Below are 144,179 nucleotides of genomic sequence, written 5' to 3'. Positions count from 1 at the left end.
TTATTGAGGTCACTAGTTCAATCCACTTCTGTCTATTATGCCAAATACTGTATCTAAAAATGTACACTACCGTTCAAAAGTTCGGGGTCACTTAGAAATGTCCTTGTTTTTGAAAGAAAATCAATTTTTTTGTCCATTAAAATAACATCAAATTGATCAGAAATACAGTGTAGACATTGTTAATGTTGTAAATGGCTATTGTAGCTGGATATATGTTAGCACAGCTGAAAACTGTTGTGCTGATTAAATAAGCAATAAAACTGGCCTTCTTGAGACACATCTCAGACTGCCCATCTTAATCTTTTATTTTTATTGGCCAGTCTGAGATATGGCTTTTTCTTTGCAACTCTACCAAGAAGGTCAGCATCCCGGAGTCGCCTCTTCACTGTTGATGTTGAGACTGGTGTTTTGCAGGTACTATTTAATGAATCTGCCAGTTTAGGATCTGTGAGGCGCCTGTTTCTCAAACTAGACACTCTAATGTATTTGTCCTCTTCCTCAGTCGTGCACCGGGGCCTCCCACTCCTCTTTCTATTCTGGTTAGAGCCAGTTTGTGCTGTTCTGTGAAGGGAGTAGTACACAGCATTGTACGAGATCTTCAGTTTCTTGGCAATTTCTCGTATGGAATAGCCTTCATTTCTCAGAACAAGAATAGACTGACGAGTTTCAGAAGAAAGTTATTTGTTTTTGGCCATTTTGAGCCTGCAATTGCTTATTTAAATCAGCACAACAGTTTTCAGCTGTGCTAACATAATTGCAAAAGGGTTTTCTAATGCTCAATTAGCCTTTTAAAATGATAAACTTGGATTAGCAAACACAACGTGCCATTGGAACACAGGACTGATGGTTGCTGATAATGGGCCTCTGTACGCCTATGTAGATATTCCATTAAAAATCTGCCGTTTCCAGCTAAAATAACCATTTACAACATTAACAATGTCTACACTGTATTTCTGATCAATTTGATGTTATTTTAATGGACAAAAAAATTGCTTTCCTTTCGAAAACTAGGACATTTAAGTGACCCCAAACTTTTGAATGGTAGTGTATATATAAGATGTGTCCGTGGCAGATTGCTAAACTGTATTCTATATGGATAATATTAATTTAGGTAGGGTAGGCTACTTCATTTTTGCAGGGCAAAACCGGAGAAAATTAAACAAGCGCTTTCTGGTCACTAATCTGGATATGTGAGCCCGCCTTGATTCTGAAGCATAGATTAGACGTTTTTGAAACAAGAATTTGGTGCAATGCTGTAGGCCTATGGTAGTGACCAGATCGAATAAGCAAAGGTATACATATAAAATACAAATGGTAGCCTATATGTAGCCTTTTAAAATACTGTAAATTCAGGAGTATACATTTGCATAATTGCATAATAAGTTGCATGGACTTATTCCGTGTTCAATAATAGTGATTAACATGATTTTTGAATAACTAACCCATCTTTGTACTCCACACATACAATTATCTGTAAGGTCCCTCAATCGAGTTGTGAATTTCAAGGACAGATTCAACCCCAAAGACCAGGGAGGTTTTTCAATGCCTCGCAAAGAAGGGCACCGATTGGTAGATGTGTAAAAATAGTCCCCTGTAGCTCAGTTGGTAGAGCATGGCGCTTGCAACGCCAGGGTTGTGGGTTTGTTTCCCACGGGGGGCCAGTATGAAAATGTATGTACTCACTAACTGTAAGACGCTCTGGATAAGATGACTAAAATGTAAATGTAAATGTAAAAAAATAACTGCTGACGCTGAATATCCCTTTGAGCATGGTGAAGTTATTATTTATACTTTGGAATTCACCATGGGGCCAACGGTTAATAATTATACTCAGGGATTTCACCATGAGGCCAATGGTGATTTTAAAACAGTTAGAGTTGTGATATGAGAAAACTGAGCATGGATCAACAACATTGTAGTTACTCCAATATAGTAACCTAATTGACAGAGTGAAAAGAAGGAAGCCTGTTCAGAATAAAAATATTCCAAAACATGCATCCTGTTTGCAATTAGGCACTTAAAGGAAAATTCCACCTAAATACTGGTATTTGTTTCATAACTTGTCAGCAATCAAGTCTTCAAGATATGTAACTTTAAAAATACAGAAATCATTCCTGTATATAATGCATCATATGATGCAAAATAGATCAAGATGGCGCTGACAGACATGGCAGCTCTGCTTCTAGCTCCAAAGCAACTTTGCAGTATTTTGTTTTTGTGTGTGTTATTTCTTACATTATTAGCCCAGAATTTTTTTTTGTGTTATTACATACAGCCGGAAATAACTTTTGGATATCAGAGTGGCGGTCACTCACCAGCATTACAACCAGGAATACGATTTTCCCGAATTGGATCCTTTGTTCGTACCCCCCAGGGCAATTAAACTTATTACAGAGTCTGCTCCAAGACGCCGGCGGTGGAGAAGTGGTATTCGGAGTGGACTTCTAGTCCGACTCAGGAGGCGGGCACACCATCCACCACTTCCGAGTATATTACTCGCTAATGTTCAGTCTCTGGACAATAAAGTAGACGAGCTCAGGGCGAGAATTTCCTTCCAGAGAGACATCAGGGACTGTAACATACTCTGTTTCACGGAATCATGGCTCTCTCGGGATATACTGTCCCCGTCCATACAGCCAGCTGGGTTCTCAGTTCATCGCGCAGACAGGAATAAAGAAATCTCCGGGAAGAAGAAAGGCAGGGGTGTATGTTTCATGATTACCTACTCATGGTGTCATTGTGATAACATAAAAAAACTGAAGTCCTTTTGTTCACCCGACCTAGAATACCTCACAATCAAATGCCGACTGTATTACCTCCCAAGAGAATTATCTTCGGTTATAGTCACTGCCGTGTATATTACCCCTCAAGCCGATACCACAACGACCCTCAAGGAACTACATTGGACGTTATGCAAACTGGAAACCACATATCCTGAGGCCGCATTTATTGTAGCTGGGGATTTTAACAAAGCAAATATGAGGAAAACGCTACTGAAGTTCTATCAACACATTGACTGTAGTACTCGCTTAAGAAAAACACTAGACCACTGCTACTCACCTTTTTGAGATGCCTACAAGGCCTTTCACCGCCCTCCCTTCGGCAAATCAGATCACCACTCCATTTTGATCCTCCCGTCCTATAGGCAGAAACTCAAACAGGAAGTACCCGTGCTAAGGTCTATTCAACGCTGGTCTGACCAATCGGAATCCACGCTTCAAGATTGTTTTGATCACACGGACTGGGATATGTTCCGGGTAGCCTCTGAGAATAACACTGACGTTTACACGGACACAGTGACTGAATTCATCAGGAAGTGTATAGGGGATGTTGTTCCCACGGTGACTATTAAAACCTACCCAAACCAGAAACCGTGGATAGATGGCAGCATTCGCGCAAAACTGAAAGCGCGAACCACCACATTTAACCATGGCAAGGTGACTGGGAATATGGTCGAATACAAACAGTGCAGTTATTCCCTCCGTAAGGCAATCAAACAGGCAAAACGTCACAATTCAACGGCTCAGACATGAGATGTATGTGGCAGGGTCTACAGACAATCAAGGATTACAAAGGGAAAACCAGCTACTTCGCGGACACCGACGTCTTGCTCCCAGACAAGCTATACACCTTCTTCGCCCGCTTTGAGAATAACACAGTGCCACCAACGCGGCCCGCTCCCAAGGACTGTGGGCTCTCGTTCTCCGTGAGTAAGCATTTAAGCATGTTAACCCTCGCAAGGCTGCCGGCCCAGATGGCATCCCTAGCCGCGTCCTCAAAGCATGCGCAGACCAGCTGGCTGGAGTGTTTACAGACATATTCAATCTCTCCCTATCCCAGTCTGCCATCCCCACTAGCTTCAAGATGTCCACCATTGTTCCTGTACCCAATAAAGCAAAGGTAACTGAACTAAATGACTATCGCCCGAAGCATTCACTTCTGTCATCATGAAGTGCTTTGAGAGGCTAGTTAAGGATCATATCACCTCTACCTTACCTGACACCCTAGACCCACTTCAATTTGCTTATTGCCCCAACAGATCCACAGATGATGCAATCACCATCGCACTGCACACTGCCCTATCCCATCTGGACAAGAGAAACATCTACATCAGAAGGCTGTTCATTGACTATAGCTCAGCATTCAACATCATAGTACCCTCCAAGCTCATCATTAAGCTCGGGGCCCTGGGTCTTAACCCCGCCCTGTGCAACTGGGTCCTGGACTTCCTGACCGGCTGCCCCCAGGTGGTGAAGGTAGGAAACAACACCTCCACTTCGATGACCCTCAACACAGGGACCCCACAAGGGTGCCTGCTCAGCCCCCTCCTGTACTCCCTATTCGCCCATGACTGCGTGGCCATGCACGCCTCCAACTCAATCATCAAGTTTGCAGACGATACAACAGTAGTAGGCCTGATTAACATCAATGACGAGACAGCTGACAGGGAGGAGGTGAGGGCCCTGGGAGTGTGGTGCCAGGAAAATAACTTCTCACTCAACGTCAACAAAACAGCTGATCGTGGACTTCAGGAAATAGCAGAGGGAGCACGCCCCTATCCACAGAACCGCAGTGGAGAAGGTGGAAAGCTTCAAGTTCCTCTGCGTACACATCACTGACAATCTGAAATGGTCCACCCACACAGACAGTGTGGTGAAGAAGGCGCAACAGCGCCTCTTCAATCTCAGGAGGCTGAAGAAATGTGGCTTAGCACCTAAAACCCTCAAACTTTTACAGATGCACAATTGAGAGCATCCTGACGGGCTGTATCACCGCCTGGTACGGCAACTGCACTGCCCGAAACCACAGGGCTCTCCAGAGGGTGGTGCAGTCTGCCCAACGCATCACCGGGGGCACACTGCCTGCCCTCCAGGACACCTACAGCACCCGATGTCACAGGAAGGCCAAAAATACCATCAAGGACATCAACCACCCAAGCCACTGCCTGTTCATCCCGCAATCATCCAGAAGGCCAGGTCAGTACAGGTGCATCAAAGCTGGGACCGAGAGACTGAAAAGCTTCTATCTCAAGGCCATCAGACTGTGAAATAGCCATCACTAGCTGGCTTCCACCCGGCTACTCAACCCTGCACCTTAGAGGCTGCTGCCCTATATACATAGACATGGAATCACTGGCCACTTTAATACTGGAACAGTAGTCACTTTAATAATGTTTACATACTGCTTTACTCATCTCATATGTATTGTGGCAGACCAGGGGGTTTGGTCAAGATGTTGACACAGATCAGACAAGGACAGAATTGTATTAGCTCGGTTTCAAGAATAGGTCTCCTCCAGGAGACCTCTTCTGGGATACCGTCTTCTGGCCTCCGGGGTCTTGCTGTATCCTGTGGGGAACAAAACCGAGCTCCCTCCGTTATCGCTGGTACTGCGCACGACTGTACGGGAGTAACCTCTCTTCCCCAGTCCCCACTCCTGCGCGCTGCCCTTCTGGCAGCTTTATGGGACTCGTCCAGCTGGTGAGCAATCAGACCCTTGATTACTCACCATCCACAATCAGCCCCAATTAGTCCTGGCCTGAGAGCCCGTCGAGACCTGGTACGTCCAGCAGAGGGAGCCATCGCCGCGTGATGTAGACTCCGTCTGTCACCAGGCCTCGACGAGTCTCCCTCTGGTGGCTAACCTGCTGTACACCACAATATATACTGTATTCTACTCTACTGTATTTTAGTCAATGCCACTCCGACATTGCTCGTCCTAATATTTACATATTTCTTAATTCCATTCTTTTACTTTTAGATGTGTGTATTGTTGTGAATTGTTAGATACTACTGCACTGTTGGAGCTAGGAACACAAGCGTTTCACTACACCCGCAACAACATCTGCTAAATATGCGTATGTGACCAATATAATTGGATTTCATTTGTCATCGGCATGGCCTAGGAAATGTTTGGGGATACAAATAAACGGAATACAGCTACATTATAAGCACAGGCAAAATCTTAGAGGAAACCCTGGTTCAGTCTGGTTTCCAACAGACACTGGGAGACTAATTCACCTTTCAGCAGGACAATAACCTAAAACACAAGGCCAAATCTACACTGGAGTTGCTTACCAAGACAACATTGAATGTTCCTGAGTGGTCTAGTTACAGTTTTGAACAGTGAGAGACAGAATAACAACAAAAATATCCAGAAAAACACATGTCAAAAATGTTATAAATTGATTTGCATTTTAATGAGGGAAATAAGTATTTGAACCCTTTTTTCCCTTATCTGCTTGAAAATCTATGGCAAGACATGAAAATGGCTGTCTAACAATGATCAAGAATCAGCTTGACAAAACTTCAAGAATAATGGGCAAATATTGTACAATCCAGTTGTGAAATGCTCTTAGACACTTACCCTAATCGCCGCCAAAGGTGCTTGTACAAAGTATTGATTTAGGGGTGTGAATACTTATGTAAATTAGATATTTCTGTATTTCATTTTCAATAAATTAGCACAAGAAAACAACATCAAAACTATGAAATAACACATACGGAATCATGTAGTAAACAAAAAAGTGTTAAACAAATCAAAATATATTTTATATTTGAGATTCATCAAATAGCCACCCTTTTCCCTTGATGACAGCTTTGCACACTCTTGGCATTCTCTCAACCAACTTCATGAGGTAGTCACCTGGAATGCATTTCAATTAACAGGTGTGCCTTCTTAAAAGTTAATTTGTGGAATTTCTTTCCTTCTTAATGCATTTGAGCCAATCAGTTGTGTTGTGACAAGGTAGGGGTGGTATACAGAAGATAGCCCTATTTGGCAAAAGACCAAGTCCATATTATGGCAAGAACAGCTCAAATAAGCAAAGAGAAACGACAGTCCATCATTACTTTAAGACCTGAAGGTCAGTCAATACGGAACATTTCAAGAACTTTGAAAGTTTCTTCAAGTGCAGTCGCAAAAACCATCAAGCGCTATGATGAAACTGGCTCTCATGAGGACCACCACAGGAATGGAAGACCCAGAGTTACCTCTGCTGCAGATGATAAGTTCATTAGAGTTACCAGCCTCAGAAATTGCAGCCCAAATAAATGCTTCACAGAGTTCAAGTCACAGACAGGGGCGGTGTGTTCATTAGGGCGATATGGGCGACGCACTGCCAAACGGGAAAAGGAAGGGATTTTTTTTCTAATCAATTATATCACGGCAACAGTAGTTATCAGTGTTCTAATCTAGACGTCTGATCTGCCACTAAATGTCCAATCAGGCTAAAGTCGTGCTTCAAATGGCCCCGCCCGTTTTGGGGCGATTTCAGTCAGGTTGAAAATCGCCCCAGAAGTCTCTCATAGACTCTCATGTAAAATATTTTTTTTTTCAAATATCAGAGCTTTCAATACAATCTCTATGGGTTCCGGGAGGGCTTGCACTTACGCGCTTTCGTCATACGTAACATAACCATGAACATAACTAAGAAAAGAGCGGGTTGCAACGTCAATCAATTCACGTACTCCTGTCAAGATGGCTAGCATTCAGTGCAACTCGATTGTCTCTTTAAAAGAAGTTCCTTTTTGTCGGCGAACAAATCAAGATAAATTGGCAACGAAACAATTAGGACCTCCCAGACCAAATTTAATAATTCAACAGGTTTCTACTAAAGGGGGAAAGTCCTACACCCGAGGATTTTCCAAAAATTGGTACGAACGAAAAACCTGGCTAGCAGGCTGCGATGTAGCTAATGCAGTCTTCTGCTACCCCTGCTTACTCTTTCACCCTGAAGGCGGCACGGCAGACAGCACCGCTTGGACAGCGACTGGTGTAACGGACATGCACCATCTTTCAGAAAAGATTAAGAAACATGAGCTGTCAAAGACCCACACGGATAGCTGTTTGAGATTGTCTGCTTTGGGGAGAGTGAACATTGCCACTCAACTGGATGAGGGATACAGGCTAGCTGTCCGCCGCCACAACGATGAGGTTAGCAAGAACCGCCACATCCTCAGCCGGCTAATCCAGTGTGTGAAGTTTTGCGGAGTGTTTGAGTTAGCTTTGCGAGGCAAAGATGAAACTGAGGGCTCCACCAACCCTGGTATTTTTCTTGGACTTGTCAACTTTGTGGCACAATTAGATGAGGTGTTTGATGACCATCTTAAAAATGCTAAAGTTTAAGGGTACATCAAAGACCATTCAAAACGAGCTACTGGAGTGTATGCTAGCGGTCATGAGGGAACATATTGTGGAGGAGGTGAAGTCGGCGAACTTCGTAGCTATCCAAGCTGACGAGACCACGGACGTTTCTACACAGACACAGCTGGTGCTTGTGCTGAGGTACATAGATAGCAACCACAAAGTGCAGGAGCGCTTTTTTGAGTTCCTTCCCATCTCGGAATCAACCTCAGTCTCAATCGCCAGTGTGCTTTTGGAGAGACTGAATGGTCTTTTTGCCGACGACGAGAAAGTCAAACTCATTGCGCAAGCTTACGATGGACGGGTTCATTGGGTTCATTTGACCAGCCCACCGTGAGAGAGGCATCTGGCTACGTGAGGATGCTACATGATGAAGATTTAATTTTTTTCCTGCGGCTTTTTTCACAAAATCATGCCCCACGTCGACATTCTGTACCAGAAGCTACAGAAGAAGGACATCGATGCTGTCTTCATCAAACGTGCCCTCGACAGCTTCACAAGCAGTGTGCAGGCCATAAGGTAAGATTAAACAATATCATTCGATCTTTCTCAAAGCAGAGCTTTATTTGAAAATGTATGCATGAAAGGAGACTGCATTTGTGTTTGAAATTACATTATTCTCATTATATATGGCCAGTGGTGTAATCTAGCTTATTTTATATACTATGTGTACTGTACAGTGGTGCTCATAAGTGTATGAACACATTCTAAAGTTGACTAAAAAGAGGAATCAAAAAATCAAAAAATCATCTTTTGAAAATTGATACAGTGCACTGGTACTGTACCAGGTTCTCATGAGCTACAACCTCCAGGAGACGTTCTCTGAGACTGTGACTCTGTTGAACATCCTCATAACTACTCCCATGACAACAGCTGAAGCTGAGAGATGTTTCTCAACTTTGACACGAGTTAAGACATTCCTGCAAAATTCAATGGGCCAGGAACGTCTGAATGCACTGGCCATGCTTTCCATGGAGAGGGAACTAGTCCTCAGCATGCCTGATTTTCAATGAGAAAGTCATTGACCGCTTTGCTGCATTGAAAGAGAGAAGAGAACAGTTTCAGTACAAGTAATGTAGCCTCTCTCTCTCTTTGTCCCTCCCTGTCTGTCTCTTTAACACACACACGCCCAAATGTTGTTTAAAATAGTTATTTTTCATTTAAAAAAAAGTTTAAAAAAAAAAAACATCTGTTCATGTTCATTTTTACAAATCTATACAATTGGCCAGAATATGGTTGTTCATATTTACAAATCTATACAATTGGCCAGAATATGGTTGTTCATTTTTACAAAGCCATACAGATAGCTGTGTTTACCTTTTCTAGAAATTATTTTCAAATTCTGTTTTCAGGCAAAATGTCTATCACTGTTCATTTTCACAAATATATACAAGAGGGCAGAATATGGAAGTCTATAAAAATGTATTATTACCAATAACTTGCATCAATGTTTTCAGTAGCCTCTATCAAAAGCTCCTGCTTGCTTGTTGTGAATTATGCTCAGGTGCACATATTTCCAATTCAACCATGAGGCCTTTTTGAAGCAAGTAATGTGTATATCAGTATTGACTTATATGCTGCCCCTGTCTTCATGTTGTTGCTGGACATATCTTTTTTAAAATGTGTGTAGGTCACCTAAATCATCAGAAAAATTGCCCCCCCTGAGAATTTTTTCAGGAGCCGCCACTGGTCACAGACACATCTCAACGTCAACTGTTCAGAGGGAACTGTGTGAATCAGGCCTTAATGGGGCAATTGCTGCAAAGAAACCACTACTGAAGGACACCAATAATAAGAAGAGATCTGCTTGGCCAAGAAACACGAGCAATGGACATTAGACCGGTGGAAATGTGTCCTTTGGTCTGGAGTCCAAATTTGAGATTTTTGGTTCCAACTGCCGTGTCTTTGTGAGACGCGGTGTGGGTGAACGGATGATCTCCGCATGTATAGTTCCCACCGTAAAGCATGGAGGAGGAGGTGTTATGGTGTGGGGGTGCTTTGCTGGTGACACAGTCTGTGATTTATTAAGAATTCAAGGCACACTTAACCAGCCTGGCTACCACAGCATTCTGCAGCGATACGCGATCCCAACTGGTTTGGGCTTAGTGGGACTAACATTTGTTTTTCAACAGGACAACATTTTACATTTACATTTTAGTCATTTAGCAGACGCTCTTAACCAGAGAGACTTACAGTTAGTGAGTGCATACATTTTCATACTGGGGACAACGACCCAACACACCTCCAGGCTGTGTAAGGACTATTTTACCAAGAAGGAGAGTGATGGAATGCTGCATCAGATGACCTGGCCTCCACAATCCCCCGACCTCAACCAAATTGAGATGGTTTGGGACGAGTCGGACGGCAGGGTGAAGGAAAAGCAGCCAGGTGAAGCTGGTTGAGAGAATGCCAAGAGTGTGCAAAGCTGTCATCAAGGCAAAGGGTGGCTATTTGAAGAATCTCAAATCTCAAATATATTTTGATTTGTTTAACACTTTTTTGGTTACTACATGATTCCATATGTGTTATTTCATAGTTTTGATGTCTTCACTATTATTTTACAATGTAGAAAATAATAAAAAATAAAGAAAAACCCTTGAATGAGTAGGTGTGTCCAAACTTTTGACTGGTACTGTACATATTTAATCCATTTTGAATTCAGGCTGTAACACAATTTTTGTATATATAAGTTGAGGGTTATGAATACTTTCTGAAGGCACTATACCTGCAGGCTTTATGTAAAGTGTAACAGAATATTGAACTCAAAAGTTATCTGTTTACTTCTATTGTATGTGTGGCTCAGAACAATTAAAAGTTGAACCAAACTGTATCCTGAACCAAATTCAATGGGACATTAACGACATCCAGCGTGATATTTTCTAGAATCCTTAGTTGCTACATCCATTTTTGGACATAACTTATGAACTAATGAATGCCTCATGAGCTTAGTTCAACTGTCGTACCCCATCAGAACCCAAAATATAAGCGTGTTTTACAACAATGTTTGTAAACAAAGTAAATCTAAACACTGTATCGCCTATAATTTGTATATCATGGATGGTCAGTCGTTGCATCCATAGCTCTGTCTATGAATTTGAGAGTGGTTACATTTCTCCCGGGCCCGTCCCTCAGCTTTTTACCAAAACAAAAGTGGGGTGTTGCTTTGTTATTGTTTCACCTGTCGATTATAGCTTTAAGTTAGTTGTGGTCTTCTGTGGCTCAGTTGGTAAAGCATTTTGCTTACAATGCCAGGATTATAGGTTTGATTCCTGCTGGGGCCACCCATACCAAAACGTATGCATGTACAACTGTAAGTCACTTTCGATAGAACAGAAGCATCTGCTAAATGGCATATATTATTATTAGTTAAGTGGTTTAATTGTTTAGAACACAAAATGCACATTAGCTAATTTACTTTACATGCAGTTTTACAATCATTCGTTTTTAGTTAATAGTGAGCCATTCAATTACAACTGTATTATTTTGGAGAGCCTTGATGCATGCATTGTAACAAATGGAAATGTGTTTCTTGAATGAGGTACAGTTTGCTTTTATTCAAAGGTCATCACCTGCTCTTGGAATCTTCTGGGCGTGTTCAAAAAGGCAATTAGCAATGGTGAGTAATTATTTGCCCAATTCAAACCAATCAATTAGACACAGCATTATCCCTACAACCACATAGTCCATGATGGTGAAAATAATTTGAACACTTGACTAGCAATTTGTAGCCTCATTAATTCACCATTCAATGTTTTTATTTACTAAACAGGTGACACTAAGTCAAGTGGAGTATGTCCTAATGACCCCTTATAAGTCTATTGAAAGAGAATGTCCTTTGTTTTACTCTCCATAATACTCTAATGGTCAGTAAACGCAGCAGTCCAATTGTTTGGGATTGTGGCTCCCTGAGATTTTCATTTTAGGTTAATGACAAATTAGATTTCAGGGTGCACAGAATTATTTTACGGTCCAGAGACAATAATGACCAAAGGGATGTTTTAAAGTTTGATTATTGTAGACTTAAGCATCCAGGGGGTAGCCCGAACAGGCCTCGAACCTGGGTCCTCACAGCTATCAGACCAATACATTAGCCATTACAAGAAGAGGTTCAAACCTTTTGATTCAATTTGTACACTACCCATTCCTTCGGAAAGCACGTCCCTGCACTTCACTCTCACAGGTCCGTCAGACCCTCAAGCCCATACCAATGGGGCACACTTTCAATGGCCTCACCAGGTTGCACTTATAAAACAAATATAGCAAATTCAGGGAGTATCCCGACCAGGACTTGAACTGGGACTCTGCAACTGTCAGTCAAACACCTCATTAATTACACCAACAAGCTCAAAACCTTTTGCATAAATTACAGTTGTATAGGTCTTTTAACTCATGCAGGGACAAACAAATCGAATTACCTGCATGAGAGGATATAAAAGAGATGTATGTTTTATCAGTTTGTTTTTACTGTAACTTGTAAGTCCAGGGTAGCATACTTAGCCTACAGTGGTGGAAAAAGTACCAAATTGTCATACTTGAGTAAAAGTAAAGATACCTTAATAGAAAATTACTCAAGTAAAAGTGAAAGTCACCCAGTAAAATCCTACTTGAGTAAAAGTCTAAAAGTATTTGGTTTTAAATATACTTAAGTATCAAAAGTAAATGTAATTGCTAAAATATACTTAAGTATCAAAAGTAAAAGTATAAATAATTTATAATTACTTATATTAAGCAAACCAGGCAGCACAATTTTAGTTTTTATTTATTTATCGATAGCCAGGGGGACACTCCAACACATAATTTACAAACCAAGCATTTGTGTTTAGTGAGTCTGCCAGATCAGAGGCAGTAGGGGTGACCAGGGTTGTACTCTTGATAAGTGTGTGAATTGGACCATATTCCTGTGCTGCTAAGCATTCAAAATGTAAGGAGTACTTTTGGGTGTCAGGTCAAATGTATGGAGTAAAAAGTACACTATTTTCTTAAGGACTGCAGTGAAGTAAGTAAAAGTTGTCAAAAATATAAATAGTAAAGTACAGATACCACAAAAAACTACTTAAGTAGTACTTTAGAGTATTTTTACTTAAGTACTTTACACCACTGTTAGCCTGTTATCCACTATGTCTTGAATCATAAACCTGTGTATTGTATAGGCCTATTATGGAATCCATCAGTTTTTGTAACATCAGTATTATTATTTACAAGTTACATTACAATTATCTTTAATAATAATAATGTCGTTCTATAATACTTCATAAATATAGATTGACATATCATAAACAACTACTTTGACATTATAATAAAAACATGGCGCACTTGTAAAGTGCCGCAGGCCCACGCCTCACATCCACAGCCAGCCATCACCAGAAATCATGTACAGTGCAGCGGTTCTGCATAAATGTTTGATACTTGACATGACCGTTTTATTATGTCGAGCGCCCCTTCAATACTAAAAATGAATGCAGATTGGCTGGCTAGTAAAATATATGAAAGTAAGTGGTGCTTTTTCATCTATCGACAGTGAGGCGCAGGATATGGGCCGTGGCAAGTCTAAGCAGCAACAAATTGCTCCGCGTATTTCTTTGCGCCGAGTGCTAGGTTTGCATTAGATAGTACAGCTACAAAGTCACAATTGGCTATATCGTACAATTTCATGAAACATAAATTAGCTTTTTGATCGTAATTTAAGGTTAGGGTTAGGCATAGTGTATGGTTAAGGTTAGGTTTAAAATCACATTTTAAGAAGAAAACTTGTAGAAATAGGCGGGGTTTATGACTTTGTGACTGTGGTAACTAGTGACGACCCGAGTGCTACTTCTCTCCAGATGAGTTTCACCGAGTTTACATCCGGGTTTTTTCCCTAGGCAATGGAAGCCGTAGTACCCCTGTTCCTTAGGCAAAGTGAAATAAATTCGCCGCACCATGACAAAAAATAGTTCGCTTTTCAAACACATTTTCGTTTCACCTTGCGACGACCCTCGACTCAAAATGTATAATTAACCATATACTATTAATTAATTAATCGATTTGGGGTACAACGGCTACAATTGTCACCTTTTAGAAATAGTTGTTCTACCCCCTTCTTCTCACTCCTCATGAGCGCATGGATAACTGTTGTGCTCAGGCTGTGGTGAATGAGATTGAAGAAGAGTTCTTGTTTTGTATCTCAGTTTCTCTCTTTATGGACAAATTGAATTTAAACAAATTAACAAATACTACGGAGATCTCAGACTAATCAATGGAGGGTATTTGAATATTCACATCATAATTGTATCAGTGATTCGGTAGAGAGTATTGGGTTGTTTGTAAATATTTATTTAATTAATTTCTGAGGAGAGGAGGACTGCTGCTGTTCATGTGAGTGGAGGGTAAGTACACATAGGGATTTTTATTATTATTATAAGTTTCATTTTCATTGTTTAGAAACTTTGGTTGTTTTCACATGCTTTTGATCACTATACCCGCAATTCATCGTGTGTTAGACTAGGCAGGACGATACCGTTTTTGTTCATAGCTATTTCTTATTATAGGAGTTGGATGATATTCTCTAGCTCAGTGGTTCCCAACCTTTTTCGGTTACTGTACACAACTGAATTTTGCTCTGCCCGGAGTACCCCTTCATGTGCATTTTTACCAGTAGGCCTATGGTCTCATGAGTCTTCTCAAGTATCCCCGGGGGTCATGTACCCCTGGTTGGGAACACTAGTCTAGCTAGCGAAGTGCACTGCTATTGGAGGGCAGTGGACATAGCTAGCTAGAAGGGGCCGATTCTAACTTGTAATCACCAAAGCGTGCCTATTTGTGATAATTTAGTGAAATTATTTTTGAAGCCACCCCCAAAATATTGTTCTTACTGTTATGTTACTGGTGTTTTATTTTATAATAACTTACCTAGATTGACAGCTAGCTTGTTTGCTACAGTTAGCGGTGACAGTTTTGTGGTTTATGTAGCTAGCGAGCTGGCTACCGCTAACTAGTTAGCTAACTAGTTTAGAGCTAGCTTGCTCTCTAGTGACTGGATGCTGTGAAAACTCACCCTGTGTTTGCCGGTTATTTCAGCTTGCGAGGCTAGCTAACCTCGTTAGTTGTAGTTGACGAGGATGTGAAGGTATATCAATTGTAGTGATATCTTGTTTTAAACCGTGAAATTTAACTGAAGTCTGACTCCTTCCCATTAACTAGCAAATAACCTAATGTTTATATCTAGCTTGTATCTAGCTTGCACCAACTATGTAACAACAGTTTAGCTTGCTACCTGGCTAACAAACGCGAATTAAACGTGTGTGCGCGCGCCTGCTCTGCGCAACATGGCTATTTGTGCTCTTGTAAATGAAAGTTAAACACTTATTTCGTTCATGCTGAAATAGTATGGATTTTCAGACAGAATAAGACAATGCATCTGGTAGTATGCCATTGTGCAAAGGAGGGCCAAATAGTGCTAAATATGAGTTGAGGCCCTTATGTTATGAAAACGAATCAATATTTATGCTCATGGAGTAATTTTGCTGCACGCTAGCCAGCAGATCCCAACCGGCTTGCTTACAGCTGCACTAGCGTCAGACAGCATTCCTGTGGCAATTAAGACAGAGGAGCCTGCTCGAGATATGGCTCAGAAAACGTACCTCAATCCAGGGATACGAAATGCATTGTACTCCGAATTGTCCCATTATCCCAACTGTTACACCGAGAAGATTGAACGACTGCTAATTTTTATGGAACGCTGTCCTTTTCTTCCTCATGCTAGGTAGCAGAAGCCACAGCAGCCATTTTGAAATGGCATTGTCAGCCAATCAGCTCATTTGTTGTTCAACATGAAGTGCCATTCCATAACGGCTGCTGTGGCTATACTGCTAACTAGCATGAGGACCAAAACGGCAGTTTACTTGAACGACTACTAGTTTTTAATCTTCTAGGTGTAAAAGTTGGGATAATGGGACAATTCGGCATACAACGCATTTCAACAATTTCCTAATATTCTTTACACTTTTTTTTTTCTGGCCTCTATTGATTTAGTTACCCTAATTATGGCCATCCTACAAGGGTAAAAACTCCAATAACTTCTGAATGAATTATGATCGAGACATGAGGTTTGGGTCATTTGTTTTCTTAGAGGATTATCTACACAATTAACATATTAATTTATCCATAGACAGGTTAGCTGACAACATCACAAAAACGATGCACACGCTTCAATGGGACAGAAGTCCGTATGTTGTTGTGATTCTGGATGGCCAGATGGCTAGCAACAATGACGAGAAGCTGCGGGGAATCATACGTGGCAAATTTCAGCTAGTTAGGGGTTCAAGCAGAGACGCTGGTGAAACCCTATTGTATTTGATGGCTAATATTATTAGGGGTTCAAGCCAGCAAAGCTGTGTGACACTCTGTATTTGTTGGCATTGATTATTATTATTTTCTTTCTTCTGCCGGTTAGTGAAGAAATTATAATTCCCCTGAGATGGTAAGGCTTAGGAGGTTGCAACCTTGCATGTTGGTAAAAGGCCAAGGTCCACACCCTCTCATGCAATGCAATGCTAATTGGCCACATGGTGGCGCTATAACAAGCGATTAAAAATGCTAACTCTGAAAGCTCACGCCCCTCACCCCGTTTGAGCTAGAGTCCAGAAATTCTACACTACCAAATATTGTGGTGAGAGGAAGCCCAGTGGCCGGCAGTGGGAGAAGATGGAGCAAGTTGGATTTTGACCCACGTTCTGCACATTTTCTCATTGATGAAACATTTGATCTCAATACAGTTTTCTGTTTCCAAAATTAGAATCTGTTACGAACATAGTGAACTAAGTTTTGTAGACTTTACCCTTTGCCAAAGTTTTAAAAAATGGCGATGTTTAGGAGTGAAAGGGCGAATTGAGTTATTGCACACGCGCACCTAGGTGTTCCCTAATGGAAATATGCAAATGCATGCTAGAATGCACCAATAGGCTCTCCCTAGCTCGTGCTTGGCTCTACCCACCTCCTTGCTTGTTCTGCCCACTAGGAGGCATTTGCTCCCATTGGAAACAACAGGCTGTGTTCTATCTTGGGTTAGTTATAGAAATCTTTGCCCGTACTGTCCACCATGATGGATTTTCCGCCATTTTGAATTTTGTGAAAAACACTTAACGCTACTCTGGCACCGAATGATCAATCTGCAAAAAACTTGAAACATGTAATCTATGGACCAAGATCTCACATGTTTAGTATCTCAAACAACATGGCCGCTACTGACCAATGAACATTCAGAACAGCGTGATCTGGCACATAAATGCATATAACTCCGACACGGATATTCGTATTGTAAGAAAACTTGGTACACGTGTTCCAAACACTGTCAAGACTCAACATATCGAAGTACATTCAGATCAACCACACGGTGGCGCTATAACGGGCACATGTTTATCTCTTGATCTGTTTGACTCAGTGATGAAATTGCCACACATGCTCAGGGAAATGAGTCTAGATAACCAATAAAGGATGTACAATTTGGCTGCATGGTGGCGCTGTTGGACAGGAAAAATCATTAATGCAAGCTCATTGGCATTAGAGGCCATATTGTTTGAGTAAGAGTGTTGGAAAATATTGTTTGAAGATGGGCATCTATAGATGTTATATGCCAAATTTGGTCCCGATCGGTCCAGCGGTTCTGTAGAAGAATATGTTTTGAAGTAATAAACAGTAGGCTTGGGCGGTATACCGTATACCGGGGTGTTTGGAAATAGCCACAGGATGGCTTTTCAATACCGTTTAAACTTTCTTTTGAAGTTTTTCTTTTTCAAACATTTCTATATTTGTAGCTACTTTTTAAGTAAATACCTGCAGCCAACTTGTGCAATATGTTAGGAGATAAAGCAGATTGTGTTCATCATTTCACCTGTCACATTATTTTACATTATGAAGCTTATCATAGTTCCCCAGAACAGTTGAGCCAGTCACGTGTTTGTTTGTAAATAGCACAACTGGAGAAAGTGGGAGCAGGTGAGTCCAGCTGTGTATTGACAGGGGTCGCGTTTTATTTTGAAAGTCAACAAGTGTTTGTTTGCTTCAATAGAGTGATCAGGGGCGTGCAACTGTAGTTTTCCTACACAGAAAATACATTAGTGCAACAACACATTCAGCAGAAAATAGCTTCATGTTAATCAGAAGACAACAGAAGTTCAATGCTATTTGGCTGGCAGCCACACAAGTAAATGAGCTTACAATAAAAAAGCAAGGTCTTTTTTTTCCAAAAACGATGCATGGCCATCATATTTCTAATGTTTATCATATAATGTAGCAAGCTACATTTCCTAATGTTTTGCTTAAAGTTAATCTCACATTTTACCGGAGAAAATAGGCTGGCTACACTGAGAAAAGTACCAGAGAGAAGTAGCTACACATCAGTCAGAGTGCTGTCTGCTGATACAATGCCCATTTAGTGAATTCTCATCAGAGTGGAGAAGCGCAACTGAAGCACAAAATTAGTCTGATGCCGAGCAGAAATTACAATAAGCATTTTAGATCTGCGTTTACAAAACACAGCAAGAGATTTCTTATGCGTTTTATATTTATTCCTGAGTGAAAATGAAAGAATTCTGCGTTAATGCAACCTCTAAGTTTAACTTGCTAGTTATTTAAATGAGTTACTGAATTAATAAGGTGATGGGGCACCTGTGTAAGCTTTCAATAAACATTGGAGACGAAATATAGTTGACATATTGTCAACAATCTAAGCCAACCCCGTCTGTTTTGCCTCATAGTTGCGCACGTGTCGGTTTTGTTGGTAAACAACCAACCCATCTATAGGTCATTATCTAGAAAACGTCACAATAGGGTGCATCGTGTTCGATTTGCCTGCTGGGGGGCAAGGAGACCCCAGCTCCGCTAAAACCATTGACAACTGCGTACTGTTTTCAAAGGATTGTTAAATAAATGTTAACTAGTTTGTTGTAATGTCATCACCTCCTTGAAGAGCATACTCAGACCTACACATTTTTGATTATTCCATGCAAATAAATTGCACACATTTAGCTCTCATCAGAGTTATACAGCAAGTAACTACATGCTTTTCATGATTTACATATACATTTACATTTTAGTCATTTAGCAGACGCTCTTATCCAGAGCGACTTACAGTTAGTGAATACATATATATTTTTTTGTAATACTGGTCCCCCGTGGGAATCGAACCCACAACCCTGGCGTTGCAAACGCCATTCTCTATCAACTGAGCTACATCCCTGCCGGCCATTCCCTCCCCTACCCTGGACAACGCTAGGCCAATTGTGCGCCGCCCATGAGTCTCCCGGTCGTGGCCGGCTGCGACAGAACCTGGATTTGAACCAGGATCTCTAGTGGCACAGCTAGCACTGCGATGCAGTGCCTTAGACCACTGCGCCACTCAGGAGACAGTAAACATCAATTTATTGATTGGCGCTAAATGTGGAATAATCGGAAATGTGTAGTTCTGACTATGCTCTTCAAGAGGTGATGATATTAAAACCAAATAGTTATAACATTTATTTAACAATCCCTTGAAAACGGCACGTAGTTGTCAATGGTTTTAGCGGAGCTTAGGAGTGTGGGTGTCATTGCCCCCCTGCAGCCAAATCGAACGCTCTGCACCGTATTGTGACGTTTTATTGATCTACCTATAAGTCAAATGATGCGTTTTTCATTGGACACCCTACCAAATCCTTTGTCTTCACAGAGCTGAACAAAAGTGGATTGTCCCTTTTATATGTGTGGATGTATGTAGGCCTAGGCCTGTGTGTGTCAGTGTATTTAGATCAATCCTCTATGCCAGCGTTTCCCAAACTCGGTCCTGGGGCCCTCCCTGGGTGCATGTTTTGGTTTTTGCCCTAGCACTATCCAGCTGATTTCAAATAATTAAAGCTTGATGATGACTTGTTTATTTGAATCAGCTATGTAGTGCTAAGGCAAAAAACTAAACGTGCCCCAGGACCGAGTTTGGGAAATGCTGCTCTATGCTGCTGTAGTTCTGTGTGTCAACTCGGCAGGTTAATACTGAACCGCATGCCGTTACTCTGATATAGGCTACCTGCTTAAATGGTCTCTAAAGCTATCCTTTTTGAACAATTTGAACTTCAGATTACCTCAATCGGCTGAAAGTGATTTATATAATCATCATACAGTGGGGAAAAAAAGTATTTAGTCAGCCACCAATTGTGCAAGTTCTCCCACTTAAAAAGATGAGAGAGGCCTGTAATTTTCATCATAGGTACACGTCAACAATGACAGACAAAATGAGAAAAAAAATCCAGAAAATCACATTGTAGGATTTTTAATGAATTTATTTGCAAATTATGGTGGAAAATACGTTTTTGGTCAATAACAAAAGTTTCTCAATACTTTGTTATTTACCCTTTGTTGGCAATGACACAGGTCAAACGTTTTCTGTAAGTCTTCACAAGGTTTTCACACACTGTTGCTGGTATTTTGGCCCATTCCTCCATGCAGATCTCCTCTAGAGCAGTGACGTTTTGGGGCTGTCGCTGGGCAACACAGACTTTCAACTCCCTCCAAAGATGTTCTATGGGGTTGAGATCTGGAGACTGGCTAGACCACTCCAGGACCTTGAAATGCTTCTTACGAAGCCACTCCTTCGTTGCCCGGGCGGTGTGTTTGGGATCATTGTCATGCTGAAAGACCCAGCCACGTTTCATCTTCAATGCCCTTGCTGATGGAAGGAGGTTTTCACTCAAAATCTCACGATACATGGCCCCATTCATTCTTTCCTTTACACGGATCAGTCGTCCTGGTCCCTTTGCAGAAAAACAGCCCCAAAGCATGATGTTTCCACCCCCATGCTTCACAGTAGGTATGGTGTTCTTTGGATGCAACTCAGCATTCTTTGTCCTCCAAACACGACGAATTGAGTTTTTACCAAAAAGTTCTATTTTGGTTTCATCTGACCATATGACATTCTCCCAATCCTCTTCTGGATCATCCAAATGCACTCTAGCAAACTTCAGACGGGCCTGGACATGTACTGGCTTAAGCAGGGGGACACGTCTGGCACTGCAGGATTTGAGTCCCTGGCGGCGTAGTGTGTTACTGATGGTAGGCTTTGTTACTTTGGTCCCAGCTCTCTGCAGGTCATTCACTAGGTCCCCCCCGTGTGGTTCTGGGATTTTTGCTCACCGTTCTTGTGATCATTTTGACCCCACGGGGTGAGATCTTGCGTGGAGCCCCAGATCGAGGGAGATTATCAGTGGTCTTGTATGTCTTCCATTTCCTAATAATTGCTCCCACGGTTGATTTCTTCAAACCAAGCTGCTTACCTATTGCAGATTCAGTCTTCCCAGCCTGGTGCAGGTCTACAATTGTGTTTCTGGTGTCCTTTGACAGCTCTTTGGTCTTGGCCATAGTGGAGTTTGGAGTTATTTTCCACCATAATTTGCAAATAAATTTATAAAAAATCCTACAATGTGATTTTCTGGATTTTTTTTTCTCAATTTGTCTGTCATAGTTGACGTGTACCTATGATGAAAATTACAGGCCTCTCTCATCTTTTTAAGTGGGAGAACTTGCACAATTGGTGGCTGACTAAACTTTTTCCCCCCCTCTAATTATACTGAACAAAAATAAACGCAACATGTAAGGTGTTGGTCCCATGTTTCATGAGCTGAAATAAAAGTTCCCTGAAATTTTCCATACGCACAGAAGGCTTATTTCTCTAACATTTTGTTCACAAATATGTTTACATCCCTGTTAGTGAGCATTTCTCATTTGCCAAGATAATCCATCCCCCTGACAGGTGTGGCATATCAAGAAGCGGAATAAACAGAATGATCATTACACAGGTGCACCTTGTGCTGAGGACAATAAAAGGTCACTCTAAAATGTGCAGTTTTGTCACACAACACAATGCCACAGATGTCTCAAGTTGAGAGAGCGTGCAATTGGCATGCTGACTGCAGGAATGTCCACCAGAGCTGTTGCCAGAGAATATAATGTTCATTTCTCTACCATAAGCCTCCTCCAACGTCATTTTAGAGAATTTGGCAGTAGGTCCAACCGGCATCACAACCGCAGACCACGTGTAACGACGCCAGCCCAGGACCTCCACATCCGGCTTCTTCACCTGCGGGATCATCTGAGACCAGCCACCTGGACAGCTGATGAAACTGAGGAGTATTTTTGTCTGTAATAAAGCCCTTTTGTGGGGAAGCCCTTTCTGATTGGCTGGGCCTGGCTCCCCAGTGGGTGGGTCTATGCCCTCCCAGGCCCACCCATGGCTGCATCCCTGCCCAGTCATGTGAAATCCATATATTAGGGCCTAATGAATTTATTTCAATTGACTGATTTTCTTATGAACTGTAACTCAGTAAAATCGCTAATTGTTTCATGTTGCGTTTTTATATTTTTGTTAAGTGTATATAAACCAAGTAATGTAAAAAAAAAAAAAAAATCTATGTCACTCTTCTGTTCTGCTGCTGGTCTGTAGGCCGGCTTCATACTGTAGAATGGCCATTAGAATTTTTATGAAGTGTATGATGATGACACATACACTCTTACTGTACAGCTCTTCTAGCTGCATAGAATCAACCTAAAATATTTTGTAATGTACAGTAACTGTAGCCCACCTAATGAACTAGGTGAGATTTCCTGATTACGTTTCACACTTGTAGGTTTCAAAAGTTTCAAACCAATCTGTGTCATTAGGAAGTATGGGTACTGGATTGTATGGGTGGTTTAGATCAGAAGTAGGGAAACTGAAAGTGGCCATGGGATAGTATTGCGACCCACTGCTACCTATATACTGTTATATCTACTATTACTGTCTGTTATGACCAGAACCATACATGAAAATTCATGTTTGGTCAAACCACATTTAGTTACGAATTATCCTGCAGGTTATCCACCCATGTTTAACATGACCGACATTACAAGTGAACTTGGCTCGGTTGCTCTGGTAGTTTTCCAACGTTGGGGTGACTTAGCCATTCTGAATGCACAATTTGTAGTGGTGGGGAGTCTCATGTAGGCCTAATGGGCTCTGCTTCTACTGTCTTGCAGGGAGTTTGAGAGAGTGGAGACCAGTTACACTGCCAGGTGTGAGTCCTGCAACAGCTCCTGTTGTAATTGTGCTTTTGGCTCGCAGCCTTGGCCCAGAAATCAATCAGACTGGACGGCTGTAACATTGCCTCAGGCAGACTCGCTGGTTTCCCGGTTTTCACTGTTTATTTATTGTTGTCCCACGGAACCAGCCAAATTGATGCTTTTGTGAGCTTTTAGTCAGTGCCCTGCGAATGTAATTTCCAAGTTGTTTTATTTACTCTTGTGCCTGCTATGAACAAAAATTCAAATTCAGTAGAAGACAGAATTGTTGGTTGTCTTTGATGTTGCACGTTGCTCAATGAAAAAAGGCATTCGTGTGGGATTCAAAGTGCTGTCCCATGGAAAGTAATACTATGGGCCTTTGAAACAATGAGCTTACGCAGATTCATATCATAATTGCAGTTAGGCTTGGGCGGTATACCGTATATACCCAGGGGTCGCATTAGCTTTCAGAAGTCAGCATTTTCAAAACATAAGACCATCATACAATCTGCATTTTTAAACCATTTCACCTGCGTTTTATATTGAAAGTCGACAATTTTTTTTGTTCCAATGGAGTGATCAGGGGCATGCAACTATAGTTTTACTTCACACAAAATACATTAGTGCGACACAGAAAATAGCTTCATTTTCATCAGATAACAACAGAAGTGCAACGCTATTTGGCTAGCAGCCACACATACATAAATTGGCTTACAATGAAAAGGACGATGCATGGCCATCATATTTCTAATGTTTATCATAAAAAGAATGTAGCCAGCTACATTTCCTAATGTTTTACTTGAAGTTAATCTCGCATTTTACTGGAGAAAATTAGCTACACATCAGTCAGAGCACTGTGTGCTGATAGAAAGACTAGAGCAAAGATTTCTCATCCGAGTGGAGAAGTGCTTAAATTAGTCTGAAGCTGAGCAGAAATTACAATGAGAAGCATTTCAGATCTGCTTTTACAAAACGCAGCAAGATATTTCTTATGCCTTTTGTCTGTGACCGGTGAAATGAAGAACACGATCTGCTTTATCTCCTAACATATTGCACAAGTTGACTGCAGGTATTCACTTAAAAAGTAGCTACAAATGTTCAAATTTATAAAATAAAAAACGTCAAAGTAATAGTTTCAACAGTATTGAAAAATCATCCTGTGGCTATTTCCAATTCTGTTAACTATTTCTTTGAAGTTTTTATATTTGTAGCTACTTTTTAAGTAAATACCTGCAGTTAACATGTGCAATACGTTAATAGATAAAGCAGATCACGTTCATAATTTCATCCCTCACATTATTTTTCATTATGAAGCATACCGGTAGTCCCCAGTCACATGGTGTTTGTTTACAAGTACACAAACGAGGAGAGACCGGAGCCTTGTGAGTCACTCACTGTTGTGCAGCATGCGCGAGGTCATCTAATTACAGTATGGAATTCACAACTAAATGTTTGCCAGCTAGATACACTATATATACAAAAGTATGTGGACACCCTTTAAAATGTGTGGATTTGGCTATTTCAGCCAGACCCGTTGCTGACAGGTGTATAGAATCGAGCACACAGCCATGCAATCTCCATAGACAAACAGTGGCAGTAGAATGGCCTTACTGAAGAGCTCTGTGACTTTCAACGTGGCACCGTCATAGGATGCCACCTTTCCAACAAGTCAGTTCATCAAATTTCTGCCCTGCTAGAGCTGCCCCGGTCAACTGTATGTGCTGTTATTGTGAAGTGGAAACGTCCAGGAGCAACAACGGCTCAGCCGCGAAGTGGTAGGCCACACAAGCTCACAGAATCGGACCGCCGAGTGCTGTAGTGCGTAAAAATCGTCTGTCCTCAGTTGCAACACTCACTACCGAGTTCCAAACTGCCTCTGGAAACAACGTCATCAAAAGAACTGTTCGTCGGAGCATCATGAAATGGGTTTCCATGGCCAAGCAGCCGCACACAAGCCTAAAATCACCATGCGCAATGCCAAGCGTCGGCTGAAGTGGTGTAAAGCTCGCTGCCATTGGACTCTATAGCAGTGGAAACACGTTCTCTGGAGTGATGAATCACGCTTCACCATCTGGCAGTCCGATGGAAGAATCTGGGTTTGACGGATGCCAGGAGAACGCTACCTGCCCAAATGCCTAGTGCCAACTGTAAAGTTTGGTGGAGGAGGAATAATGGTCTGGGGCTGTTTTTCATGGTTCGGGCTAGGCCCCTTAGTTCCAGTGAAGGGAAATCTTAACGCTACAGCATACAATGACATTCTAGACGATTCTGTGCTTCCAACTTTGTGGCAACAGTTTGGGAAAGGCCCTTTCCTGTTTCAGCATGACAATGCTCCTGTGCACAAAGCGAGGTCCATACAGAAATGGTTTGTTGAGATCGGTGTGGAAGAACTTTACTGGCCTGGGTAGAGCCCTGACCTCAACCCCATCGAACAACTTTGGGATGAATTGGAACACCGACTGCGAGCTTGGCCTAATCGCCCAACATCAGTGCCTGACCTCACTAATGCTCTTGTGGCTGAATGGAAGCAAGTCCCTGCAGCAATGTTCCAACATCTAGTGGAAAGCCTTCCCAGAAAAGTGGAGGCTGTTATAGCAGCAAAGGGGGGAACAACTCCATATTAATGCCCATGATTTTGGAATGAGATGTCCACATACCTTTGGTCATGTAGTGTATCTTATACTATTAAGTTAACTGTCTAAAATGTGCTTTTGGTTTGCTAACTTAGTAGTTATCTAGCTGGTTAGCATCTTCCAAAATCAAGCTTCTCTTGGTAACCGCAGAGAATCCCCTCCTTGATCAAGAGCCTTGCTGTCTAATATTTGTTTTGTGTGTGCTGCAAACTGTGAGTAGCATTTTTTTGTTACTTGTATAACATTTTGAGCTGGGATGTCTGTCCTGCAAATAGTTTTTCAGAGGACGTATAAAATGTTTGCTATGAGCTCGTTAGCATTTAGCTAGCATTCGCTATAGGATTTTACACGTACTTGTTAGCATTGCTAACCTTCGGATTAGATGCTCAGTGGGGTTTGAAAATTGCGCCCCCTGTGTTCAGTGCCGGTATTACCAAATAGCACAAGGTCGGTATGAAGGTATGACAATCTGGATACTGCCCAAACCTGATTACAGTCCCTTTAGATCTGTCAGGGGGGCAGTTGGAGTCAGGGTCAGAGTAGCAGTGAACACAGGTCATAGGCCTTGTATCAGATTTGCTCACCTCCTGCGTCCTCCGTCCTCTCTTTCTTCCTATTGAAAAATGGTCAAAGTTAATCGAGGAAAGTGAACGTGGATGGAAATGTGCTTGCTTGAAATGAGACGGTCCTTCTCCGTTCGCGCGTTGTTAGGTAAATGACGTTTACAGGGGTGGATCCCAAAAGAAATGTGTAAAGTGATAAAAACAAATTAATTTAGTTGTGCAAGACATTTTATAGATAAAACAATAAATAGCATATTGTTTTTAAACGTGTGCATGTTTTTCTCTTCTGACAAAACAAAAGCTGATTCAAAGGGGGTGTGGCTGATTTCAAAACTCATCCACGGTAGGATACACATGAGTATCCTCGATGAAATGTGGCTATCGAGGAGGGGAGGGCACTTTGACATGATCCTAGATGGCGTAGTAGTGCGGTTGTGTATTCTGTTGTGTCCTCGTGTAAATAACCATTTTGTTTTGTTTTTTCGTATATATTTCTCTATCTCACTTTCCATCCTTTAACTAAATATACTTTCCTGCAACCTGCCTCACCCAATGTGGAACGGATTCTATTATTTCTTTTTTTTAAATTAAGAACCTACGGCTGAAACTAGCCAGCTAACTAGCTATTAGCCACCGTTAGCGGTGCCTCCTGCTCGCCTGTGCTGTAGCAGCCTACGAACTGCTCCCGGACTTACTTATTGCTGTTCACTGGACCTTATGATCACTCAGCTACAGAGCTAATGCCTGCTGGACTGTTCTTTTACACGGTACCCCATCCTGTTTAGCCTCAGCCCAAACTTTCGTCGCCATTACCAGTTGTTGTCTTAGCCCTCTCGAATAACACCTGTGATTGCGTTATGCCTCTCTCCCATGTCAATATGCCTAGCCTATTGCTGTTTGGGTTAGTTCTTATTATACAATTTCACTGTAGAGCCCCAAGTTCAGCTCAACCAGCCTCAGAGAGCTCCTTTGTCCCACCCCCCATACACGCGGAGACCAGCTCATTCGGTACCTCCAGTGATGCTATCTCTTTCATAGTTACCCAATGCTTAGGTGTACCTCCACTGTACTCATATCCTTCCATATCCTTGTCTGTACATAATGCCCTGAATCTATTCTACAACGCCCGGAAATCTGCCCCTTTTTATTCTCTGTACCCAACGCACTAGAAGACCATCTCTTAAATCATTTAGCCGTATCCTTATTCTATTCCTCCTCTGTTCCTCTGGTGATGTAGATGTTAACCCAGGCCCTGTAGCACCCAGTATCACTCCTACCCCCCAGGCGCTACCATTTGTTGACTTCTGTAACCGTAAAAGCCTTGGTTTCTTGCATGTTAACATCAGAAGCCTCCTCCCCAAGTTTGAGTTATTCACTGCGTTAGCACACTCTGCCAACCCTGATGTTCTGAATCTTGGCTTATGAAGGCCACCAAAAATTAAGACATTTCCATCCCGAACTACAACATTTTCCATCTAGATAGAACTGCCAAAGGGGGTGGAGTTGCAATCTACTGTAGAGAGAGCCTGCAGAGCTCTATCATACTATCCAGGTCTGTGCCCAAACAGTTTGAGCTTCTACTTCTAAAAATCCACCTTTCCAGAAATAAGTCTCTCACTGTTGCCGTTTGCTACAGACCCCCCTCAGCCCCCAGTTGTGCCCTGGACACCATATGTGAATTGCTTGCCCCCCATCTATCCTCAGAGTTCGTACTGCTTGGTGACCTAAACTGGGATATGCTTAACACCCCGGCCGTGCTACAATCTAAACTAGATGCCCTCAATCTCACACAAATTATCAAGGAACCTACCAGGTACAACCCTAAATCCGTAAACATGGGCACCCTCACAGATATCATCCTGACTAATTTATCATCTAAATACACCTCCGCTGTCTTCAACCAGGATCTCAGCGATCACTGCCTCATTGCCTGCGTCCGTAATGGGTCCGCGGTCAAACGACCATCACTGTCAAATGCTCCCTAAAACACTTCAGCGGGCAGGCCTATCTAATTGACCTGGCCTGGGTATCCTGGATGGATATTGACCTCATTCCGTCAGTAGAGGATGCCTGGTTGTTCTTCAAAAGTGCTTTCCTCTCCATCTTAAATAAGCATGCCCCATTCAAAAAATTCAGAACTAAGAACAGATATAGCCCCTGGTTCACCCCAGACTTGACTGCCCTTGACCAGCACAAAAACATCCTGTGGCGTACTGCATTAGCATCGAACAGCCCCTGCGATATGCAACTTTTCAGGGAAGTCAGGAACCAATATACACAATCAGTTAGGAAAGCAAAGGCTAGCTTTTTCAAACAGAAATGTGCATCCTGTAGCACTAACTCCAAAAAGTTCTGGGACACTGTAAAGTCCATGGAGAATAAGAGCACCTCCTCCCAGCTACCCACTGCACTGAGGCTAGGAAACACTGTCACCACCGATAAATCTACGATAATCGAGAATTTCAATAAGCATTTTGCTACGGCTGGCCATGCTTTCCACCTGGCTACCCCTACCCCGGCCACCAGCTCTGCACCCTCCGCTGCAACTTGCCCATGGCCCCCCCGCTTCTCCTTCACCCAATTTCAGATAGCTGATGTCCTGAACGCGCTGTTAAATCTGGACCCTACAAATCAGCTGGGCTAGACAATCTGGACCCTTTCTTTCTAAAATTAGCCGCCGAAATTATCGCAACACCTATTACTAGCCTGTTCAACCTCTTTCGTATCGTCTGAGATCCCCAGAGATTGGAAAGCTGCCGCGGTCATCCCCCTCTTCAAAGGGGTGACACTCTAGATCCAAACTGTTACAGACCTATATCCATCCTGCCCTGCCTTTTGAAAGTATTTGAAAGCCAAGTTAACAAACAGATCACCGACCATTTCGAATCCCACCGTACCGAGCTGGTCATGGGTGCACCTCAGCCACGCTCAAGGTCCTAAACGGTATAATAACCGCGATCGATAAAAGACAGTACTGTGCAGCTGTCTTCATCGACCTGGCCAAGGCTTTTGACTCTGTCAATCACCGCATTCTTATTGGCAGACTAAATAGCCTTGGTTTCTCCAATGACTGCCTCGCCTGGTTCACCAACTACTTTTCAGATAGAGTTCAATGTGTCAAATCGGAGGGCCTGTTGTCTGGACCTCTGGCAGTCTCTATGGGGGTGCCACAGTGTTCAATTCTCGGGACGACTCTATTCTCTGTGTATATCAATGATGTCACTCTTGCTGCTGGTGACTCTCAGATCCACCTCTACGCAGACAACACCATTGTGTATACATCTGGCCCTTCACTGGACACTGTGTTAACAAACCTCCAAACGAGCTTCAATGCCATACAACACTCCTTCCGTGGCCTCCAACTGCACTTAAACGCTAGTAAAGCTAAATGCATGCTCTTCAATCAAACGCTGCTTGCACCCGCCGCCCGACTAGAATCACTACTCTCGGCGGGTCTGACTTAGAATATGTGGACAACTACAAATACCTAGGTGTCTGGTTAGACTGTAAACTCTCCTTCCAGACTCACATTAAGCATCTCCAATCCAAAGTTAAATCTAGAATCGGCTTCCTATTTCGCAACAAAGCCTCCTTCACTCATGCTGCTAAACATGCCCTCGTAAAACTGACTATCCTACCGATCCTTGACTTTGGCGATGTCATTTACAAATTAGCCTCCAACACTCTACTCAGCAAATTGGATGTAGTCTATCACAGTGCCATCCGTTTTGTCTCCAAAGCCCCATATACTACCCACAATTGTGACCTGTACGCTCTCGTTGGCTGGCCCTCACTACATATTCGTCGCCAAACCCACTGGCTCCAGGTCATCTGTAAATCACTGCTAGGCAAATCCCTGCCTTATCTTAGCTCATTGGTCACCATAGCAACACCCACCCGTAGTATGCGCTCCAGCAGGTATATCTCACTGGTCATCCCCAAAGCCAACACCTCCTTTGGCCGCCATTCCTTCCAGTTCTCTGCTGCAAATGACTGGAACGAACTGCAAAAATTTCCGAAGCTGGAGACACTTATCTCCCTCACTAACTTTAAGCATCAGTTGTCAGAGCAGCTTACCGATCACTGCACCTGTACACAGCCCATCTGTAATTAGCCCACCCAACTACCTCATCCTATTTGCACATCATCTTCTGCACATCTATCACTCCAGTGTTAGTGCAAAATAATTACAATTTAGTATTATGGCCTTACCTCCATAACATACTACATTTGCACACACTGTATATAGATTTTCTATTGTGTTATTGACTGTACGTTTTGTTTATTCCATATGTAACTCTGTGTTGTTTTTATCGCACTGCTTTGCTTTATCTTGGCCAGGTCGCAGTTGTAAATGAGAACTTGTTCTCAACTGGCTTACCTGGTTAAATAAAGGTGAAATACATTTTTACAAAATGGTTTGCCTGCTAACGAATTGAAACACTCCTTGACCATTTATCGGTTTCCGGGTCACAGAGGAGAGAAGACGGAGGACAGTCTTTTGCCCAATCGAGAGAACCCCATAGGCTACCCTCTTTGTCAGGGTCGTGTTCATTAGGCACCAAACGGGGGGAAATGGACTGCAACAGGGGAGGGACTTCTTGGACTTAAGAAATGCTCATTTTTGTTTTCTGTTCCGAAACGTTTGAAGACGTGTGCCCTAAGAGAAATAACCAATTTAGTTTTGTTACTGAAAGGTGAATTGTTTCTTACGGTTGGAGTAAAGGTCAGTTACCGTGGTTTCTTTTTTGCGTACAGCGGCTCTTTAATGCTTCAATTGGATGGTATTCAACCTGGAGACGGTGTGAAGGTAAGAGCTGGAGTTAATTAGCACATTCCTTCACTATTTTTACCATTCACAAGGTTACAACATTCAGCCTTTTGTACGTCCAAGGCTTTGTTGATAAATATCCTAAAAGACTCAAACAAAAAGTTAATAGCTGTTGTTTCAGGCCGTTTGACTCATAACCTTGCTTTTTTGCCAGGATGTACAATGCATTCGGAAAGTATTCAGACCACTTGACTTTTTCCACATTTTGTTACGTTACAGCCTTATTCTAAAATTGATTACATTGTTGTTTTTTCCTCATCAATCTACACACAATACCCCATAATGGCAAAGCAAAAACAGGTTTTTATAAAAAATATTTACATAAGTATTCAGACCCTTTACTCAGTACCTTTGGCAGCGATTACAGCCTTGAGTCTTCTTGGGTATGACGCTACAAGCTTGGCACACCTGTATTTGGGGAGTTTCTCCCATTCTTCTCTGCAGATCCTCTCAAGCTCTGTCAGGTTGGAGGGGGAGCATCGCTGCACAGCTATTTTCAGGTCTCTCCAGAGATGTTTGATCAGGTTAAAGTCCGGGCTCTGGCTGGGCCATTCAAGGACATTCAGAGACTTGTCCTGAAGCCACTCCTGCGTTGTCTTGGCTGTGTGCTTAGGCTCGTTGTCCTGTTGGAAGGTGAACCTTCGCCCCGGTCAGGTCCTGAGCACTCTGGAGCAGGTTTTCATCAAGGATCTCTCTGTACTTTTCTCCGTTCATCTTTCACTCGATCCTGACTAGTCTCCCAGTCCCTGCCGCTGAAAAACATCCCCACAGCATGATGCTGCCACCACCATGCTTCACCGTAGGGATGGTGCCAGTTTTCCTCCAGACGTGACGCTTGGCATTCAGGCCAAAGAGTTCAATCTTGGTTTCATCAGACCAGAGAATCTTGTTTCTCATTGTCTGAGAGTCCTTTAGGTGCCTTTTGGCAAACTCCAAGCGGGCTGTCATGTGCCTTTTACTGAGGAGTGGCTTCCGTCTGGCCACTCTACCATAAAGGCCTGATTGGTGAAGCGCTGCAGAGATGGTTGTCCTTCTGGAAGGTTCTCCCATCTCCACAGAGGATCTCTGGAGCTCTGTCAGTGACCATTGGGTTGTTGGTCACCTCCCTGACCAAGGCCCTTCTCCCCCGATTGCTCAGTTTGGCCGGGCGGCCAGCTCTAGGAAGAGTCTTGGTGGTTCCAAACTTCTTCCATTTAAAAATGATGGAGGCCACTGTGTTCTTGGGGACCTTCAATGCATGCTGACATTTGTTGGTACCCTTCCCCAGATCTGTGCCTCAACATGATCCTGTCTCGGAGCTCTACGGACAATTTTTTCGACCTCATGGCTTGGTTATTACTCTGAAATGCACTGTCAACTGTGGAACCTTTATATAGACAAGTGTTTGCCTTTCCAAATCAAACCAAATCAAATGTTATTTGTCACATACACGTGTTTAGCAGATGTTATAGCGGGTGTAGCGAAATGCTTGTGCTTCTTGCTCCGACAGTGCAGTAATATCTAACAATTTCCCAACATGTACCCAATACACACAAAACTAGTAAGGAATGGGATTTAAGAATGTATACATATATGGACAAGCAACGACAGAGCGGCATGGACTATGGTACAGTAGAATATTATAGAATGCAGTATATACATACAGTGGGGAAAAAAGTTTTTAGTCAGCCACCAATTGTGCAAGTTCTCCCACTTAAAAAGATGAGAGGCCTGTAATTTTCATCATAGGTACACGTCAACTATGACAGACAAAATGAGATTTTTTTTCTCCAGAAAATCACATTGTAGGATTTTTTATGAATTTATTTGCAAATTATGGTGGAAAATAAGTATTTGGTCAATAACAAAAGTTTCTCAATACTTTGTTATATACCCTTTGTTGGCAATGACACAGGTCAAACGTTTTCTGTAAGTCTTCACAAGGTTTTCACACACTGTTGCTGGTATTTTGGCCCATTCCTCCATGCAGATCTCCTCTAGAGCAGTGATGTTTTGGGGCTGTCGCTGGGCAACACGGACTTTCAACTCCCTCCAAAGATTTTCTATGGGGTTGAGATCTGGAGACTGGCTAGGCCACTCCAGGACCTTGAAATGCTTCTTACGAAGCCACTCCTTCGTTGCCCGGGCGGTGTGTTTGGGATCATTGTCATGCTGAAAGACCCAGCCACGTTTCATCTTCAATGCCCTTGCTGATGGAAGGAGGTTTTCACTCAAAATCTCACGATACATGGCCCCATTCATTCTTTCCTTTACACGGATCAGTCGTCCTGGTCCCTTTGCAGAAAAACAGCCCCAAAGCATGATGTTTCCACCCCCATGCTTCACAGTAGGTATGGTGTTCTTTGGATGCAACTCAGCATTCTTTGTCCTCCAAACACGACGAGTTGACTTTTTACCAAAAGGTTATATTTTGGTTTCATCTGACCATATGACATTCTCCCAATCCTCTTCTGGATCATCCAAATGCACTCTAGCAAACTTCAGACGGGCCTGGACATGTACTGGCTTAAGCAGGGGGACACGTCTGGCACTGCAGGATTTGAGTCCCTGGCGGCGTAGTGTGTTACTGATGGTAGGCTTTGTTACTTTGGTCCCAGCTCTCTGCAGGTCATTCACTAGGTCCCCCCGTGTGGTTCTGGGATTTTTGCTCACCGTTCTTGTGATCATTTTGACCCCACGGGGTGAGATCTTGCGTGGAGCCCCAGATCGAGGGAGATTATCAGTGGTCTTGTATGTCTTCCATTTCCTAATAATTGCTCCCACAGTTGATTTCTTCAAACCAAGCTGCTTACCTATTGCAGATTCAGTCTTCTCAGCCTGGTGCAGGTCTACAATTTTGTTTCTGGTGTCCTTTGACAGCTCTTTGGTCTTGGCCATAATGGAGTTTGGAGTGTGACTGTTTGAGGTTGTGGACAGGTGTATTTTATACTGATAACAAGTTCAAACAGGTGCCATTAATACAGGTAATGAGTGGACAACAGAGGAGCCTCTTAAAGAAGTTACAGGTCTGTGAGAGCCAGAAATCTTGCTTGTTTGTAGGTGACCAAATACTTATTTTCCACCATAATTTGCAAATAAATTCATAAAGTTTTTAAGTGGGAGAACTTGCACAATTGGTGGCTGACTAAATACTTTTTTTCCCCACTGTATGAGATGAGTAGTGCAAGATATGTAAACATTATTAAAGTGACTAGTGTTCCATTTCTTAAAGTGGCCAGTGATTTCAATAGGCAGCAGCAGCCTCTAATGTGCTAGTGATGGCTATTTAACAGTCTGATTGCCTTGAGATAGAAGCTGTTTTTCATTCTCTCGGTCCCAGCTTTGATGCACCTGTACTGACCTCGCTTTCTGGATGATAGCGGGGTGAACAGGCAGTGGCTCGGGTGGTTGATGTCCTTGATGATCTTTTTGGCCTTCCTGTGACATCGGATGTTGTATGTGTCTTGGAGGTCGGGTAGTTTGCCCCCGGTAATGCGTTCGGCAGACCGCACCACCCTCCAATCAATTATGTTTACCACAGGTGGACTCCAATCAAGTTGTAGAAACATCTCAAGGATGATCAATGGAAACAGGATTCACCTGAGCTCAATTTTGAGTCTCCTAGCAAAGGTCTGAATACTTAAGTAAATAAGGTATTTCTGTGTTTTTTTTGTAAATTAATGTAAAAAAAAAAATTAACGGTTTTTCCTTTGTCATTATGGGGTATTGTGTGTAGATTGAGGAAAATAATTAATAATTCAATCAATTTTATAATAAGGCTGTAACATAACAAAATGTGGAAAAAGGGAAGGGGTCTGAATACTTTCCGAATGCACTTTATTCCCTTCAGGTCTTATGTGATGTACTGTACTCAATGGACATAATTCTTTAACATGCAGACTGTAGAGTATAAAACCAAGCCATGCTTATCACCTCCTGAATATTATGTTCCGAATTGGATGGGGACAGTGTAATTGTTTGAACTCCGCATATTGACAACAAAATGGTTGCCATCATGGATTGTTTGACAGAGCATTGGAAATGTTGAATATTCTCTGGTTGCTATGACTGCAAGCTTGAATCCACTGATTCAACTGTGATAATTAAAGTTTATTAAAATTAAATGTTTTTCCCCATTCTTCTCTGTACACAGGCTGAAAGTTCCCCCGGACTGACTGGCACACTGACTGGCTCAATGATGGAATTACAAACGTTACAGGAGGCCCTGAAAGTGGAAATACAAGTCCATCAGGTAGGAGGAAAACATCCCTAGGTGTTCCGTTGTTTTGTTCTGTTCATCCGCTCAGTGTTCAGGCTCTTTGTTACGCCTGCAAATGATGACAAAGTACTCTAATCAACTGGGCTAACTGTCAAAAGTTCAGTCACAGCTATTATGACGAGTGCTATCAAATAAAGTAAAAATGTATTTTTAGCAGGTGTTATGGTGGGTGCAGCGAAATTCTTATGTTCCTATTAATCAATGCAGTAAATGTCCAACAAGCACACAATAATGAAAAATAAAAAATGATACAAATGTTGTACAGCATTAGATATATAAATAGTATGTAAACATTATTAAAGTGACCAGTGTTCAATGACAATGTACATAGGGCAGCAGTCCCTAAGGTGCAGGGTAGAGTAGCCGGCTAGTTTTGTCTGTTTAACAGTCTGATGGCCTAGGGATAGAAGCTGTTTATGTACTGTCTTCGCCTTCTAGATGGTAGTGGGGTGAACAGTCCTTGATGATCTTCTTGACCTTCCTGTGACACCGGGTGCTGTAGATGTCCTGGAGGGCAGGCAGTGTGCCCCCGATGGTGCGTTGGGCAGCCCTGCGGTTGCAGACGGAGCAATTGCTGTACTAGGTGGTGATACAGCCCAACAGTTCTGTAGAACTGGGCCAAGCCACATTTCTTCAGCCTCCTGAACTTGGAGGCGCTGTTGCTCCTTCTTCACCACACTTTGTGTGAATGGACCATTTCAAGTCTTCAGTGATGTGCACGCAGAGGAACTTGAAGCTTTTGACCCTCTCCACTGCGGCCCCGTCTATGTGGATGGGGGCGTGCTCTCTCTGCTGTCTCCTGTAGTCCACAATCAGATCCTTTGTTTTGTTGACGATGAGGGTGAGGTTATTTTCCTGGCACCACTCCGCCAAGGCACTCACCTCATCCCTGTAGGCTGTCTCGTCGTTGTTTGTAATCAGGCCTTCCACTGTTGCGTCGTCAGCAAACTTGATGACTTGAGTTGGAGATGTGCGTGGCCACGCAGTCATGGGTGAACAGGGAGTACTGAGCGCTCACCCTTGTGGGCCCCCGTGTTGAGGATCAGCGTGGCGAAGGTATTGTTGTCTACCTTCACCAACTGGGGTCTGCCCGTCGGGAAGTCCAGGACCCAGTTGGACAGGGAGGTGTTCAGACCCAGGGCCCTGAGCTTAGTAATGAGCTTGGAGGGCACTATGGTGTTGAAGGCTGAGCTGTAGTCAATGAACAGCATTCTTACATAGGTATTCCTCTTGTCCAAGTGGGAATAGGGCAGTGTGCAGTGCAATGGCGATTGCGTCGTCCGTGAATCTGTGGGGGCGGTATGCAAATTGTAGTGGGTCTAGGGTGTAGGGTATGGTGGAGATTATATGATTCTTAACTATCCTCTCAAAGCACTTCATGATGACAGGAGTGAGTGCTACGAGGCGATAGTCATTTAGTTTGGTTACCTTTGCTTTCTTGTGTACAGGAACGATGGTGGACGTCTTGAAGCAAGTGGGGACAACAGAATGGAATAGTGAGAAATTGCCAACTGGTCTGGGCAAGCTCTGAGGACACTGCTTGGGATGCAGTCTGGGCCGGCAGCCTTGCGAGGGTTAACTTGCTTAAATGTCTTACTTGCTTCGGCCACGGAGATTAGGAGTATACAGTCCTCGTGAGCGGAGGGGGTCCACATCGGCGGCTCGGTGTTGTTTTCCTCGAAGCGGCGAAGCAGGTGTTTAGCTTGTCTGGAAGCGAGGCGTGGTGTCCACGACGTGGCTGGCTTTCCCGTTATAATCCATGATTGTCTGGAGTCGCTGCCACATGCGTCTCGTCTGAGCTGTTGAATTACGACTCCACTTTGTCTCTGTACTGACGTTCTGCCTCTTTGATTGCCTTACGGAGGTCATAGTTGGTCTGTTTGTAAAAGTCAATTTTCCCAGTCACTTTGCAGTGGTTTGCATTTTTAGTTTTGCGCGAATGCTACAATCTATCCATGGTTTCTGAAATGGTTACCTTTTCATCATCACAGTAGGATCAACTTCCGCTATGCACTTCCTGATGAACCCAGTCACCGAGTCAGTGTACAGTGAGGGAAACAAGTATTTGATCCCCTGCTGATTTTGTACGTTTGCCCACTGACAAAGAAATTATCAGTCTATAATTTTAATGGAAGGTTTATTTGAACAGTGAGAGACAGAATAACAACAAAAAAATCCAGAAAAACGCATGTCAAAAATGTTATAAATTGATTTGCATTTTATTGAGGGAAATAAGTATTTGACCCCCTCTCAATCAGAAAGATTTCTGGGTCCCAGGTGTCTTTATACAGGTAACGAGCAGAGATTAGGAGCACACTCATAAAGGGAGTGCCCCTTAATCAGTTTGTTACCTGTATAAAAGACACCTGTCCACAGAAGCAATCAATCAATCAGATTCCAAACTCTCCACCATGGCCAAGACCAAAGAGCTCTCCAAGGATGTCAGGGACAAGATTGTAGACCTACACAAGGTTGGAATGGGCTACAAGACCATCGCCAAGCAGCTTGGTGAGAAGGGGACAACAGTTGGTGCGATTATTCGCAAATGGAAGAAACACAAAATAACTGTCAATCTCCCTCGGCCTGGGGCTCCATGCAAGATCTCACCTCGTGGAGTTGCAATAATCATGAGAACGGTGAGGAATCAGCCCAGAACTACACAGGAGGATCTTGTCAATGATCTCAAGGCAGCTGGGACCATAGTCACCAAGAAAACAATTGGTAACACACTACGCCGTGAAGGACTGAAATCCTGCAGCGCCCGCAATGTCCCCCTGCTCAAGAAAGCACATATACAGGCCTGTCTGAAGTTTGCCAATGAACATCTGAATGATTCAGAGGAGAACTGGGTGAAAGTGTTGTGGTCAGATGAGACCAAAATGGAGCTCTTTGGCATCAACTCAACTCGCCGTGTTTGGAGGAGGAGGAATGCTGCCTATGACCCCAAGAACACCATCCCCACTGTCAAACATGGAGGTGGAAACATTATGCTTTGGGGGTGTTTTTCTGCTAAGGGGACAGGGCAACTTCACCGCATCAAAGGGACGATGGACGGGGCCTGAAGGTTCGAGTTGCCAAACGTCAGCCTCGAAACCTTAATGACTTGGAGAAGATCTGCAAAGAGGAGTGGGACAAAATCCCTCCTGAGATGTGTGCAAACCTGGTGGCCAACTAAAAGAAACATCTGACCTCTGTGATTGCCAACAAGGGTTTTGCCACCAAGTACTAAGTCATGTTTTGCAGAGGGGTCAAATACTTATTTCCCTCATTAAAATGCAAATCAATTTATAACATTTTTGACATGTTTTTCTGGATTTATTTGTTGTTATTCTGTCTCTCACTGTTCAAATTAACCTACCATTAAAATTATAGACTGATCATATCTTTGTCAGTGGGCAAACGTACAAAATCAGCAGGGGATCAAATACTTTTTTCCCTCACTGTATAAGTTTGAGAAGATCCACTGAAGACCATTGCATTATGGGGCGAATCCTAACTTCCACTTACAGTGCATTCGGGAAAGTATTCATACTCCTTCACTTTCTCCACATTTTGTTATGTTACAGCCTTATTCTAAAATGTATTAAATAAAAATAAATCCTCATCAATCTACACATAATGACAAAGCGAAAACAGGTTTTTAGATTTTTTTTGCAAATGTATTAAAAATAAAAAAGCGATACCTTATTTACATAATTATTCAGACCCTTTGCTATGAGATTCGAAATTGAGCTCAGGTGCATCCTGTTTCCATTGATCATCATTGATGTTTCTACAACTTGATTGGCGTCCACCTGTGGTAAATTCAATTGATTGGACATGATTTGGAAAGGCACACACCTGTCTATATAAGGTCCCACAGTTGACCGTGCATGTCAGAGTATGTAAAATGTATGGATATGTAATTTATATGTAAGAAGTCACATTTCAGTATTTATAAAGTCATCCTAATCAAATATTCAAATTATATAATAATCATATACTATAATTATGAAAATATGAAGGGTTGTATATGCTATTCAGTGTTAACCTCCCGAGTGGCGCAGTGGTCTAAGGCACTGCATCGCAGTGCTAACTGTGCCACTAGAGATCCTGGTTCGAATCCAGGCTCTGTCGTAGCCGGCCGCGACCGGGAGACATGGGGCGGCGCACAATTGGCCCAGCGTCGTCCAAGGTAGGGGAGGGTTTGGCCGGCAGAGATGGCGTTTGCAATGCCAGGGTTGTGGGTTCGATTCCCATGGGGGGCCGGTATGATTTAAAAAAAAATATATATATATTAATGTATGCACTCACTAACTGTAAGTCGCTCTGGATAAGAGCGTCTGCTAAATGACTAAAATGTAAATGTTATGCTGAGACTGAATGACGGCCACTGTCACAATTAGGTATGGGACAGGTGCACTGGATTCAATACAGTTTAATGTTTTGCCTTTAGGTGTCACTGTCTACAGGCTGTAGTAGAGTCTTGTGTAATGTCCCTGAATAAATTTGTTATCCTACCCACATTTATCCTTATCTTTTTCTTCTACAGAACCTGGTCACCCAGATGAAACAGGACCCACAGGTAAAGACAATTTAGGTTAATAATTGTTTGGTTTTGTTTGTTTTCAGTAGACTGATGGTGCCGATAGATGGCGCCGATAGACATTGCAGCTCTGTTTCTAGCTCCTAAGCAACTTTGCACTATTGAACAAAAAAAAACATGTTATTTCTTACATTATTAGCCCAGAACGTTTTTTTGCGTTATTACATACAGCCGGAAATAACTTTTGGATATCAGAGCGGCGGTAACTCGCCAGCATTCCGACCAGAAATACGACTTTCCCGAATTGGATCCTTTGTTCGTACCCCCTAGGGCAATTGAACTTATCCCCAAGGCTGCTCCAAGACGCCGCCGGCAGAGAAGAGGTATTCGGAATGAACTTCTATTCCGACTCATAATGCGAGCCCACCATCCACCGCTTCCGATTATATTACTTGCTAATGTTCATTTCCTGGACAATAAAGTAGACAAGCTCAGGGCGAGGATCTCCTTCCAGAGAGACATCAGGGACTGTAACATACTCTGTTTCACGGAATCATGGCTCTCTCCGGATATACTGTCCCCATCCATACAGCAGCTGGGTTCTCAGTACATAGTGCAGATAAGATTAAAGAACTCTCTGGGAAGAAGAAAGGCGGAGGTGTATGTTTCATGATTAACCTTTTCACACGTACCAACAAACGGGTGTGATCATTCTACAGTGGTCCCTGCAGCGTACGCTTAAACCGGTGTGATTAGAACGCTTATTTAGAACGTCCAGTTTTGATTGACGCAACAGTCAGCATTTGAGCCAGCCACACTGTTTTTTCACAAACATTTTGCACAAACACAGTCCTTACAAAGTTATGTCCTGAATGTGACCAGTTTATTTTTGGATGCAATGTTCAGACATTCACAGAAGTAGCGACAGCATACGCAATCATCCAAACCGGAAAATGTAGGCTACATTAGTCCTAGCGCTAACTGAGGAAAGATTGACGTAACACAAGCAGTCATATTTAGAGAACTCTCGGCTGATAAAAACCACAATATGAATTAGCTAATAGCAATTACTATTTATAAGTCATCACATCACGGGTGAGCTCAACATTGATCGAAATAATTGAGTAAAACACTTTCTAGAAATCGAAAGTAATCCGGCGATGGGTAGTTTGTGCGCGCCACCATGTTTGTTTTTCCACGTCAACCAAAGATAATAAGAGGAGACGATGAGTTTGTTCTGTTTGCAGTATGCATGTTGAAGGGGGTGTGTCATCTACAATCATTCACTTTCCTTCATTCTCTTCCGGAAGTTTACTTGAAAGATGAGTGAACCATTCCTTCACCTCATTTATAACATCTTTGGTCTGACAGTACTTGAAAACGTGAATAAAACTGTAAATACATTATGCTCCATACATACATACAGTGGGGCAAAAATGTATTTAGTCAGCCACCAATTGTGCAAGTTCTCCCACTTAAAAAGATGAGAGAGGCCTGTAATTTTCATCATAGGTACACGTCAACTATGACAGACAAAATGAGAAAAAAAATCCAGAAAATCACATTGTAGGATTTTTAATGAATTTATTTGCAAATTATGGTGGAAAATAAGTATTTGGTCACCTACGAACAAGCAAGATTTCTGGCTCTCACAGACCTGTAACTTCTTCTTTTAGAGGCTCCTCTGTCCTCCACTCGTTACCTGTATTAATGGCACCTGTTTGAACTTGTTATCAGTATAAAAGACACCTGTCCACAACCTCAAACAGTCACACTCCAAACTCCACTATGGCCAAGACCGAAGAGCTGTCAAAGGACACCAGAAACAAAATTGTAGACCTGCACCAGGCTGGGAAGACTGAATCTGCAATAGGTAAGCAGCTTGGTTTGAAGAAATCAACTGTGGGAGCAATTATTAGGAAATGGAAGACATACAAGACCACTGATAATCTCCCTCGATCTGGGGCTCCACGCAAGATCTCACCCCGTGGGGTCAAAATGATCACAAGAACGGTGAGCAAAAATCCCAGAACCACACAGGGGGACCTAGTGAATGACCTGCAGAGAGCTGGGACCAAAGTAACAAAGCCTACCATCAGTAACACACTACGCCGCCAGGGACTCAAATTCTGCAGTTCCAGACGTGTCCCCCTGCTTAAGCCAGTACATGTCCAGGCCCGTCTGAAGTTTGCTAGAGTGCATTTGGATGATCCAGAAGAGGATTGGGAGAATGTCATATGGTCAGATGAAACCAAAATATAACTTTTTGGTAAAAACTCAACTCGTCGTGTTTGGAGGACAAAGAATGCTGAGTTGCATCCAAAGAACACCATACCTACTGTGAAGCATGGGGGTGGAAACATCATGCTTTGGGGCTGTTTTTCTGCAAAGGGACCAGGACGACTGATCCGTGTAAAGGAAAGAATGAATGGGGCCATGTATCGTGAGATTTTGAGTGAAAACCTCCTTCCATCAGCAAGGGCATTGAAGATGAAACGTGGCTGGGTCTTTCAGCATGACAATGATCACAAACACACCACCCGGGCAACGAAGGAGTGGCTTCGTAAGAAGCATTTCAAGGTCCTGGAGTGGCCTAGCCAGTCTCCAGATCTCAACCCCATAGAAAATCTTTGGAGGGAGTTGAAAGTCCGTGTTGCCCAGCGACAGCCCCAAAACATCACTGCTCTAGAGGAGATCTGCATGGAGGAATGGGCCAAAATACCAGCAACAGTGTGTGAAAACCTTGTGAAGACTTACAGAAAACGTTTGACCGGTGTCATTGCCAACAAAGGGTATATAACAAAGTATTGAGAAACTTTTGTTATTGACCAAATACTTATTTTCCACCATAATTTGCAAATACATTCATTAAAAATCCTACAATGTGATTTTCTGGATTTTTTTTTCTCAATTTGTCTGTCATAGTTGACGTGTACCTATGATGAAAATTACAGGCCTCTCTCATCTTTTTAAGTGGGAGAACTTGCACAATTGGTGGCTGACTAAATACTTTTTTTCCCCACTGTACATACATACTTTATGCTACAGTAGAAACGACTATACGATATACAGAAAATAAGGCACTTTGATAGGATTGCACACATGTCCAAAGTTATTATTTGTAAGGAAAACAACAATGCAAGCGCCAGCCAGTAAATGTGCGTGCAAGACTGCGCAAATATCTGCATACTTTTTTTTTTTTAGGGGTAGATCAGCTTTAATATTGCAGATAGATTGTAACGTCCATCAATGTAATTGTCTGCATCACATCCAATCCCCCATATGTTTTTTTTCTTGCAAATATATATACACTACCATTCAAAAGTTTGGGGTCACTTGAAATGTCCTTGTTTTCGAAAGAAAATCAATTTTTTTGTCCATTAAAATAACATCAAAAATACAATGTAGACATTGTTAATGTTGTAAATGGCAATTGTAGCTGCAAATGGCTGATGTTTAATGGAATATCTACGTAGGCGTACAGAAGCCCATGATCAGCAACCATCAGTCCTGTGTTCCAATGGCACGTTGTGTTTGCTAATCCAAGTTTATCATTTTAAAAGGCTAATTGAGCATTAGAAAACCCTTTTGCAATTATGTTAGCAGAGCTGAAAACTGTTGTGCTGATTAAAGAAGCAATAAAACGGGCCTTCTTGAGACTTGTTGAGTATCTGGAGCATCAGCAATTGTGGGTTCGATTACAGGATCAAAATGGCCAGAAACAAATAACTTTCTTCTGAAACTCGTCAGTCTAGTCTTGATCTGAGAAATGAAGGCTATTCCATGTGAGAAATTGCCAAAAAACTGAAGATCTCGTACAACGCTGTGGACTACTCCCTTCACAGAACAGCGCAAACTGGCTCTAACCAGAATAGAAAGAGGAGTGGGAGGCCCCGGTGCACAACTGAGCAAGAGGACAAATACATTAGAGTGTCTAGTTTGAGAAACAGGCGCCTCACAGGTCCTCAACTGGCAGCTTCATTAAATAGTACCTGCAAAACACCAGTCTCAACGTCAAAGGTGAAGAGGCGACTCCGGGATGCTGACCTAGGCAGAGTTGCAAAGAAAAAGCCATATCTCAGACTGGCCAATAAAAATAAAATATTAATATGGGCAAAAGAACACAGACACTGGACAGAGGAAGTGTTATGGACAGACAAATCGAAGTTTGAGGTGTTCGGATCACAAAGACGAACATTTGTGAGACGCAGACCAAGTGAAAAGCTGCTGGAGGAGTGCTTGATGCCATCTGTCAAGCATGTTGGAGGCAATGTGGCATGTTGGAGGCAATGTGATGGTCTGGGGGTGCTTTGGTGGTGGTATAGTGGGAGATTTGTACAGGGTAAAAGGGATCTTGAAGAAGGAAGGCTATCACTCCATTTTGCACGCCATGCCATACCCTGTGGACAGCGCTTGATTGGAGCCAATTTCCTCCTACAATTGGACAATGACCCAAAGCACAGCTTCAAACTACGCAATAACTATTTAGGGAAGAAGCAGTGAGCTGGTATTCTGTCTATAATGGAGTGGCCAGCACAGTCACCGGATCTCAACCTTACTGAGCTGTTGTGGGAGCATCTTGACTGTATGGTACGTAAGAAGTGTCCATCAAGCCAATCCAACTTGTGGGAGGTGCTTCAGGAAGCATAAGGTGAAATCTCTTCAGAATACCTCAACAAATTGACAACTAGAATGCCAAAGGTCTGCAAGGCTATAATTGCTGCAAATGGAGGATTCTTTGACGAAATCAAAGTTTGAAGGACACAATTATATATTTCAATTAAAAATCATTATTTCTAACCTTGTCAATGACTACATTTCCTATTAATTATGCTATATTTCCTATTCAAACTCATTTCATGTGTGTTTTCATGGAAAACAAGGACATTTGTAAGTGACCCCAAACTTTTGTGTGTATATATACAGTTGAAGTCGGAAGTTTACATACACTTAGTCATTAAAACTTGTTTTTCAACCACTCCACAAATTTCTTGTTAACGAACTATCGTTTTGGCAAGTCGGTTAGGACATCTACTTTGTGCATGACACAAGTAATTTTTCCAACAATTGTTTACAGACAGATTATTTCACTTTATAATTCACTGTATCACAATTCCAGTGGGTCACAAGTTTACATACACTAAGTTGACTGTGCCTTTAAACAGCTTGGAAAATTCCAGAAAATTATGTCATGGCTTTAGAAGCTTCTGATAGGCTAATTGACATTATTTGAGTCAATTGGAGGTATGTATATATGTGTGTGTGTGTGTGTGTGTGTGTATATATATATATATATATATATGTGTGTGTGTGTGTATGTATGTATATATATATATATATATATATATATGTGTATATATATATATTTATATATATATAATATATATATATATATATATAAATATATATATATATATATATATATATATATATAAATATATATATATATATATGTGTGTATATATATATGTGTGTGTGTGTGTACAGTATCTCACAAAAGTGAGTACACCTCTCACATTTTTGTAAATATTTGAGTATATCTTTTCATGTGACAACACTGAAGAAATGACACTTTGCTACAATGTAAAGTAGAGTGTACAGCTTGTATAAAAAAGTAAATTTGCTGTCCCCTCAAAATAACACAACACACAGCCATTAATGTCTAAACCGCTGGCAACAAAAGTGAGTACACCCCTAAGTGAAAATGTCCAAATTGGCCCAAAGTGTCAATTTTGTGTGGCCACCATCATTTTCCAGCACTGCCTTAACCCTCTTGGGCATGTAGTTCACCAGAGCTTCGCAGGTTGCCACTGGAGTCCTCTTCCACTCCTTCTTGACGACATCACAGAGCTGGTGGATGTTAGAGACCTTGCACTCCTCCACCTTCCGTTTGAGGATGCCCCACAGATGCTCAATAATGTTTAGGTCTGGAGACATGCTTGGCCAGTCCATCACCTTTACCCTCAGCTTCTTTAGCAAGGCAGTGGTCGTCTTGGAGGTGTGTTTGGGGTCGTTATCATGTTGGAATACTGCCCTGCGGCCCAGTCTCCGAAGGGAGGGGATCATGCTCTGCTTCAGTATGTCACAGTACATGTTGGCATTCATGGTTCCCTCAATTAACTGTAGCTCCCCAGTGCCGGCAGCACTCGTGCAGACCATGACACTCCCACCACCATGCTTGACTGTAGGCAAGACACAATTGTCTTTTTACTCCTCACCTGGTTGCCGCCACACACGCTTGACACCATCTGAACCAAATAAGTTTATCTTGGTCTCATCAGACCACAGGACATCCATGTCCTTAGTCTGCTTGTCTTCAGCAAACTGTTTGCGGGCTTTCTTGTGCATCATCTTTAGAAGAGGCTTCCTTCTGGGACGACAGCCATGCAGACCAATTTGATGCAGTGTGCGGCGTATGGTCTGAGCACTGACAGGCTGACCCCCCACCCCTTCAACCTCTGCAGCAATGCTGGCAGCACTCGTACGTCTATTTCCCAAAGACAACCTCTGGATATGACGCTGAGCACGTGCACTCAACCTCTTTGGTCGACCATGGCGAGGCCTGTTCTGAGTGGAACCTCTCCTGTTAAACCGCTGTATGATCTTGGCCACCGTGCTGCAGCTCAGTTTCAGGGTCTTGGCAATCTTCTTATAGCCCAGGCCATCTTTATGTAGAACAACAATTCTTTTTTTCAGATCCTCAGAGTTCTTTGCCATGAGGTGCTATGTTGAACTTCCAGTGACCAGTATAAGGGAGAGTATATACACTCACATATATACACACATATATATGTGTATATATATATGTATGTGTGTGTGTATATATATATATATATATATATATATATATATATATATATATATATATATATATATATATATATATATATAGTGGGGGAAAAAAGTATTTAGTCAGCCACCAATTGTGCAAGTTCTCCCACTTAAAAAGATGAGAGGCCTGTAATTTTCATCATAGGTACACGTCAACTATGACAGACAAAATGAGAAAAGAAAATCCAGAAAATCACATTGTAGGATTTTTGATGAATTTATTTGCAAATTATGGTGCAAAATAAGTATTTGGTCAATAACAAAAGTTTCTCAATACTTTGTTATATACCCTTTGTTGGCAATGACACAGGTCAAACGTTTTCTGTAAGTCTTCACAAGGTTTTCACACACTGTTGCTGGTATTTTGGCCCATTCCTCCATGCAGATCTCCTCTAGAGCAGTGATGTTTTGGGGCTGTCGCTGGGCAACACGGACTTTCAACTCCCTCCAAAGATTTTCTATGGGGTTGAGATCTGGAGACTGGCTAGGCCACTCCAGGACCTTGAAATGCTTCTTACGAAGCCACTCCTTCGTTGCCCGGGCGGTGTGTTTGGGATCATTGTCATGCTGAAAGACCCAGCCACGTTTCATCTTCAATGCCCTTGCTGATGGAAGGAGGTTTTCACTCAAAATCTCACGATACATGGCCCCATTCATTCTTTCCTTTACACGGCCATGGTGGAGAGTTTGGAATCTGATTGATTGATTGCTTCTGTGGACAGGTGTCTTTTATACAGGTAACAAGCTGAGATTAGAAGCACTCCCTTTAAGAGTGTGCTCCTAATCTCAGCTCGTTACCTGTATAAAAGACACCTGGGAGCCAGAAATCTTTCTGGTTGAGAGGGGGTCAAATACTTATTTACCTCATTAAAATGCAAATCAATTTATAACATTTTTGACATGCGTTTTTCTGGATTTTTTTGTTGTTATTCTGTCTCTCACTGTTCAAATAAACCTACCATTAAAATTATAGACTGATCATTTCTTTGTCAGTGGGCAAACGTACAAAATCAGCACGGGATCAAATACTTTTTTCCCTCACTGTATATATACTTAACACATTTTTGGTTACTACATGATTCCATATGTTATTTCATAGTTTTGATGTCTTCACTATTATTCTACATTGTAAAAAATAGTACAAATAAATAAAAACCCTTGAATGAGTAGGTGTTATATAGTAGTGTATATATTTACACACACACACACAGTATTTATACTCCGGGACTCCGACAATGCTCGTCCTAAATTATATTTCTTAATTCCATTATTGTACTTTTAGATTTGTTTGTATTGTTGTGAATTGTTACATATTACTACACTGTTGGAGCTAGGAAGACAAGCATTTCGCTACACCCGCAATAGCATCTGCTAAACACGTGTAGGCGACCAATAAAATTTGATTCTAAATGTTTCCACAAAATTTTAAGAGACTCAAGCTCCAAATGGCGTTTTGACACCTGGATAGTTTGATAAAATAATTTTTCTTACTGATTCAGTTCATTTGGAGATGTATGTGAATGTGAAACATCAGGATGGGAGACAAAGATATTCCAATTTGAAATAAAGTTGTTTTGGTTAAATTAACCAAACTGCTTTTTCAAGTGAACCTGGATGTAAATTATTGGAACTTGGTATGAAATTGCCCTAAAAAGAGCTGTGCCTTCCTTTGCAGAATGCTGATCTGAAGAAGCAGCTCCACGAACTTCAGGCAAAGATCACAGCGCTTAGCGAGAAGCAGGTATTTCAGGACACTATGCTGACACAACACAAGGCTATCCCAGGTTGCTCTATATGAGAGCAAACACACCAATACTTATGTGCATTTGAAACACAGGATGTTTACAAATAAAATGTGTAACTTGTTGGTCATTTTAGACAGACTCATTTGTTTCTTTAAACATTATATTCGAAGATACACACAAATGAATCATGTATGTTTAAATGTTAACAGTTTCTTGTGAGGCTTTTTAAATTTGAATGAGTAATTTGTCACTCCCTCTGTGCAGAGCCGTGTACATGTGCAAGTGAACACGGAATAGACACACACACATACTGTTTACACGTCTAATGTCTTTTGATGGATGCTTTGAGGCAGAATTGAAAGCACATTATTATTATTTTTTATGTGCATTCTCTTCCCAACGTGCTCTCTCTGTCAGCATTATTCTGCCCACTGTGAGACTCACCCAGTGTGACTTCGACAACGACTTGTTTTCCTGCTGCTTTCTCTAGCCTGTCAAGGGAGCTGACTAATCAATGTGGTTTGTGACACACCGACTGTGATCATGTTCTCTGGAACAAATCAAAGAACCTGGGATATATTCCAAGATATTGAGTGGTGGCTCTTTTGGTTAAAGGGATACTTCGGGATCTACTTCCCCAGAGTCAGATTAACTTGTGGATACCAGTTTTATGTCTCTGTGTCCAGTATGAAGGAAGTTAAGAGGTAGTTGCACTAACTGGTGTTAGCGCAATGGCTGGAAGTCTATCAGATACCCATACACTTCCAGCCATTATGCTAACGCTAGTTAGCATTGGCTTGCAGAATTACCGCTAACGTCCTTCCTATTGGACACAGACATAAAAATGATATCCACGAGTTCTTCTGACTCTGGGGAAGTAGATAAAGGATCTAATTGCCAAAATCACAAAGTATCCCTTTAAAGATGTGTTTAGTGTAGGGCTGTACCTGAAAAAAAAGAAGGTATATTGGTCGACCGAAATCGAAGGTGTATTTTTCCGTATATAGCCACACCCTATGTGTTTTAATAAAATCAACTATATGCATTGTGCTTGTTTGATGCTTTAAGCACACTGTTTGATGAAATAAGACACAAATGATTCAAGAAGGAGCCAGAGATCAAGATAACCAGAATAAAAAAAATCCTAACCTGACCCGGCCATCCTCCTGCTCCTGCTGGCTTTCTGCCGTTACACTCCTGAAGTTGCCGGTAATAAGCTACACGAGTAGTCGGCAACCTTTTCTCATGTGGAATGCCAATTTATCTTACCATTTCTACCGATCTGCGTGCCAGTTATGGTTTTTATATGCACATTTTCATGGAACAGTTTAATTTATAATGACGTCTTCGTATCTCAAAATCATTGTCATGTGGTTAATCAAAATTCTATCAAAATCTAAATGAAAATGATTCAAACCTAAAAACTCACTTCAATTGCCATTGCCATCTATGTAAAAATATCTTACATGAAGCCAACAAATAAAAACATTGCAGCCTGCAGGCAGAAAATATCCTGATAAAAATAAATATCCTAGAAATCACATTGGCTACGCATGGCCTGTCTGCAACGAACTTGAAATATTGTATCAACTTGTGTCTGGCCAGAAGCTGGAGCTAGCAAACTTGCAACATTGTGTAAAACATTCTGGGCCCTCAATTCACTGTGCCAGTGAGCTCAGGACAGACACAGCTGTAGGCTATTTGTGCAAGGGATGAGGTCATCAGGTATTTTATGATGTTTCCACTGGATAAGAGCATTACATTTTTCCCTTTCACGCTGAGTGGTTATCAAAAGGGAGTGAGCTGGAAATATTTTTCAAATACATTGAGGAACTATTGTCATTGTCAATGCATGTAAAAACAGACTTTGTTTGCTTGCTGTTTGAGGTGAAGAAAACGTTACTTTGAGAAGCTCCACAGTGGTGGTGCGTTAAGCCAATCAGAAATACTATCAGATCCCCAAATGGGCACATTTACAGTGCCTTCGGAAAGTATTCAAACCCCTTGACTTTTTCCACATTTTGTTACGTTACAGCCTTATTCTAAAATGGATTAAATAAAATCCTCAGCAATCTACACACAATACCCCATAATGACGAAGCTAAAACAGGTTTTCAGAATTTTTTGCAAATGTATTACAAATAAAAAAACAGAAGTACCTTATTTACATAAGTATTCAGACCCTTTCCTATGAGACTCGAAATTGAGCTCCGGTGTATCCTGTTTCCATTGATCATCCTTCAGATATTTCTACAGCTTGATTGGAGTCCACCTGTGGTAAATTCAATTGATTGGACATGATTTGGAAAGGCACACAGGTCCCACAGTTGACAGTGTATGTCAGAGAAAAAACCAAGCCATGAGGTTGAAGGAATTGTCCGTAGAGATCCGAGGTTGTGTCGAGGCACAGATATGGGGAAGGGAACCAAAACATTTCTGCAGCATTGAAGGTCCCCAAGAACACAGTGGCCTCCATCATTCTGAAATGGAAGAAGTTTGGAACCACCAAAACTCTTCCTAGAGCTGGCCGCCCGGCCAAACAGAGCAATCAGGGGAGAAGGGCCTAAGTCAGGGAGGTGACCAAGAACCAGATGGTCACTCTGACAGAGCTGTAGAGTTCCTCTGTGGAGATGAGAGAACCTTCCAGAAGGACAACCATCTCTGCAGCACTCCACCAAACAGGCCTTTATGGTAGAGTGGCAAGACTGAAGCCACTCCTCAGTAAAAGGCACATGACAGCCTGCTTGGAGATTGCCAAAAGGCCAGACCATGAAAAAACAAGATTCTCTGGTCTGATGAAACCAAGATTGAACTCTTTTGGCCTGAATGCCAAGTGTACTTATTTCATACTTGCCTGTTCCTCTGCTCCACAGTCTCTACCCCTCCTCAGAGCAGGTCTAATTCCCTGTCGGGAAGATCATTTCGTGTCAGTGTAGTAGCGGAATTAGCTATTGAAATGACTTGGCATTGCTGCGGATGCTAATTTGGTATTTTGCTGTTGTGAAAACTGCAGTTGTTGTCAAAGCGAAAGGTCAGAGCCCCCGGCCTCGAATTTAAGTCACAAAAGTCGGTTTGATCTTAAAGCCAAGGAACCATCGTCAAATTTCGGTGTTCTCAACATGAATTAATCGACTGTTTCAACGTGGAACAAGGAAAGTGATTGATTTGACGTCCAATTGTTAGCAAATGTTAATATAAGAGACTTTTGTGTAGTTACCATAATACGTTGTGAATCACTGGTGGGGTCATGGCTAAAAAAGGCTACAGAACATTTTAAAGGGAACAGTGACACTAAACTCAATTGGAGTTTTATTTGATGTGCTTTCCTTCATCTAGTTCCACCTCCCTTCATCCCCTCTTCTCTCCCCATCCTCTACACCCCTCCCTCTCTTGCCCTCTTCTCATTCCCCATGCTCTTCACTGCTCCTTTCCCCTCTTTGACTCCCCCTCTTTCTCTCCCCCTCTTCCTTCTGTCCTCCAGAAAAAGGTGGTGGAGCAGCTGAGGAAGGACCTGCTGGTGAAACAGGAGCCAGAGGTGACGGTGCATGTGCCGGCTGCAGACAAACACGTCCTCCAGATCCCCTCCTCCGCCACTCTGCAGGCCCTGCAGCAGACCACACACACCCAGGCCCTGCAGCAGACCACACACACCCAGGCCCTGCAGCAGGTAGCCACACAAGTCCACAGACACTGTCGACCTTAGCTCAACTCAGCTGCTTGTTATGTTGCACAAAGGCTTGTTGTGTCATAACTTTGCAGTAGCCTACAAAAAGTTTACAAAATACCTGAAACTTTCCTAGGTTTTTCAGAAATCCCATTTGGATGATTCCCAGTTGGATAACTTATTCTCTCCTGCTTATTCCCTGCTGATTCAAGGAATCCTCCAACCGGGATTTCAGGAAAACCTGGGCAGTTTGGGAAAGTTTCTGGAATTTTGCAACCCTAGCCTGCCCTGACAAGCCCCAAACCTGTCAGTGTTCACAATCTTATACTACTATAATGATAGAGAGTGAAGAATCGCGCTAAGAAAAGGGAAGACTCCCTCCATCCTCCGGGGAATGGTTTAATAAAGGTAGCCCTAGTAGTGAGTCACTATGCTTCACATTAGTTCATATTTGTTGGATCTAGCATTATTATACTCCCTTTTTCGACCCCATCTCATTTCTCTCCTATGTCTCTCTGCATTCTGATTTATCAACTATTTAGTTATTTTTTATTTCCTCCTCTCGCTGTCAGAAGACGCTGGCAGTCACCCCAGTCATCACCACTAAGACTCTACCTTTAGTGCTGAAAGCTGCCACTCCCACAATGCCTGCCTCTATCGTGGCGCAGCGCGACGCCACAGTCACTGCCATCAGCCACACCTCCAAGCCCGGCGTCATCAACTCCGACAACTCCAACTCCCAGAACACACCTGTCAACTTCCAGGTGGCCAGCAAGTTGACCAATCAGGGTTCAGAGTCCGTGCGACTGGTGTCAAAGAATCCAGTTGTGGTAAGGGGCATTCACTTCCTGGACATTGTACAGTACTATCATTGTCATCCTTTGTAGTTCAACTCTTTCAAACTCTTTCTCTTGTAACTGGTGGCAGTTTGGGGTCTTTCAAATTAAGCAGTAAATATTCAACCAGTTTCTTTCTGTTTTACAAAGTCTCTTTAGAGTAAAGTGGGTTGAACATGTTTTCTGTGTAGATGTGTATGGAAATATGCATGGTCAATTGAGAATGCCTCTTAATGAGGAGGTGCTTTGAGGCAGTGGTGGCACAAAATCATCTTTCTCTCTGTAAAACTACCTGCGGAATTGAAATATTTTTTCAGCTCTAACTGTTGTCTACAGCTCCAGTAGAGAGAATACACTATTTGCTGTGGTTTTGTCTCCGGTGCAGGCCACCACTACCCCCACCTCAACACAGCCAATCAAAGTTCCACAGTTTGTCCTTCCTCCTAGAATGACGCCTAGACCCACATTTCATCCACAGGTGCGTGTGTCCCAGTAAGACCTGCCCCCTAACCCCCACCAATCCAATCCAATCCAATGTGTGAGTGGACACGAGGCATTTCACTCAATAGTCACTAGAGGGCGACAGTGTACACAAGGACACGAACCCAGTGCAGTCACAGTCTTTGCTCCATGGCTCCAAGCTATTGTTTGCATTGTGCTGCTTTGTGCATACCCTTTCCTCTAGTCTTCTTCTGTTTTCAGAATGATGTGTGCTCATGTTGTTGCTTTTGTCTGTGTTAATACCTTCCTTTGCAGCTGTTGTGTCTTTATGGTGAAAACTCTTGTTGTCCAGGAGCTTCTGAATGTTTTGTTTTGGCTGTCAGTGTGATAACCTGTTTTTAACCCTGGGTATGAACGTGTGATTTAATGCCCTGCTATTGAGGTGTGTAATGCCACTGGGAGCTCAGGGTCCCTCAACACTGGGCTCATTCTTACAGTTATACTATAGGCATTGCAGTCCACAGTAAGTCCATCCAACCAGGGGGTTGAACAAAAACATGAGGCGGGCTATGGTGTATTGAGGAAAGAACAAGGAGGCTCTACTCAAACAAGCCATGTCGACTCATGCAAAACATTTCTGCTTGTATGTTGTTGTTTTTTCTCACAACAACAAAAGGACATGACAAATACAGAGTAATATACAAATAATATAAAACCAAACAACGATAACAGACACACCAAAAATAAGAATAATAACAGCAGTGCCCTTTACCACATTATAAACTGACTTCAGATACATTAATTTCACCTTTTAAGGTCCATTTGACCAAGCAATGAAGGGGCCCCAAGTATATTCAAAGTGGTCTAGTTTACCCAGAAGCGAGTAAGAAACGCTCTCATAGCTATCCAGCTGTGCCATGGTACTGGCTCATTCATCAAAGGGAGGGGGATAATTTTCCTTTCAGTGCCTTAAGCGTAAATGCTTAGCTGTTGTGATGGCCAGGATAAGCCATCTCTTTTCAAAGGAAGTGAAAATATAGTCCTCAAGTTCAGTTGTTGAGCCCAACATACAGTGCTGTGAAAAAGAATTTGCCCCCTTTCTAATTTTCTCTACTTTTGCATATTTGTGATACTGAATGTTATCAGATCTTCAACCAAAACCTAATATTAGATAAAGGGAACATAAGTGAACAAATAACACAACAATTGCATATTTATTTCATAAACAAAGTTATGCAACACCCAATTCCCCTGTGTGAAAAAGTAATTGCCCCCTTACACTCAATAACTGGTTGTGCCACCTTTAGCTGCAATGACTCCAACCAAATGCTTCCTGTAGTTGTTGATCAGTCTCTCACGTCGCTGTGGAGGAATTTTGGCCCACTCTTCCATGCAGAACTGCTTTAACTCAGTGACGTGTGGGTTTTCAAGCATGAACTGCTCGATGTTTTTACTGTGGAATGCAGAGTTTGGTTTTCGCCAGACAAAATGGGACCCATCTCGTCCAAAACGTTGACTCAAGTTTGCCAAAAAGCACCTGGATGATCATCAAGACTCTTGGAAGAATGTTCTATGGACAGATGATTCAAAAGTATAACTTTTTGGACGACATGGTTCCAGTAATGCCTGGCGAAAACCAAACACTGCATTCCACAGTAAGAACATCATGCCAAAGGTCAAGCATGGTGGTGGTGGTGGTGTGATGGTTTGGGGATGCTTTGCTGCCTCAGGACCTTGACGACTTGCCTTAATAGAAGGAACCATGAATTCTGCTCTGTATCAGAGAATTCTACAGGAGAATGTCAGACCATCCGTCTGTGAGCTGAAGCTGAAGTGCAGCTGGGTCATGCAGCAAGACAATGATCCAAAACACACAATCAAGTCTACATGAAAATTGCTAAAAAGCAACAAATTGGAAGTTTTGGAATGGCCTAGTCAAAGTCCAGACCTAATCCCAATTGAGATGTTGTGGCAGGACTTGAAACAAGCAGTTCATGCTTGAAAACCCACACGTCACTGAGTTAAAGCAGTTCTGCATGGAAGAGTGGGCCAAAATTCCTCCACAGCGACGTGAGAGACTGATCAACAACTACAGGAAGCATTTGGTTGGAGTCATTGCAGCTAAAGGTGGCACAACCAGTTATTGAGTGTAAGGGGGCAATTACTTTTTCACACAGGGGAATTGGGTGTTGCATAACTTTGTTTATGAAATAAATATGCAATTGTTGTGTTATTTGTTCACTTATGTTCCCTTTATCTAATATTAGGTTTTGGTTGAAGATCTGATAACATTCAGTATCACAAATATGCAAAAGTAGAGAAAATTAGAAAGGGGGCAAATACTTTTTCACAGCACTGTATACAGTTTGACAGTGATCGGGAACTGTGTCTTAATAACATCAAACACAACTTGTTGGATATTATTCCACCAATCTCTTAGCGCTGGACATGACCAGACTATATGTGTAATAGAGGCATTTTCACCTTTACATCTCCAACATCTGTCTTCTGGTATTAACTTAAACTTATATAACCTTTGTGGAGTCCAGTGCCGTCTATGTATTATTTTCAATTGAATACATTTATTTTCCATTTCTTTATACGTAGTATTCAAATTAGACACATGATATCCACTCTTCATGGGCTAGATCTAGAGCCAATGCTTTTGCCCAGTTGTACTTTAACCTTATTTAAAGGGTCAGACAATTGCTCCTGCAGCAGATGATACATTAATGGCTTGTTTAGTATTTCTTCAATCGGGCTAGCTATGGGACAGGTAAGGGGGCTTCCCAACCATATTGACAAAGAACTTCGTAGCTGGAGGTGTCTCCAAAGTGTATTCTGTGGCAGCTTATATTTCTCAGAAATTTGGGCAAAGCTTAACAATAGCTTAGAATGCTCATCAAATAGATTCAACAGATAATTGATTCCTACTTGTTGCCACTGTACCCAAAAATAGGTTTTACTTCCAATTAGGATACTCTTATTGTGCCACAGAGGGGCCTGAGGCGATTTTATAAAGGTCCCAGCGTCCAGCTCTATGTATCTTACCCCACAAGGTTCTGGTGTTTGTAACAGTGGGGTGATCCTTCAATTGTGGCCTTACTGTGCCAAAGATTCCAAGCCAGGGCGAGACTCCCCCACAGGCCTTAGACTCCATCTGGTACCAGCCTGGTTTAGCCCCTCCCTTCCAATATGGCAACCACATACTGATGTGTTTGACATTGATAGCCCACTCTCGTTTTTAAAAGTAAGGGTTTTTTATTCTCTCCAACAATATCCCTGTGGCTGGGTGTTATTAGAATACCAAGGTATTTGATACCCTAAGGGGACCATCTACATTTCCATTGGTTGAAGAGCGTGGATGGGCAGAAGCCAGATAAAGGAAGAGCCTCAGATTTATCTCAGTTAATATGATAACCAGATAATGTAAATTCCTCAACAGTTTGTAGTAAAGCAGGGACAGATATCTCAGGTTGAGACAAGAAAAGTAACATGTCACCTGCATAAAAGCATAAGCTTATGCTGAATGTTGCCCGCCATAACTCCATAAATAAGTGGGTGACCTCTGTTTCTTGGCCAGGGGTTCCAAAGCTAGCATAAATAGACTAGGGCTTAAAGGGCATCATTGTCTTGTACTTCTCTGTAACTGGAAAGGGTTGGATATGAGACCATTCGTTAAAACGCAGGCATAAGGAGTGTCAGAAAGTTTTTTATCCAATTCACAAAGTTCTCCCCAAAGCCAAATATTGTAAGAGATTCAAAAAGGTAGCCCCATTCCACACAATCAAAGGGTTTGGCAGCATCTAATGACAAAGCAGTTGTTGGAGTGCTTGAGTCCTGGACAGCACGCTGTATGTTGAGCAGCCTTCTAAGATTATCTGAGCTGTAACGGTGGGGGATAAAGCCATTCTGATCCAGGTTAATGATACTACCAATGACCTTAGATCATCTTTTTGAAAGCACCTTTTCTAAGGTCTTTTCATCATTATTAATAAGAGAAATAGGCTGATATCCACTCGGATCAAATGGATCTTTTCCCTTTTTTTGGATAAGATAGATGATTGCTGTGTGCATGGAAGAGGGTAAAGATCCAACTTTATATGTGTCATTATATACCTCTAGCAAAATTGGAGTAATAATTGCCTCAAACTTTTTATAAAAGTCAGAAGGGAGGCCATCTAACCCAGGAGACTTGTTAGAAGGCGTAATCTTGATAACCTGAGAGATCTCCTCAACCCTAAGTGGTGCATCTAAATCATATCTATCCTTATCTGAGAGTTGTGGTAAATTCAGGTCTGCAAAAAAGCTATCCAACTTTTGTTTGTCCAGTATACCCTGAGATTTGTAAAGAGTGTTGCCTCTGAACTCCTCATTTATCGGCTCCGAAGAGGTAGAAATTGCACCATTTTGCAACCGAATGCCAGCCATATGGTTCCTACAGTTTTGCTGCTGGGGGGGAATAAAGAATAGTCCCTCCTATCAGGGTTCATAAACCTCCAGTTATATTTTAAGCCTAGGTCCCTAGCTAGTAGTCTTATTGCAGCTGCTGATTTACTCTCCACCCTATTTCTAGGCCGAGACCTGTCAAAGGCCTGTTTAAAACCGCCTGCCGATAATATTGGATGTCACCCAGTTCTAAGAGTTTTTGAAAATAATTGTGCCTCTCTGCATTGGGTGCATATACAGTATATTGCGAAGAACAACAGAAGTTTCGATCAAGAGCCCGCAAACTATGACATAACGACCATATGAGTCAGTTATCACTTTAGTTTCAGTTAAGTTCTCACGGCCTTATGTATGTACCCGGGCTAGAGAAAGCCTTTCCCACCCAAGAGTATTTTAGTGTTTATGATTCCTTTTTATTCAAATGTATCTCCTGTACAAAAGCTATATCCACCTTTAGAAGACTTGAGATATGCTACCGTTTTTCTTTTTCTTGATTAACCCCTTTTAAGGTTCCAGCTATACAGTATAAAGAAAAACAAACCAAAGAAAAAACATTGAAATGGTATGTATATCTAACAGTAGAACTAAGTAGACTCCCAGCCAAACCTAATGAGCTGGGGAGAAACAACACATACCAAGACATAGATGGGATTTATTAACTTGAGTCACCAGAACTCGACCCACCGTCAACCCGACAGCAGTATACAACTGTAATACCCTTTTGGGACATAGTTCGCTTACATTTTTTTAAGGCTGTCAGTCACACGCTATGGCTAGAGTGCTTTGTCGCCGCTGACTGGCAAACCATAGCATTGCATTGATTTCACACTTAATCTTAAAATCAAGCCAATCAGAGAAAATAAGATTGGAAAAGTTCTAAACTGAAGGTCATTCAAAAAATACATAAGCCTACTGGTAAGAAACAGTTCAGTCAAATCCAGCCCTAGAGCTCAGTCTAATCATAGCAATGCAAAGTCTAAGGCACTTATCAGACAGACCTTGATAGTCCTCCATCCAATAGAATTCTGGATTCAACGGTCCTCCCTGGCAGATCTTCTCTGGATGAAGGCTGATGCTTCATCCAGAGTCAAACTTGTGATCTTGGCTCCGTTGAGTTTGATCTCCAGTGTAGCAGGAAAACGCAGAATGAACTCAATCCCCCGCGATTTTAGATCCGTTTTGACCTGTTTGAATGCCATCCTCCGGTCGTTAACTCGTTTAGAATTGTTTTCTACCATCTCGGGAACACCCAAGATTTGTTATCCAAATTATCAACATGGTCCTGGATTTCGTCTAGCTGACCTTTCGTTGAGACAGCGCCATTCTCCAACACGGGTGGTCAGCGAATAAATGGTCCCTTCTATTTCCTACATTGTGGTCTTGATTTCTGATGTGTCTTGTTCAATATTTTGGGTGGACAAACGAATTGATCTGATTTCGGAGGCAAGAAAGGTCAGAGTGGGCTCGCAAGTTGCAGTGGCTGGTGTAGCTGGCCTATCTGGCCTGTAGGCAGCCTCCATTTTCTTGCTAAGCTTGGACGGTTGTGTCTGCAGTGAATCCCAGTTAGACATTTGTTAATTTTGGTTGTAACAAAAATCTGCCTTTCACTTGTATAGTATGCCTCCATCTACAGTGATATCTCAGAGCACCACATTGGAATTACCTTTCCCTGGTCAGTCTCTTTTACACACATTTGTGAAGACCCCTAAGCTCCAATATGACACCTGATGAATGATTGGCTAACCTCTGACCCCTATCCTCCCGACTCAGGTCCGGGCGAAGCCCAACAACGTGCCCATCGCCCCAGCGCCCCCTCCGCCCATGATGGCGGCGCTCCAGCTGCTCCAGCGGGGCCCGGTGATGCTGACCACCAAGCTGAGCCCCTCCTTGCTGCCCTCCAGCGCCGGGCCCATCCACCAGGTGCGCATCGTCAATGGCCAGCCCTGCGCTGCCAAGAGCGGCCAGCCCACGGGCACATTGACGGGTATTGTCATCACGGCCCCGGCATCGGTGCAGACACTGCAGATCAGCGGCCTCGCCTCCGACACCAAGGTCAGCACCACGGTTTGGGTGGGAGGTTACGATACCATAATTGTATTGTCAATTGTCATGGAAATTAATTTTGTGAGGTCAGAGTATAGTTTGTGGATGGGAAAGTGACTTGTTCCCTTTTCAGAATGTAAGTCATTCTACACGTATAACTCTGTTACTTTAGTCATTCGTGTTTTAAGAGCTTTATTTTCCTCCCACTGTTTCCAGACTGTTAAAGCTCGGGGGGGATTGGGACAGAAGATGTTGGTGAGCAGGACCCCTCCTCTGTCTCCAGCACCCAGGCTAAAGCGAGAGGACAATCCTCAGGTACACTGGAGATGGAGCTTATGCTTCATTCCGAACTTCGGGTCTAACCTGCATAACAAATACGTACCTCTTTTTTAAATGTCAGCCTACTGATAGAACCTCAAAGTCCTTCACAGAAGATGTTCTGTAACGGGAGGCAGGCTTTGCCAAAGATGCAGTATAAACATATCAAGTAAATTATAGATACAGTATACACTACATGACAAAGTATATGGTCACCTGCTCGTCGAACATCTCATTCCAACAAAATCATGGGCATTAATATGGAGTTGGTCCCCACTTTGATGCTAAAACAACATCCACTCTTCTGGGAAGGCTTTCCACTAGATGTTGGAACATTGCTGCGGGGACTTGCTTCCATTCACCCACAAGAGCATTAATGAGGTTGGGCACTGATGTTGGGCGATTAGGCCTGGCTCGCAGTCGGTGTTCCAATTCATCCCAAAGGTGTTCGATGAGGTTGAGGTCAGGGCTCTGTGCAGGCCAGTCAAGTTCTTCCACACTGATCTCGACAAACCATTTCTGTATGGAGCTTTACACCACTCCAGCTAACACATTGCGCATGGTGATCTTAGGCTTGTGTGTGGCTGCTCGGCCATGGAAACCCATTTCATGAAGCCCTCGACGAACAGTTCTTGTGCTGACGTTGCTTCCAGTGGCAGTTTGGAACTCAGTAGTGAGTGTTGCAACCGTGGACAGACTATTTTTATGTGCTTCAGCACTCAGCGGTCCCATTCTGTGAGCTTGTGTGGCCTACCATTTCGTTGCTGAGCCATTGTTGCTCCTAGACTTTTCCACTTCACAATAATATCACTTACAGTTGACCGAGGCAGCTCTAGCAGGGCAGAAATTTGACAAACTGACTTGTTGGAAAGGTGTCATCCTATGACGGTGCCACGTTGATAGTCACTGATCTCTTCAGTAAGGCCATTCTACTGCCAATGTTTGTCTATAAAGATTGCATGGCTGTGTGCTCGATTTTATACACCCGTCAGCAACGGGTGTTGCTTAAATAGGCGAATCCACTAATTTAAAGGTTTTACCACATATTTTTGTGTATATATATAGTGTATATGTTCATGTTACAAATTCTCCTCACACAGGGCACCATTTATGGAGGGGATTGTCCTAATACCCTTTTATTGTTTGCCCCCAGAAACTTGCCTTCATGGTGTCCCTCGGACTTGTCACCCATGACCATTTGGAAGGTAAGCACTGCCAGTTTGGTCTGAAGTAAATTCCAGTTGCTACATTCTCACCCGCATTCCCTAGGAGTGTATACTGCAATGCCTGTATTAATATACTACTCTGTGGTTATAGAAATTCAGAGCAAGAGGCAGGAGCGTAAGCGAAGAACAACGGCGAATCCGGTGTACAGTGGAGCTGTGTTTGAGCCTGAGGTATGGACTTACACTGCTGTTCTTCTACTTATCAAAAATTTTTGATAGTGTAACCCACACATTGCTACAACAGCCGATACACAATATGTTTCTTATTAAGTTGGATACCAGTGCACATGCTTTTTAAAATGTGAGCATAATACGCACCATTTTCAATGTGAATATCTGAATAAATGGAGTCAGAGTTAGGATCTGGCCCTGTGTAGCATATGAAAAGCAAACAGGTTTTCTTTTTGAGTGAGCAACATGATAAACTTGCAGTCAAATCACAGCTGGATTTATTCTCCCACATACGTGTTCCTATCCACGCCGTGCAGAGGAAGAAGAGTGCAGTGACCTACCTAAACACTCCGCTCCACCAGGGCACCAGGAAGAGAGGTCAGTATCCACTCAACAACTGCACATACACCTTCTCCAATGCCCAGGATATATACAGGTAACTGCCAAAATAAAGGAAATGCCAATATAACGTGTCTCAATAGCCTCCTTTGGCCGCCATTCCTTCCAGTTCTCTGCTGCCAATGACTGGAACGAACTGCAACAATCTCTGAAGCTCTACATCTCCCTCACTAACTTTAAGCATCAGTTGTCAGAGCAGCTTACCGATCACTGCACCTGTACACAGCCCATCTGTAATTAGCCCACCCAACTACCTCATCCCCATATTGTTATTTATTTTGCTCATTTGCACCCCAGTATCTCTATTTGCACATCATCTTCTGCACATCTATCACTCCAGTGTTAATACTAAATTGTAATTATTTTGCACTATGGCCTATTTATTGCCTTACCTCCATAACTTACTACATTTGCACACACTGTATATGTATTTTCTATTGTGTTTTTGACTGTACGTTTTGTTTATCCCATATGTAACTCTGTGTTGTTCTTTTTATCGCACTGCTTTGCTTTATCTTGGCCAGGTCGCAGTTATAAATGAGAACTTGTTCTCAACTGGCTTACCTGGTTAAATAAAGGTTAAAAAATCATTTAAAAAACAAGCCGCCAGAACAACAAAGCACCTTGGCATAGATTCTACAAGTGTCTGGAGCTCTATTGGAGGGATGCGACACCATTCTTCCACAAGAAATTCCATCATTTGGTGTTTTGTTGATGGTGGTGGAAAACGCTGCCTCAGGTGCCGCTCCAGAATCTCCTATAAGTATTCAATCGGTCCCACTGTTCCTCGTGAAACATCAGCAAGTTGAGCAGTCTTTGACACTGAAGCTCCTGCCAAATGTGTCTCAACAATCACCCCTCTTTCAATGTCACTGGGATCTCTTCTTCTAGCCATGGTAGCCAAAATAATGGGCAACTGGGCCTGCCCAGCATTTTTATACATGACCCTAAGCATGGTGGGATGTTAATTGCTTAATTAACTCAGGAACCACACCTTTGTGGAAGCATCTGCTTATTTTGTATCCCTCATTTACTCAAGTGTTTCCTTTATTTTGGCAGTTCCCTGTACATGTCTTTATAGATTCCTGAGCTGGCCTTTATTTGATGCTTGTATGTTGTAATCTATTCAATGTATGAAATGCTGTGAATGTCTGTCACACACACACACACACACCACCCAACTTTTCTGCTGATCCCTCTTTGCTTGCTGGCTGAATCCTGCACAGGGACACTTAAGCATGAAACACACGAGAATCTCACTGCCGAAAGACTGCCAATGGGTACTTATCACAGTGAGAGGCCGTTCCTTCTCTTGCTAGAACAAAAGTGGTACCTGCTGCGTGCCGACCCAGTAGCGATGAACATGCCATTTCCACTTGTAGAATTGCAATGCTCGTCAGTGGCCAACAACTTGACTTTGAGCTAATCAGAGCGAATGAACCCCCACGTGGGGTAGCCAACAGGAGCCTCAACAAAAAGGAAAAGAGTGCACAGATACAATGCACACAACATTAAATACTTCCTTCAAGCAAGCTAACCACTGTAGCTAGTATTGACATTATACAGTGCATTCGGAAAGTATTCAGACCCCTTCCCCTTTTCCACATTTTGTTCTAAGATGGGTTAAATAAAAAATGTCCTCATCAATCTACACACAATACCCCATAATGACAAAGCAATAACAGGTTATGAAAAAAAAAAAGAAGGTGTGTATGTGTATATACAGTGAGGGAAAAAAGTATTTGATCCCCTGCTGATTTTGTACGTTTGCCCACTGACAAAGACATGATCAGTCTATAATTTGTATGGTAGGTTTATTTGAACCGTGAGAGACAGAATAACAACAACAACAATCCAGAAAAACGCATTTCAAAAATGTTATAAATTGATTTGCATTTTAATGAGGGAAATAAGTATTTGACCCACTCTCAATCAGAAAGATTTCTGGCTCCCAGGTGTCTTTTATACAGCTAACGAGCTGAGATTAGGAGCACACTCTTAAAGGGAGTGCTCCTAATCTCAGCTTGTTACCTGTATAAAAGACACCTGTCCACAGAAGCAATCAATCAATCAGATTCCAAACTCTCCACCATGGCCAAGACCAAAGAGCTCTCCAAGGATGTCAGGTACAAGATTGTAGACCTACACAAGGCTAGAATGGGCTACAAGACCATCGCCAAGCAGCTTGGTGAGAAGGTGACAACAGTTGGTGCGATTATTCGCAATTGGAAGAAACACAAAATAACTGTCCATCTCCCTTGGCCTGGGGCTCCATGCAAGATCTCACCTTGTGGAGTTGCAATGATCATGAGAACGGTGAGGAATCAGCCCAGAACTACACGGGAGGATCTTGTCAATGATCTCAAGGCAGCTGGGATCATAGTCACCAAGAAAACAATTGGTAACACACTATGCCGTGAAGGACTGAAATCCTGCAGCGCCCGCAAGGTCCCCTTGCTCAAGAAAGCACATATACAGGCCCGTCTGAAGTTTGCCAATGAACATCTGAATGATTCAGAGGAGAACTGGGTGAAAGTGTTGTGGTCAGATGAGACAAATTGAGCTCGTTGGCATCAACTCAACTCGCCGTGTTTGGAGGAGGAGGAATGCTGCCTATGACCCCAAGAACACCATCCCCACCGTCAAACATGGAGGTGGAAACATTATGCTTTGGGGGTGTTTTTCTTCTAAGCGGACAGGGCAACTTCACCGCATCAAAGGGACAATGGACGGGGTCATGAACCATCAAATCTTGGGTGAGAATCTCCTTCCCTCAGCCAGGGCGTTGAAAATGGGTCGTGGATGGGTATTCCAGCATGACAATGACCCAAAACACACGGCCATGGCAACAAAGGAGTGGCTCAAGAAGAAGCACGTTAAGGTCCTGGAGTGGCCTAGCCAGTCTCCAGACCTTAATCCCATAGAAAATCTGTGGAGGGAGCTGAAGGTTCGAGTTGCCAAACGTCAGCCTCAACCTTAATGACTTGGAGAAGATCTGCAAAGAGGAGTGGGACAAAATCCCTCCTGAAATGTGTGCAAACCTGGTGGCCAACTACAAGAAACGTCTGACCTCTGTGATTGCCAACAAGGGTTTTGCCACCAAGTACTAAGTCATGTTTTGCAGAGGGGTCAAATACTTATTTCCCTCATTAAAATGCTAATCAATTTATAACATTTTTGACATGCGTTTTTCTGGATTTTTTTGTTGTTATTCTGTCTCTCACTGTTAAAATAAACCTACCATTCAAATTATAGACTGATCATATCTTTGTCAGTGGGCAAACATACAAAATCAGCAGGGGATCAAATACTTTTTTCCCTCACTGTAGCTGTGTGTGTGTCCCTTTCTGAGAGACTGCTATGCTGACCTTGAAGACTTGATTATAAATTACAGCATTTTCTTCATCCCTATCTGTAGAAATTCCTTGACTTTTTCCAATTATCATTTGTGAAAACCGGAAGGTTTTGGATAAAGGGATAATAGTTCATGTCAAAATGTAACTTTGTCAGATGTTTTCATACCTCAAAGTGGAGCGGAGTCAATTTGTTGATCTGAGCAGTAGGAAATCTGGAGGCCTCAACCATAATTGAATGGAAAAGATTTGGAACCATTCAATTGCACTTACACGCCATGTTTTTCTGTATGAAAGCATCTGACAAACTGTGATTTCACTTTGAACAGTCCCTTTGAGGTTGATTGTAGCGTGTTGACTGTGATTTTCCCTCTATCCAGCCAGCATATCGCACTGCTTCTTCTTTTGAACCCCGCTTGCATGTAGCTTCTGACTCTTAAGGTTATTACAAGCTTCACTCCGTTGATCTACGTGGGTGTGTGCACGTGGGTGAAATACATGGCTGTGGCGGTCATAAAATTTTGTCAGCAGGTTATTGTTATGCAAAAGACTGCCGGTCTCATGGTAATTGACCATTAATTAACATAAACATGTTTAGCTTCCCACGGACTCCGCATACATGCCGACGACGCACGCCTTTGGAACATCTACATTAAAAAAAGAAAAGTCAATTTAATATACACCATCACAATAAATCCATTATTTATTTTAGGCAGGTTCAGAAGAACAGAATATGAGTTGGCCTACTGTATGTTATCTGGCTATGCGCCATGCCATAGGCTTTAGGCTTGTTCATTTAGCAGACAAGATATGCTTGTAAGTCCCGTGCCATTAATTTATATTATGATTTTATAGTAAAAAATAATATAATTGAACTTAGCTGAATAAAATAAAGGATATTTTCCCCATTCAGGAGCGAGTGCGCATATGAAGTGAGCGTAAACGTGATCATTTCAAACGGGTCCTAAATCCTAGATTTGGAGTTATTTGGCAACTTTAGTTGGGAATGATACAAACCTTAGAATGTCTTACGAATCAAAACATATGTGGGCTGCATGGTGCGACTATAGGCTATTGATGATTTGAGAAAGTCGTTCCTTGCCTCAGGCTGCATGCTGTTCTCTCAAGTGATCATATTTTCACCCATCAGACTATTCTCAATTTAATCTTGTCTTTACTAATATGTCAAATTAGTTTCTATTTAGAATGGCCCATTATCAAATGGGCAGGAACATGGGCAGGGGGGAAAAGATATGTAATCCTTATGCACTCAAATAGCTTTTTCAATCATGCCTGGTAGGCGACTCCATTTATTTCACTCCACCCATCAACCACTGTTGCGCGACAGGTGATATTCCGCCCAACTCTGTATGACATGGGCTCTCCAACCCTGTTCCTGCAGTTACCCTTGCTTAATTTGAGAAACCAAGTGACATCAGTTCGGGAACATCGATAGTAACATGTTTTTACAATGAAACACATTTCATTAAACTGTTGACAGCACCTCTCTCTGCGCGCTCGAGAAAGGAATGAAGGCGAGAGGGGAGGAGATGGAAATGCACGGTGGTGAGATATTCTGTAGCTAAAGGTAATGTGTCAGCCTATTAATTATGAAAATATAAAAAATGCCCTATTACTAGGCTATTCAAAATCAAATATAAATTCTCTATAATTGTAGGCTAACTCTGTAAGCCGCCCTGCAAAATCAATGAACCAACAGCATACGTTCTCTCCCAGACTCATGGATAAAAAGTTTGGAGTGTAGCATAAGGTAACCAGTCCATCCAGTATGCATAATAATACAGTCCACACTCAAAGGTGATTACTAGAATTTGTTTACATTTTGGAGTATAGCCTAGACCATGGGTCCAACCTTTTCTAGCATGAGAGCTACTATTTAAAATAATTACATGTCGCGAGCTAAAAAAATTTAATATATAGATTTCAAAGTCTAGCTTTCTTCTCTTCTACTCTCCCATGCACCTTTTTTTCGGGTCCTTAGTGTACAAGAGAAAGTAGTGCACTATGTTTTCTGTCAATATACCTGGTAAAATAATGGTTAATAAACAACTCCAAGGGGTCCCTATAACATTTGTAATTATTTTCCCCAAATTCTGTTATATTTTCCAAAATTATGTTCAATTTTTTCACTCTTAAAATTACAATTGTTCATAGAGAACCAATGAAATTGAATGTTCTGAGTCCATGTCAATGCTTAAATCACATCGGAAGACCAATTTTTTGGTGGTGTAATTCCCCTTTAATTGTGCATCTGGCCCTTTAATTGGGCGTCTAGCGATGGTTCTGTACTGCTCATGTCATGGCAAAGTTAGCAAAAAACTAATAATATATAAACAAATGATATACTGTACTTACTCATGATATACTTCTGCCAGGTAAGCCTACTTTGCAGTTAACATTTAAATCAGAAGGTTTTGGGGAAAGTATTTATGTCAACCCACAAGTTGGTTATCACATCAACTGGCTACACACTGAGTGATAAACAAATGAACGCACCACACAGACCGACACAGGAAATATTGCTGGAAATTAATTGGCAGATATTGTCTTAGGTTTGATTTTTTTAAGCCAATAGTGGCTAACCAGGGGTGGGATAATGTCAATGTTGCGTTGATTAGATAGTAGCTGGGAGCTTGCAGTGCATGATACTGTTTTGATGATAAGTGTTTGACATCAATGCAAATGGTTTCGAAAATCACATCAGAGTGGTTAGAGGGACAATAGAGCCCTGAATACCAGGCCATTAGCGACCTGATGGTTATTAGCAAGTTGGGTACTACCAAGCATGTCCAGAGTGCATAAGAACGATCACATGGAATTTTACTGCGTCATGACTCATGACTGCCGGTGTGGCGCCCTTACAAAAAATTATTGCAGTTTTTAAACTGCAGTAAAAGTGCAGTAACTGCAGTCGACTCTGGTATTTTGGACACAGTAATTGCAGAATAAGTGCAGTGTACTGCACTGTACTGTAACTGCAGTTACACTGCATAAGTACTGTAGTAAAAAAAAAGTTCTTTTGGACGCAGTATTTGCAGCATACTGCAGTCAGACTGCATTGTACTGCAGTTATAATGCACTCTGATTGCGATCTTTTTTCGTAAGGGCGGTAATACGGTCACCGCAACAGCCCTATTGGAGTGGGATTTTTGGAGTAGCGGACACCTTTTGGTAACATGAAATCCTCGCCGGTCCCACTTCCACTGGCTAAAAACATAGCAAGCTAGCAAGCTTTTTTAGCTTCCCACATCTCCATGTGAAGTAATCAGATTTATTATAAAAAAATATGCCCTGGCAAATGTTTGCTTTCTTGCCGGTGTAACCTAAAACATTGTCCCAGTTTGATATGCTACTTGTGTATTCATTCCCTTATCATTTACAAATAGTAGGTCATCATGTTTTGGTAATGGAGAAAAAAGCACATGGCTAGCTAGTTGGCTACAGCAGGTTCTACTATTTCACAATAGCCTGTAATCACTAGTTATTACTTCTAAACAGAATACCTTTTTGAGTGGATTCTTGTTTGTTTTACTGTTTGAACAGTCGCTGAAATTGTATTGGGTTATCGATGCAAAATAGGCTACTTTGATGAATAGCCTATAGATCAGATCAAGGAACCAAGCGACAACACTACCCCTATGACTTCGGAAGGAATGATATGGCGTGTCTCAATTTTCAGGTAGTTAAAAAGTATGTTGAATGCCAGAGCGTTTTACAAGGAGCAGCCCCTTTTGTTACAAAAGGACATGGCAACACTCAGAATCTTGCGTCTGCGTAGAGCTCGTAGTAAGTTTTAGTGCACTAACTCCGCTCTCTGTGCTTCTCCTAATCCTCCACCCTCAACTCAACACCCTCCCTTTTTCCTTTTTCACATTAGCCAACGAGGACCCACTGTCAAAGGTATGTCGGACAGACAGTTTATTTATTTGTTTCCTTCCCACCTCCATCTTTTTTGTTTTTTGTTTTTCGTCTGTCTCATTTCACCCAGGTCGCCCTCCCAAATACAGCAGTGTTCCGGAGCTGGGCAGCCACACCCCGACCTCCCCCTCCAGCTGTCTCACTGCCTTCCCGGCCCCCGAGTGGCCCAACACAGAGGGGAGCTTCCCCTTCCATGTCCACCCCCACAACACTCTCCCCCTGCCCAGCCCCAGCTCTGGGGATGTAAGTAGCAGCTGGAGAGAGCACAGCAGCCTGGACTTTCTGGGGCTCTATCCCAACTTACTGACCTCACCTACTCTCGCCCCTCCCTTTTTATATTGGTGGTATTGTCCACAGGTTGTTACAAATACTTTAGTGAAGTTGAGATGTCCCAGTACCTCACGTCTAAAGACCTAGACAAGTACAGACACGTGTTTATTGATTTACTCCCTACTGTCTGATCCTTCATCTTTTATTTCCATTTTTGATGCAGTCTTACAAAGTGAACAGTACCCCTCGCCTCAATTTCAGTACCCCTCTCCCCCTACTCTAAAAGAAATGATGCTGTCTGTGTCAAATTGTTACTTGACCTATTTTTTTAAAAAGTAGGATCAGTTAGTTTAGATCTTCTTTTAAATGCCATTAAAAACATACTGCAGTATTAAAGCAGTTGATTTACATACGTTAAACTATATTTTTAAATAGGAAATGCAGAATGTTATCCACAATGGCTTTTAGAATGGGCTTTACCCATTTCGGTGTTGGAATTACACACATGATTTACTTAAGTGTTATCTTTAAAACAACACAGAGACCGTAATATGATTGGATAATCCTCAAATCAACACACATGGCCCTTCTGCCCTGCCTCTGCACACCTGATTGGTCAGGCCTAGACAGGCAGTGAAACTGATTGGTGCAATTCATCCTGACAGGGAGACATCCATGAGGATTTCTGCACTGTGTGCAGACGCAGTGGACAGTTGCTCATGTGTGACACATGCTCACGTGTCTATCACCTGGACTGCCTGGACCCACCCCTGAAAACCATTCCTAAAGGCATGTGGATCTGTCCCAAATGTCAAGAGCAGGTAAACGCAGCACCGACAATCGGGGGGCTTGGCCCAGCAGTCCAGTGGTTGAATAGTATAGATCTGAGAATTTGGTTACTGTTTCAAAGTGGATCATCTATTGACATAGTTTCCCCTCAGGCTTTCATCAGCTAGCCCTTATTTATAGACGACAACATTACGATATGACTGTTCCTTCCTTTGTAAGCTTCAACATGTTTCAGTATTGTTTTAAGTAATTCTTTCCCATTCATTTTGTTAGTGGGGGATGGCATCTTACACTCCCATCCGATTCATTTTGTTTGTTCTTCTTGACATCACCAAAGGGTGACCACAGCAATGTTCTCTTCCACATCTAGGTAATGTCGTGACTTTGCAATCACAATACAACAAAGCTGTGCTCTTCTCTCCAGATATTGAAAAAAGAAGATGCAATTCAATGGCCAGGAACATTGGCTATTGTTCATTCCTACATCGCCTATAAAGAAGGTAGGAATAGCACACTAAAGACCTTGTGCCTCGACAAACATCAAATGTGTGGGCTGAAGCGGTGGTAGATGGAAGAGTTCCTTCACTGGTATCTCAAACAACCAGATTGCTTTAAAGTCTCACTGTTCTCTGTGTGTTGTTTCTGTTTTCTAAAAGCTAAAGAAGAGGAGAAACAAAAGCTAATGAAGTGGAGTGCTGAGCTGAAACTGGAGCGAGAACAGTTGGAACAAGGGGTCAAACAACTCAGTAACTCCATAACGGTAAGCTCCATAGTAACAGCAAAGCATCTTCATAAGCGAGTTGTTTCCAGATGGGTGTACTGGAATAGATGGAAGTATTTGATCTTGAATAATAGTGTGACTTAGGTAATTCACATAACTACCCCTATTGCTTACCTGGCTCTGATGCTCTCTTAGCTTATGTCAGAGATACTTATGGCTGACATTACATTTTCATAGAAACGCATCCAAAGATAAGTATGCACACTGTTAACAAAGCTAGCTATGCTGGCTTGCTAGCTACATAGCAAAATGTTAGCTACATAGCAAAATGTTCGCTAATCAATAAAATCTTACAGTTTGCGGTTACCTTGCTATACTAATACTTTAGCTCATTTATAAAAACGATACATTGATAAAAACATCACTAGTAGTGCTATAATTAGAGAGAGTTCAATATTTGGCAGAGCTATCTAGCTTGCTATCTGGCTTGTTAGCAAGCAAATGTGTATCTGTCAGGAACCAACATAATATATATAGCAGACGCTTTTATCCAAAGCGACTCAGTCATGCGTGCATACATTTTACGTATGGGTGGCCCTGGGAATCGAAGATATACAGTTGAAGCCGGAAGTTTACATACAATTAGGTTGGAGTCATTAAAACTCGTTTTTCAACCACTCCACAAATTTCTTGTTAACAAACTATTGTTTTGGCGAGTTGGTTAGGACATCTACTTTGTGCATGACACAAGTAATTTTTCCAACAATTGTTTACAGACAGATTATTTCACTTATAATGCACTGTATCACAATTCCAGTGGGTCAGAAGTTTACATACACTAAGTTGACTGTGCCTTTAAACAGCTTGAAGCTTCTGATGGCTTTAGAAGCTTCTGATAGGCTAATTGACATAATTTGAGTCAATTGGAGGTGTACCTCTGGATGTATTTCAAGGCCTACCTTCAAACTCAGTGCCTCTTTGCTTGACATCATGGGAAAATCAAAAGAAATCAGCCAAGACCTCAGAAAAAAATGTAGACCTCCACAAGTCTGGTTCATCCTTGGGAGCAATTTCCAAACGCCTGGAGGTACCACGTTCATCTGTACAAACAATAGTACGCAAGTATAAACACCATGGGACCACGCAGCCGTCATACCGCTCAGGAAGGAGACGCGTTCTGTCTCCTAGAGATGAACGTACTTTGGTGCGAAAAGTGCAAATCAATCCCAGAACAACAGCAAAGGACCTTGTGAAGATGCTGGAGGAAACAGGTACAAAAGTATCTATATCCACAGTAAAACGAGTCATATATCAACATAACCTGAAAGGCCGCTCAGCAAGGAAGAAGCCACTGATCCAAAACCGCCATAAAAAAGCCAGACTACGGTTTGCAACTGCACATGGGGACAAAGATCGTAGTGTTTGGAGAAATGTCCTCTGGTCTGATGAAACAAAAATAGAACTGTTTGGCCAAAATGACCATCGTTATGTTTGGAGGAAAAATGGGGTGGCTTGCAAGCCAAAAAACACCATCCCAACCGTGAAGCACAGGGGTGGCAGCATCATGCTGTAGGGGTGCTTTGCTGCAGGTGGGACTGGTGCACTTCACAAAATAGATGGCATCATGAGGAAGGAAAATTATGTGGATATATTGAAGCAGCACCTCAAGACATCAGTCAGAAAGTTAAAGCTTGGTCGCAAATGGGTCTTCCAAATGGACAATGACCCCAAGCATACTTCCAAAGTTGTGGCAAAATGGCTTAAGGACAACAAAGTCAAGGTATTGGAGTGGCCAACACAAAGCCTTGACCTCAATTCTATAGAAAATTTGTGGGCAGAACTGAAAAAGCGTGTGCGAGCAAGGAGGCCTACAAACCTGATTCAGTTACACCAGCTCTGTCAGGAGGAATGGGCAAAAATTCACCCAACTTATTGTGGGAAGCTTGTGGAAGGCTACCCGAAACGTTTGACCCAAGTTAAACAATTTAAAGGCAATGCTACCAAATACTAATTGAGTGTATGTAAACTTCTGATCCACTGGGAATGTGATGAAAGAAATAAAAGCTGAAATAAATCTACTATTATTCTGACATTTCACATTCTTAAAATAAAGTGGTGATCCTAACTGATCTAAAACAGGGAATTTTTACTAGGATTAAATGTCAGGTATTGTAAAAAACTGATTTTAAATGTATTTGGCTAAGGTGTATGTAAACTTCCGACTTTAACTGTAGCTAAGACTAGTTTCTGGGAGTCTTAATCTGACTGGAAAGTATTTGTGTAACCATTTGACACCAGATGAGGTGCAGTGATGTAAAATATAAAAAAGGATGGTCTAAATATACCCCACAAGCCATTCATGTATTTTGAAACTGTTATTTTTAAAGGTAGACTCAGCGAAATGACGTTGTCATGAGCAGCACCGCAGATATTGCGATAAACGAGATGCAATACTTTGCTCTCACACAGTCACACACAGTATCTGTGCACGTGCACAGGTTCGCTTCATGCTGTTACAGCGTGGTAGCCACAGGACCAGAACAGTGGATAAGTTGAACCTCGCGCTTCAACGCTTTTAGTTGTTGCAGAAATTGACCCACTATGCTGTTTACTTTCTGCGTCTATGTCATATCGCTGAGTCTACCTTTTAAGTCACTTAATTTGTTGGATTAATTTAAGTGACTTAATTTATTATGTCCATTATTCTGAAATGCCCAACCCTGTTTCCTCCTCTCTAAATAGAAATGCATGGAGACCAAAAACACCATCATGTCTCGACAGAACGAAATGCAAGTTTCGTTGGAGAAGGTCAAACACCTGGTCCGCCTCATTCAGGCTTTCAATTTCAGTCAAACCGTGGAGACCGAGGGTACATGTCCCTTCACAGAGGACATCGGGGCCAAGGATGCAATTGTCCCAGCTGAAAATGCATTAGACGCCATCAACACCGAGGCTGTAGCAGAAGTCAATATCCTGTCTGTGGATGGGGTGAAGGCCGAGGTCACAGCACTGAACAGCACCAATGTTGAAGCCGGGAAGGAGGAGATGGTTGTAGCTCATGTTGCCACAGAGAAGGTAGCAGGAGTCAGTGCTGAGGCTGCAGTTGACATCTGCGCTGAGCCGGCTGCCGAGGTCAGCACCGTGACTGCAGTGGACAGCAGTGTTGAACCTGTGGCTGAGGTCAATAACGCTGAGGAAGTGACTGAAGCCACCGCAGTAGTCGTTGCAGAGGACTCTACAGTGGCCACAACCAACGGCACCACTGACCTTGTGTGGACTGACACGAGCATGGACGAGAGCTGTACTAACAACACTAACACCAACCCTGAGAACAAGGTCACAACCACTAACAGCACAGAGGAGCTGATAGAAGAGGAACAGGAAGAGAACACAAACATTGACAACAGCAGCACCAACAACAGCAAAACCTCAGAACCTTCCCTCAAATCTTTTCCCGCTCTTCTCAACAGTTTGGACAATAAAGAGTAACGCTCCGTCTCTTGGATTGAAAACCCCCCCAACATAATAAAAAAGACTTTTTGCTTTCACCTTTGAAAGGTGCCTGAAGTTGCCAATCTATATACATACTTGTTTCCAATGTATTGTCAGACTGTGTAAATAGAAGATCTACAGCCCGTCTGAGATTGCTCTTGGATGCTGTAGGTTATTATACCCCAAACATGGGTGAAAGGGTGGCATGTATACCAGTGTCATGCCAATTTAAGGATAGAAAAGAACAGTAGTAATGGTAAAAGTAAGCTCATTTGTAACATCACACCAGTGTGTGCCTGCAACAGTTGCCCTCAGAACTCTCATGGGGGTTGTTTCTTAGGTTATCTTCTGTTCCTGGGATGCAGGTTAGAGATGTCTAAAGTTAGCGTGCTGAACAGAGACCATGTTTGTCCGGCATTAACTGAGAGCAAAATAAAACCAAAAGATAAGCAAAAGAGCTGAGGGACAGGGCTTTGAAAAAGTGTCAGTATTTGTTAACAGTGGGGAAACATTGAGGTGTTTGATCGTCATTGAAAATCAAACAGGTAAAACAGGAGAGCCTTCAGTTAGCTCAATACCTTCCTCCCCTTTCCCCATTCTCACTCTTACATGACCAATAACTATGGACCCATTTACACAAAACCTCAGGCAAAAAAAAGAAAGAAAGTAAAGCAACATCCACGTGCTTTGGAAGTATGAGGCAGACTGCTTATAGAGCTGGCTTGTTAGGGCCTTGCTGAGGAAGACCCAGGTAACAAAGATGGTCATCTCAAGAGAGAGTGGAGTCACATCACACATGGTAGCTTAAAGTTTTAAAATGGTGTAGATCCAGTGCAGTGGTTGAGTTTAATTTGTGAGTCAGTGTGTCAACTGTGAGCACTAAATGTGAAATTGCAATATTATTGCATTGTCAAAAACAAACACGCAAAAATATATCTGCGGTGTGTTTCTTTTATAGGATAAGGTATTCATTCAGGTCTTCCTAGTCTTAAAAAATAAGTGCATTTCTGTTGCATAAAACAGTTGTTTGTTAATAAATGTTTTTAACTGGCATAGTTTATGCATTTAATTATCTTTTAAAAGAGGTGACCTTTGCATATTAAGAAATGTACGTTTTTGTTTAATTCTGAACTGCCAAAATGCTATTGTATCCAAATATAGCAGGGACATGTCCACTAAATGTATGGAAAGACAAAGTATGAAATGTATTATTCAATACAATCTCTGGAATTGGCGATCCCTTCAACAATCTCATCAAAATATATTTATTTCCTGGAAACTGGAGGGTTTGTTGTATCAGTCCATTTTGGTGGTAATAAGGAAAATACAACACATCCTGAGATTAAAGCACAAGCTTGTTGCATAACAAATACGTGCTGAAAAGCTTTTTTGTACGTTATATATGGAACAAAACAGATTATGCATTTAGTTTGTTGTCATGTAATTAAGTCCCAACAAAATATTTTTGTATGACCCAACTTATCTTTGAGGGTGAGACTTAGGCCTTGTCCAGGAGAAATGTTCCCTCTCTCCTACCGCTTGAATATGCTTGGATAACAGAACCGACCAACGAACCTATCCCTAAATTCTCAATAGATTTGTGCTTCCTCTGTTATTTTTTTTGTAATGCTCCATCAACATATTTGTCTAATGTTTTATAATTTGTGGGGCCAGTACCCAGGTTTTTCCCACTTTTCGACCAAGTCGATCATGAGTTTCACCAGACTGTTCATAAACTTTTGGGGTTGGGACCATTCAGAAGATCTGTGAAGGATCTTTTTAGAGCGAGCCTCAGGTCTTCTCAATTGAAATTATTTTATTAAATTTTTTATGCTATGCTGTTGCATTATATGGAGTGCACAGAGGGCAACTTAGAGTGGGGTCCGAAATGATTGACACCCTTGATAAAGATGAGCTGAAATGACTGTATAAAATAAATAATTCAAATACTGAGCTATATTGTATGCTCAACAAAATGGGGAAAGGATATTATTTTATACTAATACAAGAGAAAGATTTTGTTTTAACAAGTACATTTCTTTTCTCAAAGGTAGGGATCAAAATTATTGACACCCCTATTTTCAATACCTTTTAATACCTCACCTTGCGAGGATAACGGCACTGAGCCTTTTTCTAAACTGTTTTATGAGTTGGAGAACACATTTGGAGGGATCTTAGACCATTCCTCCATACAGAATCCTTCCAGACACCCCTGTGGCAACCAGGTTTTTGGCTCAAATGTCCTTATACTGGGTAAAGTTCATGATGCCGTTGACCTTAACAAGCGCCCCAGGACCTGTGGAAGCAAAATAGCCGCATAACATCAAAGAGTTTTATTTTATAGTAGGTATAGGGGTCTTTTCTGCTCATGCATTCTAATTTTAACGCCAAACCCACCACTGTTGTGTGTGGCCAAAGAGCTATATTTTCATATCTTTACCCAGTACCGGGACATTTTAGCCAAAAACCTGGTTGCCTCTGCCAGGAGGCTGAAACTTGGCCACAAGTGGATCTTCCAGCAAGACAATAACCCCTAGCACACTCCTGAATTTATTGGCCACAAAATCAACATTTTGCAATGGCCATCTCAGTCTCCATTGAAAACCTGTGATTTGAACTGAAGAGGGCAGTCCATAAGCGCAGACAAAGGATATCAAGGATCTGGAAGGATTCTGTATTGAGTCTAAGATCCCTCCCAATGTATTCTCCAACTAAAACATTGTAGAAAACAGGCTCAGTGCCGTTATCCTCACAAGATGAGGTATTGAAAGGTATTGAAAACAGGGGTGTCAATCATTTAGATCCCTACCTTTTTTGAGAGAAAAAAAGTATTACTTGTTAAACAAAATCTCTTTCACTGAGAAATTGTATTAGTATGAAATAATAGAATTTCCCCAAAAAAATGTAGCATACATTATAGCTCAGGATTTGAAGAACCTATTTTATACAGTCATTTTTGCTCATCTTTATCAAGGGTGTCAATAATTTTGGACCCCGCTGTACATCATGTTTACTTCAATCCATGACCAATCAACATATCTTTGGAGAATGTTTGCTGTTTAAATAACAGGGTCTTTAAATAATAATAAAAAAAGATACAGTACCAGTCAAAAGTTTGGACACACCTACTCATTCCAGGGTTTTTCCTTATTTTGTACTATTTTCTACATTCTACATGAAATAATACATAATGTAGTAACCAAAACAGTGTTAAACAAATCAAAATATATTTTATATTTAAGATTCTTCAAAGTAGCCACCCTTTGCCTTGATGACAGCTTTGCACACGCTTGACATTCTCTCAACCAGCTTCATGAGGTAGTCACCTGGAATGCATTTCAATTAACAGGTGTGCCTTGTTAAGTTAATTTGTGGAATTTCTTTCCTTCTTAATGCGTTTGAGCCAATCAGTTGTGTTAGTGACAAGGTAGGGGTGGTATACAGAAGATAGCCCTATTTAGTAAAAGACCAAGTCCATATTATGGCAAGAACAGCTCAAATAAGCAAAGCGAAACGACAGTCTATAATTTCAAGAACTTTGAACGTTTTTTCTGGCTCTCATGAGGACCGCCACTGGAAAGGAAGACCCAGAGTTACCTCTGCTGCAGAGGATAAGTTCATTAGAGTTAACTGCACCATAGATTGCAGCCCAAATAAATGCTTCACAGAGTTCAAGTAACAGACACATCTCAACATCAACTGTTCAGAGGAGACTGCGTGAATCAGGCCTTCATGGTCGAATTGCTGCAAAGAAACCACTACTAAAGGACACCAATAAGAAGAAGAGACTTGCTTGGGCCAAGAAACACGAGCAATGGACATTAGACCGGTGGATATCTGTCCTTTGGTCTGAGGAGTCCAAATTGGAGATTTTTGGTTCCAACCGCCGTGTCTTTGTGAGACGCAGAGTAGGTGAACAGATTATCTCTGCATGTGTGGTTCCCACCGCGAAACATGGAGGAGGAGGTATGATGGTGTGGGGGTGCTTTGCTGGTGACACTGTCCGTGATTTATTTAGAATTCAAGGAACACTTAACCAGCATGGCTACCACAGCATTCTGCAGCGATACACCATCCCATCTGGTTTGCGCTTAGTGGGACTATCATTTGTTTTTCAACTGGACAATGACCCAAAAACACACCTCCAGGCTGTGTAAGGGCTATTTGACCAAGGAGAGTGATGGAGTGCTGCATCAGATGACCTGGCCTCCGCAATCACCGACCTCAACCCAATTGAGATGGTTTGGGATGAGTTGGACCGCAGAGTGAAGGAAACGCAGCCAACAAGTGCTCAGCATGTGGGAACTCCTTCAAGAATATTGGAAAAGCATTCCAGGTGAAGCTGGTTGAGAGAATGCCAAGAGTGTGTGAAGCTGTCATCAAGGCAAAGGGTGGCTACTTTGAAGAATCTCAAATATAAAATATATTATGATTTGTTTAACACTTTTTTGGTTACTACAAGATTCCATGTGTTATTTGATAGTTTTGATGTCTTCACTATTATTCTACAATGTAGAAAATAGTAAAAATAAAGAAACCCTGGAATGAGTAGGTGTGTCCAAACTTTTGACTGGTACTCTATATAACATTCAAGGGACTACATTTTCTTAACATTGCAGTTTTTTATAGTTAGCTATATAAAAAATAAAATCTAGATTTTCTCCTCTCATGATGAATGCGACGTTGTTATACAGATTCAGTTCTGCCATTTTCTTAACCCATCTTAATGTGCAAGGAAAATGGATAGTTTGACGAAGAGATGCAATCAACTGCAATGGCTATGCTGTCTTGTACTTCCTCATAGATTTAATAAAAGGGGTTCTTTGCCTTCTGAGTCTTACACGGTACTCGTAAGGACATATCTACATCAAGACAGTACAGCATTGATTTCCTGTGTCCCTTGAATACAACAAAATATTCAGACATTGTCTTTGTAAAGCCTGAACTTATGTTACAGAGCAACTTGATCTTTCCCCTTTTTAGGTACCTCGAGTGCCTTTCTTCCAACAGCATATTTTGTCTCTTGACTTGCACTGTGACTTGTATTATTACCTTACTACACAGACACACTGGTCTATCTCTTGTCCTATGTTATCCACATGTGATTTTATATCCACCCACAAAACTCAAGAATCTTCAGAAAATATATGTATCTGAAATATAGAGCACAATTGAATCCGCATAATGAATAAAATAGACTAATACTTCGGGCTTTAAGTTAAGTATGTGAAGTTGACTTTTTTTCATTCTATTGGATATGTTGTTTTTTACAAGTAGTCTGTATAGCAGCTGCCTTAAATGTATTTTTTGTCCTTTTAAAGGTGAATTCAATTTATTGTGGTTTCTTCATAGATGTACACCACTCAGTAGTTTGTTCAAATGTCACAGGAACTGGTACGATATTTGTGAAGAATTATTCACAAACTCTTGAACATGTGTGACTGTTAGAATGTTTTTTTGTGATGCACTTTTGGTTTAATTCCCAGACTAAAATATGTGATGTGATGTGATGTGATGTGATGTGTGTGTGTGTGTGTGTGTGTGTGTGTGTGTGTGTGTGTGTGTGTGTGTGTGTGTGTGTGTGTGTGTGTGTGTGCGTGTGTATATAATATGAAATAGAAATCTGGGTTATATCTTCTTACCCTGAATTTACCTCCCTATTGTTGAGATTCTACAGAGGCATTTTGTGACAGTCTAGTCTCCTCAGCATTAAAACTCAGTCAGGACAGTGCCAGTGATCATTATTTGTCCTCTTTTTGTTCCCTCCTTGTGCAACGTTTTTCTTTTTCTTTTCTCACCCATTCTTTTGTCTCTGTCTTGCCGTAAGTTTGATAATATCAGGTCATATGAATTGAGCCTTGGCCTGTGTGCGTTTGAACAAATTAAACAGCACCCTGATTGGATAGACTTCTTGAAGGCCCAGTGCAGTCAAAAACGTGATTTTCCTGTGTTTTATATATTTTTCCACAGTATGAGGTTGGAATAATACTGTGGAATTGTGAAAATGATAATGCCATTTTAGTGTAAGAGCTGTTTGAAAAGACAGTCTGAAACTTCAGCCTGTTTTGGTGGGATGGAGTTTTGGCCTGCCTGGTGACATTACATTTACATTTACGTCATTTAGCAGACGCTCTTATCCAGAGCGACTTACAAATAGGCATCACTAGGCGGTGAAGTTAATAGACAATAAGAAAGTTTCAAACCTCTCTGCCAATAACAGCTAGTTTTCAGTTTTCCCCTCCCCACTCAGACCACTCCCAGACAGTCCTAGCAAAATTATTGCTTGAGAAATTGCTCTTTGCTAAGAAGCTATGTTTGTTTTCTATTAAAATGTTCAGAAATAAATAATCACAGTAAGGTACTTAATTGTTACCCAGAAATGATTTGACATTGAGAACTGCTGCATTGGACCTTTTTTTAAAGGGCCAATCAGCAGTTGAAACAATAACAAAGCGTTTCCCAGCCACTGTTTCAGTAAAAAGCTGAGGGATGGGGCTGGAGAAATGTAACCACTCTAAAATTAATAGACAGAGCTATGGATGCCAAGACTGACCATCCATTATATCAAAATTGTAGTTTTAATGTTTTGAGGCTTTATAGTGTTTACATTTACATTGTTTACAAACATTGGAGTAAAAACAAGTTTATTTTGGGTTCTGATGGGGAACAACAGTTGAACTAAGCTCATGAGGCATTTACTTTATAAGTTATATTCTTCAAGAATCAATGGGTACATATCATTAATTTATAACTCCAGAAATGGATGTAGCAACTTCTGATCGCCCGTTTAAACCCCCTTAGCCTTCACATCAGTCCATCAGACAGCATGCCTTCTTATGCAAGTTTTTTTTATACAAATGTTTGTCAAACTTTTTTCTAATGCTTTTTATGTGAAATTAGTCACTTCTTTTTCCATTCTGGCAACACGATGCCATAACTATAGTATACAGTAGATGGACATCTCAGTATAAGAAAATTGAAGCTTTGCTTACAAATAAACACCATTTGATGTGGCATCTCTGGCAATACTGATATATTTACGCAATAAGGCCCGAGGGGTTGTGGTATATGGTCAATATACCACGGCTAAGGACTGTTTTTTTACGCATGACGCAACGCAGAGTGCCTGGATACAGCCCTTAGCCGTGGTATATTGGCCATATACCATAAACCCCTGAGGTGCCTTATTGCTATTATAAACTGGTTACCAACGTAATTAGAACAGTAAAAAAATATTTTTTTTGTCATACCCGTGGCATACAGTCTGATATACCACGGCTTTCAGACAATCAGCATTCAGGACTCACACAACCCGGTTTAGAATTGGAATTATCTAATGGCAGAGGATTTTAACGCCATGAACTGTGACGTTTCTGTACAATTGGACCATTATTTGTATTCAGTTTCTGCCTTCGCTAATGCACCATGCCTAATGTTATTGTTACTTTGGGACAGTGAGTGCAAAATTAAGTGCATTGTCCTGTACATTTTTTAAAATAAAAAATAATAATTTAAAGTACTGAGCTCTAAAACCAATATACCAAAATAATATAGCAAATGTGCATTTATATTTGGAAGTCTTTATGCATTTTAATAAATATCAGCCTCAAAAACTGTTAATTTCTGCTTCAGTACTGTGTGTAAGTTCACAGATGTGAAGGAAAAAGCATCCGAGACTCACTCAGGTGTATGTTATTGGGCTAGAGGGTTTTACAGTGAAAGTAGTATATTTTATGCATTACAATGGCATTTCCAGTTCATTCCAGAGTGAATCTAGAGTAGCTCACTTATACATTCTCACCAGTGCATTATATTCTGTCAATGGCTTTTTAATATAGTCTGGATTTTTTGTTATTATGCTATACCAAGTCATGATTGTGGCCTTCTAGTATTGTTGATGCATTTCATCATCTATAATACTCATAATTCATATATGTTGTGACTTCCCTTTTGTTGACACCTTGAGCGTCTTACCTCATCCACTGTAAATTCAATTGGAGGAGTTTCTTCTTTAAGAGTGCAAAAAAGTATCATTAAAAATCAAAATAAACTACATTTGGTGAAAGATGATGCATTGTAGCGATACGAATTAAAGGTTCACCTGGTGTGCTGAATTGTGTAAATTGTTAATTACACAACTGAATATTTGTAAAATGTTTGTATATTTCATAATTTTAAAAGGAGTGTTTATTTTTTGACTTCTCTTCTGTTACAGATCTGTCTTTTGTTTGTTTGCCTGACATTGTGAGTGATCCGGTGTGTTTCTTACCTCCTGTATTGAGCCTCTTCTGTGATTTTAATTATTTGTATGCAGTGTTTAGAAATACTGTTGGGAATATGGGAAGCAGTTGATATTAGGAGCATTTGATCAATTTGTATTTATTTATTTTATCATTTTGTTAATAAATAGTCAAAAGCAACCTGCCTTGTCATTTGAAGTGTGTTTAGGTTGGTGGGAGGGGGAGTAGTCAATATCATATTTTCTTCAGAATTGCATTTCTATTTTGTTCTATAATTTAACTATTTAGTTTAACTAATTAGTTGTATTGAACTTTAATTTACTTTCACGCTTAAATTATGCAATTGTCCATGAGAACTGATGAGGTCTGTTTTGATTGTGTACCTTTTTCCAATTATTTCAGCCATAAATTGATTTCATCAATATTTTTTTAGGACATAATTGAGGACAGTTTCTCACTCTACCCTGCCTTAATTTAAAACTTAATTTACTTTTTGCGTGGAATAATTCCATAGGTTAGTTTCTGAGCATTCTGTCTCCAGGTTGTTTCTCTCGCGCCCACACAGCACCTCTTAGTAATGCGCGTTGCACAGAAGGTGAAAAATTGTTCACTCATATGTTTTTGTACTGCGTCTTTCATCTCTGAACTCAAGTAGCTTTCTTCCGTTTTCCATGTCATTTCCTGTAATAAAAAGATGGTGGTCAAAGCCGAGAGAATCGGCTGACTCATAACAATTATTTCAAATGGATAAACTTTGCATTGCCGTGGACTAGTGAAATCAAAGAGTGGCCGTGCGTCAACGACGGGGATCACAGAGTCTTGAGTGGGGGACGGTAGATAAAGTGCTCATCGCAGACCCTCCGAAGCCCTGCAGATTCTATAGAAGGTGAGTCTTATTATTAGCCAATGTGGCCAATGAAAATGGCTTCCGAAAGCGTTAGGCAAATTGCCAAATGCCTTCAATCGGGAATCCAGGAAATATCTGGAAATAGCGCAGCGCACGACATAGTATGACTATCACAGTATGATTATGCTGCTGTGCTTTTCGTTGTTATTGTGTAGGAATAGAAAACTTCGGCGATCAATGTACATTTGTTTTTTAAGTATCATTATTTGTAGACCCGTCTACTGACAAAGCTTGAGCCCCCTTTGAGAGCGGCAGTTTTGATGACCAATCAGCACTGTCGATTCGCTGCCGCAATATTTTGGAATTCGGGATTTGTGGTTTCTCGCGGTCACTTCGAACGTTTGATCTCCAGAGATTGCTCCTTGGTTACATTGTAACATCTCCGAATGCAAACCCTGCATGAGACGTTATAATGTAAACACATGCTTGCTTGGTCTATAATTCTTATTGCCTTTTGTGAGTGCAGCTTGCCTTATGTAAAACTTTGAAAATAACTTTTTTGGGGGGACAGAATTAGCAGAGACTTTTTGTGAAAATAGTCAACAAGATATTTTCATTATTTTCAAAGGTGCCCTTTCTATCTGTAACTGGTCATAATAACAGCCTACTTTGAGTTGAAAGCAGTGTTGTAGATCACCTTGTTTTTCCGTGTTATTTGCAGATTAATGATGTGGGACTGAACTTGCACTCAGTAGGCCCACCCCCTCCTTCCCTCCACAATGGCAGCATCATCTGCCTATCAAACCGAGCCTTCCTCAGAAGCCAGGCCCAACAGCAGCGCCAGGTAGACTGATGCTGGCCGATTCCAGTGTTATGGACATTACATTTGCATGCAAAATCACAACTTTAATGTCTCACAGAATGGACAAACAAAATATAAATGACATTTTTTATGTGCACCCCTTGGAATTACAAGAAAGAGGACTTCTAAATATTAGCATGTTGGAGAAATAAAGCAAATAAGATGGATGTTACATGAAATGAACAAGCTTTTTGGGGGTAGCTATTTCGAAGGAAAGGCTTGGCTGAACACAGAAACAATCATTTTGAAAACATGGTCATTTCCATGATTACTTTAGAGAGGAAAGATAACTGTTATAGTTGCTACAGCCTCCGGTATGGATGTTACAGAGTCTGAAATAGACATTCAAATCATGATCAAATTCATGATAAAAAATCTATCATAACACATTTGTTGTCATTTGTAATGTTTTTATAAGGTCAGCAGAAGGCATAATACTTTAGGATTGCATAATTACAGGTAGCCTGAATAGTATACAAGCCAGTCACCACACCCTCACATTACTTTTTCCCCCCTTCATTTTATATATATCAAAATTAACCTTTACTAGTTGAATCTATTACAACTACTCAGCACCAGGTGGGGCCGCATCCACAACAACCCAGCATGTGGATTATTCTTCTACTTTGGGGTACCAGGGAGTTGCAGCGCCGTGGACATCGCTGCATATGTCATATGGAGTACAGGAAGCATGTTTTGCCTGTATTGAGCAGAATATACAGTCTTCACATTATGCAACAGAAGACCAGATCCCAGGCTTCCTCCTGTCAGGGGAGCCCTCTCCAGCAGGTTGCAGTGGAGAACATGCAATGGTCATATGGAGGACAGCCGCAAGAAGTTGTTTCTTCAGCCCCGGAACCGTTGCCAGGTGTGTCTGTGACCATCGGGTGTGACTATATTGCCTTTCCAGCCCAGGCACCGTTGTCATGCACGGCTGTGACTGAGAACGGGCAGGGTCACGTCATGTCCTCGGCTCCCGCTGGTCCTCAGGAGTTGCCTGCTAAAAGACTGAGCCCACACCAGATGTCATTTCCGATTCCCATCTATTCCTCACCGCCACCAGATCACCAGCCAGCGCTACCTGGCGAGCCGTCGCCAGCGACAGAGTCCCTTTCTGCCTCTGACTCTCTGCCTGTCCCTGCACTAGCGGACCCTCCAGCAGCACCGGACCGGTCTGCTGTTACTTCTGATCATCGGCCCAACTCCAGTCCTGGTCGTGCTGCCACTGCTCTCAACCCCTGACGTGACTGTGGGGGACAAACCAGACCTCGGTTGGGGAGCCGACGCCGCCAGGCCTCCTCTCCTCTGCTGGGGCAGGGTTTCTAATAGGAAAATGTACCGGCAAGATTTTAATTTACCTGAGATTTTGAGAAATGTACATCCATATGCATTGGGTGCGTAACGCATTAGGGCGTCCTCTCACCGTGCTCAAAATCACATTTCGATTATTGCAATGAATCTTAACAGAATAGAAATTAGCCTGTACAGTTGTAATAAAATGAAGTAGAACGATGTTCTTATACCAACATGGTTTTATTGAAAAGCAAAACATTGCCGTTTCGTCTTCTTCCCTGTTATAAATCATAAATGAATAAAATGTAATATCTTAGCAAAAGTCTGTTAGTTTGTAAGTCTTAGGTCAGAACATGGATAGCTATTTCGAAGGAAAGCTTGGCTGAACACAAAAACGATAATTTTGAAAAGATGGTCATTTCCATGATTACTTTTGAGAGGAAAAACAACCGTTATGGTGGCTACAGCCTCCATTATGGATGTTACAGAGTCTGAAATAGACATTCAAATCATGTACTACTGAATAAGCTCAACTGAAATGCACCATTTGCGCATGATACACATCATTACTCTCTACTCTAGTCTATCAATCTATTCCAAATCTTAATACTATACATGACACTGGGGCGGCATATGTTGATCTTGCCTAGGGCTGCAGCAGAACTGCTAGGACCAGGCCTGACGAACACAATCATTTGCCTTTACTTTGAGCAGACCTTGGCCTGCTCAAAGTGAGCCGCTGCTTTTGGGAAGTCAAATCTGTCCAACTCCTTGTAGCAGCTTGCGATGCGCATCAGTCTCGTTACTTTGTCCTCGAGGGCGCGATCTTGAGGCCGTCTTTCATCTGTTTTGGTGAACAGCGGGCACACTGGAAACGGGGATGAAGTCCCTTATGAGGACCTTTTTGTGTCTTTTACGTGAGTAAAAATAGAAACACACACACACACAACTCTTAATTTCCAAGCAGCTTGAGGATTTGTTAGTCGATGAAGTATATTAATAATATACCTGGGGCGGCAGGTAGCTTAGTGGTTAAGTCGCTCTGGATAAGAGCGTCTGCTAAATGACTAAAATGTAGAAAATGTATATTTGCCTTTGAATTTGGAGCACATCGACTGGTATTTCCATCAATGAATAAAAAGCATTATTTTGCAATGGATATTTTTTTTCTCCCGGACAATTTGGCCGGCAACAATTTTATTTATCAGCTTTTCATTTTTTGGATCGGCCAAAAGCCGGCATTTATTGGCTAACGGAAACCTGATCTCTGCTGATGGGGCCTGGCCTGCCTCAGTTGGGGTGCCGCCGCCATTCGGCCTGCTCGCCTCCCCGGCCCTGGACACGGGGGGCCAGCCTGGGGACTCGCCTCTGTGAGGGAGCCCCTACCGCGCTACCTGCATGCACACCTTAAGCCCCCTGGCTGCACCTGACCTGCAGCTGATGGAGTGGCTGCATGGGGTAACTACACATGGTGGCGGGGACCAACACTACTGACATTCCGGCAGGGGAATTCTGCACATATTTAGGGGTGGCTGTTACAGAATTCCCCTGCCGAGGGCGCTGTGGGTCTAATATCCAGCATGTGTGGTGGTGTTTATATCTGGCTGGTGCCGTGTAGTCTATCTTCTTCTCACGTGAGAGATATCGATCACCCCCGGCTCGTGGCTTCAGCCAATCAGACTCTCCCCATGAACCCCACACTCTGTCCATGCACTGATCACGCATTCCCTGATTGGTCAGATGCTCATAGCTAGCCCTGCACTGGTCAGACAGTTCCATTGCATGCTCCCGCAAGGGTATAAATATTGCCCTGAGCCTGACTCTGTTATCGTGGGTAGAATTATGTGCATGAGATGCGTGAACACAAAGTAAGTTGTAGTTGTTGTTTAACTTGGCTTTGTATGCCTCTAAAAGTATTCATAATATAATTCAGCAATAAGGCCAGAGGGGGTGTGGTATATGGTCTCCCGAGTGGCGCAGTGCCACTAGAGATCCTGGTTCGAATCCAGGCTCTGTCGTAGCCGGCCATGACCGGGAGACCCCTGGGGCGGCGCACAATTGGCCCAGCGTCATCCAGGGTAGGGGAGGGAATGGCCGGCAGGGATGTAGCTCAGTTGGTAGTGGGTTCTATTCCCACGGGGGGCCAGTATGAAAAATAAAATAATGTATGCACTCACTAACTGTAAGTTGCTCTGGATAAGGGCGTCTGCTAAATGACAAAAAAAAAAAAATGGCACGACACAGCCCTTAGCCGTGGTATATTGGCCATATATCACAAACCCCTGAGGTGCCTTATTGCTATTATAAACTGGTTACCAATGTAATTAGAGCAGTAAAAATAAATGTTTTGTCATACCCATGGTATACGGTCTGATATACCACGGCTTTCAGCCAATTAGCATTCAGGGCTCGAACCACCCAGTTTATAACAATTATTATACAACGGGTGGGTCTAATCCTGAATGCTGATTACTTAAAACAGCATTCCAGACGGTGTCTGTTCTACAAATTACCACCGGCTAAATCTATTATGTTAAAATGCCTATTTACTCGGTTCCATCTGACTGCGCAATCCACTTTCTCATCAGCCCAGCCAGGCAATTTATAAACTTGATTTCCACTATAAAAAGCATTTGGACATTATCTCACATTTGTATAAACCTTGTGGTCTATCTCTCTGACATTTGCAACGTTGTTTCAATATTCAAATTTGATCTCCTGCTGTCCTATAGTAATGAACGTGTCGGGAGTCAGGTGAGACAGGCAGGCAGCTTTTCTCAGCCAGTCAAAATCATGAATCAGTTGGCATAATTTTTATGGATATATTCAAAGAAATGTCAATTGAACAAAACGTAAAACGAAACAAAGTGCAGTTAGTTTGCAGTCTTTCCAGCTTCAGTTTGAAGTGATTGTGTTAGCTATTTTGTTGTCTAGCTCCACTGAACAACAGTGACCTGACGAGAGAGCACATTTTCTATGCCAGGTGAAATCGCGCCTCATTAGCTCATTGTTATGGATGCCTCCAAATAAATGTCACTAGAAAACAGCTTAAACAAATGCAAATGAAGCTACTGGCTACACTGTTTGACGTGACTGTAAGTTAGCCGTAGTTGGCTAGCTAGCAAGCAAGGGATAAGAATGTTGCCAGCCAGTATGGCAATGGAACAAAAATACTGAACGACTGGGTCGCGTCTCTGGCAACCGAACCAATAGAACAAACGACCAGTCGGCTTGGGTAGCAACCCTAGATTTGTGTTGGGACTACATCTTGTGGAAGGATGAAATAGTATGAATAAAGTCATCTAAATAACGTTTTAATGAAAATATGTCAATCATTATTTGACATATGCTGTCTCCTTTACTTGTAGCTCTGCTTTAGGTACCCTACTGTCATGTAAATACAGTACTTTCTTACACTGCTGTTTTTTATTCCATGTTAGCTAACATACTAGTCATTATCCTACATTATAACACTTCTATTCTGTTAAAAATGTGTACATCACCAATTTGTAAGTCACTCTGGATAAGAGCGTCTGCGAAATGACGTAAATGTAAAAATGCTTATTCGATACAGTCCTTGTTATCGGGTATTGCTGTGTAATATCCTACTGTTTAATTGCTGCAGTGTATTATCATATAGAGTCCTTCATATTGTGCTATTGTAGTTCTATGCCATTACATGAATGAGCTATAACCATGTCCATTCACTTCTCTGCTCTATCCATTGGAGCCTGTATGTGAATATTCATTATTCCTTTATCTGTACCTTTCAGAACCATCCTTATGTGCATCCCCATGTTCATCTTCTTTAGTGTGTTTAATAAAGTTCCTATGTTTTAACTCTTGGGATGCTTTATTACCCTCTAACCGGGGGCGATGTCAGTGAGTCACAAACCCGTAAAATACGTAGGGCTCTCTTTCACTGCCAATCCACTTTTCTGGACACTGGATGAAGTCTGTATATTTTGGGGGGTTTTCAATTTGGAGAAAAATAACACTACAGGACTATTCACAGATTGTTCACTTCTCATTTTTCTATCTAAATAAACAGTATTGCCATGTATGATAAATGCATTTCATCATATATTTTCCAACAGAATCTTAGCTAGAACAAGATATCAACAATTGCTTCAGTAAAAGTCTGAAGAATACAGCCCCAGAACAAGCACACAGTGTGGTGAATGCACAAGCTTCTGAAGCTAAGATATGATACATCAATATCCATCACATCCACAACCGTTATGGATGTTACAAATATCATCATGCTAAAAAAGGACACTGACAATGAAAAGAGAGAAGCCAATTATTTACCATATAAAACCTTGATGAAAGTTAGCTTTACAGCGTAAGTTTCAAGATGATCTGATTCCAAAAATCGTTATGTATGTTACATTGTCTGTCCCAGTCACCCCCTTATCTTTACAAGACTGTAGAACACACAAACAAAACTCAAAACACTTGGTCTGTATTGCTTCAATAACATCTAATCTCACAACTAATACTGGGGGACAGCAAAATGGTCAACATTCATGCAATTTCCTATTTAAACTTTTCAAATAAAGCCTGAACTCCAACATATAGACTATTATTAAGGATAATTATGAACTATTTGGGCATGCTCAGGTTAAACTTCCCACAGAATTGCCCTGCTCCTCACCATTAGGCAGCAAGCAAGTTGACTACTATCCAGTTATGCAGTGTTGCATTGTTCTTTGCATGCAATGTTGAAGAGAAGTGTTTCAAGCCCAGGTAGTGTATCATAATTGATCATGTACTGTATGTGATTTCTTACCACAGCCTAATCAAAGACGAGTGTGAGTCTGTGGAACCAAGCAATAAACTCAAGGTTGATCACAAGCACGGTGCCAATGAGAGCCACCAAATAGTAGACTTCTGGTGTAAGTATCACCATCTTTCCAACAATTTTCATGCTGAACATTGATGTGTACTCCCATCAAAAACTGACCAATGTCCAATTTGTTTCTACAGTCTGTGAGGAGTGCAAGGAGTATTTCTTGGAGGAATGCCCCACCCATGGTCCTCCAGTCTTTGTGCCAGACACATCAGTGGCACTGGGGGTGCCCAACCGGGCTGCCCTCACGGTGCCCTCTGGAATAGAGATCGTCCAGGAGGAGGAGGTGGATGTGTGCTGCATAGATGCGGGCATCCCCAAGGGGGCGCTCTTTGGCCCATATCAGGGGGAGCTGGTGTCTAAAGACTATTCCGCAGGGTTTTTCTCCTGGATGGTGAGTTGAGCATTATCCCACTCTCCATGGTGCAGGGACTTTTCCTGAACTATTAATAAATAAGTATTTCATTATTTGTCAACATTTATAAGCATTTATAATGGCTTATTTATTAATTATAAATGTGTTACCAGTGGTCCTAACCCATCTGTTTGTATGTTATACATTTGTAGCCACATCAGTGTGATAAAGGCTTAAAAGGGTCAGGGATCTTTCTCCAGGGAACGTATCTCATCCTTGAGCTGTCATCCGTTTTCTAAACATCACACCATTCTGCAACTGCTGATGTTTTTCATCCTTACTCTCAAATCTCTTAGATCGTCGATGAAAACAACACATACAAATCCATTGATGGCAGTGATGAAACTCAAGCTAACTGGATGAGGTATAATTTAGTAATAATGTTGATCATCAATAAGCCTCTCAGTTTTGAGAATAGAATTGAACAGAAACTGATTAACTTCATCAGCTGTGAATCTTTGACATCAGTGTTGAGCATTCAAAGAATGTGAGAGGACACCCTTAATAAGGTGTGGGAAGATCAGGTATAGTTTAATCTGTTGACTGTATGTGCATTGCTTTAAACATGTTGATGCTACAACCTGTTGTATTAAGACCTTATGCGACTGACAGATATTTATGGATTTTTGTTCTTATATTCCAGGTATATACGGAATTCGTCGGATGAGAATGAGAGGAACCTGACTGCGTTCCAGCATGGAGAGCACATATATTTCCGTGTATGCCGACAGTTGTCGACGGGAGATAAACTCCGTGTGTGGTACAGCGATGACTACATGAGGCGGTTGCACAGTGTCTCGCTGGACAGCATTGACCGCAACCTGGATACAGGTGAGACGCCCCCCTGAAATGTATTTCAATTTGCCTCATGTGGCTGCTCAATATGACTGACTCCATCGCTAGGAAAACTAGTGTTATTTGTGTTCCATTGACTTCTTTTGGAACGATTAAGACGGCCAGTGTTGATCGAGGGAGGTTTCAAATTCAAACACTGCACAATGTTTTTCTACTTTTTCATTGCTATTTGAATCTTGGATGGATGCAAAACCTGTCTGTCAGTGCAATGATTTAATCTGATGCTCAAGCTCAGTTCATTGACCCATTATTTTAACACCCATTGAAAAGTTTGTCTTAAACTACAATACACAATTCAGTTAAATTCAAAGCGCAAATGAAGGCCAGTTAATATCTATATTCCTTTAGCATCCTGGGATGACAACTTCTCCACGTGATGGTTCTATTGCTAAGAGTTTGACTCTTAAGGTAGATTTACTTCTAGCCGACCCGGAAGAGTTAAGTATTGTCGCTTATATGTGAATTGAATTCGGAGCATGTCAGGAGCATTTCGGGAGTGCGTTGGTTGAAATTCTCCCTGAGAATCTGATTGTCTAGTCAGTTCGAGCCAATCACCATAGAGCACGGTGCGTTCCCAATGGTACCCACATGGACTGAAATCGCATGCAGTGATGAATTTGATGAAATCCAGGCAATATCATCATTTTCTTTATCCGGAAAATGTTGTATCTATAAACAGCGCAACGCATCAGATTAGGGGAGACCGGGCTGTGTCATTTTTTACTGGTGTGTATTTCGCAACACCAGTACACCTACAGGCTATCTTATGAGACTCTTTTCAACATTATTAGAAAGACCCAAGGTCTTGAGTTCCCTTTTATCCTTATATCTTATTCCAAAATGGGAGTTATTTCCTATCAAACACACTGTCCACTTGAAATGAAGATATTAATGTAGCATACAATCTTAGAAATAGTCTGTCTATTCATTTTTATATAACCATCCCCAACTGAGCATTAAGGCTAGCAAATTTCCCTATGGCTTGACTTAGCAACTCAGAAATACATTTGCAGTATAGCTCTCCCTTTCCTCTTTTCAACAAACAATTGTTAAAATACTGAACAAAAACAAAAATGCAGCATATAAAGTGTTGGTTTCATGAGCTGAAATAAAACATCCCAGAAATGTTCCATACGCACAACAAGCTTATTTCTCTCACATTTTGTGCACAAATTTGTTTACATCCCTGTTAGTGAGCATGTTTCCTTTGCCAAGATAATCCATCCACCTGACAGGTGTGGCATATCAGGAAGCTGAATAAACAGCAGGATCATTAATTACACAGGTGCACCTTGTGCTGGGGACAATAAAAGGCCACTCTAAAATGTGCAGTTTTGTCACACAACACAATGCCACAGATGTCTCAAGTTTTGAGGGAGCGTACAATTGGCATGCTGACTACAAGAATGTCCACCAGAGTTGTTGCCAGATAATTTTATGTTAATTTCTCTACTATAAGCCGCCATCAACGTCATTTTCAAGAATTTGGCAGTACATCCAACTGGCCTCACAACCACAGACCATGTGTAACCACGCCAGCCCAGGATCTCCACTTCCGGCTTCTTCACCTGCGGGATCGTCTGAGACCAGCCACCCGGACAGCTGATGAAACTATGGGCTTGCACAACTGAAGAATTTCTGCACAAACTGTCAGACACCGTCTCAGCGAAGGTAATCTGCATGGTTGTCGTCCTCACCAGGGTCTTGAACCGACTGCAGATCGGCGTCGTGACCGACTTCAGTGGGCAAATGCTCACCTTCGATGGCCACTGGCACGCTAGAGAAGTGTGGTCTTCATGGATGAATCCCGGTTTCAACTCTACTGGGCAGATGGCAGACAGTGTGTAGGGCGTTGTGTGGGCGAGTGGTTTGCTGATGTCAACGTTGTGAACAGAGTGCCCGTGGTGGTGGGGTTATGGTATGGGCAGGCATAAGCTACGGACAACAAACACAATTGCATTTTATCGATGGCAATTTGAATGCGCAGAGATACCGTGACGAGATCCTGAGGCCCATTGTCGTGCCATTCATCCGCCGCCAACACCTCATGTTTCAGCATGTTGTAAGGATCATGTCTCAAGGATCTGTACACAATTCCCGGAAGCTGAAAATGTCCCAGTTCTTCCATGGCTTGCATACTCACCAGACATGTCACCTATTGAGCATTTTACTTCTTTTTTTTACATTTTCGTCATTTAGCAGACACTCTTATCCAGAGCGACTTACAGTTAGTGAGTGCATACATTTTCATACTGGCCCCCCGTGGGAAACGAACCCACAACCCTGGCGTTGCAAGCACCATGCTCTACCAACTGAGCTACAGGGGACGGATATTTGTTTGGGATGCTCTGGATCGACGTGTACGACAGTGTATTCCAGTTCCCGCCAATATCCAGCAACCTTGCACAGCCATTGAAGAGGAGTGGGACAACATTCCACAGGCCACAATCAACAGCCTGATCAACTATGCGAAGGATATGTCACATCAGATACGGACTGGTTTTCTGATCCACGCCCCAACCTTTATTTTGTGTTGGTATCTGTAACCAACAGATGCATATCTGTATTCCCAGTCATGTGAAATCCATAGATTAGGGCCTAATTAATTTATTTCAATTGACTGATTTCCTTATATGAACTGTAACTCAGTAAAACTTTGTAATTGTTGCGTTTATATTTGTGTTCAGTGTAGATAGCCTAGTCCCATAATTCAAACAATGAAAATACCAAGAGATATTTTCTTTACTTTCACCTCTTATAAAAACACACAAATTCCCCTCACCTCAATGTTTTGAGATATGAATTGAGCAGGTGGATGACCTCTTGCAAAGTAGCCATACATTTTAATCTAACAAGTATTAGGCTAAACAGCACCCTCTAGATTGGGAGGAACAGACTAAGTACTGTGAAAACCAACCTATGAAACACAACAGCCCCGGTCTCCCCTATTCACTGTGCGGTTATTGGCTGTTCAATCTCCTTGATTTATTAGGCTATCATAGATGGATTTAAGGTGAGCATGTTGTGCAATAAACGAATGACTTACATGCATATATGGTTTTGTTTAGGCATTTTAGTTCGTCTGACAAAAGTATACTTGGTCTGGTCTTTGGCGTCCCAATGCAAATAGCGTAGCCGGCAATACACCCCTAACCAATGTTCTGTCTAAACTGCGCGCAGCTCCCCTCGGACTGCCTCGCAGAAGAAATATCAGCCCTCACAGAGAAGCACGAGATTGAACTTCACTCAACTTTCTAGAGTTTTTCCCTTTTAGTTAACACTGTCAACGTTTCGCTCTACTGTGGGAATTGTGCTCGAATCAATGCAATATTAGCCACATTCAATGTATCATACCGGAACAAAACGAACTATGCAAGACTTAGAATGCTAATCAAACTGTGCAAGAGATTTTCTTGTAGGAAAAGCGCATTGGAGTAGGATTCTATTGCATTGACAGACACAACTCAGGCCTGTACTCTACACAGACCGGTGCACCATAACCAATCAGAGCTGCAGTAGGCCTATATGCAAATAGCCATTGCCATATATGGATCTGCCATTGACTTTGAACTGGACTGTGTTTACAGCATGAGCGGTCGTAAGTAGAAGCGCTTGTTTTGCGATCAAAGCTAGAGCTGCATGTAGCCACCTGTGCACGTGTTCATATTCTCTGCTAGTTAGTGAGTTATTATCCCAGTTATAGCTCATTTCTAGTCAACAATGGGGAGGAGTGATTGCTTCCTACAAGAGCACAACATGTGTGCATTTCTAGCCATCTTTGAAAAGCTAGTCAAGTAAAGAGCTTTTTCTATGTCTTAAAGGGGCAGTGTTGTATTTTGTGACAGGCTTGAATAAGCTAAGTAGCCAATAGGCAGAGGTTAGCATAATTAGTCTGATTCTCTGTAATAATGGTATGGGAATAAGAATGAATTTTATTTCGTAAAGTGGTTTCTTGCATCAAACAGAACATTTTGTCTGAAGGACAAGTGGATAAACAGGTTAATGTCAAGCCCTGCATGTTTTTTTCAAAAGTCTCATGGAATGTAGGCCTATATTGAACACCACACATTTGCTGCTACTGTAGGCTGAATGATAGAACGGCTATTTCCATGTTAAAATATTATGGGATGCATTTTTCTTCATAGTTTTTTATGATAGGCCACTCTGGTAGGCCTACATTATGATAAAATAGCCACAGTAGGCTACTTGGCCACTGTTAAAACTGTAACTTAAAGCGTGTACAGCCTCAGTGTTCACTCAGTAAACTCACGCTGGAAGTTGCACAGAATTTTGACAACGTTCACGTTTACGCTCAGCAGACCTGAAATTTGCTCAGTGACAAAAAAAAATCAAGGGAACATTGCTCCTAACCACCCGCGACCAGCGAGTACATAAAACATCCTCCATTCAGGCTGCAAAAGCATCGGTTTCCTCCTTAACTACAGTGGCTTGCGAAAGTATTCACCCCCTTGGCATTTTTCCTATTTTGTTGCCTTACAACCTGGAATTAAAATAGATTTTTGGGGAGTTTGTCACGGATTCTGCCGAGGCTGCTCCTCCTCCTTGCTCGGGCAGGCTTCGGCGTTCGTCGTCCCCGGAGTACTAGCTACTGCCGTTCGATGTTATCGGTGTTTGTTTAGTTTTTTCTGTATTGTTTACACCTATTCGTCATTATGTTTGATTGTTTCTCTTATACAGTGGGGGAAAAAAGTATTTAGTCAGCCACCAATTGTGCAAGTTCTCCCACTTAAAAAGATGAGAGAGGCCTGTAATTTTCATCATAGGTACACGTCAACTATGACAGACAAATTGAGGGGAAAAATCCAGAAAATCACATTGTAGGATTTTTAATGAATTTATTTGCAGATTATGGTGGAAAATAAGTATTTGGTCACCTACAAACAAGCAAGATTTCCGGCTCTCACAGACCTGTAACTTCTTCTTTAAGAGGCTCCTCTGTCCTCCACTCGTTACCTGTATTAATGGCACCTGTTTGAACTTGTTATCAGTATAAAAGACAACTGTCCACAACCTCAAACAGTCACACTCCAAACTCCACTATGGCCAAGACCAAAGAGCTGTCAAAGGACACCAGAAACACAATTGTAGACCTGCACCAGGCTGGGAAGACTGAATCTGCAATAGGTAAGCAGCTTGGTTTGAAGAAATCAACTGTGGGAGCAATTATTAGGAAATGGAAGACATACAAGACCACTGATAATCTCCCTCGATCTGGGGCTCCACGCAAGATCTCACCCCGTGGGGTCAAAATGATCACAAGAACGGTGAGCAAAAACCCCAGAACCATACGGGGGGACCTAGTGAATGACTTGCAGAGAGCTGGGACCAAAGTAACAAAGCCTACCATCAGTAACACACTATGCCGCCAGGGACTCAAATCCTGCAGTGCAAGACGTGTCCACCTGCTTAAGCCAGTACATGTCCAGGCCCGTCTGAAGATTGCTAGAGTGCATTTGGATGATCCAGAAGAGGATTGGGAGAATATCATATGGTCAGATGAAACCAAAATATAACTTTTTGGTAAAAACTCAACTCGTCGTGTTTGGAGGACAAAGAATGCTGAGTTGCATCCAAAGAACACCATACCTACTGTGAAGCATGGGGGTGGAAACATCATACTTTGGGGCTGTTTTTCTGCAAAGGGACCAGGACGACTGATCAGTGTAAAGGAAAGAATGAATGGGGCCATGTATCGTGAGATTTTGAGTGAAAACCTCCTTCCATCAGCAAGGGCATTGAAGATGAAACGTGGCTGGGTCTTTCAGCATGACAATGATCCCAAACACACCGCCCGGGCAACGAAGGAGTGGCTTCGTAAGAAGCATTTCAAGGTCCTGGAGTGGCCTAGCCAGTCTCCAGATCTCAACCCCATAAAAAATCTTTGGAGGGAGTTGAAAGTCCATGTTGCCCAGCGACAGCCCCAAAACATCACTGCTCTAGAGGAGATCTGCATGGAGGAATGGGCCAAAATACCAGCAACAGTGTGTGAAAACCTTGTGAAGACTTACAGAAAACGTTTGACCTGTGTCATTGCCAACAAAGGGTATATAACAAAGTATTGAGTAACTTTTGTTATTGACCAAATACTTGTTTTCCACCATAATTTGCAAATAAATTCATAAAAAATCCTACAATGTGATTTTCTGGATTTTTTTTCTCAATTTGTTTGTCATAGTTGACGTGTACCTATGATGAAAATTACAGGCCTCTCTCATCTTTTTAAGTGGGAGAACTTGCAAAATTGGTGGCTGACCAAGACAAAGGAGATGATTGTGGACTACAGGAAAAAAAAAGAGGACTGAGCACGCCCCCATTCTCATCGACGGGGCTGTAGTGGAACAGGTTGAGAGCTTCAAGTTCCTTGGTGTCCACATCACCAACGAACTATCATGGTCCAAACACACCAAGACAGTCGTGAAGAGGGCACGACAAAGCCTATTCCCCCTCAGGAGACTAAAAAGATTTGGCATGGGTCCTCAGATCCTCAAAAAATTCTACAGCTGCACCATCGAGAGCATCCTGACTGGTTGCATCACCGCCTGGTATGGCAACTGCTTGGCCTCTGACCGCAAGGCACTACAGAGGGTAGTGCGTACGGCCCAGTACATCACTGGGGCAAAGCTCCCTGCCATCCAGGACCTCTATACCAGGCGGTGTCAGAGGAAGGCCCTCAAAATTGTCAAAGACTCCAGCCACCCTAGTCATAGACTGTTCTCTCTGCTACCGCACGGCAAGCGGTACCGGAGTGCCAAGTCTAGGTCCAAAAGACTTCTCAACAGCTTCTACCCCCAAGCCATAAGACTCCTGAACAGCTAATCATGGCTACCCGGACTATTTGCACTGCCCCCCCACCCCATCCTTTTTACGCTGCTGCTACTCTGTTAAGTAAGTATTTATGCATAGTCACTTTAACTCTACCCACATGTACATATTACCTCAACTACCTCAACTAGCCGGTGCCCCCGCACATTGACTCTGCAACGGTACCCCCCTGTATATATAGCCTCCCTAATGTCACTTTATTTTACTGTATATATAGCCTCCCCACTGTCACTTTATTTTACTTCTGCTCTTTTTTTCTCAACACTTTTTTTGTTGTTGTTTTATTCTTACTTTTTTTTGTTTAAAATAAATGCACTGTTGGTTAAGGGCTGTAAGTAAGCATTTCACTGTAATGTCTGCACCTGTTGTATTCGGCGCATGTGACCAATAAAATTTGATTTGATTTGATTTGACTAAATACTTTTTTCCCCCACTGTATTACCCCTGTCTCTCATCAGGACATTGTGTGTGATTGTTTTCCCTTCACGTATGTCATTTTAGTGAGCGGGTTCTTTCCTCCCTGCTTGGAGTTATTTCTGTGTTCTTATGGTCCCTATCGGATTAAAGTACGTGTCCGAGAGTTCTGTGTCCTGCGCCTGACTTCTTCAACCGCATCTCACCGACAGCCGTGACAGAATCACACACCACCAACATGGAGTCAGCAGGAGCGACGGCACCGACCGGATCACTCGAGGAGCGTGTCCTACAACAAGCAGCGATGCTCCAAAATCTTGGTGCCGCTATGGATAACGTTATGAACACTTTGGGACGATGGGAGAGAGGAGGTTTGCCCACACCTCCTCCAACGATACCACCACCATCGGCTACTCCTATCGTCTCACATCCGGAGTCCAGTGGGATTCGGCTCTCGCTCCCGAGGGCTTATGATGGCACTGCAGCCGGGTGTCAGGGTTTCCTGCTCCAGGTGGAACTTTACCTGGCAACCATTCACCCGGCACCCTCGGGATACGAGAGCGTGTCCGCCCTCATCTCCTGTCTGTCCGGCAAGGCACTGGATTGGGCCAACGCAGAGTGGGGAAGGATAGACGCCGCTACTGTGAACTATGCGGTGAGCGTGTATTCCACCTCAGACAGGGGAGGAGGAGCGCGCAGGAATTCGCACTGGACTTCCGGACTCTGGCTGCCAATTCGGGATGGAATGATAGGGCCCTCATCGACCACTACAGGTGTAGCTTAAGAGAGGACGTTCGTCGAGAGTTGGCCTGCAGGGACACCAACCTAAGCTTCGATCAGCTGGTGGACATGTCGATTCGCTTGGATACCCTGTTGGCTACCCGCGGACGTCCGGCGCTGGGGCCGTCCATTCCATCCCCCAGCACCTCCGAGCCGAGCCCTATGGAGCTCGGGGGTGCTGGTAGTAGGGAGGCCAGGAAGGAGGCTGTCCCCTGCAACAACTCTGGCCGCCGAGGACACACGGTGGTTCGGTGTTGGGGAGGGTCTCCTCGGATTCGAGGCAGCAGGCAGCGCACGGATGAGTCATTCCCGGTGAGTAAGGTCCCAACTCACCCAGAGCTCTCTGTTGTTCATATGTGTATCCAAGTTATGTTTCCAGAAGTTTCTTCTTACTCCCAGCATAAGGCGCTAGTCGATTCAGGCGCAGCTGGGAATTTTATCGATCGCCATTTCTCATATAAGTTAGGAATCCCTATATTACCAGTCGATGTGCCCTTCCCTATCCATGCCCTAGATAGCCGGCCTTTGGGGTCGGGATTGATTAGGGAGGTCACAGCGCCACTGAAGATGAAAACGCAGAAGGGTCATGAGGAGACTATACAGTTGTATTTAATTGGGACTTCCCTGGTTAATATCTCATGACCCCAACATTTCATGGCAACAGAGGGCTCTCAAGGGATGGTCTGATCAGTGTGTGGGGCGGTGTGTAGGTGTTTCCGTAGGGGCAACGACGGTGGAGAGTCCGAACCAAATGCCCACAATGCACATTCCTCCTGAGTATGCCGATTTGGCAAGCGCCTTCTGTAAGAAGGCGGCGACTCAATTACCACCTCATCGACAGGGGGATTGTGCGATAGACCTCCAGGTTGGCGCTGCGCTCCCTCGCAGCCATGTGTATCCTCTGTCTCAGGAGGAGACGGCTGCTATGGAAACATACGTCGCCGAATCCTTGAGACAGGGATACATCCGGCCATCCACTTCTCCTGCGTCCTCAAGTTTCTTTTTTGTGAAGAAGAAGGATGGAGGTTTGCGCCCGTGTATTGATTACCATAGTCTCAATCAGATCACTGTTAAATACAGTTATCCTCTCCCTCTTATTGCGAGTATGACGGAGTCATTACACGGAGCGCGCTTCTTCACAAAATTGGATCTCAGGAGCGCTTACAACCTGGTGCGCATTCGGGAAGGAGATGAATGGAAAACAGCATTTAGTACCACCTCGGGTCACTATGAGTACCTCGTCATGCCATACGGTCTAATGAATGCTCCTTCAGTCTTCCAATCATTAGTAGACGAGATTTTCCGGGATTTACATGGACAGGGGGTAGTGGTGTATATTGATGACATTCTGATATACTCCGCTACATGTACCGAGCATGTGTCCCTGGTACGTCGGGTGCTGGGTAGACTGTTGGAGCATGATCTGTATGTGAAGGCAGAGAAATGTCTGTTTTTCCAGGAGTCCATCTCCTTCCTGGGACACCGGTCCAACTACAGTAAAGGAGGTGCAGCGTTTTTTGGGTTTTGCCAATTACTACCGGAGGTTTATCCGGGGTTTTGGACAGGTAGCAGCTCCCATTACCTCCCTGCTAAAGGGGGGCCCGGTGCGTTTGCAGTGGTCGGCTGAGGCGGACAGGGCGTTTAGTCATTTGAAGGACCTGTTCACCTCAGCTCCGGTGCTGGCACATCCGGATCCCTCTTTGGCGTTCCAAGTCGAGGTGGATGCGTCCGAGGCGGGGATCGGTGCTATACTGTCTCAGCGCTCGGGCACGCCTCCAAAACTACGCCCCTGTGCTTTCTATTCTAAGAAGCTCAGTCCGGCGGAACGCAATTATGACGTGGGGGACAGGGAGCTGCTAGCTGTGGTCCAGGCCCTGAAGGCGTGGAGACATTGGCTTGAGGGGGCTAACCACCCTTTTCTCATTCTGACTGACCATCGTAACCTGGAGTACATCCGGGCAGCGAAGAGACTGAACTCTCGTCAGGCTAGGTGGGCCATGTTTCTTGCCCGGTTTGTCTTTAAGATCACGTATATCCCAGGGTCACAGAACGTTAAGGCAGACGCCCTGTCCCGACGATATGACACAGAGGAGAGGTCCATTGAGCCCACTCCCATACTACCAGAGTCTTGTCTCGTGGCACTGTCATGGATACTGTCACGGGGTACTGTCACGGATACTGCCGAGGCTGCTCCTCCTCCTTGCTCGGGCAGGCTTCGGCGTTCGTCGTCCCCGGAGTACTAGCTACTGCCGTTCGATGTTATCGGTGTTTGTTTAGTTTTGTCTGTATTGTTTACACCTGTTCGTCATTATGTTTGATTGTTTCCCTTATATTACCCCTGTCTCTCATCAGGACATTGTGTGTGATTGTTTTCCCTTCACGTATGTCATTTTAGTGAGCGGGTTATTTCCTCCCTGCGTGGAGTTATTTCTGTGTTCTTATGGTCCCTATCGGATTAAAGTACGTGTCCGAGAGTTCTGTGTCTTGCGCCTGACTTCTTCAACCGCATCTCACCGACAGTCGTGACAGAGTTTGTATCATTTGATTTGCACAACATGCCTACCACTTTGAAGATGCAAAATATTTTTTTATGTGAAACAAGAAATAAGACAAAAAAATACGGAACTTGAGCGTGCATAACTATTCACCCCCACAAAGTCAATACTTTGTAGAGCCACCTTTTGCAGCAATTACAACTGCAAGGCTGTTGGGGTATGTCTCATCTAGCCACTGGGATTTTTGCCCATTCTTCAAGGCAAAACTGCTCCAGCTCCTTCAAGTTGGATGGGTTCCGCTGATGTACAGCAATCTTTAAGTCATACCACATATTCTCAATTGGATTGAGGTCTGGGCTTTGATTAGGCCATTCCAGGACATTTAAACCACTTGAGTGTTGCTTTAGCAGTATGCTTAGGGTCATTGTCCTGCTTTAAGGTGAACCTCCATCCCAGTCTCAAATCTCTGGAAGACTAAAACAGGTTTCCCTCAAGAATTTCCCTGTATTTAACGCCATCCATCATTCCTTCAATTCTGACCAGTTTCCCAGTCCCTGCCGATGAAAAACATCCCCACAGCACGATGCTGCCACCACCATGCTTCACTGTGGGGATGGTGTTCTCGGGGTGATGAGAGGTGTTGGGTTTGCGCCAGACATATCGTTTTCCTTGATGGCCAAAAAGCTCAATTTTAGTCTCATCTGACCAGATTACCTTCTTCCATATGTTTGGGGAGTCTCCCACCTGCCTTTTGGCGAACACCAATCGTGTTTGCTTATTTTTTTCTTAAAGCAATGGCTTTTTTCTGGCCACTCTTCTGTAAAGCCCAGCTCTGTGGAGTGTACGGCTTAAAGTTGTCCTATGGACAGATACTCCAATCTCCGCTGTGGGGCTTTGCAGCTCCTTCAGCGTTATCTTTGGTCTCTTTGTTGCCTCTCTGATTAATGTCGTCCTTGCCTGGTCCGTGAGTTTTGGTGGGCGGCCCTCTCTTGGCAGGTTTGTTGTGGTGCCATATTCTTTCAATTTTTTAACAATGGATTTAATGGTGCCCGTGGGATGTTCAAAGTTTCGGATATTTTTTTATAACCCAACCCTGATCTGTTCTTCTCCTCAGCTTTGTCCCTGACCTGTTTGGAGAGCTCCTTGGTCTTCATGGTGCCGCTTGCTTGGTGGTGCCCATTGCTTAGTGGTGTTGCAGACTCTGGGGGCTTTCAGAACAGGTGTATATATACTCAGATCATGTGACACTTAGATTGCACACAGGTGGACTTTATTTAACTAATTATGTGACTTCTGAAGGTAATTGGTTGCACCAGATCTTATTTAGGTGCTTCATAGCAAAGGGGGTGAATACATAGGCACACACCACTTTTCCGTTATTTTTTTTCACTTCACCAATTTGGACTATTTTGTGTATGTTCATTACATGAAATCCAAATAAAAATCAATTTAAATTACAGGTTGTAATGCAACAAAATAGGAAAAACGCCAAGGGGGATGAATACTTTTGCAAGGCACTGTAGCTTTAAAGGCTTGCCCCCTTTGCTATGAAGCACCTAAAAAAGGAAAATATGTGTACTGTCTTCATAAAACACAATTTCCTTCACCATGCTAATGCATTGTGTACAGTGTTATGGACATTCTAACCAATAAGGAGAGACTTTGTTAATTCTTCAAACAATCAATACTTTATTATACGAATTGCAATAAGGAAGCTGGTCGACCCCACACTCTTGAGTGTAAGACCGAGGCTTAAAATCATACAGAGAACACAGGGTCTTGTATAGCAGACCTAAAAATGCTTAGTCATGGCTGGTTCCACCCCTCCCTGGAAGATCAGGCATCATAATCTACCTTGTTTTCTTCCTGTGGCTATGTGTATCGGGTCATAGCGCACAAACAAGTGATAACGTTACTCCTTTCCACTGACAGAATCGTCAAAGGTGATCAAGCCAGCCTCTGTTCACCTCATATCTCCACTCAGCAGTGCCCTTGAAAGATATGAGAAGAACAGGATAGACTGAAGAACTGTGGTCACTCTGAGGCTCTTTGTCTTATGCCGTGTGACCAAGTTTCTCAGAAACCCAGATGGTTGGAAACAATAACAGGTCGGTTCTGTTCCTCAAGCTATTTCTATCTTGAGTCGCAAGTTATCTCTGAGTCGCCCCATGTCCTTGACGATACGCCCAGACCAGCTGCAGAGAGGGGGGAACCATCCTTTCTTAGAAGCACAGAATTGCAAGTTATGAAAATCTCTTTACCAATGTTAAGCATATAGTTGTTAACTATTGATATATAGTAAACAGGGCAGGTAAATACATTAATTTTCCCCCTACAACAGCGTTCAGCCTATCCGGTTGCACCAGTCTGTTGTTTACCCCTGCTGTACACAATGTCCAGAAGTAGCTAGACACCATAACATGGTGGTGGGGAATTGTGTTTTATTAAGACCGTAAGCATATTTTCTCCGTTATTTTTCCGGTGGCCCCCCATTCAATCGAGTTAAGGAGGAAACTGACACCTTTGCAGCCTGGTAGGAGGATGTTAATGTACGAAGAAGTCGACCGGGGGACACGAGTGTATTACCGGCTGGGCTGATTGCGTCGATACCGAAAGGTAATACACAACGTCAGAAAGAGCTATGCCCTCTAGGGGTCTTGTGCGCCGTCTGGACCACCATTCGGGCTGGTCTAAATTGCTATTTGGGCCAAGGGGTGGGGACTTTCCGATGAGTTGGTCCTGGAACAGAACCTGATGGTTGTTGACTGTATATCATTTGAGCTTTAGACTCTTATGTTCATAACAACGTGAAAAATCACTACTGGTTTCAGTCTGTTCTCCAAACAGCCTGTATTTAAAATAATGTATTTGGGCAGGTTCACAAATGAGCAAACACTATCTGTTGTCTCCATGGGTGAAATCATCTGCTGTTTGACTAAATGTAAGTTCTCTAATACAGCCATGAGGTTTACTGTAGCCAATCTCATATTGATGTTTATTTTATATAAATTGGATGCCATGCTCATTTGAATAAATATTTGCGGAAAACGCTACTGTAACTGATGTGTATGCAAAATGATATCAGATAACGAGGGCCAGTCCTGGTCCACAGGTCATGACAAATAAATCAAATCAAATTAGGTACATTTTTATTTGTCATTACTTTCAGGCTTCTCACACAGTGCAATGGCGAGAAAAGTGAACAATCAAAGAAGTGACATAGTAATACTATAAATAATTTAAAAAATAAACACTTAGTACAAAAGAGGCATGCAGATAAAAGAGAATATGATCAAATAAGAGTAAGGTAAAATAAATATGAGTAAATAGTATCATGAACATTGTTTACCCCTGTACATAGTGAGTGGAAAAACAGAATACAATGCAGTAGCAGCATAGAATTATAGAATGAAATGATGAACAGTACAGGAGTTAAGTAAATAGGCTAGGCTATATACTGTATATTTACATTAGTGGTGCAGTAGGGTGACATGGCTATTGCATTGGTTTGGTAGACTAAAGAGATTCCAGTCACTGTACAGAATATTCATGTTTTATTAGTCGTACAGGATACACAAGGTATGCACTGTCCAACACTGTCTCGACAATGCAACAACAATAATTAAATATAAAAATACGTACATAAAGTAAATGGCTCAGTAGAATAGAATATACATTTTTGCAAAAGTATAATACAGGAAGGCACAATTTATAGTACAATATTTACACATACAGTTGAAGTCGGAAGTTTACATACACTTAGGTTGGAGTCATTAAAACTCGTTTTTCAACCACTCCACAAATGTCTTGTTAACAAACTATAGTTTTGGCAAGTCGGTTAGGACAACTACTTTGTGCATGACACAAGTAATTTTTCCAACAATTGTTTACAGACAGATTATTTCACTTATAATTCACTGTATCACAATTCAAGTGGGTCAGAAGTTTACATACACTAAGTTGACTGTGCCTTTAAACAGCTTGGAAAATTCCAGAAAATGATGTCCTGGCTTTAGAAGCTTCTGATAGGCTAATTGACATCATTTGAGTCAATTGGAGGTGTACTGTGGATGTATTTCAAGGCCTACCTTCAAACTTAGTGCCTCTTTGCTTGACATCATGGGAAAATCAAATGAAATCAGCCAAGACCTCAGAAAAAAGTTGACCTCCACAAGTCTGATTCATACTTGGGAGCAATTTCCAAACGCCTGAAGGTACAACGTTCATCTGTACAAACAATAGTACCCAAGTATAAACACCATGGGACCACGCAGCCATCATACCGCTCAGGAAGGAGACGTGTTGTGTCTCATAGAGATGAACGTACTTTGGTGCGTAAAGTGCAAATCAATCCCAGAACAACAGCAAAGGACCTTGTGAAGATGCTGGAGGAAACAGTTACAAAAGTATCTATATCCACAGTAAAATGAGTCCTATATCGACATAACCTGAAAGGCCGCTCAGCAAGGAAGAAGCCACTGCTCCAAAACCACCATAAAAAAGCCAGACTACGGTTTGCAACTGCACATGGGGACAAAGATCATACTTTTTGGAGAAATGTCCTCTGGTCTGATGAAACAAAAATAGAACTGTTTGGCCATGATTACCATCTTTATGTTTGGAGGAAAAGGGGGGAGCTTGCAAGCCGAAGAACACCATCCCAACCGTGAAGCACGGGGGTGGCAGCATCATGCTGTGTGGGTGCTTTGCTGCAGAAGGGACTGGTGCACTTCACCAAATAGATGGCATCATGAGGAAGGAAAATTATGTGGATATATTGAAGCAACACCTCAAGACATCAGTCAGAAAGTTAAAGCTTGGTCGCAAATGGGTCTTCCAAATGGACAATGACCCCAAGCATACTTCCAAAGTTGTGGCAAAATGGCTTAAGGACAATAATGTCAAGGTATTGGAGTGGCCATCACAAAGCCCTGAACTCAATCCTATAGAACATTTGTGGGCAGAACTGAAAAAGTGTGTGTGAGCAAGGAGGCCTACAAACCTGATTCAGTTACACCAGCTCTGTCAGGAGGAATGGGCCAAAATTCACCCAATTTATTGTGGGAATCTCGTGGAAGGCTACCTGAAACATTTGACCCAAGTTAAACAATTTAAAGGCAATGCTACCAAATACTATGAGTGTATGTAAACTTCTGGCCCACTGGGAATGTGATGAAAGAAATAAAAGTCCTCACTGCGGCTCCCTCTCCCCTGCTCGCTGCCTTCTCCCGCCTTCAGGATTTTAGGTAATGAGTGAACTGAATATGGACCCCCTCATCCATGGCATCCTGGGTTGCAGGCTTTCTTCAAATGACTCCTATACATTTACATTTTAGTCATTTAGCAGACGCTCTTATCCAGAGCGACTTACAGGAGCAATTAGGGTTAAGTGCCTTGCTCAAGGGCACAGACAGATTTTTCACCTAGTCGGCTCGGGGATTAGAACCAGCGACCTTTCGGTTACTGGCACAACGCTCTTAACCACTAAGCTATCTGCCGCCTTGTATCCGAACATGCAAGTTTCAGAGTACAGAGGGTGGGTGTAAGAACAGGAGATGTGCACAGCCGTGGTGGACCAGGTACAGAGATATGTTAAAACAACAACTTACACAACCAGAGTAACAGGATTGTACACACCTATTATTTATATTAACCTTAAAGTAATGCTAATACACATTTTTTTTCTATACACAAAGAAAGAACATTGAGTTACATTTTAATTGCACATGGTCTAACACATGAATGTACTTAAAAGTAGTGAAAGCCAGTGTAATAATACATTTGATAATAACAGGTAAGCAAATCAAATAGTATTGTATAATAGCCAAAACTTACTTTGCAGCATGGTCTTCAGAGAAAGGTCCTTGAAACAGGCCTTTCTGCCACAGTCCTGGTTGTGGGAACGGCAAGACCATTGGACAGAATGCAAGGTAGCATCCATCACTCTGTGCACTTCAGGTCCTTGACCCCCTTTATAGCCAGAAATGTAACCTACAAAAGCAAGAGAAGTTTTAGAAATGACACACCATGTTAACATAGTTCCCTCCCCCGCCCCATGTTAGGTGTTAGGTGAACAATAGTTGGGCTAGTCTGTGAACAAGAGACTTGCCCTATCTTCCATAATGGGCTCCGTTTTTCTGTCTGCAATTAAGAGGTTTTGCAGAGTTGGGCTCATAGATAAATGATTTATTCAACATTTCTGTGGAAAAAGAACAACATTTAATATGTAACTTAATAGAACTAAACAACATGCAAATGTCTGGTCTGAGACAGGGAGAAGACATGGGGCCTGTGCGCCATGCTCAAAGTTACCACCCTACGAATTCAACAAACTTTACGTTCCCATGTTTAAGGCTATGCAAATGTTAAAAGAAAACATTGAAAACAAACAATTAGACGAACGATTTGGTTCACAAACAAAACAGAATATTTTAGCATTCGATAGAAAAGCAAGCTTACCTTGGATTTTTACATCCACTCTGGAAATCACATCAACTGCTGTGGTCCCGTCTTTGCCTTTAGTTAACTGAGAGTTACAGAGAGAATTTAACTGACCCTGCTACCCAGCACCCGCCCACTTTCAGCAACAAATAATCAAATTTAAATGTAAATAATACAATACCACCTTTGCCGGTCATTCACACCTCAAGGGACAATGTCCCAACCAGATATTTCACTGGTCTTCTCTTGAGCTGATGTATGCCAAAGAGAATGGTCATAACTACAGTACTGTTTTTATTTACCCAAAGAAACAAGGTTGCAACCCTAGAATTGGTTTCCAATGACGGGTTGAAAACGGCAGATTTGGGCACTGATAAGCGCCTAAATTGGAACGCAGTGGCTGTAGAGTAACATGCTATAAATGATGTCAGAGTGCAGGCTCTGCGCTTCACAGCTTTGTGTGGGTTTTGACTGACAGGCGTTCTGAACTTGAGCACCGCACACAACAAGAAGTTGCCCCCATCCCTCCAGCTAATTGGGCAACGTTTGCAACTTTGTTGTTGTCTGAGTGAGGGAAATTATTTAAATGAAGAGGACTCTATGTATCTTGAAAGATGAGACGTTGAGGATTATAATAAATACCAGTTTGATGTCGTACAAGCAAGTCAAACATCCCAGAGTCCAAATGTGTACTTCACATTTCCATTTCATAAAAGTCATGTCATATACAGTGCCTTCAGGAACGTATTCAGACCCCTTGACTTTTTCCACATTTTGTTACGTTACAGCCTTATTCTAAAATGGATTAAATTGTTTTCCCCCCTCATCAATCTATACACAATACCCCATAATGACAAAGCAAAAAACGTTTTTGATAAATTTTATAAAAATAAACATTATAAAAAACAGAAATATCATATTTACATAAGTATTCAGACCCTTTACTCAGTACTTTGTTGAAGCACCTTTGGCTGCGATTACAGCCTTGAGTCTTCTTGGGTATAACGCTACAAGCTTGGCACACCTGTATTTAGGGAGTTTCTCCCATTCTTCTCTGCAGATCCTCTCAAGCTCTGTCAGGTTGGATGGGGAGAGATGCTGCACAGCTATTTTCAGGTCTCTCCAGAGATGTTCGATCGGGTTCAACTCCGGGCTCTGGCTGGGCCACTCAAGGACATTCAGAGACTTGTCCTGAAGCCACTCCTGCGTTGTCTTGGCTGTGTGCTTAGGGTCATTGTCCTGTTGGAAGGTGAACCTTCACCCCAGTCTAAGGTCCTGAGCGCTCTGGAGCAGGTTTTCATCAAGGATCTCTCTGTACTTTGCTCCGTTCATCTTTGCCTCAATCCTGACTAGTCTCCCAGTCCCTGCCGCTGAAAAACTTCGCTACAGCATGATGCTGCCACCACCATGCTTCACCGTAGGGATGGTGCCAGGTTTCCTCCAGACGTGACGCTTGGCATTCAGGCCAAAGAGTTCAATCTTGGTTTCATCAGACCAGAGAATCTTGTTTCTCATGCTCTGAGAGTCATTAGGTGCCTTTTGTCAAACTCCAAGCGGGCTGTCATGTGCCATTTACTGAGGAGTGGCTTCCGTCTGGCCACTATACCATAAAGGCCTTATTGGTGGAGTGCTGCAGAGATGGTTGTCTTTCTGGAAGGTTCTCCCATCACAGAGGAACTCTAGAGCTCTGTCAGAGTGACCATTGGGTTGTTGGTCACCTCCCTGACCAAGGCCCTTCTCCCCTGATTGCTCAGTTTGGCCAGGCGGCCAGCTCTAGGAAGAGTCTTTGTGGTTCCAAACTTCTTATTTTTTCAGAATGGCAACTGTGTTCTTGGGGACCTTCAATGCTGCAGACATGATTTGGTAGCCTTCCCTAGATCTGTGCCTCGGCACAATCCTGTCTCGGAGCTCTACGGACAATTCCTTCGACCTCATGGCTTGGTTTTTGCTCTGACATGCACTGTCAACTGTGGGACCTTATATAGACAGGTGTGTGCCTTTCCAAATCATGTCCAATCAATTGAATTTACCACAGATGGACATCAATCAAGCTGTATAAACATCTCAAGGATGGTCAATGGAAACAAGATGCACCTGAGCTCAATTTCATGTCGCATAGCAAAGGGTCTGAATACTTATGTAAATAAGGTATCTCAAACGTTTTCTAAAAAACTGTTTTCGCTTTGTCATTATTGGGTATTGTGTGTAGATTGCTGAGGATTTGTATTTATTTAATCAATGTAATACATTTCCTTGTGAACAGGAGTTGGAACCGAAATTATTTTCCAATCGTTTCGTTCTGAACATAACCATACATTTTCTTTGTTCCGTTCCACTTTTCCGACCAGCAAAATTAAGTTCTGAACCGGTTTGAACCCAAAAAAAGTACAGGTTTAAATTCTCAACATGAAATTACTTCACCAATCAGTGCGGATAGAGCAGCTTGCTATGGAGCATGTAAGCGATTTAATATGTACAGGAAAGTCGTTAAGAGCAAATTGTATTGTACCCTAACAGCATGGTTTAATCATAATGAAAGACAAACACACACACTGTGCTGTCAGTCACAGTGTAGGGCGCACAAGATGCAACTGACATTTTGCAGGTGAGGAGAGCACGAGAGAGGATGGAGGAAGCATGCCTTGAAGCGCTGGGCATTTAATGACATGCATTATCTGAATTAGGCCCACAGAATTATACCTACGGAGGAGTGGCTTCTATGGAGGAACTTTGAATGTCTTTGAACTTCCGAGCTGGTTTAACATTGGACCAGAGCAAACGTTAGCTAGCTAGCTAACAAGCTTGTGTGTGCAAAACAGCACTAGAATTAAAAACACGTCTTACCTTTTTTGTAGTTAATAATTCCCATGTGAAACGTGATAACTATAGTATCCTTAACTAGCATTGAAAAAGTGAATCCATTCTTCTCTAATTAAACATCTCTCCCTAATTTCTGGACCACACTTGTAACGTCATCAGTAGGCTACAGTAACCTATGCTTCAGAGGGGAGGGGCAGATAGCCTACACATACACCCACTGGTAAAGAGTTCCAGCTGGCAGGCAGACGCTAGAATACGTTTCTGAGTAACAGTGAGGGCTTTGCATATGTGTTGCGATTTTTGTGGGCCTGGGAAAAAAATGCCCGGAACGTAAAAGACGTTATTAACCGGTTCCCATGCTTTTAAAATAACGGTTCTCTTCCGGAACTGTATAGATCACTTTCGTTTCAGGTTCGGGTTCTGTTCCTTAAATAGTTGTGTTATTTTCCGGTTTTCTGTTCTGTTCCCTGGACCGGTTCCAACCCTTGCTTGTGAACGCCTGACATCGTATTTTATAACTTAGCTAGTCATGTTGGCAATACAACAAGCTTTCAAATTATGCCCACCTGACCCAGATTGTGATTTAAAATGTGCAGTTTTTTGGATTGTGTAAACAACTGTGATTGTAGGGTTGTGTTCCAAACAAAACAACTACAAGTGTGCTTGCTCTAGTTCCTCAACGACACAGCTAGGAGAGCTCAAAAAAGCACCTTATATACTGAACAAAAATATAAACGCAACATGTAACAATTTCAAGGATTTTACTGAGTTACAGTTCATATAAGGTAATCAGTCAATTGAAATAAATTCATTAGGCCCTAATCTATGGATTTCACATGACTGGGAATACAGATATGCATCTGTAGGTCACAGATACCTTGAAAAAAAAGGTAGGGGTGTGGACCAGAAAACCAGTCAGTATCTTGTGTGACCACCATTTGCCTCATGCAGCGTGACATATCTCCTTCACATAGTTGATCAGGCTGTTGATTGTGGCTTGTGGAATGTTGTCCCACTCCTCTTCAATGGCTGTGCGAAGTTGCTGGATATTGGCGGGAACTGGAATACGCTGTCGTACACGTCGATCCAGAGCATCCCAAACATGCTCAATGGGTGACATGTCTGGTGAGTATGCAGGCCCTGGAAGATTTTCAGCTTCCAGGAATTGTGTACAGATCCTTGCGACATGGGGCTGTGCATTATCATGCTAAAACATGAGGTGATGGCGGTGGATGAATGGCACAACAATGGGCCTCAGGATCTTGTCACTGTATCTCTGTGCATTCAAATTGCCATCGATAAAATGTAATTGTGTTCGTTGTCCGTAGCTTATGCCTGCCCATAGCATATCCCCACCGCCACCATGGTGCACTCTGTTCACAACATTGACATCAGCAAACCGCTCACCCACACAACGCCATAGCAACAGCTCTGGTGGACATTTCTGCAGTTAGCATGCCAATTGCTCGCTCCCTCAAAACTTGAGACATCTATGGCAGTGCTGTTATGTGACAAAACTGCACATTTTAGAGTGGCCTTTTATTGTCCCTAGCACAAGGTGCACCTGTGTAATGATCATGCTGTTGAATCAGCTACTTGAAATGCCACACCTGTCAGTTGGATGGATTCTCTTGGCAAAGGAGAAATGCTCACTATATATTTGAGAAGACTTTTGTGCGTATGAAACATTTCTGGCATCTTTTATTTCAGCTCATGAAACATGGGACCAACACGTTACATGTTGCGTTTATATTTTTGGTCAGTTTAGTTGAAGACTCTTCTTTGAGTCATAAAAGTGCATTGAAATTACATAGGAACTGTGCACACTTTGGAGAAGTGTGTGGCCACTTGGAGACACCAGTTAGTCCTCTCATTCAAACCCTTGTAATTTTTTTGTCCTTATGTTGCACCTAACCCTCATTTTCCAGGAATATTATTATCATGTTACTGAATGTATCCAGAGTATTTTCAGATTTCGTGATTAACAAATGCAGCGAAAGGTACAGTACCGTATTTTCCGCACTATAAGGCGCACCGGAGTATAAGCCGCAGCAGCTAAATTGAATGATATTGAATGATGTGTACATATATAAGCCGCACTGGACTATAAGCCGCAGGTGTTTTAATGTTTAATTACCATATGTAAGGGTTCGTGCACAGAGGGGATTGTCGGGAAAGAGATGGATTGTGCATGAAAACTTCCTTTGCACAAACTGTCTCGCTCTCGTAATGTCTCTCGTTCTGTCTCTCGTACCACTCTCGGTTCCACTTTTACTTTTGCGCGCTACCTGTCTCACTCTTTTCCGGCCTCCAGCTTTTCCTGCTGGAGCCCGCCGCTTAAAGGTGGGGGGCGCGGACTGGTCATAGAGCCCATAGAGTTAAAGTTGGTGGACTGTAACCTGTAAAATCCATAGATTTAGGAGGTCTTCTAGTGGCCGTTAGCTGTAAAAATCCATAGATTAGCCGCACCGTTATATAAGCCGCAGGGTCGAAAAATTTGAAAAAAGGCGCGGCTTGTAGTCCGAAAATTACGGTAAATGTTAAAATGCACATAAAATCAACAGTGTAATATTTGGATTCAGTACTGTGTCAGGTGAACTGTTGTGTCCTCACCTTTGGTCTAATAATTTCCCCATAATCTCCAAGCTGTTCCATTTCGATTGCTACTATGCTTATGCATATGCTTTTCATATTTCTTATGTAAGAAACATTTCAATTTAGCCGTATCCATAAAGACCAATTCCCACGAGTGTAAAGGGTTAATGACAGTGGTCAACACTTTTATTCAAATGGGTTAGGCTATGTAGGGATAGTGGTATCTCTTTAACAAATCAAAACACTATTGCTAGAAAGGAACTGTTTATTTTCCCTACAAAATATATTAAATAAAATCAATGACAATGTAGGTTATTAATGGGCATAATTAAAATAGCACCTATAAAATAGCACCAAATGTAACTCTTAAAAAAACACACCAAAAAAAGCTTTCAGCCTTTGGCTGGCCGGAGGGTGGCAGGCTGAATTTGAGATTAGAGAAAGCCCTTGCTTTTGACTTTCAAATGAACTCATGGCTCGGGTGGCTTTTCAGAAGTTTGTAGCAGTCCTCTGAGTGGAGGCAACCTGCAAGAGATGCCAATCACATCATAGGCGGCAAACTCTGCTCACCCGCTGGTGGTAGGACATCATAGCCTCCTGCTTTAGGACGGGGGCAAATAGCGAAAGGCACACTCTCAAATGCTTGCTGGGTTCCTGACCGTCTCACACTATTTAAGTAGCTCCCAATCCCCAAGCCCACGTTTTTAGGATTTCACTCCAATCATGAAAAGTCTTCTGGGACAGCAGAAACGTGGCAAAATCATTGTGGAAATGTGTAGAGTATGTCCTACATAAGGAAAATCAGCACTATCAGGACTTTCTTTGGTTTTATTCATATGTCATTTGATCAGCATTTCATAGCATTCTCTCTAGGGATAAAACGTCCGTTCACTTGTTTAGACCTTTGCCATTTTTTTTATCAGCAAAAGGAAATAACTTTCCTGAGCATTTACCTGCAAAGGTTCTGCAGGTAAGCAAAGTAGGTTCTGCTTGGTGTTTAGTATGTGATATCACATCCATTATCATATTTCTAGTAGATAGCTTTACTTTACACAGGTGTACATTTGCACTTCCACACAGCTAACTCTGCGCTGTTGTATTGCAGGCCTGTTTACTGTTGGGAAATCCGAGGCCCAGGAGGAGACCAAAGGACCCGTGCTCAGGTCAGCTCTGCATGGAAGGCGGAGCTTCAGCAAGCATACCAGCGAGGAGGGGGACGGTCAACCACAGACCAAGAAGAAGAAGATCGACCTGATCTTCAAAGATGTCCTGGAAGCTTCTCTGGAGGCCTCCAAGAGCCAGGAAACTCCCCTGAATAGCACCTTCTACCTGAGGCGGACCAGAGCTCAGCATGTCAGCCACCGCTACAGCCACCCCACGCTCACCTCCCAGAGTGGGGAGTCTTATCTGGCCCAGGAGGAATGCAAAGTGCAAGGTCTGAGTCTCCACCCATCAGAGCACTTAGATGGGAGCTTTGATGTTCGGTGTCTGAAGATGGAGGACTCAGAAGACGAGCCTGGTCAGACTCATGAGGGGCCTTCCACCTCGTTTTGCCTCAACTGTGTGAAGCTTAAGAGGAGGATTCGGGAGCTGGAGGCAGAGGTGTTTCGTCTGAGGGGAGGAGAGCAGGTGGAGGTACCACCCCACCCCGAGCTGGCACCTATAGATGAGCACCAAGGTAGGTCACATAGAGAAACGGAGCATTGTGGCAAGGGTTATTCGGTGAGATTGTTCCTCTGCTTTGTAGCACAACATTTCAGATGTTAAGTTTTCTGTACATTCTATATTCACCTTCAATTAAAATGTGGATGCCCCATATCACAATCCTCATCTTTATCAGTAGAAAAGCATGTTCATTATTTTGGTTAAGCTAACTAAAACTGGATTTTTAAAAAACAACAACAAGTTGAGTTAATTTAATGTTAACACAACAGGGTTTATGTGAAACAAACTGTGTGAAATAATTGTCACAGTGATTACCTGCTTTAGATTTTGCACTGGTGAATGTTTTTTGTGTGTATATTCTAGGGGATTCAAAACATGCTTGCACATGTTTATCTTTTTACTTTGTGTTAAAATCACATTAAATCAATAAAAATTTGATGTGTTCATTTCAGTTGATATTATTACTGTGCACCATTGGTATTTTATAGATTAAAAACAAATATTTAAATGATTAATTTCTGGCTGGATTTTGGAAATCTCAGATATTCTGTGGATTTTGTAGGATATTAGTCTGATCAAATTCCCTTAATAGGATGAAAAGCTTCAATTGTTCTTCAGGTGTTGCGAATGCAAAGACATAGGTCTATTCACATGCAGTATTGCATTGCTGAGGTTGTTTTTTATGATATGAATGTTATATCCCTTTCTTTTCAGCAGCTGAGGCCATGACCCCTATTCCCGTGGTGCTGGATGAGGATGATCAGGATGTGGACTCTGCAGATGAGTTCATCACTGCTGACCTCATGGTGGCTGCTGACGACTCTTCCAAGCTGTTGGCTGGGCCTGGCCGGCGGATACGCCGCTTCAAGCAGGAATGGCTCAAGAAGTTCTGGTTCCTGCGCTACTCGCCAACGCTCAATGAGATGTGGTGTCATGTCTGTCGCCAGTACACCGTCCAGTCCTCACGCACCTCCGCCTTCATCATCGGCTCCAAGCAGTTCAAGATCCACACCATCAAGCTTCACAGCCAAAGCAACCTACATAAGAAGTGCCTGCAGCTATACAAGCTCCGCATGCACCCGGAAAAGACAGAGGAGATGTGTCGTAACATGCTGCTACTGTTTAATGCTACTTACCATCTGGCCCTGGAGGGCCGGCCCTTCTCAGACCTGCAAGCTCTGGCCGAGTTGCTTAAGAAATGTGAGCTCAAGGTAGTCGACCAGTATATGAACGAAAGCGATTGCCAGATCCTCATCCACCATATCGCCAGGGCGCTTAAGGAAGACCTGGCAGAGAGGATACGCCTGTCACCCTTCCTAAGTGTCATCATGGATGGGCAGAGCGAAGACTTGTTGTCAGACACCGTTGCCGTCTATGTGCAGTTCACCACCAGCGAGGGACCCCCTGCCACAGAGTTCCTCTCCCTGCAGAGGCTGAGCGTTGGCAGTGTGGATGGCTACCTCCAGGCCATTGATCGGGCCTTTTCTGTGCTTGGTCTGAGGCTTCAGGACATGCTGGTGGCTGGTCTGGGGGTCGATGGCTCCAACATCTCCTCCAGTTTGAGAGCAAATATGTACATTGCTTTACGGAAGATGCTCCCCTGGATCCTCTGCTTGCCGGTCATGATCCATCGTCCTCACCTGGAGGTGCTGGATGCCATCAGTGGGAAGGAGCTGTCCTGTCTGGAGGACCTGGAGAACAACCTGAAGCAGCTGCTGAGCTTCTACCGGTACTCCCCTCGCATGATGGCCGAGCTCAGGTCTACCGCCCCCACGCTGTCTGAGGAGACGGAGTTCCTGGGAGACATACGAGCCGTCCGCTGGATTATAGGAGAGCCAAATGTCCTGAACGCCCTTATCAAAGATTACTTGGAGGTGGTGGCGCACCTCAAGGATATTAGCAGCCAAACGCAGAGGGCAGATGCAGCAGCCATCGCCTTGACCCTGCTTCAGTTCCTCATGGATTACCAGTCTGTCAAGCTAATATACTTTCTCCTGGATGTCATCGCTGTCCTTTCACGCCTCGCTTTCATCTTCCAGGGGGACTATCTGCTGGTGTCTCAGGTAGATGCCAAGATCGAAGAGGCCATCCATGAGATCGGTCAGCTGGTGGACTGCCCTGGGGAGTACCTGCAAGAGTTTGATGATAATTTCCGCGAAAGCTTCAATGGTGTAGACCAGAAGAACTTACGTGTCGCAGAGTCCAAGTTCCAATCCATCCGCGAAAAGATCTGCCAGAAGAGCCAGGGCATCTTGTCCCAGCGACTCGACATGCACAGCCGCACGGTGGTCAAGGCGTGCCGGGTGTTCGACCTCACCACCTGGCCACGCAACAGGGATGACTTGCGAGCCTTTGGGGAGGAAGAGATCCTGCTCATCTTTGACCACCTTGAAGCGATTCCCTCTGCTGTCCGGGAGGCGTTGCAGGACAGAACTGACGCTCGGGGCAGCCTGCTGGTGGAGTGGAGAGACCTCAAAGCTGACTATTACGGCATGAATGGCTTCAAGGAGGTGGTCAGTCAAATCTCCAGGTTCAAGCAGCGCTTCCCTCTGCTTAACCGCATCCTCCAAGTTGTCAGGGTCCTGCCCACTTCCACCGTCTGCTGTGACAAGGGCCGGGGGTCCCTGCAGAGAGTGCGCAAGAACAACTGCTCAAGGCTGACACTGGACCAGATGAATGACCTACTGACCCTTGCGGTCAACGGGCCACCCATGGCCAATTTCGATGGCAAGCGACCATTGGACAGCTGGTTTGAGGAGAAGTCTGGCAACAGCTTTTCACTCCCAGCCGAAATGCTGAGTAGAATGTTGGCTAATGAACAAAAGTCTGTTCTGCACAGCATGGATGTGAACACAGAGTTATACCCTGATATTTGACTGATGAGGGCCAGGGCTTTACTCATTTACATTGACATTTTAGTCATTTAGCAGACGCTCTTATCCAGAGTGACTTACAGTTAGTGAGTGCATACATTTTCATACTGGCCCCTTTATTCCAAAAGCTAGGGATGTAGCAATTCACCGATACGCATTGGTCCCCGTTTTAAATGTTTAAGATACAAGTGCATCGGTCTGCGGACCCCAAACTGATCCAAATGTAGGCTGAAATCAGAAAATCGATTCAAAGGTTATGAATTGCCGCATATTACATTATTTTTCACAAAAATACCTAATCTTTTGACACAACTGATGCGTCCTCTCCTTCAGTGTCAAACAGCATGTTGACAGTCATTGATCTACAAGACATTTTGCATGCCGAACAACCCAAGGCAATATCAGTAGCCTAGTCAAACTGTGCACTGTGCCGAGTGACAACCTATGTAATTTGCTAGGTTATTATTATCTACGCACTGTTTTTCCGCAATAAAAGTAAGCTACTGGAGACACAACTCTCATCTGGCTATACCTGCTGAACAGGGCTTACAATACATTGTATTTTGATTGTTCAGGTTAACCATCAGCAATAGTTTTGGTAGTTTGGCTTTAAACTATCAGTGTATGTGGTCATTATTAGATATACAGGGTAAAGTTTAACGAGAAATCCAAAGTTGTGCCATTTATTCATCAATCTGCAAAAATGACAAGTTAATTAGTGGGTGATGGTGATTTCAGAACCAAAGTGGTGGGGGGGGGGGGGGACAAAAAACATAGGCTTCATTGCCCCCCCCCCATATAGTGGTAGTGGGGTGGTAGATGCCTAGTCTCCCTTATGGCTCAGCTCAGGTGCCTACATAGTGCATACAACATAGACATACATAATTTACACACACACACACAAAGAAGTCAGCTCAGACAGATCCAGCTCAGAGAGTCCCAGAGAGGCTCATGAGCTCCATAAGCAGCAGATTTTTATTTAGAATGGAAAATGAATGTTTATTCAACAAATGTTAGTGCATTGTATCTCATTGAACTGAATTGCATCAATTCGTTCTCTAATCAAACTGAATCGCACCGACTCGTTTCTAACAAAAACATATCGTTCCTGTATCGTATCAGAGCCCATGTATCTAGATACGTATCGAATCGTCTTGAAAGGGAAAGATGCACATCCCTACCAAAAGGAGGGGGAGGGTGATCTGGGCTATCGTGTGAGTGGCCATAAAAGTGTGCAATGGCCCTGCTGCTAAGATGGCCTGATCAGCATCACTTTAGAAAATGGAAACGGCTAGTAGTATTGTATATTTGTTGAACACACGTTTATGTCAAGCTCAGGAGGCAATGCTGGTCTTAAAAAGCCAGACAGCAAATCAGCAAAGTTGACTTACAGTGAGAACAATTGGTTTGTATGAGTGTGTTGAATTTAAAGTATGTATAACACATAACGCACTTATTTAGCACATGTGCTGATCGCTGGTATCAACTCTGTTGTTAGAGATAACAATTATCATTTAGTGGGGCTATCAATACATTAATTGGGAAATGCCATTAGTTAATAGTTCAAAAGGTAGAAAATAGTAAAAAGAAAGAAAGAAAAACCCTGGAATGAGTAGGTGTGTCCAATCTTTTGACTGGTACTGTATACTGTAAACTACCTCCATGAGGTATGCTATGAAATGAAAACGTTTGTCACAAAAACAAAAATAATCATCATCACACTGTTCACACTGACTCTTAATGATAGGCAGCTGTGTAATTCATAGGGTAGGGGGTTGACAGAACGAGAGAGAGAGAACACTTTGCAACGATCACTTCTTCACAACTGCAATCACAACACCAAAAATGCCCTTTTTGTGTTATCTTGGCAGATCATCTTTTTACCTTTTAATATGAATTATAAACTAAGCTTAGGTCTGGGTATGTAGAGTTTTGCTTATTCTATAAGTGATTGTTGTATTTTTCACCTTATATGTTTCTATTTCCGTGTACTTTATGTTAATGATTGTGAGTAGGCCCACAGCAAATGTGCATGTTAATTAATGAGCAAAAACCAAGAAAAATATGGAGTTCTTGATTCTATTGCATCTAGATTCAAACCGTCATCTATTTCTGTGATTATCCAAACTGAGCTTGTTGTACCAATATTCAAATTCCAAATCAACATTTAGCCTACCATTTGATATTGTAAAATACACAATGTAGTTGTTTAAACAAATTCAGTGGTATCTGTTTGGATGCATTTAACAATGGAAACATATAAACCTGTATGTGAAAGAGTATAAAATGTGTTCATATATCCATATACAGTATATTCATAAGATGTATACATGAAAAATATGAAAATATATAGACCCACTGTAATTGACATTGGAAGAATATATATATTGGGCAAATAATTGTTTAATAAAATATTTTACATGGTATTTGAACTTCTTATTTATTTGTCCATTATAAAGACACTGGCAGTGTCTGAATGCCCATACTTGCGTCCTAAATAGAAGGCTGTTTGAGTGTGTAAAAAAAGAAAGCTTAATAGTATGCGACATTTCGAAAATCGAGTATACTTTAAATGCCCGGATATCATATTCATTTAGGCTTTGACAACAGCTGATCAATTACAGTGGGGAAAAAAGTATTTAGTCAGCCACCAATTGTGCAAGTTCTCCCACTTAAAAAGATGAGAGAGGCCTGTAATTTTCATCATTGGTACACGTCAACTATGACAGACAAAATGAGAAAAAAAAATCCAGAAAATCACATTGTAGGATTTTTTATGAATTTATTTGCAAATTATGGTGGAAAATAAGTATTTGGTCAATAACAAAAGTGTCTCAATACTTTGTTATATACCCTTTGTTGGCAATGACACAGGTCAAACGTTTTCTGTAAGTCTTCACAAGGTTTTCACACAGTGTTGCTGGTATTTTGGCCCATTCCTCCATGCAGATCTCCTCTAGAGCAGTGATGTTTTGGGGCTGTCGCTGGGCAACACAGACTTTCAACTCCCTCCAAAGATTTTCTATGGGGTTGAGATCTGAAGACTGGCTAGGCCACTCCAGGACATTGAAATGCTTCTTACGAAGCCACTCCTTCGTTCCCCGGGCGGTGTGTTTGGGATCATTGTCATGCTGAAAGACCCAGCCACATTTCATCTTCAATGCCCTTGCTGATGGAAGGAGGTTTTCACTCAAAATCTCACGATACATGGCCCCATTCATTCTTTCCTTTACACGGATCAGTCGTCCTGGTCCCTTTGCAGAAAAACAGCCCCAAAGCATGATGTTTCCACCCCCATGCTTCACAGTAGGTATGGTGTTCTTTGGATGCAACTCAGCATTCTTTGTCCTCCAAACACGACGAGTTGAGTTTTTACCAAAATGTTCTATTTTGGTTTCATCTGACCATATGACATTCTCCCAATCCTCTTCTGGATCATCCAAATGCACTCTAGCAAACTTCAGACGGGCCTGGACATGTACTGGCTTTAGCAGGGGGACATGTCTGGCAATGCAGGATTTGAGTCCCTGGCGGCGTAGTGTGTTACTGATGGTAGGCTTTGTTACTTTGGTCCCAGCTCTCTGCAGGTCATTCACTTGGTCCCCCCGTAAGGTTCTGGGATTTTTGCTCACCGTTCTTGTGATCATTTTGACCCCACGGGGTGAGATCTTGCGTGGAGCCCCAGATCGAGGGAGATTATCAGTGGTCTTGTATGTCTTCCATTTCCTAATAATTGCTCCCACAGTTGATTTCTTCAAACCAAGCTGCTTACCTATTGCAGATTCAGTCTTCCCAGCCTGGTGCAGGTCTACAATTTTGTTTCTGGTGTCCTTTGACAGCTCTTTGGTCTTGGCCATAGTGGAGTTTGGAGTGTGACTGTTTGAGGTTGTGGACAGGTGTCTTTTATACTGATAACAAGTTCAAACAGGTGCTATTAATACAGGTAACGAGTGGAGGACAGAGGAGCCTCTTAAAGAAGAAGTTACAGGTCTGTGAGAGCCAGAAATCTTGCTTGTTTGTAGGTGACCAAATACTTATTTTCCACCATAATTTGCTAATAAATTCATTAAAAATCCTACAATGTGATTTTCAGGATTTTTTTTCCCTCATTTTGTCTGTCATAGTTGACGTGTACCTATGATGAAAATTACAGGCCTCTCTCATCTTTTTAAGTGGGAGAACTTGCACAATTGGTGGCTGACTAAATACTTTTTTCCCCCACTGTAGATATGGGGATGCGCTACCGAAATTAACGAATAGCGAGAAATGACGCAATCACACAAGACACATTCTCTGTATGCGAAAATCAAATGTTTAATAGTATGCGACATTTCAAAAATTGCAATGTCCGTATTGTGAGATGCCTAAGACAGCGCTACAGGGAGACAGGACGGACAGCTGATCGTCCTCGCAGTGACAGACCACGTGTAACAACACCTGCACAGAATCGGTACATCCAAACATCACACCTGCAGGACAGGTACAGGATGGCAACAACTGCCCGAGTTACACCACGAACGCACAATCCTTCCATCAGTGCTCAGACTGTCCGCAATAGGCTGAGAGAGGCTGGACTGAGGGCTTGTAGGCCTGTTGTAAGGCAGGTCCTCACCAGACATCACCGGCAACAACGTTGCCTATGGGCACAAACCCACCGTCGCTGGACCAGACAGGACTGGCAAAAAAGTGCTCTTCACTGACGAGTCGCGGTTTTGTCTCACCTGGGGTGATGGTTGGATTCGCGTTTATCGTCGAAGGAATGAGCGTTACACCGAGGCCTGTACTCTGGAGCGGGATCGATTTGGAGGTGGAGGGTCCGTCATGGTCTGGGGCGGTGTGTCACAGCATCATCGGACTGAGCTTTTTGTCATTGCAGGCAATCTCAACGCTGTGCATTACAGGAAGACATCCTCCTCCCTCATGTGGTACCCTTCCTGCAGGCTCATCCTGACATGACCCTCCAGCATGACAATGCTACCAGCCATACTGCTCGTTCTGTGCGTGATTTCCTGCAAGACAGGTATGTCAGTGTTCTGCCATGGCCAGTGAAGATCCCGGATCTCAATCCCATTGAGCACGTCTGGGACCTGTTGGATCGGAGGGTGAGGGCTATGGCCATTCCCCCCAGAAATGTCCGGGAACTTGCAGGTGCCTTGGTGGAAGAGTGGGGTAACATCTCACAGCAAGAATTGGCAAATCTGGTGCAGTCCATGAGGAGGAGATGCACTGCAGTACTTAATGCAGCTGGTGGCCACACCAGATACTGACTGTTACTTTTGATTTTGACCCCCCCTTTGTTCAGGGACACATTATTCAATTTCTGTTAGTCACATGTCTGTGGAACTTGTTCAGTTTATGTCTCAGTTGTTGAATCTTGTCATGTTCAAACAAATATTTACACATGTTAAGTTTGCTGAAAATAAACGCAGTTGACAGTGAGAGGACATTTCTTTTTTTTGCAGAGTTTAGTATGCAGGTTAATTATGTAGTACGCTAGTATGGATATTCGGACATGGCCAGTGTCTTGTACTCAAAGCAAAGCTTTGTCTGGATAGTTTAGGATATGGAGTTTCAAACTCGTGAGATACAAAGCAAGCGGTAACTAAACTAAGCTGAAGTAGTGATTACATTTTTTTTATAAAGAGATTTCATCATTGTAATTTAACAAAATAATGCTCGTCCTACATAAACCCATCATCATGTAGAACAATATACATGCTCACAAGCAAGAGGGCAATCAAGTGATCTTTGTTGAGGCCCATCTATTTACTCATTGTTTAGTAGATCAACTTTTTACTGAGCTTTTCAGGGAAGATAAGTGGCTCTGGGCCAATTAACTTGTTGTCATGACGTCCACTTTGTCTCAAAAGTATGCAGATGGAATGGCTTTATTATATAAGTCATTCTATTCTGTAAGACAAACCATTTGTTACATTAATAACATTAATCATATTAAATTAAGTTTCCTTCAAAGTGAAAATGAAATATTGTCAAAGAAACAAACTGATAGCTATAAATACAATCACATACAACTGTTTACATAAGAGACCCATAGAGAGGTCTGGACTTCTAGATACCTGTATACAGAACGCAGATGGACACTGACACACAGTATGCCTTTTGTAAACACCAGCTGGGCATGCTGAAAAGATGTCTGAATAATCAATGTGTCATCCGCGGTGACTGGTAGTTCCCCATTCGACTTTAGGCAGGCAACGCCAATACACAAACCATTTTAAAAATGTGTTAGGTATAGGTACTGTACTTTGCAGATCACTCCATATTACAGCAAATGTACAGTGGGGAGAACAAGTATTTGATACACTGCTGATTTTGCAGGTTTTCCTACTTACAAAGCATGTAGAGGTCTGTAATTTTTATCATAGGTACACTTCAACTGTGAGAGACGGAATCTAAAACAGAAATCCAGAAAATCACATTGTATGATTTTTAAGTAATTAATTTGCATTTTATTGCATGACATAAGTATTTGATCACCTACCAACCAGTAAGAATTCCGGCTCTCACAGACCTGTTAGTTTTTCTTTAAGAAGCCCTCCTGTTCTCCACTCATTACCTGTATTAACTGCACCTGTTTGACTCATTACCTGTATAAAAGACACCTGTCCACACACTCAATCAAACAGACTCCAACCTCTCCACAATGGCCAAGACCAGAGAGCTGTGTAAGGACATCAGGGATAAAATTGTAGACCTGCACAAGGCTGGGATGGGCTACAGGACAATAGGCAAGCAGCTTGGTGAGAAGGCAACAACTGTTGGCGCAATTATTAGAAAATGGAAGAAGTCGGTCAATCACCCTCGGTCTGGGGCTCCATGCAAGATCTCACCTCGTGGGGCATCAATGATCATGAGGAAGGTGAGGGATCAGCCCAGAACTACACGGCAGGACCTGGTCAATGACCTGAAGAGAGCTGGGACCACAGTCTCAAAGAAAACCATTAGTAACACACTACGCCATCATGGATTAAAATCCTGCAGCGCACGCAAGGTCCCCCTGCTCAAGCCAGCGCATGTCCAGGCCCGTCTGAAGTTTTCCAATGACCATCTGGATGATCCAGAGGAGGAATGGGTGAAGGTCATGTGGTCTGATGAGACAAAAATAGAGCTTTTTGGTCTAAACTCCACTCGCCGTGTTTGGAGGAAGAAGAAGGATGAGTACAACCCCAAGAACACCATCCCAACCGTGAAGCATGGAGGTGGAAACATCATTCTTTGGTGATGCTTTTCTGCAAAGGGGACAGGACGACTGCACGGTATTGAGGGGAGGATGGATGGGGCCATGTATCGCGAGATCTTGGCCAACAACCTCCTTCCCTCAGTAAGAGCATTGAAGATGGGTCGTGGCTGGGTCTTCCAGCATGACAATGACCCGAAACACACAGCCAGGGCAACTAAGGAGTGGCTCCGTAAGAAGCATCTCAAAGGTCCTGGAGTGGCCTAGCCAGTCTCCAGACCTGAACCCAATAGAAAATCTTTGGAGGGAGCTGAAAGTCCGTATTGCCCAGCGACAGCCCCAAAACCTGAAGGATCTGGAGAAGGTCTGTATGGAGGAGTGGGCCAAAATCCCTGCTGCAGTGTGTGCAAACCTGGTCAAGACCTACAGGAAGCGTATGATCTCTGTAATTGCAAACAAAGGTTTCTGTACCAAATATTAAGTTCTGCTTTTCTGATGTATCAAATACTTATGTCATGCAATAAAATGCAAATTAATTACTTAAAAATCATACAATGTGATTTTCTGGATTTTTGTTTTAGATTCCTCTCTCACAGTTGAAGGTGATAAAAATTACAGACCTCTACATGCTTTGTAAGTAGGAAAACCTGCAAAATCGGCAGTGTATCAAATACTTGTTCTCCCCACTGTACATGAAATGTCAATCGCTTGCAGGCTACCTTCTAGACCAGGTTAAACTCCCTATGGAGGTGCAGGGTGAGTTCAGGTACTACTGTTGCCCTAGACTTTGGTGTTAGAGGACGGATGGTGTTCTCAGTGAGCAACACAAGTTTGTAATAATGACACAAGGGACTTGAATTAGTGAAGTTATTTTTTGTATTTTGACAGCTAGGTTTGTTTTCCAGCTGAGGGACAGTACAGTGACCTAGGGTACCCTTTCATAGGCTTAAGGTTGGCCTATATCACTTATGTCTGAAAAGAAGAGTAAGGAAAGTAAAATACAATGTCTTGATTGTGACATGAATAAAATGAACATCAAATTATATTTGTTGTTGTATACTGGGGAGCATGTTTTATTGAAATATTTCAAAAATTGCCATATCCATAGAAAGAATGCCAGAACCAGTCAGACAATTGAACAGTTCACAGAGGGACTGGAGGTGGAACTGAGTTTGAAAGAGACCCTTTGTACTGGACAAAGAAGTCGTCATATTAGATAGTTCAGCATGACCTCTGCCTGTCATTTCATGTTGAACTTGCGGGCGGCATAATGCTAATCAATAGAGTAGGTGTGAGTTGGATTGTGTCCTGGTTAACAACATAATGTAACCTTAGTCTTTATTCCCTTTACTAGCCTTGTGGAGTACAGTGGGGAAAAAAAGTATTTAGTCAGACACCAATTGTGCAAGATCTCCCACTTAAAAAGATGAGAGAGGCCTGTAATTGTCATCATAGGTACACGTCAACTATGACAGACAAATTCAGAAAAAAAAATCCAGAAAATCACATTGTAGGATTTTTAATGAATTTATTAGCAAATTATGGTGGAAAATAAGTATTTGGTCACCTACAAACAAGCAAGATTTCTGTCTCTCACAGACCTGTAACTTCTTCTTTAAGAGGCTCCTCTGTCCTCCACTCGTTACCTGTATTAATGGCACCTGTTTGAACTTGTTATCAGTATAAAAGACACCTGTCCACAACCTCAAACAGTCACACTCCAAACTCCACTATGGCCAAGACCAAAGAGCTGTCAAAGGACACCAGAAACAAAATTGTAGACCTGCACCAGGCTGGGAAGACTGAATCTGCAATAGGTAAGCAGCTTGGTTTGAAGAAATCAACTGTGGGAGCAATTATTAGGAAATGGAAGACATACAAGACCACTGATAATCTCCCTCGATCTGGGGCTCCACGCAAGATCTCACCCCGTGGGGTCAAAATGATCACAAGAACGGTGAGCAAAAATCCCAGAACCACACGGGGGGAACTAGTGAATGACCTGCAGAGAGCTGGGACCAAAGTAACAAAGCCTACCATCAGTAACACACTACGCCGCCAGGGACTCAAATCCTGCAGTGCCAGACGTGTCCCCCTGCTTAAGCCAGTACATGTCCAGGCCCGTCTGAAGTGTGCTAGAGTGCATTTGGATGATCCAGAAGAGGATTGGGAGAATGTCATATGGTCAGATGAAACAAAAATAGAACTTTTTGGTAAAAACTCAACTCGTCGTGTTTGGAGGACAAAGAATGCTGAGTTGCATCCAAAGAACACCATACCTACTGTGAAGCATGGGGGTGGAAACATCATGCTTTGGGGCTGTTTTTCTGCAAAGGGACCAGGACGACTGATCCGTGTAAAGGAAAGAATGAATGGGGCCATGTATCGTGAGATTTTGAGTGAAAAACGCCTTCCATCAGCAAGGGCATTGAAGATGAAACATGGCTGGGTCTTTCAGCATGACAATGATCCCAAACACACCGCCCAGGCAACGAAGGAGTGGCTTCGTAAGAAGCATTTCAAGGTCCTGGAGTGGCCTAGCCAGTCTCCAGATCTCAACCCCATAGAAAATCTTTGGAGCGAGTTGAAAGTCCGTGTTGCCCAGCGACAGCCCCAAAACATCACTGCTCTAGAGGAGATCTGCATGGAGGAATGGGCCAAAATACCAGCAACAGTGTGTGAAAACCTTGTGAAGACTTACAGAAAACGTTTGACCTGTGTCATTGCCAACAAAGGGTATATAACAAAGTATTGAGAAACTTTTGTTATTGACCAAATACTTATTTTCCACCATAATTTGCAAATAAATTCATAAAAAATCCTACAATGTGATTTTCTGGATTTCTTTTTCTCATTTTGTCTGTCATAGTTGACGTGTACCAATGATGAAAATTACAGGCCTCTCTCATCTTTTTAAGTGGGAGAACTTGCACAATTGGTGGCTGACTAAATACTTTTTTCCCCCACTGTATCTGGGAATGATTTACTTTCCATGCTGACTGCTACATGAAGGATACAGGGTGATTGATCTAGTTTGTCTGCAGATTTATCATATTCCTAAAGAATACCGTCTTATATTTAAGGGTTATTACGAAGCAGCAAAAATGAAGCACTCCCATGGACTATGCTTGGTGGTCTGTTTTGGGATACTCGATTTGGGTAAGTGCACTTTGGCTGTAGTGCCTTTAAATTGCTCTGAGGTATGACTACTGTACTTGCTATATCACACCTTTTGGTGAAAGATGAGGAATACTAAACATCACTGTCCTTCATTGTAAGAATATCTTTATTTTGTGACATGTTATACACGGAGTGTACAAAACATTAGGAACACCTTCCTAATATTGAGTTGCACCCCTTTTGCCCTCAGAACAGCCTCAATTTGTCGGGGCATGGACTCTACAAGGTGTGGACTCGAAAGCGTTTCACAAGGATGCTGGCCCATGTTGACTCCAATGCTTCCTACAGTTGTGTCAAGTTGGCTAGATGTCCTTTGGGTAGTGGACCATTCTTGATACACACGGGTAACTTGTGTGAAAAACCCAGCAGCGTTGCAGTTCTTGACACACTCAAACCGGTGTGCCTGGCACCTACTACCATACCCCGTTCAAAGGCACTTAAATATTTTCTTGCACATTCACCCTCTGAATGGTACACATACAGTGGGGGGAAAAAGTATTTAGTCAGCCACCAATTGTGCAAGTTCTCCCACTTAAAAAGATGAGAGAGACCTGTAATTTTCCTCATAGGTACACGTCAACTATGACAGACAAATTCAGAAAAAGAAATCCAGAAAATCACATTGTAGGATTTTTAATGAATTTATTTGCAAATTATGGTGGAAAATAAGTATTTGGTCACCTACAAACAAGCAAGATTTTCATCTCTCACAGACCTGTAACTTCTTCTTTAAGAGGCTCCTCTGTCCTCCACTCGTTACCTGTATTAATGGCACCTGTTTGAACTTGTTATCAGTATAAAAGACACCTGTCCACAACCTCAAACAGTCACACTCCAAACTCCACTATGGCCAAGACCAAAGAGCTGTCAAAGGACACCAGAAACACAATTGTAGACCTGCACCAGGCTGGGAAGACTGAATCTGCAATAGGTAAGCAGCTTGGTTTGAAGAAATCAACTGTGGGAGCAATTATTAGGAAATGGTAGACACACAAGACCACTGATAATCTCCATCGATCTGGGGCTCCACGCAAGATCTCACCCCGTGGGGTCAAAATGATCACAAGAACGGTGAGCAAAAATCCCAGAACCACACGGGAGGACCTAGTGAATGACCTGCAGAGAGCTGGGGCCAAAGTAACAAAGCCTACCATCAGTAACACACTACGCCGCCAGGGACTCAAATTCTGCAGTGCCAGACGTGTCACTCTGCTTAAGCCAGTACATGTCCAGGCCCGTCTGAAGTTTGCTAGAGTGCATTTGGATGATCCTGAAGAGGATTGGGAGAATGTCATATGGTCAGATGAAACCAAAATAGAACTTTTTGGTAAAAACTCAACTCGTCGTGTTTGGAGGACAAAGAATGCTGAGTTGCATCCAAAGAACACCATACCTACTGTGAAGCATGGTGGTGGAAACATCATGCTTTGGGGCTGTTTTTCTGCAAAGGGACCAGGACGACTGATCCGTGTAAAAGAAAGAATGAATGGGGCCATGTATCGTGAGATTTTGAGTGAAAACCTCCTTCCATCAGCAAGGGCATTGAAGATGAAACCTGGCTGGGTCTTTCAGCATGACAGTGATCCCAAACACACCCCGTTCCTGCTCCCCGCACCAAGCCAGTGGTGCGCGTCGCCAGCCCGGCCTGGCCCGTTCCTGCTCCCCGCACCAAGCCTATGGTGCATGTTCCCAGTCCAGCCCGGTCCGTTCCGGCTCCCCGCACCAAGCCAGTGGTGCGCGTCGTCAGCCCGGTCCGGCCTGTTCCTGCCCCTCGCACAAAGCCTGTGGTGCGCGTCGCCATCCGGCCCGGCCTGTTCCTGCCCCTCGCACCAAGCCTGTGGTGCGCGTCGTCAGCCTGTTCCTGCCTGTTCCTGCTCCCCGCACTAAGTTAGTGGTGCGTGTTCCCAGTACGGCCCAACCCGTTCCTGCTCCCCGCACTAAGTTAGTGGTGCGTGTTCCCAGTACGGCCCAACCCGTTCCTGCTCCCCGCACTAAGTTAGTGGTGCGTGTTCCCAGTACGGCCCAACCCGTTCCTGCTCCCCATACTAAGTTAGTGGTGCGTGTTCCCAGTACGGCCCAACCCGTTCCTGCTCCCCGCACTAAGTTAGTGGTGCGTGTTCCCAGTACGGCCCAACCCGTTCCTGCTCCCCGCACCAAGCCTATGGTGCATGTTCCCAGTCCGGCCCGGCCTGTTCCTGCCCCTCGCACCAAGCCTGTGGTGCGTGTCGCCAGCCCGGCCCGGCCTGTTCCTGCCCCTCGCACCAAGCCTGTGGTGCGCGTCGTCAGCCTGTTCCTGCCTGTTCCTGCTCCCCGCACTAAGTTAGTGGTGCGTGTTCCCAGTACGGCCCAACCCGTTCCTGCTCCCCGCACTAAGTTAGTGGTGCGTGTTCCCAGTACGGCCCAACCCGTTCCTGCTCCCCGCACTAAGTTAGTGGTGCGTGTTCCCAGTACGGCCCAACCCGTTCCTGCTCCCCGCACCAAGCCTATGGTGCATGTTCCCAGTCCGGCCCGGCCTGTTCCTGCCCCTCGCACCAAGCCTGTGGTGCGTGTCGCCAGCCCGGCCCGGCCTGTTCCTGCCCCTCGCACCAAGCAAGTGGTGCGCGTCGCCAGCCCGGCCCGGCCTGTTCCTGCCCCTCGCACCAAGCCAGTGGTGCGTGTCGCCAACCCGGCCCGGCCTGTTCCTGCCCCTCGCACCAAGCCTGTGGTGCACGTCGCCAGCCCGGGCCCGGCCTGTTCCTGCCCCTCGCACCAAGCCAGTGGTGCGCGTCGCCAGCCCGGCCCGGCCTGTTCCTGCCCCTCGCACCAGGACAGTGGTGCGCGTCGCCAGCCCGGTCCGGCCTGTTCCTGCTTCCCGCACCAAGCCTGTGGTGCGCGTCGCCAGCCCGGTCAGGCCTGTTCCTGCTCCCCGCACCAAGCCAGTGGTGCGCGTCGTCAGCCCGGTCCGGCCCGTTCCTGCTCCCCGCACCAAGCCAGTGGTGTGCGTCGTCAGCCCGGTTTGGCCCGTCCCTGCTCCCCGCACCAAGCCAGTGGTGCGCGTCGCCAGCCCGGTCCGGCCGGTTCCTGCTCCCCGCACCAAGCCAGTGGTGCGTGTCGTCAGTCCGGCACAGCCCGTGCCTGTTCCACCGGTGCCTGGTCAGGTACCGGTCAGCTGCTCCACACCGGAGCCTAAGCAATCCACTCCACCGATGTCCAGTCCAGCTCCAGCCAGGGGGGCCAGACCAGACCAGGGGCACTACGGGGGAATAGCTAGAGAGTGGTGGTCACGCCCGGAGCCGGATCCGCCTCCGAGGCGGAATGCCCACCCAGCCCCTACCCTCTTGAGTTTGTGTGGCGCGGTCGCAGTCCGCGCTTTTTGGGGGGGGGGGTTACTGTCACGCCCTGGCTCTGGGGACTCTTAAATGTTGAGCCAGGGTGTGTAGTGTCTATGTTTTTTTTTCTATGTGTTTCTTTCTAGATCGTTTATTTCTATGTTGGCCAGGGTGGTTCCCAATTAGAGACAGCTGTGGCTCGTTGTCTCTGATTGGGGCCCATACTTAGGCAGCCTGTTTGCACTTGTCATTTGTGGGATCTTGTTCCGTGTAAGGTTTGTTTTGGTGTTTAACCTTGGACTTCACGTATCGTTTGTTGTTTTGTAATTTTGTGTGTAGTACTCATTAAAGAATGTACGCATATCACGCTGCGCCTTGGTCCGTTGCTTACGACGATCGTGACAGTCATTGCTCGTCCATATATGTATATATTGTTAAATTCCATTCCTTACTTAGATTTGTGTGTATTGGGTATATGTTGTGAAATTGTTAGCTATTACTTGTTAGATATTACTGCACTGTCGGAGCTAGAAGCACAAGCATTTCGCTACACCCGCAATAACTGCTAAACACGTGTACATGACAAATAGAAATTGATTTGATTTGTATGCTTGGCAAAATCTGATTATCCCCCGGATATTGAAATCGGGACATTATCAAGGGCTATCTGCTTTGACAGGCATGACTTACATGTGTGCCTTGGGAGGATGAACTGTAATGTTATCTGAAGAAGAAAATGAAGGAGTGGGGTGGTCAAATGTTCCCGTAAATTGGTTTAGGATTGCCCTAAACTGTTTATTTGCGGGTATCAGGTTGATTTAGGAGGTCTACACACTGGGAAGTTTATTGTAATTTAGATAAAAAATGCATTGAGATACCGATCTGTCATTAACATGCCACTCGCGACGGTAAAACAGGGACAAATGGGGGCCGATGAGAAAAGTTAATCCTGATAATATAAGTAGTACATACTGTCTATATATTTTCCCCTGTCTCTCTTGCTATCTCTCTCAGAATGACCTTCTTGATCCAAACTAGTCAGGTTTCAAGACTGGTCATTCAACTGAGACTGCTCTTCTCTGTGTCACGGAGGCTCTCCGCACTGCTAAAGCTAACTCTCTCTCTGCTCTTGTCCTTCTAGACCTGTCTGCTGCCTTTGATACTGTGAACCATCGGATCCTCCTCTCCACCCTCTCCGAGCTGGGCATCTCCGGCGCGGCTCACTCTTGGATTGTGTCCTACCTGACCGGTCGCTCCTACCAAGTGGCGTGGCGAGAAGCTGTCTCCGCACCACGTGCTCTCACCACTGGTGTCCCCCAGGGCTCAGTTCTAGGCCCTCTCCTATTCTCGCTATACACCAAGTCACTTGGCTCTGTCATATCCTCACATGGCCTCTCCTATCATTGCTACGCTGACGACACACAACTAATCTTCTCCTTTCCCCCTTCTGATAACCAGGTGGCGAATCGCATCTCTGCATGTCTGGCAGACATATCAGTATGGATGACGGATCACCACCTCAAGCTGAACCTCGGCAAGACGGAGCTGCTCTTCCTCCCGGGGAAGGACTGCCCGTTCCATGATCTCGCCATCACGGTTGACAACTCCGTTGTGTCCTCCTCCCAGAGTGCGAAGAGCCTTGGCGTGACCCTGGACAACACCCTGTCGTTCTCCGCTAACATCAAGGCGGTGACCCGATCCTGTAGGTTCATGCTCTACAACATTCGGAGAGTACGACCCTGCCTTACACAGGAAGCGGCACAGGTCCTAATCCAGGCACTTGTCATCTCCCGTCTGGATTACTGCAACTCGCTGTTGGCTGGGCTCCCTGCCTGTGCCATTAAACCCCTACATCTCATCCAGTATGCCGCAGCCCGTCTGGTGTTCAACCTTCCCAAGTTCTCTCACGTCACCCCGCTCCTCCGCACACTCCACTGGCTTCCAGTTGAAGCTCGCATCTGTTACAAGACCATGGTGCTTGCCTATGGAGCTGTGAGGGGAACGGCACCTCCGTACCTTCAGGCTCTGATCAGTCCCTACACCCAAACAAGGGCACTGCGTTCATCCACCTCTGGCCTGCTGGCTCCCCTACCTCTGCGGAAGCATAGTTCCCGCTCAGCCCAGTCAAAACTGTTCGCTGCTCTGGCACCCCAATGGTGGAACAAGCTCCCTCACGACGCCTGGACAGCCGAGTCACTCACCACCTTCCGGAGACATTTGAAACCCCACCTCTTTAAGGAATACCTGGGATAGGATAAAGTAATTATTCTACCCCCCCCCCCCTTTTACTCCAAACCCCCCCACCCAAAAAAAATAAAAACATTAAAAAAAACATAAAAAATAATAAAATAAAAATAAAAACACATTGTAAAGTGGTTATCCCACTGGCTATAAGGTGAATGCACCTATTTGTAAGTCGCGTCTGCTAAATGACATAAATGTAAATGTAAATGTACATTCTAACAGTGTCGGTGTGTGCTAAATTGAGGGTCTTGAATTCGAGTGATAGACTCAACGTGAAGCACTAAGGACTGTCATTCTAAATTTGGGTTGGATAAGTTATCAATTATTTTAATTATGATTCGGAAAGATGAGAGAGAGAGAGCACTGCCCCTAAGCTGTGAGGCGAACACAAAGTGAGAGGAGGGTGCACTGCTCAAATCTATTGAGTCTAGGGAGGGTTTCCTCCCAGGAAACCTTATATTTTCATGTCCTCCGAGAGGGAGGTTATTAGAGAACCTACTAGATGATAGCTTGGGCTAACCATAATGGGGACATTGATAGTAGGGGTTTTGTTTTACGATGTAATCAGAATCCTAATGTTAAAGCGCATCAATACATTTGGCTTGCTGGATGATACAGTACAATTAATTACATACAAGGCTCATAGTCTGTCTTGCTTTGACACCAAAGGATGAGGATGAAGGAGACTGGCATGGAGATTAGCATCCCATTGACATAGAACAGAATGGATGGACGGTTCTTCCCCCAATCTCATTATCATCAAGGGTGGTGTGAAAGTATTAAACATGCATTTCCTCTCTTCCCTGTTCAACTCAATATGTTTTCTAGGTGGTGTGGAACATGAGTGATCATTGTTCCAGATGAGGGATTGTTGGATATTGACTAATTGACTTCAGCATGTTTTAGTATGTTTATAACTATGTAAGTGGACTAGCAGTAGTGACTAATGTGTTATGGGTTAGATGGAATGATTTATGTGCAAATGTATGTGTGGCCGGAGGCAAGGTGTTTGAGATAGAATGTTTGCATAAGAGTGTTAGCTGCAGATTCGAGCAGGACCGATATCAGTGTATTATATGGAGTCCAAAAAGTCACAAGGCGTTAATGTTACAGGAAATTGGGAGAGCGGAATGGAATATGACTGGCGCGTAGATGTGTGTGGCTAATAAATTAAGGAAGTGGGTAATAGAGTGTCTGGGGAACGATACCTCTCTATGTATAGTGATACAGGGGACAGCTCGTAGGAGAGGAAACACAGCTGTGCACAACTTAGAGACTACTATGAAGACACGTTGAACGTCACACACACCCAGATCATGGTGGGAGTAGCAGAGATAGAGTTGATATTTCAGACACTATTGTCAACTTTCAATGAGGGGTATTTAGAAGTATGCATCATGGGCAGTGTTAGTGGTAGCAGGGGTTACCTTGGTAGCATTGTTGGGATATCATCTTCTGAGGGCATTGATGTTGAAACGTATACACAGTGCTGATTTACCTCAGGATGAGGAAAAGTTGACTAAGGTCACCGCATGTGTATATCGGGTGGCCATGGAGGAAGAAGGAGATGGGGAGGGAAGTGAAAATGACCTGGCCTGGGAACACCTCTTGTAACCTGTGGCCTGACCGGGGGAAGACTGGGTGAAAGCATGAGGAGGTTTTTTAGAGCCTTCATTTTTGTGGAACCCAGCAGAAAATTATCCCAAAGGCATAGAGTCAGGCGAAGAGAGAGTGGGAATTGTCATGTTATCAAACTTCGGGGGTTTCTTTACAAACATAATTATGCATAGCTTAACGCATTATTAATACTTGTTATGTTTTGTGTTTCATTTTGCTTTTCAAGTCTTGTGCGATCACTCTCTTAGGAACCCGACTGAGGAAATGGAGGAAGTCAAAAGCACTAGCTGAAATGGAGGAAGTCAAAAGCACTAGCTGAAATGGAGGAAGTCAAAAGCGCTAGCTGAAATGGAGGAAGTCAAAAGCTCCACCTGAAATGTCATTGTCAGTTGTCCGATGAGAAATGGTGTGCGTAGTGTGATTATAGATCAGAGAGGCCCTACGTCTCAGAGGTGTAAATAGACAAATCAACTATGAATGTTAATCATGTTCTATTTTATGTTCATTTATAAGTAATTTCAAAGTTTGTGATGTTGAACAGTATGGAATTACTATTCAAATAGGAGGGAATGTTGGGTTGTAGTTTGAAATACTTGCTACACCAGAAGTTAATAGTTACATGTGTGAGGAATGTATATGGTAGAGTCAATGGAGGTTGGATAAAAAGTATGGGCCTGGGAAGTTACTAAGTAAGATTAGTGAGGAATGTGGGCCGAGGTCTGTTCAGGTCAGATGAAGGGAGAAGGAACAGTTTTATTAAACACATCACTTAACTTCCTCCCTCGCAACAAAGATGTAGTGTTTAGAGCTGCAAGCAGGAGACTGCCTAAAGGAGGGTATAAATACTTGTGCTGGTGGAAACATGTCTTTGTCATTTTCAGCTGTTTGACCCAGTGGGTGAATAAACTTGGTTTGAGCTTTGACTAGTTGTCCGTTAGGTTCTAAATAAGAGTAAAAAATAACACTTGCCATAACAAAAGGATTGAATACTTGACTCAAGGCACTGTATATACAGTGGGGGAAAAAAGTATTTAGTCAGCCACCAATTGTGCAAGTTCTCCCACTTAAAAAGATGAGAGAGGCCTGTAATTTTCATCATAGGTACACGTCAACTATGACAGACAAAATGAGAGAAAAAAATCCAGAAAATCACATTGTAGAATTTTTAATGAATTTATTTGCAAATTATGGTGGAAAATAAGTATTTGGTCAATAACAAAAGTTTCTCAATACTTTGTTATATACCCTTTGTTGGCAATGACACAGGTCAAACGTTTTCTGTAAGTCTTCACAAGGTTTTCATACACTGTTGCTGGTATTTTGGCCCATTCCTCCATGCAGATCTCCTCTAGAGCAGTGATGCTTTGGGGCTGTCGCTGGGCAACACGGACATTCAACTCTCTCCAAATATTTTCTATGGGGTTGAGATCTGGAGACTGGCTAGGCCACTCCAGGACCTTGAAATGCTTCTTACGAAGCCACTCCTTCATTGCCCGGGCGGTGTGTTTGGGATCATTGTCATGCTGAAAGACCCAGCCACGTTTCATCTTCAATGCCCTTGCTGATGGAAGGAGGTTTTCACTCAAAATCTCACGATACATGGCCCCATTCATTCTTTCCTTTACACGGATCAGTCATCTTGGTCCCTTTGCAGAAAAACAGCCCCAAAGCATGATGTTTCCACCCCCATGCTTCACAGTAGGTATGGTGTTCTTTGGATGCAACTCAGCATTCTTTGTCCTCCAAACACGACGAGTTGAGTTTTTACCAAAAAGTTCTATTTTAGTTTCATCTGACCATATGACATTCTCCCAATCCTCTTCTGGATCATCCAAATACACTCTAGCAAACTTCAGACGGGCCTGGACATGTACTGGCTTAAGCAGGGGGACACGTCTGGCACTGCAGGATTTGAGTCCCTGGCGGCGTAGTGTGTTACTGATGGTAGGCTTTGTCACTTTGGTCCTAGCTCTCTGCAGGTCATCACTAGGTCCCCCCGTGTGGTTCTGGGATTTTTGCTCACCGTTCTTGTGATCATTTTGACCCCACGGGGTGAGATCTTGCGTGGAGCCCCAGATCGAGGGAGATTATCAGTGGTCTTGTATGTCTTCCATTTCCTAATAATTGCTCCCACAGTTGATTTCTTCAAACCAAGCTGCTTACCTATTGCAGATTCAGTCTTCCCAGCCTGGTGCAGGTCTACAATTTTGTTTCTGGTGTCCTTTGACAGCTCTTTGGTCTTGGCCATAGTGGAGTTTGGAGTGTGACTGTTTGAGGTTGTGGACAGGTGTAATTTATACTGATAACAAGTTCAAACAGGTGCCATTAATACAGGTAACGAGTGGAGGACAGAGGAGCCTCTTAAAGAAGAAGTTACAGGTCTGTGAGAGCCAGGAATCTTGCTTGTTTGTAGGTGACCAAATACTTATTTTCCACCATAATTTGCAAATAAATTCATTAAAAATCCTACAATGTGATTTTCTGGATTTTTTTTTCTAATTTTGTCTGTCATAGTTGACATGTACCTATGATAAAAATTACAGGCCTCTCTCATCTTTTTAAGTGGGAGAACTTGCAAAGTAGGGCTGAAAAAAAACTTGGTCGACCAAGAGTCGTTTGTTCTTCCGACCAATCAATTGGTTGAAATTGATTTGATTGTGGCAGGCCGAGCTCAGACTTGCTGCGCTGTGTTAACTAGCACTGTGTGACTAGCACTCTCACCTCCCTGCTGCAGCGACCACCACAGAACATCAAAGTGTTTATTCGCGCTGTTCGTGTTGCTTAAGCTGCAACATAATTACAGCCATTTCTGACTGAAAAGTTCTGTCCCTAATTTGTTTAGGAAAAACATTACCTATTCCCTCAACCCTTGCTCTCTTTACATGACACATGTATGCGTTGCATGCACGTGACCAATAGTGTCTGACCTATAGCATATCATAATCACATCAATAAATTGGTTATAACAAACTCCAAACAGCAAAATGGATACAGAGGATGTGACAAATAAACTTGAAACTGAAGAATGTTTACTGGTTGCTCATGAGGTAGGTAACGGGGAAGTCAGTGGAATAAATTTGACTAGTTGTGGAAAATACTGGAGATCAAGAAAAATAACGTAAGGAGCAAGTGTTGCATGCATATTATGTGTTTTGCGGGTACTATTTAATGAAGCTGACAGTTGAGGACCTGTGAGGCGTCTGTTTCTCAAACTAGACACTAATGTATTTGTCCTCTTGCTCAGTTGTGCACCGGGGCCTCCCACTCCTCTTTCTATTCTGGTTAGAGCCAGTTTGCGCTGTTCTGTGAAGGGAGTAGTACACAGCATTGTACAAGATCTTCAGTTTCTTGGCAATTTCTCGCATGTAATAGCCTTCATTTCTCAGAACAAGAATAGACTGACGAGTTTCAGAAGAAAGTTATTGGTTTCTGGCCATTTTGAGCCTGTAATTGAACCCACAATTGCTGATGCTCCAGATACTCAACTAGTCTCAAGAAGGCCAGTTTTATTGCTTCTTTAAATCAGCACAACAGTTTTCAGCTGTGCTAACATAATTGCAAAGGGGTTTTCTAATGATCAATTAGCCTTTTAAAATGATAAACTTGGATTAGCAAACACAACGTGCCATTGGAACACAGTACTGATGGTTGCTGATAATGGGCCTCTGTACGCCTATGTAGATATTCAATATATTTTTTTTTATCAGCCGTTTCCAGCTACAATAGCCATTTACAACATTAACAACGTCTACACTGTATTTCTGATCAATTTGATGTTATTTTAAATGGACAAAAAAAACGATTTTCTTTCGAAAACAAGGACATTTCTAAGTGACCCCAAACTTTTGAACGGTAGTGGATATGGATGATTTATAAAGCCATGCACATTTAATAGTTAGGATATTGATTATAGACCTAATTAAGTTGGGGTTTCCTATCTCCTCACTTTTAGACAATTAAGGCAAGGTCTGTTTACTCGTCTCCTAACTCCACTGCTGCCTCCGCCTCATTGTTCTCAACACCAATATACTGGTTAACTTTGCTATTATGCACATAGCAACATGTTCTTGGCACAGTGATGTTTCAGAAACGCGGACAGCGACCACTATCCAACGCAGGAGAAAGCACATTTGTTATAAAATAATATTATTTTTATTAGTGTTGCAACATTGTTCTTAAGTAATATAACAATATACAACTTCAGCAGCACGTCTTAGAGTGATGACTGTGCCATCCCCTAGGCCTCCACAATATATTAGTCCACTCAGACAGGTGCGAATCACACAGGTGTCTTGTACACCATGATTATATATACAGTACTAGTCAAAAGTTTGGACACACCTATTCATTCAAGGGTTTGTCTTTATTTTTACTATTTTCTACACATATGGAATCATGTAGTAACCAGAAAAGTGTTAACCAAATCAAACTATATTTTAGATTTTAGATTCTTCAAATAGCCACCCTTTGCCTTGATGACAGCTTTGCTCACTCTTGGCATTCTCTCAACCAGCTTCACCTGGAATGCTTTTCCAGCAGTCTTGAAGGAGTTCCCACATATGCTGAGCACTTGTTGGCTGCTTTTCCTTCACTCTGTGGTCCAACTCATCCCAAACCATCTCAATTGGGTTGAGGTCGGGTGATTGTGGAGGCCAGGTCATCTGATGCAGCACTCCATCACTCTCCTTCTTGGTCAAATAGCCCTTACACAGCCTGGAAGTGTGTTTTGGGTCATTGTCCTGTTGAAAAACAAATGACAGTCCCACTAAGCCCAAACCAGATGGGATGGCGTATCGCTGCAGAATGCTGTGGTAGCCATGCTGGTTAAGTCTGAGTCCAAATCTCAAATTTGGACTCAGACCTAAGGACAAATTTCCACCGGTCTAATGTCCATTGCTCGTGTTTCTTGGCCCAAGCAAGTCTCTTATTCTTATTGGTGTCCTTTAGTAGTGGTTTCTTTGCAGCAATTCAACCATGAAGGCCTGATTCAAGCAGTCTCCTCTGAACAGTTGATGTTGAGATGTGTCTGTTACTAGAACTCTGTGAAGCATTTATTTGGGCTACAATTTCTGAGGCTGGTAACTCTAATGAACTTATCCTCTGCAGCAGAGGTAACTCTGGGTCTTCCTTTCCTGTGGCGGTCCTCATGAGAGCCAGTTTCATCATAGCGCTTGATGGTTTTTGCGACTGCACTTGAAGAAACTTTCAAAGTTGTTGAAATTTTCCAGATTGACTGACCTTCATGTCTTAAAGTAATGTAAGTAATGGGACTGTCGTTTCGCTTTGCTTATTTGAGCTGTTCTTGCCATAATATGGACTTGGTCTTTTACCAAATAGGGCTATATTTTGTATACCACCCCTACCTTGTCACAACACAACTGATTGGCTCAAATGTATTAAGAAGGAAAGAAATTCCACAAATTAACTTTTAACAAGGCACACCTGTTAATTGAAATGCATTCCAGGTGACTACCTCATGAAGTTGGTTGAGAGAATGGCAAGAGTGTGCAAAGCTGTCATCAAAGCAAAGGGTGGCTACTTTGAAGAATCTCAAAATAATTTTTATCTATTATTTGTAATTTGCTAAGTTTGCCTTGAAATGAGCAGCAGCAGTAAAGAACCATCTTTAGACAGGCACATTCCTCACTAGCTAGATGCACAATAATTAGTCCAGATGCACAATTAAAGGGGAATTAAACTCAAATCAAAATGTTTTATTCTGATGTGATTTAAGCATTGACATGGACAATTTTGTTGTTTCTCTATGAAAATATATACATTTCTAAAACCATTTTTAAGCAGTGCATAGTGTTTTTAAGTTGAGTTGATTGGTATGAATAGCAGCAAGCAAGTTAGTTACATGATGGAAAAATGTCATTATTTTACGCTGGCTCCAGTTGAACAGGGCAATGGCCCCGTCAAATAATCAGGCAAAATCGGGGAGGGAAGAGCGCCCTTCTCAAATCGAACAGTAATCTGCGTAGCTCGCTCATGTTGTCAAGAAGTTAGCATGGTGCATCGTCCAGAAACATACATATTTTTTCCATAAAATAAATGGATTACGTCACTTTTGTTTTGAGCCGACTTCGGTATCGGACAGAACAGGGCAGGACCGGAAGGCAGCCCGGTTCCAAATCGAATGCAATCAACTTTCAACCGGTGCAAAACACGCCTACACGATAGCCCGGGCAAGATTAATCGAACCCCCTTAATATCTTGTGATGACCATGACATGTCACGTGAAATAATTTAACTAGTTAGCTTCTTAGCTAACGTTCTGACTCATCAACAGCGAATGTGTAGTTAGCAAGCTGCTCATGAGACGAGAGTTAATGCATATCTGTGTAGTTAGTTTACAATCAATGGATTTCACAGGCCCTAGTCAGCTAATTGGATTGTAACCCGGGGACTAACGAGGTATGTCATGATTCATGAATTGTCAGAAATCAACAACAGGCAAACACTCACTGCACCAAGAAAAATATATTCTCCGTCATCACTGTCTTGGTCTACAACTTCTTCAGGCTCTGGTTCCTTATCCTCGGTAAAGGGAGGGGGACTACGCTCTGAACTGCTCGCCATCTTCATTCAATGCACAGATAGAACAAGGAGGCAGATATTTTAGCAGATGTATAAGTGTGAAGCATCCGGTTGGAGTTTCACTCACTACCAAATATGATGATGAGAGGAAGCACAGTGGCCGGCATTGGGAGAAGATGCATGCGCAATGGATTTAGGCCGACATTATGATAATTGTCTCATCGATGAGACATTTGATCTCAATACAGTTTTCTGTTCCCAAAACTAGAATCTGTTACGAACAGAGTGGAGTACATTTTTAAATTTACCCTTTGCCAAAGTTTTAAAATATTGCGTTGTTTAGAAGAAGTGCAAGGGCGAATTGAGTTATTACACACGCGCACTTTACAGAATAGGCGTTCCCTAACGGAAATATGCAAATACATATAGAACGTGCCAATAGGATCTCGTGCTTGGCTCTGCCCCCTCCTTGCTTGTTCTGCCCACTATGACTCGTTTATTTGCGTTGTAAACGACAGGCTTTGGTCTATCTTGGGTTAGTTATAAAAATCTTTGCATATTGTGCGTGTGTGTGTGTGTGTGTGCGTGCTTCTTCATCAGTGGAGTTTAACGGCGGTTGCCATCTAATATCAATTGTGCATTACCGCCACCAACTGGACAGGCGAGTCCGAGTCAAGACCAAGACGAGAACAATGCGAGTCCAATTCAAGACCATGATTGTAATTTTGTCAGATTGCCACCATAATAAGAACTCAAAATGTACAGTATTTCTTTGTCAATATTTCAGGAGAACATATGGATTCTTTAGCTATTCAGAATGGTAAAAATAATGCATGCTGAGGGCAAATAGAGAACCACTAAAAATTATCACTAACCATGGTCCCTAAATAATAGTTAAATAGACTAAATACATTACATTTTCCCCCAATCTCCCCTATGTGAGTGTGTGACTCTCAAACTATTTCCCCCAGTCTCCCCTTCGTGGGGGAGCAAGGAAATTCCTAGGAGCACGACAAGGTTTGACGAATGTTTCAACAAAAGTAAAGGACAGTATTTACGAGTAAAGTAGGATGTTTTTAATCTATAAGAAATATATAAGTCATGAAAGGAATGTGGACATC

General features: G+C 42.8%; 2 protein-coding genes across 2 annotated transcripts; both read left to right on the top strand.

The window, feature by feature from the left end:
• Positions 1 to 31,148: 31,148 nt before the first annotated feature.
• Positions 31,149 to 76,631, top strand: LOC311137164 (PHD finger protein 21A-like; the record flags this gene model as incomplete). The annotated part of the gene is made up of 17 exons (XM_084171515.1): positions 31,149 to 31,190; positions 35,344 to 35,442; positions 40,001 to 40,033; positions 48,501 to 48,566; positions 52,052 to 52,237; positions 52,807 to 53,064; positions 53,456 to 53,548; positions 59,731 to 60,012; positions 60,220 to 60,318; positions 61,475 to 61,526; positions 61,639 to 61,718; positions 62,036 to 62,096; positions 69,480 to 69,652; positions 70,345 to 70,500; positions 70,893 to 70,968; positions 71,125 to 71,228; positions 73,932 to 76,631. The coding sequence occupies 17 exons, from the start codon at positions 31,149 to 31,151 to the stop codon at positions 74,676 to 74,678; spliced, it is 2,607 nt and encodes an 868-aa protein (XP_084027641.1). The 3' UTR covers positions 74,679 to 76,631.
• Positions 76,632 to 83,627: 6,996 nt separating this feature from the next.
• LOC311137209 (zinc finger protein 862-like) lies at positions 83,628 to 121,397 on the top strand. The gene is made up of 8 exons (XM_084171569.1): positions 83,628 to 83,807; positions 84,490 to 84,612; positions 90,721 to 90,821; positions 90,913 to 91,169; positions 91,487 to 91,554; positions 91,834 to 92,021; positions 115,539 to 116,111; positions 116,813 to 121,397. Exons 2-8 carry the CDS (start codon positions 84,548 to 84,550, stop codon positions 118,972 to 118,974), a joined length of 3,414 nt encoding a protein of 1,137 aa, XP_084027695.1. The 5' UTR covers positions 83,628 to 83,807; positions 84,490 to 84,547; the 3' UTR covers positions 118,975 to 121,397.
• Positions 121,398 to 144,179: the final 22,782 nt, after the last annotated feature.

Source organism: Coregonus lavaretus (assembly GCF_964263955.1).
Source record: "Coregonus lavaretus genome assembly, chromosome: 11".
Taxonomy (NCBI): Eukaryota; Metazoa; Chordata; class Actinopteri; order Salmoniformes; family Salmonidae; genus Coregonus; species Coregonus lavaretus.
The sequence above is the reverse complement of the archived record's forward strand: the minus strand, read 5'-3'. Positions and strand labels throughout refer to the sequence as shown.

Coding starts and splice junctions, on each gene's coding strand:
- LOC311137209 (XM_084171569.1), top strand. CDS start 84,548: ATGGCAGCATCATCTGCCTATCAAACCGAGCCTTCCTCAGAAGCCAGG. Junction 84,613..90,720: donor AGGCCCAACAGCAGCGCCAG/GTAGACTGATGC, acceptor TTCTTACCACAG/CCTAATCAAAGACGAGTGTG. Junction 91,555..91,833: donor ACTCAAGCTAACTGGATGAG/GTATAATTTAGT, acceptor CTTATATTCCAG/GTATATACGGAATTCGTCGG.